At 44.6% G+C, this 144,179-nt stretch overlaps 4 protein-coding genes and 2 long non-coding RNA genes across 12 annotated transcripts in view; 2 read left to right on the top strand and 4 right to left on the bottom strand.

Moving 5' to 3' along the window:
* The window catches only part of LOC147011336 (fibronectin type III domain-containing protein 5b-like), a 68,462-nt gene extending 67,476 nt beyond the window's left edge, over nt 1-986 (bottom strand). Inside the window, exon 1 of one of the 4 annotated variants that reach the window (XM_085857465.1) lies at nt 384-986. In XM_085857465.1, coding sequence (XP_085713591.1) covers nt 384-537 — 154 coding nt within the window. In that variant the 5' untranslated portion in view covers nt 538-986. The remainder of the gene's footprint in view (nt 1-383) is intronic. The other 3 variants (XM_085857463.1, XM_085857462.1, XM_085857466.1) reach the window with 3 other exon arrangements.
* A 49,615-nt stretch (nt 987-50,601) lies between these two features.
* Nucleotides 50,602-71,209, bottom strand: LOC147011334 (amine sulfotransferase-like). Its single transcript, XM_085857181.1, has 6 exons — nt 71,006-71,209; nt 65,788-65,990; nt 65,567-65,693; nt 64,020-64,111; nt 63,674-63,848; nt 50,602-52,116 (listed from the first exon to the last, which is right to left on the bottom strand). Exons 1-6 carry the CDS (start codon nt 71,148-71,150, stop codon nt 51,983-51,985), a joined length of 876 nt encoding a protein of 291 aa, XP_085713307.1. The 5' UTR covers nt 71,151-71,209; the 3' UTR covers nt 50,602-51,982.
* LOC147011335 (uncharacterized) lies at nt 54,309-62,883 on the bottom strand. Its single transcript, XR_015051715.1, has 2 exons — nt 58,734-62,883; nt 54,309-56,022 (listed from the first exon to the last, which is right to left on the bottom strand). It is a non-coding gene; the product is annotated as an uncharacterized LOC147011335 (long non-coding RNA).
* On the top strand, nt 69,149-80,017 carry LOC147011333 (uncharacterized). Of its 3 annotated transcripts, none has more exons than XR_015051714.1 (3): nt 69,149-69,261; nt 73,384-73,495; nt 79,770-80,017. It is a non-coding gene; the product is annotated as an uncharacterized LOC147011333 (long non-coding RNA). The 3 variants fall into 3 exon arrangements; XR_015051713.1 differs by having other exon boundaries at nt 73,384-73,551; XR_015051712.1 differs by having other exon boundaries at nt 73,384-73,557.
* LOC147011332 (amine sulfotransferase-like) lies at nt 73,676-117,244 on the bottom strand. Of its 2 annotated transcripts, XM_085857182.1 has the most exons (9): nt 117,047-117,244; nt 116,724-116,913; nt 107,726-107,939; nt 107,027-107,229; nt 106,806-106,932; nt 95,445-95,536; nt 81,043-81,217; nt 75,301-75,377; nt 73,676-75,177 (listed from the first exon to the last, which is right to left on the bottom strand). In XM_085857182.1, the coding sequence occupies exons 3-9, from the start codon at nt 107,763-107,765 to the stop codon at nt 75,031-75,033; spliced, it is 861 nt and encodes a 286-aa protein (XP_085713308.1). In that variant the 5' UTR covers nt 107,766-107,939; nt 116,724-116,913; nt 117,047-117,244; the 3' UTR covers nt 73,676-75,030. The 2 variants fall into 2 exon arrangements, with proteins under 2 accessions (XP_085713308.1, XP_085713309.1); XM_085857183.1 differs by lacking the exon at nt 75,301-75,377.
* Nucleotides 117,245-134,039: 16,795 nt separating this feature from the next.
* On the top strand, nt 134,040-141,001 carry LOC147011331 (uncharacterized). Its single transcript, XM_085857180.1, has 2 exons — nt 134,040-136,852; nt 137,904-141,001. Exon 2 carries the CDS (start codon nt 138,209-138,211, stop codon nt 139,985-139,987), a length of 1,779 nt encoding a protein of 592 aa, XP_085713306.1. The 5' UTR covers nt 134,040-136,852; nt 137,904-138,208; the 3' UTR covers nt 139,988-141,001.
* The last annotated feature ends 3,178 nt before the right edge of the window (nt 141,002-144,179 follow it).

The following is a 144,179-nucleotide window of genomic DNA, read 5'->3' as shown; positions in this document are numbered from 1 at the left end:
CATCATCACCATTATTCCAACATGTATCCACTGTGATCATTTTTGTTATCCCAAGTGAATACTGCCAAGACCCACAGGACTTCACAGACCTGATGATTGGAAACTCCTTCAATGTCTCCTTAACTTGTTCGAAGTTTTGCACGTTTACGGTCGGAGTTCAAAGCCCATCGCTTCGTCACGTCGGTGATCATTCCGCACATGCTTGGATCGCTCTCCCGTTTACAAGATCCATCATTGATATCAGAACGTACCTCTCGGATCTCGATCCCAATGTAATGGCCTGCTCAGTTAACGGACACGTTAACCTACACCTGGTCGTTAATGCCAACAATTCTAGAGAGCGTGTTGACCCAAAATGCAATCCTAGGAAGACGGGGACTCACCGGCCACGCCTCCCATCAAGCAGCAGGTCACGAACAGGACGAGAATGGTCCGGGGGTCCATCGTGCTCAGGGAATCCAGCGTGGTACGTGGGTCTCGCATGGTCCAATGGTCTAGCTCACCCGGCGTTCCTCGCCGCGTCGTCATCTCATCCATGGGAATTAAATGGGGAGCTCAGAGCCAGCGGTCCCGAGACCCCATCAGCGCTCCGGGGGCACGCTGCGGGAATGAGTGCACACGTTCGGCAGGCACCCGTGCAGGATGCAGGTCGGTGCGGGCACGACGAGTCCGGGTCGACATGCGAACCCGAACCTTCTCGTCCAGGTTCCTTCCAGCTCTCTTCCCCCCCTTCTGTCGCTCCTGCTTCCTTGCTCCCTCTCCTAATCTCGTACGAGCTTTATCAGCTCCGCCTTCTCCTGCCCTCGCTTTGCTAGCGAGACTGCATTGCCAACGGGTTGGGACATCCAGCGTGCTGAACCCAGTCCCGGGCGCACGATTCCGGGCATGACCTTGTGCACGCCATGGTCCCACGGTATGCGTCTTGCAGGCTGCCTCCCACGATCCTGAAATCTCAGGCACGATCGCACGCCGTCACGAGTAGGGTTAGGGTTAATGTTCGTGTTATTAACCCGAGGGTGTAATAAGGTGGTCCCACTCGGGGACTGATCGCACATTGCGAGACGTAGACTCAGAGTGGGCAACAAGAGATGCAGACCTCGGCCTCGCCAGGATCCACTCCGCGACCACTGCATCACCTCGTTAGTCCCAAACGGTCATGCCCCAAATGCATGGCTTCATCTCAGTGTAGCAATGTGTCATTGTGCACACAATTACTACACATTTATTATACAAATGTGGAAAACAACATTTTATACTAATTATTAAAAAAAAAAACATAAAAAGAAATCACACAACCACAAAAATAACCACTTTGTGACTAAAATTATAGCCCCAAAGGTCTTCTCTATATAATGACAACCCCAAAAGTCTCCATTGTATAATGACAATCCCAAAGGTCTTCTACATATACTGACAACCCCAAAGGTCTCTGTTGTATTATGACAACCCCAAATGTCTCGATTATATCATGATGACTCCTGTAGATCTGAAAACCCTGTAATCATAATTGACTGTGATAACTCCATTATAGTTATCGTCAGATCCACACAGAACAAGCCGAACTTTCGAACACGAATGAAACCCATAATCTTCTCATGTCGTTCCTCTGCATTTCCCCTGACCTCAAAGCGAGCATATAGCATTATATGTGCATCTCTGTCGCCCACACTGGCTCGTCCCGATCTGCCTTTGTACGCATTTTAACCTCCGGACAGACAACGGTCAGCACACACCACGGTGGGAGGAACACACGTGTAGTGGTTTCATGGTCTAACCGCACTCTGCTCCAAAAAGGTCCTTCCACAAACGGCTGTGACCTGGAACGTCAGAATTTACTGTATGACGTCATAATAACTTCATTTCCTTTCTGGCCGAGTGCCTGGTTAAGCCTGCAGCCCTTTATCTCCAGTGCCTCTCACATCGTGTCCTTGTGATCAAATTGTGTCCTTGTTGGTGTTATTAAATTGACGCTCGGGGTACAGGCTTTACCCCCCCTCCCCCCCCCACCCCTTTGTGAAACTCTTCTGTCAATCAGGATTCTTTGTCTGTGCATCTGAATGTCTTAAAAGGCCTCTGTTTTAATGTCTTTGTATGCCCCCATTGACAGTATTGAATTGTGTTGTATTTTTTAACCCTTCGCCACCGAAGGTGGACGGACGTTGCATTTTCACCCCTGTTTGCTTGTTTGCTTGTGTGCAGGATATCTCGAAAGTTAAGGATGGATTCACATGAAACTTGGTGGACTTGTTAGGTGTGTGACAAGGAAGAGTTGATTCAATTTTGGTGAAGATCCGAATCCGGATCCGGATCTGATAATTTTTTTAAGTGATTCTTCACCATTGAGAGAAAGGGCCAAAAACGAGACAGTACTGAAAAGCATGATATTTCAAAAATGTTTTGGGCCCGATATGTTCCCGTGGATCAGGCATTTCGTGGTGGAGGTATACACCCCACCGAGTGCCCTTCTCGTCTAATCATGCTGTTAGGGTTAGGACGATGTTAGGGTTAGGATTAGGGTTAGGGTTAGGGTTTGTTAGGGTTAGTTTGTGATATGTTTGTATGTAATGATATGTTTGTGAATAGATGAAGAATAATCTAACGATGTATTTGTAAATAAATAGAGAATAACCAATGATGTGTTTGTAAATAGATGAATAATCCAATGATGTATTTGTGAATAGATAGAGAATAATCCAATGATTTATTTGTGAATAGATAGAGAATAATCCAATAATGTGTTTGTAAATAAATAGAGAATAACCAATGATGTGTTTGTAAATAGATGAATAATCCAATGATGTATTTGTGAATAGATAGAGAATAATCTAATGATGTATTTGTGAATAGATAGAGAATAATCCAATAATGTGTTTGTAAATAAATAGAGAATAATCCAAGGATGTGTTTGTAAATAGATGAATAATCTCATGATGTATTTGTGAATAGATAGAGAATAATCCAATGATTTATTTGTGAATAGATAGAGAATAATCCAATGATGTATTTGTGAATGGATGAAGAATAATCTAATGATGTATTTTTGAATAGATAGAGAATAATCCAATGATGTGTTTGTAAATAGATGAATAATCCAATTATGTATTTGTGAATAGATAGAGAATAATCCAATGATTTATTTGTGAATAGATGGAGAATAATCCAATGATGTGTTTGTAAATAAATAGAGAATAATCCAAGGATGTGTTTGTAAATAGATGAATAATCTCATGATGTATTTGTGAATAGATAGAGAATAATCCAATGATGTATTTGTGAATGGATGAAGAATAAGCGAATGATGTATTTGTGAATGGATGAAGAATAATCGAATGATGTATTTGTGAATAGATAGAGAATAATCGAATGATGTGTTTGTAAATAAATAGAGAATAATTCAAGGATGTGTTTGTAAATAGATGAATAATCTCATGATGTATTTGTGAATAGATAGAGAATAATCCAATGATGTATTTGTGAATGGATGAAGAATAATCTAATGATGAATTTGTGAATAGATAGAGAATAATCCAATGATGTTTGTAAATAAATAGAGAATAATCCAATGATGTGTTTGTAAATAGATGAATAATCCAATGATGTATTTGTGAATAGATAGAGAATAATCCAATGATTTATTTGTGAATAGATAGAGAATAATCCAATGATGTGTTTGTAAATAAATAGAGAATAATCCAAGGATGTGTTTGTAAATAGATGAATAATCTCATGATGTATTTGTGAATAGATAGAGAATAATCCAATGATGTATTTGTGAATGGATGAAGAATAATCGAATGATGTATTTGTGAATAGATAGAGAATAATCCAATGATATGTTTGTAAATAGATGAAGAATAATCTAAATATGTATTTGTGAACAGATAAAGAATAATCTTATTGTGTATTTGTAAATAGATGAAGAATAATCAAATGATGTGTTTGCAACGAGATGAAGAATAATCTAATGATGTGTTTGTGATTAGATAAAGAATAATTTAATGATTTGTTGATAAATAGATAAAGAAGAATCTAGTGATGTATTTCTGAATAGATAAAGAATCTATATATTAATACTGAAGGACCAATTTTGTGGTCCTCCTTGTGGTCGCATCACGTTTTTCTCGGTACTGTGACCTGGACTGAAAGCAACTTTTTACCTGTAAGAGTGCATCACACATCGTGGCAATAGTCAACTTTCAACTCTGAAGCAGAATAAACACTTTTCGTTTTACATTTGTTTACATGGCGACGTGTGACGTCACCGCTGAGAGGCGTCAGAACGTCATGACATCATCGGTCATTCGCTGACGTCATTACGTCTGTCGTCAACGGACCGTTACCGCTGATAGGTGTAATTCCACTCCTCGAAAATAGCGTCTGCAATGTAAAACCCTCTTCTGCACCTGGTGACTTCCTCAGAATGTGAATTTCACACAAAAAAATGTAACAAGAAACATTGTATCTATATATCAATATTGAAAGACCAATTTTGTCCTCCTCCTAGTGGTCGTGTCATGTTTTTCTCGGTACTGTGACCTGGACTGAAAGAAACTTCGTACCTGTAAGAGTGCATCGCACATCGTGGTAATCGTCAACTTTCAACTCTGAAGCATCCGTTTATGACGGGTTTCGGCTAGTAATCTAATGGTGTATTTGTGAATAGATAAAGAATAATCCAATGATGTGTTTGCAAATAGATAAAGAATAATCCAATGATGTGTTTCCAAATAGATAAAGAATAATCTAATGATGTGTTTGCAAATAGATAAAGAATAATCCACTGATGTGTTTCCAAATAGATAAAGAATAATCCAATGATGTGTTTCCAAATAGATAAAGAATAATCTAATGATGTGTTTGCAAATAGATAAAGAATAATCCACTGATGTGTTTCCAAATAGATAAAGAATAATCCAATGATGTGTTTGTGAATAGATAAAGAATAATCCAATGATGTGTTTGTGAATAGATGAAGAATAATCGAATGATGTGTTTGTAAATTGATGAAGAATGATCCAATGATGTGTTTATAAAGAGTTGAGAATAATCGAATTATTTATTTGTGAATAGATAAAGAATAATTTAATGATGTATTTGTAAATAGATAACGAATAATCGAATGATGTGTTTATAAATACATAAAGAATAATTGAATGATGTATTTGTAAATAGATAAATAATAGTCAAACTAGAACGGGCACTCGGTAGAGCGCATACCTTCGCCGCCACTGGTACTGATCATAATGCCTGGATTTGGGACAATTTCCTTTACAAATTACATAGATATTTGAATATAAAATATCAGGACATTTTAACCACAATTGAAAAACGTTATGTTCAAACGTCAATGACGTCATAACGGTCAGTCCGAACGACGTCAAATTTGGTGTGTGACGCCCTTAAGGTAAGTCCTACAAAACGGTATGATCAAAACTGATGAGGTCGAAAATTGAAAATTTACGTCATCTTGTGACGTCATTTTGCGCACTTCTGATGACGTCACGTCAAATCTGACACCACATACCCGAAAGGTATTTCGTCATGGAACAATATGGCGGTGGTTGCATGTCGATAGCTGTCTTATGAAGGAAGTTATGCTCAAAAGTTTGTTTTTGACCTTTTCATGACCTTGACCTTGACCTTTGACCCGATCGTTCCCAAAATCTAATCAAATCGTCCTTGGACAATCACGAATCATCCCACCAATTTTCATGCAATTCAGTTTAATACTTTCTGAGTTATGCGAATAACAAACAAACACACATATTCACAAATAAATAAATACACAGCGACCAAAACATAACCTTTCGCAGAATGCGAAGGTAATGATGTGTTTGTAAATAGATGAAGAATGATCTAATTATGTGTTTATAAATAGATAAAGAATAATCTCATGATGTATTTGTGAATATATAAATAATAATCGAATGATGTACTTATGAATATATAAATAACAAGAAGGGCACTCGGTAGAGCGCATATCTCTGCCACGCAATGCCTGATCCATGAGAACATATCTGGCCCAATACAATTTTTTAAATATCATGTTAAATATCGTTTTTGGCCATATCTCTCAAGGGTGAAGAATCACTTTAAGATTCTAGTAGTCGGATCCGGATCCGGATCTTCGCCAAAATCTAATCAGTTCATCCTTGTCACACATCCAACCTATCCACAAAATTTCATCTGGATCCGTTCACAACTTTTTGAGATATCCTGCACACAAAAAAAAACAGATAGAAAGAGGTGAAAACATAGCCTCTTTCACTTTAGGTGGCGGAGGTAATAATCTAATGATGTATTTGTGAATATATGAACAATAATATAATCATGTACTTGTAAATAAATAAACAATCATCTCACGATGTGCATGAGTATAATCATTTGTTCCCTCATTGTCATATTTGCTGTAGTAACTGTGACGTTAATACAGAAATGTTGTATTCTGATCATATATTGTCTCCAAAGCCCTTAGTACATGAGTAAACTCACATGGAAGATGGTAAATCCGTTTTGCAGTTGCCACTGAATCATGGGTTGTCTTTCACAAGGGTCAAACATTGAGCCAGTCCTCTCATGATATATTCTAAATTTCCTGATCTGGAACCCCTTATGGAGAGGCCAGATTGATATGTTTCAAAAAGGAATGGTAAAACATGGTTAACTTTTCCACCAGGAAAAAAAAAAACAGAAGGCACAGACGTGCTGACATTTAGGGTGTCTCCATTTTGTCGAGGAAGATGTAATGATCACGGTTTTATCATCCTGTGCTTGTAATGCCACTGATGCCAGTATTGTGACAGTGTATGTATGCCATGGATTTCGTTTTTGAAAGCATGAGAGATTTACATCAGCAGTGAAGTTTTGTTCAGGCTGGTAAAAATGTCGAGCAAAACCGGATTTGTGAAAATCAAACATCATTTAAGTGTTGGCATTGACAGGTCATGTCGAGTGTGTTTGTGTACAGCAGCTTATTCAATTCAAAAGACTTCACCAAAAGCAATAGTAAGTTTTTGTTGAATTATAAATTATATGCTTCAATCAGGAATTGAGGATTGATAAAGTCAACAGCACATAGCCTTGAGAACGTTAACGAGCCAATTAGGGTTGATAAAACATAAAGACAAGGACAGACAGAATGGTGAACAAAATAGCAAACAATGAACAATCTGTTAGCCCTGCAGGCATTGCACATCGTAAACTGCTTTCTGCAGCAGCTTGTCTCTCCTGAGTTTTCATGGATGAGAGATCCCATGGGTCAGAGGGAATTCCAGACCTTATGGACCTCCTGCCTCAGAACCAGGTGTCAGGCCAGAGACCTCTCAATGGCGATGTCAAGGTTGAACCGGACGGCACTGTTCATGATAACAAAAGGCTGTGTACATGCATGTATCACATAAAATATGCATATCAAGTCACTTGCCCAGCCATGTGGCACTAATCTTGTATTTGACATTAAATATCATAACAGATGTAATTAAAAATTGCAATCCAATTGATGTGCCTTTCTTTACTATAATATAGCAAATGTGCCATTATTGCTTACATTAAATATCCCATTTCCATTGCTGTTAGTTTACAGTTTATTCATTTACAAAATCAGAAACTGTGGTGCTCTTACCATTTGCCAAAATTGAAACACCACTCCAGCATGGACGTCAACAAAAAGATTCACGGCTCAGCTGTTCCAGGTGGCCCTCACATTGCCTGTTTGGTATTCATGACCTTCATGCGCCTGCGTTTCCATTTCCAAGTCCCATTACTTTCTTCGGCTTTAGGGCCTTCGCTGCAATCCACCTCCACCCTCCCAGGTTAAAGTTCCACACTGATGGTGATGCTTGAAATGTTTAACTTGATGACAACTGAACTTCTTCGGATCTCTCGAGGCAGAATGTGCAAATGTGATTATTTTGAGTGCTGAGGCTTCTGCATTAACCTGAAATAAGCTTCTGGAATATTCTGGAAGGTATAGGGAAGTTCTAGCCTGTTAGAGGATCATAACATAAATATTCAAGAAGCATGACATTATTCAGTGGGGTTGTTGACTTGAAGGTCTGGCAAGGTGAAAACTGAAGAGGTCTTATTGTAGGAGGTATACTATGGGGTTTGTACTGAGGACTGACTCATGGTGTCGTACCGATCACTGACCTCTGTTTTGTACTGTGGACTAACCCATGGTGTTGTACTGTGGCCTGACCCATGGTGTTGTACTGTGGACTGACCCAAGGTGTTGTCCTGTGGACTGACCCAAGGTGTTGTCCTGTGGACTGACCCAAGGTGTTGTCCTGTGGACTGATTCCTGGTGTTGTACTGTGGACTGACCCAAGGTGTTGTCCTGTGGACTGATTCCTGGTGTTGTACTGAGGGCTGACCCCTGGTGTTATACTGTGGACTGATCCCTGGTGTTGTACTGTGGACTGATCCCTGGTGTTGTACTGAGAGCTGACCCCTGGTGTTGTACTGTGGACTGATCCCTGGTGTTGTACTGAGAGCTGATCCCTGATGTTATACTGTGGACTGACCCCTGGTGTTGTACTGAGGGCTGACCCCTGGTGTTATACTGTGGACTGATCCCTGGTGTTATACTGTGGACTGACCCCTGATGTTATACTGTGGACTGATCCCTGGTGTTGTACTGTGGACTGACCCCTGGTGTTGTACTGTGGACTGATCCCTGGTGTTGTACTGAGAGCTGATCCCTGATGTTGTACTGTGGACTGATCCCTGGTGTTGTACTGAGGGCTGATCCCCTGGTGCTATACTGTGGACTGATCCCTGGTGTTGTACTGAGGGCTGATCCCTGGTGTTGTACTGAGGGCTGATCCCTGGTGTTGTACTGAGGGCTGATCCCTGGTGTTGTACTGAGGGCTGATCCCTGGTGTTGTACTGAGGGCTGATCCCCTGGTGCTATACTGTGGACTGATCCCTGGTGTTGTACTGAAGGCTGATCCCCTGGTGTTGTACTGTGCACTGATCCCCTGGTGTTATACTGTGGACTGACCCCTGGTGTTGTACTGAGGGCTGACCCCTGATGTTATACTGTGGACTGATCCCTGGTGTTGTACTGTGGACTGATCCCTGGTGTTGTACTGAGGGCTGATCCCTGGTGTTGTACTGAGGGCTGATCCCTGGTGTTGTACTGAGGGCTGATCCCTGGTGTTGTACTGAGGGCTGATCCCTGGTGTTGTACTGAGGGCTGATCCCCTGGTGCTATACTGTGGACTGATCCCTGGTGTTGTACTGAAGGCTGATCCCCTGGTGTTGTACTGTGCACTGATCCCCTGGTGTTATACTGTGGACTGACCCCTGGTGTTGTACTGAGGGCTGACCCCTGATGTTATACTGTGGACTGATCCCTGGTGTTGTACTGTGGACTGACCCCTGGTGTTGTACTGTGGACTGATCCCTGGTGTTATACTGTGGACTGACCCCTGGTGTTGTACTGAGGGCTGACCCCTGATGTTATACTGTGGACTGATCCCTGGTGTTGTACTGTGGACTGACCCCTGGTGTTGTACTGTGGACTGATCCCTGGTGTTGTACTGAGGGCTGATCCCTGATGTTGTACTGTGGACTGATCCCTGGTGTTGTACTGAGGGCTGATCCCCTGGTGTTGTACTGTGGACTGATCCCCTGATGTTGTACTGTGGACTGATCCCCTGGTGTTGTACTGTGGACTGATCCCCTGGTGTTGTACTGAGGGCTGATCCCCTGGTGTTATACTATGGACTGATCCCCTGGTGTTGTACTGAGGGCTGACCCCTGGTGTTGTACTGTGGACTGATCCCTGGTGTTGTACTGAGAGCTGATCCCTGATGTTATACTGTGGACTGACCCCTGGTGTTGTACTGAGGGCTGACCCCTGGTGTTATACTGTGGACTGATCCCTGGTGTTATACTGTGGACTGACCCCTGATGTTATACTGTGGACTGATCCCTGGTGTTGTACTGTGGACTGACCCCTGGTGTTGTACTGTGGACTGATCCCTGGTGTTGTACTGAGAGCTGATCCCTGATGTTGTACTGTGGACTGATCCCTGGTGTTGTACTGAGGGCTGATCCCCTGGTGCTATACTGTGGACTGATCCCTGGTGTTGTACTGAGGGCTGATCCCTGGTGTTGTACTGAGGGCTGATCCCTGGTGTTGTACTGAGGGCTGATCCCTGGTGTTGTACTGAGGGCTGATCCCTGGTGTTGTACTGAGGGCTGATCCCCTGGTGCTATACTGTGGACTGATCCCTGGTGTTGTACTGAAGGCTGATCCCCTGGTGTTGTACTGTGCACTGATCCCCTGGTGTTATACTGTGGACTGACCCCTGGTGTTGTACTGAGGGCTGACCCCTGATGTTATACTGTGGACTGATCCCTGGTGTTGTACTGTGGACTGATCCCTGGTGTTGTACTGAGGGCTGATCCCTGGTGTTGTACTGAGGGCTGATCCCTGGTGTTGTACTGAGGGCTGATCCCTGGTGTTGTACTGAGGGCTGATCCCTGGTGTTGTACTGAGGGCTGATCCCCTGGTGCTATACTGTGGACTGATCCCTGGTGTTGTACTGAAGGCTGATCCCCTGGTGTTGTACTGTGCACTGATCCCCTGGTGTTATACTGTGGACTGACCCCTGGTGTTGTACTGAGGGCTGACCCCTGATGTTATACTGTGGACTGATCCCTGGTGTTGTACTGTGGACTGACCCCTGGTGTTGTACTGTGGACTGATCCCTGGTGTTATACTGTGGACTGACCCCTGGTGTTGTACTGAGGGCTGACCCCTGATGTTATACTGTGGACTGATCCCTGGTGTTGTACTGTGGACTGACCCCTGGTGTTGTACTGTGGACTGATCCCTGGTGTTGTACTGAGGGCTGATCCCTGATGTTGTACTGTGGACTGATCCCTGGTGTTGTACTGAGGGCTGATCCCCTGGTGTTGTACTGTGGACTGATCCCCTGATGTTGTACTGTGGACTGATCCCCTGGTGTTGTACTGTGGACTGATCCCCTGGTGTTGTACTGAGGGCTGATCCCCTGGTGTTATACTGTGGACTGATCCCCTGGTGTTGTACTGAGGGCTGACCCCTGGTGTTGTACTGAGGGCTGATCCCCTGGTGTTGTACTGAGGGCTGACCCCTGGTGTTGTACTGAGGGCTGACCCCTGGTGTTGTACTGAGGGCTGATCCCCTGGTGTTGTACTGAGGGCTGACCCCTGGTGTTGTACTGAGGGCTGACCCCTGGTGTTGTACTGAGGGCTGACCCCTGGTGTTGTACTGAGGGCTGACCCCTGGTGTTGTACTGAGGGCTGACCCCTGGTGTTGTACTGAGGGCTGACCCCTGGTGTTGTACTGAGGGCTGACCCCTGGTGTTGTACTGAGGGCTGACCCCTGGTGTTGTTCTGAGGGCTGATCCCCTGGTGTTGTACTGAGGGCTGATCCCCTGGTGTTGTACTGAGGGCTGATCCCCTGGTGTTGTACTGAGGGCTGATCCCCTGGTGTTGTACTGAGGGCTGATCCCCTGGTGTTGTACTGAGGGCTGATCCCCTGGTGTTGTACTGAGGGCTGATCCCCTGGTGTTGTACTGAGGGCTGATCCCCTGGTGTTGTACTGAGGGCTGATCCCCTGGTGTTGTACTGAGGGCTGATCCCCTGGTGTTGTACTGAGGGCTGATCCCCTGGTGTTGTACTGAGGGCTGATCCCCTGGTGTTGTACTGAGGGCTGATCCCCTGGTGCTATGGCTGTCCAATTAGTAGGACTCTCTGAGGAGGATTTATTTTATTTTTAATGCCAAGGAGCCCATCCTGATGGACATGATAATTGGTGAAATTTAAAGGTCCACAGAATTAGAAAAAAAAATTTTTTTGATGTCATTATATTAATTTTAAAGAAATAAACAAAGAACTGAACGTGTTTTTTTTTAAAATTCCAATAACTATTTGAGGTGTTACAGTTAAAAGATCAAACCCAGTGGGTACTACCTCTGAAAATTCCAGAAAACATAAATGGAATAGGCAAAGCCTAGAAGCGAACATAGAATTCTTCTTACATTCGATGCTGCAATTTCCGGTTACTTCGGCCTGGATTCGGGATCAGCGATGAAATCATGTAAATCACGATTAAAAATTATTTTTTGATGATGCGGGAGATATCTTTATTAAAATCAGTGGAGGAAATATACACCATGTCTGATATTATTTGTGTCTTTCATGTCTCTGACGATGCCTTTATCGCCCGGGACGCATCATTCCCCATGACAAAAACCCGGAAGCAAAAGGGTCATGGCCGACGACACGGATTCCAAATTGCCAGGGTATTGTGTTGTTGTTGTTTCCTATTCTCTCATGTGCATGCGTTGAGTATGAAGCTCACTGCGTTCGTTATTATTTTACCTGGAGACATATATATATATATATATATATATATATATATATATATATATATATATATATATATATATATATATCATCATCAACAAAAGAAGTCATGTAACATAATCTGTATGATAAATATCACCTTGCAAGAAAGTATCCTTCGAAGTAACTATTTAGGCATGGGGAGAAATCCGGGGAGGGGAGGCAAGAGACAGTATTTCTTTATTTTCCTTTACAAGTCTGCATTTTCCAGTGTCTTCATTCATGCATATGGATTTACTTCACGAGAAAAAAAAGAAAAGTTATGTGTCATTGGCAAATGTACTTTTAAACGCTTGCCTGCAATGATTTTTCACATATTTTGCAGGTGGGAATGAAACTTACAGTACCCATGTTGAACATTGCATCATCTCCTGACAATTAATGAAAAGATAAATTATTTTCAATTATTTGCACTACATTAAGTCGGTATTAGATCAAAATATTAGATGCACAGGTGTCCATGTATTTAAACATTCCAGTGTTCATATAGATTTCCCTGTTGTTGGGGAATCTGAAGAAAGACAAATCAGATCGTTTGGATTGACGTTTTGAGCAGTTTATTGCTGAGCAGTGATTCTGGGATGAGGAGCGAGACGCCATTGCTTTGTTACCATCTGGAACATGTGTGTTGTGAACAGATTCCGGGCTGTTGCCGAGCGCAAGCTCGCTCTGCCTGCTAAAATGGCCGCCGAGGGCGTCCATTGGCTACTTCATTGTTTCGCACGAGTGGGCTATCTTGCTCCGCTTTACGATCTTTGGTGTCAACTATAAAACTTTTACTTTATTGTTATTCCACCATGGAAACTTTTAAACACCATGAAAATTTTCCTTTCAAGATATTTATTCAAGAAAAGAACGACAATTAAATGTAATATTAATTTTTTTTAGATGAGATCCTGTTCTAGGCGGTGAAGTTGTGAAGGTAATGTTGAGGTAATATTTATTTTTTCAGATGAGATCCTGTTCTAGGTGGTGTAGTTGTTGTTGTGTAGGTAATGTTGAGGTAATATTTATTTTTTCAGATGAGATCCTGTTCTCGGCGGTGTAGATGTCGTTGTGAAGGTAATGTTGAGGTAATATTTTTTTTTAGACGAGATCCTGTTCTAGGTGGTGTAGTTGTCATTGTGAAGGTAATGTTGAAGTAATATTAATTTTTTTGGATGAGATCCTGTTGTAGGCGGTGTAGTTGTCGTTGTGTAGGTAATGTTGAGGTAATATTTATTTTTTCAGATGAGATCCTGTTCTAGGCGGTGTAGTTGTCGTTGTGTAGGTAATATTGAGGTAATATTTTTTTTTCAGATGAGATCCTGTTCTTGGCGGTGTAGTTGTTGTTGTGAATGTAATGTTGAGGTAATATTTATTTTTTCAGATGAGATCCTGTTCTCGGCGGTGTAGATGTCGTTGTGAAGGTAATGTTGAAGTAATATTAATTTTTTTGGATGAGATCCTGTTCTAGGTGTATAAATTCCGTTGGGCCACTGAATTTATACACCAGGGGGTTGACTCAGCCTGTCATCCTTCCGAGGTCGGCGAAATGAGTACCAGTGTACTGGGCCGGTGTATACCCCGGTTAAAATAGGTGTACCATATCCCTGTGTCGTAAGAGGTGACCAGGGTTGTGTCAGGAAGGGCATCCGGCGTAAAACATGTGCCAAATCACTATGCGGATCATACGGATGATCCGCTGTGGCGACCCCTAACGGGAGCAGCCGAAAGAAGAAGAAGAAGAAGATCCTGTTCTAGGCGGTGTAGTTGTCGTTGTGGAGGTAACGTTGAGGTAATATTTTTTTTTCAGATGAGATCCTGTTCTTGGCGGTGTAGTTGTTGTTGTGAAGGTAATGTTAAGGTAATATTTATTTTTTTCAGATGAGATCCTGTTCTAGGCGGTGTAGTTGTTGTTGTGAAGGTAATGTTGAGGTAATATTTATTTTTTCATCGCAAAAAGCCTGTTTAATTTGATATATTTAAGAAGCGAATGTAAGAAGAATTCTATGTTCGCTTCTCGGCTTTGCCTATTCCATATTAAGTGAAGCCATATTTATTGATTTTAAACCACATATGATTTTTTGATTCTGTGGACTTTAACTTTCTCCAGAATTGGTGTATTTTAAAAAATACACACAAACCACAACCACCGGAAGCGGAGATAAAAGGCCAAATATAAAAATATATACCAGTCGATTGTCGCTGCCCACTTTCTTTTTTGAAGCCCCCTCCTTTTTTATTATGTGTTATTTTGTCAAACATCACGAGAGGAAAAAAAAAATTGCGCTGTTTGGGAAGGAAACTGTGCAGTGAAACTGCTACACCGCTTAAAACGTAGCCCCTTCGGGGACTGAGGGTTACTGCTCAAACAGCCTAAACAATAGACCCAAAACTAAACGATAACACACAAAAAAAAACGAAACAACGAACGAGCAACGAAGGAAACATGGCGGGTCTGAAAGGTTCTTTTTCTTCATTTTTGACGGACAGTATTGTTACGTATGTTGATTTCTGGTTGTGGTTGGTTGTGCTCCGTGATCGCGAATAAACGTCACTTCCGGTCTGGCCCAACATGGAGTCCTGAGTATCCCACAAGTATGAAAGGAAGGACGTTCGATATATTGAAGTGGCTTGTACTGCACCGCTTGTAAATCCATATGTACATGTGCGACTATTAAAGCATTCATCGAATCGAACATTTTCCCCAAGTCGATGCTGAGTTGAGTTGGACCAGGGACTGGTGAGTCCACGTCCCACACATGTAAGTCTGTGTATTAAATGTTTACTGGAGATCTATGGAGGAAAATGGCATAGCCAATGATTTTAATATGCAACAAGTGTGAAGTCTTTTTTTTGTATTTCGCCATACATCTATCTATCTATCTATCTATTACTAAAACTCTCATCTTATATGTATGTAGGCCTATTGTTACGAATCTGGAAGCCTTGTGCACACAGACAGACAGCCGTCCCCATGGCTTAGTTATTTCGATAAGTGTGTGTTTCCAGTGAGGGCCCCCTACCTGTGTCTAATGGGAATTACATACATGCGCTGTGAAGTTATTTTGATAGGATTTTTTTTTACTACAACGACAACGCCTGCTCGAGGAATCGTCCGAGCTGCGCTTTGTTCTGGCCTGGTGCCAAATCAGAGAATGTGTCATTTTGCGGCCAATGGGCGACCAGCGGATCAGAGCCAGGGCGGTCCTTTGCAAGAAGGCGGAGCCGTGACACGCGGTCCGTCCAATGAGAGCAGGCCACGCACGAGCGAACCGCGCCCGAGAAGACGACGAAGGAACGGAGGACAAATAATTGCGCCCCATCTGCTCGAGCGTGTGGTCCGATCTCATCTCGTGTCGCTGGCGCTTCTTCTGGTCTCGTGTTGCTGCTGGTCTTCTGGCTCTCGTCTCGTCACTGGCTTTGGCCTCGTCGCGTGCAGGAGGAGCGTGCGGGAGCCCGACGCTGTCCTCCGTACCCGGTGCTTGCAGCGGCATTGGGCTGCGGGTTCGATTCCCCCAATCCAGGACGTCAAAGACCGCACGAGGCAGGAAGGTCCGAGTTGGCTCTGGTCTCTAGCTCACCTTTCCTCAAGCTGGCGGCCTTCAATAAAGACCATTGGGGTCCGTGTGTGTGTGTGTGTGTGTGTGTCCCTTGCCATCTCCACATGTGGGTGTGCTTCAGGAGATAGAATGGAGTCCTACCAGGTCTCCAAGTATCCCCCTCCATGTGTGCGTGTATAAAATGATGTGTGTGAACAGGATGCCAACAGCACTGGAGGAGGACTTACTGCCTCACGCGCCCAAAGCAAAAAACAGAGTTAAGCAATTTGGTTCACTTTTGTCTGTCTGTCTGTTTGTTCTTAAATGTCAGTTTATGATTGAGGGACAACTAAATTTCAATTGAATGTTTTATTTTGAACACAAATTGGAACATGAATCGGAAAACGAACCTGGAGTTTAGCATTACTTTGGCTTTGAAATTGTCTCGATCGCACATGCGCAGAGAGGAGTGTGATATTTTTTTTTTTTTTACTCTGTCTACCTGCTTGATTGACTATCAAACAAAATTGAAAATCATTCCATACCGGAAACTTACTGTTTTAAGGATGTCATAAAGGACACAAACTACAGGCATGAAGAACGAATGTAATATGTTAGGTAGGGTGGTGTAAAAGATGCTCAATCAATGGTGGTAAACTTCCAAAAATATTTTTCTAAAACGTTTAAAAAATTTATTTAAATTGAATTGTATACTTGAACATTGTCGACCACAATAGGCACTTTCAAAACCCTTCTGTTTAGCAGTACTTGGTCAAAATATTACGACATTTTACATCATCTCGACCAATCAAATTTGTTGCTCACAGACCCTGCCCATGTCCTTTTTTTTCTCAAGACTGCATGGGTAACGTGTTTTATGACCATGATGATGATGATTACATTTCTAATAGATAGCTAATCAATCGTCACGATAGGGTTACAGAAATAATTCCACTTGTCTGACATTCCTTTTGGTATTTTCTTCTAAACATCTGCCTAAACATGTGTTGTTGTGTGCCTTCAACTATAGATAGTAGTTACTAGTAAACGCTGTTGGAAAAGATCGAACTTTCAGAGTACGTTACGGTTTTGCACCTCACATTCAATTGGCAGGTCTGTATTCCTGTGCTTTAGTGCTCTCTTTCCAGTATGGTTCAAGTTCTTCCTTCTACCATACAATTCATGGAACAATCAAAGTACCATTCCTGAAAGTCTTTGCAGCTTTAATACTGAACTTGTATGCATTTCTGGTGCGAATTATTGTAGCGTTGCAGTATTTAATCAGTTGTAATTGTTCGACATGTCTTGCCATCACTGTCTGGTTTTTTAAATATACACGAATCTATTTGCAATATGTACATTTCTGTGCCTCACCCCCTCCACCGATACGACGACCCATGCCGGTCCACTCATAACATTACGGAGAATGACACATGCAACTCTGGGCCCCGGGGTTGGAAGCAAGCATTAGCTGAAACAGCCAATTAAGTCGCCATTTATCTTAATTCACCGCAGAGGATGTCAGCCTCTTGACCGAGTCATTGAAGATTAAGGCACAATGCACCCTCTGTAGCATATGCTACTCATTAATCAAGGAAATGACGAAGCCTGAAAGTTAGTAGCACGTGGTCAGAGATTTATGTAATTCCACCAACATGAACTAGGTCTGAGATGCTTACGTCCACCACGTCCTGAGGTTTCATGCCCATAGGAACACAATTTGTGGAGTGACAGCTTTGCTCGTTCTGCTTTAATGCAATGAACCATGAGACCCATGAAAGAAAGTTACTCGTTTTCATGACCACCTCCACCTCAGCCACTAACTATGCCAGAGCAGTGAAACTTCATTTACTTGAACAAAGTACTGGGTCTACATCCTGAATGAGTTTCATTTTCTTAGGAAGTGAAATTACAGAACAGCAAAAATGGCCAAAATGTCAAAACGTGCTTTTTTTGATCCTAACACCTCTGTTTATAATGGTCTACAAATAAAACTGCAGGATTGTCGAAGTACTAACAAGTCATTTCAGATTCTGAAACGATTCAGATACTACATATCCAAGATTTGAGTAGTTCCTCGATCATAGTCACAAAAAATGATTTCTTACTACCTTTTGCCTTGTGGACCTACGACCGAGAACCCTTTAGAAGGAACATGGGAGGAGAACACAAAATACAGTATATATAGTAACACAAGGCAACAGAAAAAAATTAAATATACGGAAGGAGTACACAAACAAAAGAACACCTTAACCCATACAATCTTACAATAAAGGACATGGGAAGGGTCTTTTCGAGTCTTGCTTTCCGTTTCCGAGCACGATCTATATTTTTGTGTACGTTTCCGATCATGCTTCCGATCAAGATCCACAATTTTGTCAGAATCTCGATATTCTACCGTCCTGAGAGTGCAAGGGACAAATTGGATTTGTCGAGGTGGCATAAAATGGTGTAATATTTTTCCCAAGTGCAGTACTGCAAAACTGGGGGTTTTTGGAGATTCAAATAAGGCAAATTGTGTTCTACAGTGTTCAAGTATATAATTCAATTGAAATAAGATAAAGATTTTAAAGGTATAAAAAATTTTCAGAACATTACAGCCATTTATGCACCGTCTTTTGCACCAACTTATTTAACACATTACAGTAATCCCCCATTTCTCGTGGAGGTTACGTTCCAAACCTCCCCGCGCTAAGTGAAAATCCGCGATGAATGGACACCTCCTCAAAAAATCGACTTGTCTGGTCTGGTCGGTTTGGGAGTGATAAGGTTTGAGGTGCCTGAGATCGACTAGTCTGGTCTGGTCAGTTTTGAGGTGCTGGGTATGAGCAGTGCTCGTCCAACGGCGGCAAACCTTTTTCCTTCCCGAAGCATATATCAAGCACCTTTACCTTAACCTTCTCCTGGAGCGTCCCAGGACCTTCCTCTGGCGCTTCGATTCCTTGCCAGAAGCCTTAGAAGGTGCAGGGCGTTTGGGCGGCATCGTGGGGCTTGGAGAAAAAAACGTAGAAAATATTTGAAGTTCACAAGCGAAAATTTGTCTCGTGCGTTGTGTGACTGGTCGAGCACCACGCGTTATAATTTATTGCTTAAATAATATATATTTTATATATAATACCGCGATGTACCGGGGGAATCCACAGAAAACATTAGTTATGTTCCAAGGGAAAACCCGCGATGACCCGGGGGCACAATAGGTGAACCGCGATGAAGCGGGGGTTGACTGTATCCAAGTTCTTCGTGCCTGTTGTGTGTTCTTAATGACGTCCATGCAAACAGTAAGTTTCCTATTTGGAATTATTTTCAATTTTTTTGAATGCCAGACCGGCAAACAGGTAAAAATATTATCATAATCCTCTGTGTACATGTGCAATCAGGACGAGATTCCATACAAATTGCCAAATTCAGAGCCAAAGTACTGCAAAACTGCAGGTTTGTGTTCTGATCCATGTTGTACAGCAGGGGTCGGGAACGTTTTTGACTCAGAGAGCCATGAAAGCAAAATATTTGGAAATCTATTTCAGTGAGAGCCATATAATATATTTTAAGACTGAATTCAACTAAATGTGAGTATAATAAGCCTCTGAATTTATTCTTTTAAATAATGTTGTTATAATACCCACCATTAATGGGACTTCTGGTGCTGCATGGATTTGCTGATGGCTTTGTAGCCTGGTTGGTACTTGGTGAGGTTAAGCTTCATGCAAGCACTGAGGCTTTCATCCGTTAGACGTGATCGTAGGTTGGACTTGATGTTTTTAAGATGTGAGAATGACTGCTCACATGCATACGTAGATCCAAACAAGGTCAATACAGCAATACTCACACGCTGCAGTGTGAGGTATGTGACAGGAAGCGCGTTCCAAGTTTTGATAATCAGCTGGTCTTCGGGTTGAAGTTTTTTTCATTTCTGTCCACATGTCCTTGCTCGCCAACTCCGCTTTCTGTCGTGCGATTCTTTCCAAATCTTCATTCAGTGACTTGAACTTATTCACCCACATGTCTGAGGCCTTCAGGTCAGCCACTTCTGCTTCAAAATCTCTGACGGAGACACCAGGATTGTAACTCAGGTCGGCTGTGTTCAGTGAACACTCGTTTGGATGGGTGATGAACTTAAAAAGACGAGTGTGCTCACGAAATTCTCCAAAGCGTGCTTTGAATGACTGTAGGAGACTGGATGTGAAGCCAGCTAACTGGTGGAGATCAAAGTTTTGAGTGGGCTCACTTGCTGTGCATGCATCTTTAAATTGTCTCAGTTTTTCAAAATGTAGTAAACGACCTGTTTCAAGATCCATGATAAAGAGCTCCAGCTTGTTTTCAAAAGCAAACACGGCTTGTTGAAGGGATAACACTGTATTTCCAATGCCTTGCATTTTCACGTTGAGCTGGTTCAGATGTTCAGTCATATCCACGAGATAGTAAAACTTGAGGAGCCACTCAGTTTCGGCTAGCTCAGGATGCTCAATCCCTTTCATTTCAAGGAAAGTCCGGATTTCGTTCAGGCAAGCCGCAAAACGGCGAAGCACCTTCCCTCTTGACAACCAACGCACATTGCTGTGCAAAAGCAGACCGTGATAGTTATTTCCAACTTCATCTAGCAGTGTTTTAAACTGGCGAGCATTTAAGGCTCGGGCAACAATAAAGTTGATCACACGAAAGACCAGCGACATCACTTCGCCAAGCTGCCCATCACACATTTGAGCACAAAGTGCCTCCTGGTGTAGAATGCAATGGAAACTTAGGATGGGTCTATTTTCATGTTCACGGAGAAGTGCCACAAATCCTTTGTTTTTCCCCACCATACATGGAGCACCATCAGTACACACTGAGATAAGTTTATCCATTGGCAGATTTTTTTTTTCTTGAGCGAACTCCATGAAAGACTTGAATAAATACTCACCTCTTGTGGACCCTTTTATTAGCAGAACAGCAACACTTTCTTCGCGCAGTGTATCACCAGCAGCATATCTTGCAATCACACTGAACTGTGACAAATTGCTTACGTCTGTTGACTCATCCAAAGCCAGGGAAAAGAACGGCGCTGTATTTATGTCCTTCACTTGCGTTTCCTCCACTTGGTTTGCCATCATGATGGTACGATCATGAACAGTTCTTGCCAACAGAGGCATGTCTTGTATCCGTTTGATTATCTTGTCTTTGTTCGGAAGATCATCAAAAAGTTCATTGGCGACATCCAGCATGAACGTTTCAGCATCCTCGCCATCTGTGAATGGTTTTCCGTTTCTCACTATTGCTAAAGATCCAGCAAAGCTGGCGGATTATAGTCACCTTGCCGGGTCCATACGCGGAGTTGCTGTTGGCTGGCTTGCACCCTGCTCAGTAGCTCTTGGCATGCTTTCTTTCTGCTGTCTCCCGCAGGGTATTTTGATGCAAAGGTAGCATGGCGCGTGTCGAAGTGCCGCTTTATATTCGACCGTTTCATCGATGCAATTTTGTCATTGCAAATTAGACACACCGCAGAACCTGCTCTCTCCACAAAGGCGAATTCTTCGGCCCATTCGTCCTGAAATGTACGATACTCCTCATCTTTTTTTCTTTTCGCCATCTTCTTCGTCGAAGGGTTAGCTTTGAGCAAATGAGAGGGAGATGTTGACCCAACTGAGGCTTGGCAAATAGTGAGTCTGGCTGGCCTGCGCACGGGCTTATATACTCGAGAGGTGCGGCGCGGCCGGCCGACTCTGGGATGCTGTCGCTTCAGCGGTGGCGTGTGATTGGTCGAGATGAATTCCGTGACGCATCTCGGCGGCGGCACGTCATCTGAGGAACCGAAATCACGAGTCGCCTCGGCCGCATGACTGGATGAAACAAAAACCGCTTCAGCCAATTCGGAGGCGTTTTTTCTTCTCTCCTTCTGCCAAGTTCAGCCCTGCACGTGAATGAAGCACGACACCATTCAAACTATAGGTAAAGCTTCCGCAAGAAATATTGGGCTTTCAAAGTTTCAAACTCCAATTTTATCTGCGAGCCAGATGCAATCATGAAAAGAGCCACACCTGGCTCGCGAGCCACATGTTCCTGACCCCTGTTGTACAGTGTTCAAAATACAAGCTTCAATTGAAATGAAGGGGTTCCTCAATCATAGACTAACATTTGTCGACACAGACAGTGAACCATTTGCTTCACCCCGCTTTGCGCTTCACACCCAGGGGAACACCAACCGCAGCCGTGGCAACAACACAACTGTGTGGTATGAAAGATCCTTTTTTGTTTGTTTTACTTTATTTTACATCCTCATTGACACTCACAGATGGACATGAAATGTCTGCAAAAATCTGCCATTTTGGAGAGGTTCTGAGCTGAAAGGATCGAAACCTTGATGAAAAATGTTGTCCAGCTGATGATCTGGGCAGTTGGGAAATCAGTCGATTGCTTATAAGTTAATGTTATAACTTCAAACATATAGCTTTTGTAAGTACTTCCCAGTACATAGTGTGTGTATGTGTGTGTGTGTGTGTGTGTGTGTGTGTGTGTGTGTGTGTGTGTGTGTGTGTGTGTGTGTGTGTGTGTGTGTGTGTGTGTGTGTGTGTGTGTGTGTGTGTGTGTGTGTGTGTGTGTGGTGTATATGTATATATATATATATATATATATATATATATATATATATATATATATATATATATATATATATATGTCTGTGTCTTGTTATGTCTGGCTTTCTTATTGGGACTAAGGTGCAGTAATTGGTATTTATTTTGATTTGTGAAGTACAACACGATGTCTTTTAATTATACCCAAACAATGAAGCAATGAGTAGGCTACACTACACACTATTGAACAACACACTATTTGAAGAAAAATACACATTTCTGCATGAGAATAGTGATTTATAACAAAAAACTGGGTCAGAACAAGGAGATATGTGTTCGAAACACTCGTTCTAAGCAAATCAGACCATTTTTGCATGAATGAAGTTTCTTTGGAAAATGTATCGTTTTGTTTAAAACGAGATAAAATATACACTATTTGAAAAACATGCATTTCTGCATGAGAATGGTGATTTAGAACATAGAATGGAGTCAGAACAAGCCAATTTGTTACAAACGCTTGTTTAAAGCAAAGGCTGTTTTTGAATGAATAATGTATTGTTTTATTTTGAACAATCTAAAATACACACGATTTGATGAGAAACACGCATTTCTGCATTGGAATTGTGTCTGAGAACAAAAATTTGGGTCATTTTTGTATCTGCAAATTAGATCATTTTTGCATAAATAAGATTTATTGTTTAAAATGTGTAGTTTTGCTTAGAACAAGCTATACTACACACTATTTGATGAGAGACATGCATTTCTGTATTAGAATGGTGATTTGGAACAAAAAAAACGTGGTGATAACAACAAACTGATGTGTAGTTCAAATCGCTTGCTTGCATTGGCAAATTATACAGTTTTTGCGTGAATAAGATTTATTGTTTAAAATGTGTAGTTTTGCTTCGAGCAAGCTGCAATACTCACTATTTGATGAAAAACATGTGTTTCTGCATTCGATTCATGATTTACAACAACAAAAAAAATAGCGTCAGGACAAGCCAATGTGTTGTTTAAAATGCTTGTTTTAAGAAAATAAGACCGTTTTTGCCTTTTTTAATTTGTATTGTTTTGTTGAGAACAACCTAAAATATACACTATTTGATGAAAAACATGTGTTTCTGAATGAATAAGGTTTGTGTTGTGATGAAAAACATTTATAACAAAATCAGGGTCAAAACAAGCTCATGTTTTATAAATGCTTGTTTTATGGAAATAAGACCACAATATACAGTTTTTGCTTGAATAAGGTTAGTTGTGTAAAATATATTGTTTTCCTTAGTACAAGCTAAATACACAATATTTGATGAAAAACATGTTTCTGCATGAGAATAGTGATTTACAACAAAAATCAGGTCAGAACAAGACGTGTTGTTAAAAATGATTGTTTTAAGCAAATAAGACCGTTTTTGCATGAGTAAAGTTATTTTATTTTAATTTTGTTTTTTTATTTCCAATGTCAAGGCTCATATAAGAGCTAACACACAGAATGTATAAAAAGGAGAACAAGAGACAAGATGAGAGACACAAACAAGATGAGATGGGAGAGGGAAGCACAAAACAGTGGGGAACAGACATATTAGGAGATCTTTGGAAGGGAGAGGGATGGAGTGGGTGTCAAACTTGATTTCCTCTTTAAGCATTTGTAATTGGTGTGAATGAATAAAGACATTGTCCATCACTCACAAAATATTAATTAAACTTAAGTGAAATGCTGCATTTGAGAGGATTCCATTGTAAACATAAAACATAATTATCCATGTCTCCTGTTACATTTGCTCCCTGTAAAACATACATCTGCCTTCAGTTGCTATTGATTTGTCATTTTTTATTTCATACGATGCAACAACCTGGAAATATTGCATAAGATCCAGAAAGACTTGAGTATATTAATTAGTACATGATTAAATACAACTTTAGACATTTCTTATTTAGTTCACAAATTTAATGAATATAATGCAAGGCTTTTGTGTCGAAGCATTGTAAAAGCTGCCGAGGTCCTGTGAACGGTGCCAGTCAGAATGTCAGAATGCATTATTGTTCTTTATCAATGCTGGGAACATGACAAAGTAATGATTCACTCCCTTGATCTGTGTAACTGTCTGTACCTCCAAACCCTGTGGGACTTTGAGGGGCTGTTTGTGCTCTTTTCTGATTGGCTGTACTTGGACCTTGCCTACTGGAACCAACATTGTTTAGACTCTGTTCCACTCCTTTCCAGTGGCTGAAAGCAATTATTTTGACTTTAAAATTTTCGAAAAATTACTCCTACCCAGATGAAAGACTATCTTTTTTATCCTGCTTGTTCAATCATTCACCCCACTTGTCCCTGCTTCATAATATAAGGCTTGGACTAGGGCATTAATTTGAGATTTTCATTGATGGAGATTTCTCCCATATGTGTGCACGTATAAAATGTATACATCATGTATAAAAGATTATCCTTTGTATGCTGCACCCGAGTGGAAATTGAGTTCGTTTCTACCACAATTTGGCATCCCTGGGTGGGCCAGAAACCCAGGAAAAACAGGGATTGAAGGGTGCCGACTGCGGAAACAGCAAACAAGTGGCCACGAACTTGGAGGTAAGGTGAGATGTTTGCTCTTACTTCAGGTCGAATGCTGTATCTCTCAACTAAATGAGTAATAAGATTAATAAGAGAGGTGTACAAAGGAGAACCTTTATTCAGGTCATGTCAGGTATGGGAGCATGCGCCAGAGCAGCACGTCGCTGCGTCCACTTTCTGCCGGTACTCCAGGGGCCTCCATCTGGCCATCCTCCAGGCAGATGCCTGATCCATCCTCATCTCCTTGAGATGCTGATCAACCTGCTGCAATCATGATGCATGTGGTCGGCCCATTGGCCTCCTCCACTCACGAGGCTCCCTCGCTGAGAGAATCTGGTGAGCATGATCAGCATCAGGAAAACGAGCCACATGTACATACAGCCGCAGCTGACGCTCACGGACTATGCAGGTAACAAATCTCCTTTGAGTCTCTCTCAGCAACCGCTCAATGGACACAAAGTCCGACCAGTGATAGCCAAGGATTCTCCGAAGAGACCTAGTACCAAAGGAATTAAGTCTCCATCTCAGATCCCTGATGATTCGGAGTTTCGTCCTCCCGTACAGATACTGACAGCGCCACACCCCATGATCCAGTGAATCCATGACTCCCCAGGCTCGACCTAGACGTCTGTTGACTTCTGCCTCACAGCTACAGAGACATGAATATCACTGCCAAGGTAAGTGAATCTCTCCGTGACCTCAACATCCTCACCACAAACAGGTACAGACAGGATAGCAGCATCCAAGATGTCATTGAAAGCCTGGATCTTAGTTTTGACCCAGGAAATCCGTAATCCCAGTGGCTCCGACTCCTCATTCAGCACCTCGAGGGCCCCCAAAAGGATATCTAGAGTCTCCGCAAATATGACTGCATCATCTGTGAAATCATGGTCAGAGATCTTGACATTCCCAAACAATGCACCACAGCTTGATCTCTCCAACATCCTCCCCAGAATCCAGTCCATACAAGTGCTGAAAAGTGTGCGGGCCAGTACACACCCCTGACGAACTCCAGTAACAACTGGAAATAAGTCTGAGATGGTACCACCACATCTCAGAGCACTCTCGGTACCAAAGTATAGTTCAGACATCAGATCGATCAGTTTTCGTCACACCCAACGAAGACCAAGAATCCTCCAGAGGGTGTCCCGATTCACTGAATCAAACGCTTTCCAGAGATCAACATAGGCTGCAAGCAGCCCCTGCCGAAACTCTCACCTGTTTTCGGAGAGGACCCGAAGAGCAAGGATACAGTCAATCGTTGACCTCTTTTGTGTAAAGCCTGACTGCTCTGGATGCTGGTGCTCAAGCAGATGGTGGGGAACCCTATCAAGAAATATCCGAGCAAAGACCTTGCCCAGCACTGAGAGCAGCGTCACCCCTCGGTAGTTGTTGCAGTATTGGCGATCACCCTTCCCTTTCCAGAGAGGGACAACAAGACCCCTCTTCCAGTCAGTTGGGATGACGCCTGTGTTCCAGGCAGAGCACAAAACTGCATGCAACGACACGAGTGCAGCATTTCCACCAGCCTTGAGAAGTTCAGCTTGGATGTCACAGATTCCTGGAGCTTTACCCCATTTCAACCGGTTCACCGCAGTCTGTGTTTCCACAAACGAAGGTGGACCACAATTGATTGGAGGGTCAGCAACAGGGAATGTAACACCCCTGATGTCAAACTCGACAGCTGGTGAATCAGCCTGGTACAACCGCTCAAAGTAACCGGCCCAGTGGTCCTTCACTTCGGACTCCTCTGTCAAGAGCCCATCACCCTCCTCTCTAACTGCAGTACACCAAGGGTCGGGCTTGGATGAATGCAATGCGTGAATTCCCCTAAAGCAGGACGAGAATCACATGACCACAGGTGATGCTCTACCCCCCTCACAGATTCCTCACACATAGGCCTCCTTGTCCACCCTTAGTGCACGTACAGTTTTACGCCTCAGCTCCCTGAACAGCTCAGCTCTGCCATTCAGCCTGGCCCTGCGACTCTGGTCAATGGTATCCAGTGTCCCTTGAGAGACAAAATTCTTCTTTGCCAGACGGTGAGTTCCAAGACATCCACCGGCAACATCAAGGATGGTGGTCTTGAAGGCGCTCCACAACTCTTCAGGATTAAAAACGTATTTCTGCATGAGAATAGTGAGTTATAACAAAAAACGTGGTCAGAACAAGCCAATGTGTTTGTTAAAAACGCTTGTTTTAAGCAAATCAGACCGTTCTTGCATGTATAAAGCTTCTTTGTAAAATGTATTGTTTTGTTTAGAACAAGCTAAAATACACACTATTTGATGAAAAACGTGTTTCTGCATGAGAATGGTGATTTGGAACCAGCAAACGGGGTCATTGTTGTATTTGCAAATTCGATCCTTTTTTCCTGCATAACAAACTAAATCCCCCGTAATGTCAAACTCACAGTGCGTGTGCAAAGACTCTTCTTGTGTAAAATGTGTAGTTTTGCTTTGAACAAGCTAAAGTACACACCATTTCATGAGAAACACAAAATTCTGCATTAGTATCGCGATTTGGAACACAAAACGGGATCAGAACTACTGAATGTGTTGTTTAAAACGCTTTTACTCGTATTGGGCAAATGAGACCATTTGACGTTACAGGGGATTTTAACTTGCCAGGGATAGATTGGGTCCAGGAACAGGGAAACGACAGAGCGGATGAGTATTTCCTAGTTTTAGTCCAGGATTGAAGCGAGGTGTTGGCTTTGTGGTTAGGGTGCTGGCTTGGGATCCTAGGGTCCTGAGTTCAAGCCCCGTTGGCCGCTAAATTAAAATACACCAGGAGGTTGACTCAGCCTGTCATCCTTCCGAGGTCGGCAAAATGAGCACCAGCGTACTGGTAAGGGCCAAGGAGGACACTGCATCAGCGGCATAGCCGCATCCCAACCAATGATGCAACCAGCAGCCACAGGCTGCATGAGAGAGAGAGAGAGAGAGAGAGAGAGAGAGAGACCGAGAGAGAGAGAGAGAGAGAGAGAGAGAGAGAGAGAGAGAGAGAGAGAGAGAGAGAGAGAGAGAGACCGAGACCGAGACCGAGACCGAGACCGAGACCGAGACCGAGACCGAGACCGAGACCGAGACCGAGACCGAGACCGAGACCGAGACCGACCAGGATTGTTTTTTTTTTTAACCCATTTTGGAGATAAGCCCTCAAGGGGAAGTAGAGTGTTCGACCTCCTTTTAAGTAACGATCCCAACAACTGAGAGTAACTCAGTTTTTAAGTAACTGTAACTTTTAAGTAACTGAGAGTAGTGAGGGGAGTTGTTGAGAAGGTTAAATGAAATATTAACGGATATTTTCAATCGTTCACTGAAGTCAGGACAGGTACCGGAGGATTGGACAGTAGAAAATGTAACACCATTATTTAAGAAAGGATCCAGAGAAGAATTGGGAAACCGTGGACCCATTAGTTTGACTTCAGTGGTGGGGAAGGTGTTGGTAATTATTTTGATTTGGCCACTATAACTTTCTTAGTAATTATTCGCCATTGAGAGATCATGGGGCCAAAAACGATATTGCATATCGGCAAAAGCTGTGGACAGATTCAGACGAAACTTGCTGGGCAGATTGGGTGTCTGACAAGGACGAATAGATTCGATTTTGGTGAAGATCCGGATCCAGGAAGAGGTGTATGCTCTACCGAGTGCCCTTCTAAATGTTGTAATTATGAAATTGACCGGGAGGCGTGAATTGAAGCAAAGCGTTATGAAATGAATGCTGCAGGACTTGAGTGTTTGCACAACAATGTAAACATGTTGTGGCCTTTCAGTGTCATCAAGGTATTGCTTTACACTAATGATGCAGCGAGCATGCAGGTTGTACCGTTTGTCCCAGTGTTTAGTTTATTAAATCAAGGTGATACTGAACAATGACGTTCATAAATTTCATTTCTTTCTGTTCCAATTCCATATACCCATGTCACAATGGCAGTGGCTGCCCTTGCCAGTTTGATGCCATGCCGTTTCCTTTTGTGCCTCATTTTAAAGCACACATCACATGAGCTTTCACAGTGACATTGTTAAGAACAACAAGGATAACTCGATAGAAAAGTGAGTGGAATTTTTATCGTGTCGAATAATATCTATTTTGAGGAAGACATTGGTTGTGTAAAGCATTGACGATGAAGACATTGTCAATGGAGACATTGTCCATGAGAAGCATTGTCGATGGACACAATGTTAATGAGAAGCATTGTCAGTGGAGACATTGTCCATGAGAAGTATTGTCGATGGAGACATTATCAATAGAGATATTGTCCATGAGAAGCATCGTCGATGGAGACATTGTCCATGTGGATCATTGTCCATGGAGGCATTGTTCATGAGAAGCAATGTCCATGAGAGGCATTGCAAATGAGAAACATTGTCGATTGGGACATTGTCCATGAGAAGCATTGTCGATGGAGACATTATCCATGAGAAGTATTGTCGATGGAGACGTTATCCATGAGAAGCATTGTCAATGGAGGCATTCCACATGAAAAGCATCGTCGATAGAGACATTGTCCATGAGAGGCATTGTCCATGAGAAGCATTGTCAATGGAGACATTGTCCATGAGAAGTATTGTCAATGGAGACATTGTCCATGAGAAGTATTGTAGATGGAGACATTGTCCATGAGAAGCATCGTCGATGGAGACATTGTCCATGTGGATCATTGTCCATGGAGGCATTGTTCATGAGAAGCAATGTCCATGAGAGGCATTGCAAATGAGAAACATTGTCGATGGGGACATTGTCCATGAGAAGCATTGTCGATGGAGACATTATCCATGAGCAGCATTGTCAATGGAGACATTGTCCATGTGGATCATTTTCCATGAGAGGCATTGTCCATGAGAAGCATTGTTAATGGAGACATTGTCCATGAGGAGCATTGTCAATGGAGACATTGTCCATGAGAAGCATTGTCAATGGAGACATTGTCCATGAGAAGCATTGTCAATGGAGACATTGTCCATGAGAAGCATTGTCAATGGAGACATTGTCCATGAGAAGCATTGTCAATGGAGACATTGTCCATGAGAAACATTGTCAATGGAGACATTGTCCATGAGAAGCATTGTCAATGGAGACATTGTCCATGAGAAGCATTGTCAATGGAGACATTGTCCATGAGAAGCATTGGCAATGGAGACATTGTCCATGAGAAGCATTGTCAATGGAGACATTGTCCATGAGAAGCATTGTCGATGGAGGCATTGTTCATGAGAAGGAATGTCCATGAGAGGCATTGCAAATGAGAAACTTTGTCGATGGGGACATTGTCCATGAGAAGCATTATCGATGGAGACATTATCCATGAGAAGCATTGTCAATGGAGACATTGTCCATGAAAAGCATCGTCGATAGAGACACTGTCCATGTGGATCATTGTCCATGAGAGACATTGTCTGTGAGAAGCATTGTCAATGGAGACATTGTCCATGAGAAGCATCGTCGATGGACACATTGTCCATGAGAAACATTATCGATGGAGACATTGCCCATGAGAAGTATTGTCAATGGAGGCATTGTCCATGAGAAGCATCGTCGATGGAAACATTGTCCATGAGAAGCATCGTCGATGGAGACATTGTCCATCAGAAGCATCGTCGATGGAGACATTGTCCATCAGAAGCATCGTCGATGGAGACATTGTCCATCAGAAGCATCGTCGATGGAGACATTGTCCATCAGAAGCATCGTCGATGGAGACATGGTCCATGAGAAGCATCGTCGATGGAGACATTGTCTATGAGAAGCATCGTCGATGGAGACATTGTCCATGAGAAGCATCGTCGATGGACACATTGTCCATGTGAAACATTATCGATGGAGGCATTGTCCATGAGAAGTATTGTCAATGGAGACATTGTCCATGAGAAGCATTGTCGATGGAGACATTGTCCTTGTGGATCATTGTCAATTGGAGACATTGTCGTGTGGATTATTGTCCATGTGGGACGTGTTCCCCAAGAGACCGAAGTGAGACCTGCGAGTTATTTGGATGCAGCTGAAGGAGACAAACGTGGATGTTTTACAAGACACGTTGTTTTACCGCCAGACGGGGGTGCGAGAAAGTGGTTGTCCGGGGATGGGGGGGCTGATGGCGGCTGTCACGTGGAGCGAACGAGCCGGTGTTAATTCGTGAAAGGCGCGCAGAGCTCGAATGTGTCTGGATGTGGGGAAGGTATATCATGTGACCACATGACAGTGAACATGTGATTGAATGAGTTTTTAGTCATTCAGGATGAGTGAGGCCTGAGTTTGGCTGAATGCAAGTGGTTAAATAAAAGAGTGAATAAATAACGAAGAGTGCGACTTGAATGAGGAAATAAGTTACTGAGTGCTGTGTGTGAATGAATGATAAAGTAGGAGTGACGGATGAATGATTTAGGAGTAAACTATTGGGCATTGACTGGTAAGTGTGTAAATCCACAGTTGCCAACTCCACCGATGTTTGTGTACTTGAACAGCCCTCCGATTTTATTGTCCAACAATAACGAAAAAAAAAAACTTTCACAAAATCATGTCTCATCCAAGTGTTGACCATTGATTTTCATGTTGCGACAACTTAAATGAATCAGGAAATTAACATAATTATTCTGCTTTAATTTCGCATAAAATTTATTCGAATGTACAAATTTAATGTTAAAATCAAAACTGCAAGCAGTGATGCAGGGGCCCAAGCATCCCTTGGCCAATACGAGGCAATTTCAAACCACGTGACCTCTGACATCATCGTTAACAGCCCATATATTCCCCAGGGGTACTCGAATGTATGTGCCAAGTTTCACATCAATTGGTTGAGGCTATTGTTGAAAAAGATTTTTAAGTTCACCTTTCATCCAACATGGCGGCCAAACCACGTGACCTATGACGTCATATTTTTAACGTTATATCACAAGTTAATTTGATCACGTGTGCCAAGTTTCACATTGATCGGTTGAACACTTTTGAAGAAGATATTTTTGATAGGTGTTCACCTTTAATCCAACATGGTGGCCAAATGACATAACTGATGACATAACTGATGACATAACTGATGACAAGACATTTGTATGCTTCGTCGCCCCCCAAAAAAAAATTACAAAATTTCCCCACTCAAGGGGGGTGGGGACACACTCCCCCTTCCTCCACAGCCTTCTCACCCTCCCAAATCCCCATTCCCACCCCCTTCCATTACCCCCCCCTCCAATACCCCCCAATACCACCTTCCCCACAACCCTTCCATACTGCCCCTCCAATACCTACCCCTTCCGTACCCACCTGACGGTGAGATGGGGAACACATTGTAATGTGAGTTGGGGAATACTTTGTAATCCATGTCTATCTATAGGTTTGTCTGAAGGTGAGCTAGGAAACACTTTGTAATCCATGTCTATCTATAGGTTTGTCTGAAGGTGAGCTAGGAAACACTTTGTAATCCATGTCTATCTATAGGTTTGTCTGAAGGTGAGCTAGGGAATACTTTGTAATCCATGTCTATCTGTGGGTTTGTCTGAAGGTGAGCTAGGGAATACTTTGTAATCCATGTCTATCTATAGGTTTGTCTGAAGGTGAGCTAGGAAACACTTTGTAATCCATGTCTATCTATAGGTTTGTCTGAAGGTGAGCTCGGGAATACTTTTTAATCCATGTCTATCTGTGGGTTTGTCTGAAGGTGAGCTAGGGAACACTTTTTAATCCATGTCTATCCATAGGTTTGTCTGAAAGTGAGCTAGGGAATACTTTGTAATCCATGTCTATCTGAAGGTGAGCTCAGAAACACTTTGTAATCCATGTCTATCTATAGGTTTGTCTGAAGGTGAGCTCGGGAATACTTTGTAATCCATGTCTATCTGTGGGTTTGTCTGAAGGTGAGCTAGGGAATACTTTGTAATCCATGTCTATCTGTGGGTTTGTCTGAAGGTGAGCTAGGAAACACTTTGTAATCCATGTCTATCTATAGGTTTGTCTGAAGGTGAGCTAGGGAATACTTTGTAATCCATGTCTATCTGTGGGTTTGTCTGAAGGTGAGCTAGGGAATACTTTGTAATCCATGTCTATCTATAGGTTTGTCTGAAGGTGAGCTAGGAAACACTTTGTAATCCATGTCTATCTATAGGTTTGTCTGAAGGTGAGCTCGGGAATACTTTTTAATCCATGTCTATCTGTGGGTTTGTCTGAAGGTGAGCTAGGGAACACTTTTTAATCCATGTCTATCCATAGGTTTGTCTGAAAGTGAGCTAGGGAATACTTTGTAATCCATGTCTATCTGAAGGTGAGCTCGGAAACACTTTGTAATCCATGTCTATCTATAGGTTTGTCTGAAGGTGAGCTCGGGAATACTTTGTAATCCATGTCTATCTGTAGGTTTGGCTGAAGGTGAGCTAGGGAATACTTTGTAATCCATGTCTATCTGTAGGTTTGGCTGAAGGTGAGCTAGGGAATACTTTGTAATCCATGTCTATCTATAGGTTTGTCTGAAGGTGAGCTGGGGAACACTTTGTAATCCATGTCTATCTATAGGTTTGTCTGAAAGTGAGCTAGGGAATACTTTGTAATCCATGTCTATCTATAGGTTTGTCTGAAGGTGAGCTAGGAAACACTTTGTAATCCATGTCTATCTATAGGTTTGTCTGAAGGTGAGCTCGGGAATACTTTTTAATCCATGTCTATCTGTGGGTTTGTCTGAAGGTGAGCTAGGGAACACTTTTTAATCCATGTCTATCCATAGGTTTGTCTGAAAGTGAGCTAGGGAATACTTTGTAATCCATGTCTATCTGTGGGTTTGTCTGAAGGTGAGCTAGGGAATACTTTGTAATCCATGTCTATCTGAAGGTGAGCTCGGAAACACTTTGTAATCCATGTCTATCTATAGGTTTGTCTGAAGGTGAGCTCGGGAATACTTTGTAATCCATGTCTATCTGTGGGTTTGTCTGAAGGTGAGCTAGGGAATACTTTGTAATCCATGTCTATCTGTGGGTTTGTCTGAAGGTGAGCTCGGGAATACTTTGTAATCCATGTCTATCTGTGGGTTTGTCTGAAGGTGAGCTTGGGAATACTTTGTAATCCATGTCTATCTGTAGGTTTGGCTGAAGGTGAGCTTGGGAATACTTTGTAATCCATGTCTATCTGTAGGTTTGGCTGAAGGTGAGCTTGGGAATACTTTGTAATCCATGTCTATCTGTAGGTTTGGCTGAAGGTGAGCTTGGGAATACTTTGTAATCCATGTCTATCTGTAGGTTTGGCTGAAGGTGAGCTTGGGAATACTTTGTAATCCATGTCTATCTGTAGGTTTGGCTGAAGGTGAGCTCGGGAACATTTTGTAATCCATGTCTATCTATAGGTTTGTCTGAAGGTGAGCTGGGGAACACTTTGTAATCCATGACGTTTGAGGAGTCCTTTTGCCCTTTCTCGCATCTCCACTTCGTTAACCGAGTGATGGATGAATCCCTCCGAATGGGGAACACTCCCGATCTCCATGTAGCACAAACCGAACTTGACGCCCGGAGGTCTTTCTCTCTCATGCAAGGTGTGTCGGTCGGAGTGATCTCTGGAATTATGGGACACGTGGTTTAACAGGTCCAGGCCGGTGTGTCGATATTCCACCTGGACCTGGAGGATGTAAAATCTAAACGGTCGTTGTGGGAATCCTTCAGGACCTCTCTCTACCTGACCACCTTTACCGTGCCCTCATAAAAACGCAGGTGTGCGGAGAGTTCACAGAGTGTGCCCTGACATCAGCAGGCATCTCTTCCTCTTATTAAACAATCGGAATGCTCTCTGTCCAAGGGTAGTGTTTGATATCAATCATAACATTCAATGAACGCTTCTTCCAGGACTCGTTGCCCATGTCATCTGTCCTGTTTCACTAAACCAAGGTGGAGACCAAGGACACCTGAGATTTCTCGGCTCCTTTTGTGGAACGCGTTGAGGATTGCAACATCTTGTCATCTTGGATTCCAGGCTGAATAACGTGACTGCACCATGTTTGTTTCACTGTGACACTCAAGTTCAAATCCATTTAAACAACACTCTAATCACTATAGCAGGTGCATCTTCGCAGGTATACCACTATAGCAGGTGCATCTTCGCAGGTATACCACTATAGCAGGTGCATCTTCGCAGGTATACCACTATAGCAGGTGCATCTTAGCAGGTATACCATCTTTGGCAAACACACGGATGGAACCACACCGGGTTGTCCATCATTATTCCGTGAGGACATCTTTCCCTTGAGGCACCCTAATTGTGCCATATTATACGCTTCATTAGTTACGGACGTGTTTTAAAACTTTCTATCCATCAACGTCGTGCGGACATAACATTTAAATCACAGGAATGTGAATGAAGGTTCTGTCCTGCACCACAACAGAAAGCAAGTCTGAGGACGTCGCTTGATTCTTGTCTTCATGATTGTCCACCGATACCCAAGCGATGCACAATGCTGGGAATGACGTATGGAGAATACATTTACCAGGAATGATGGATAGAAAATCAGATCATCATTCGCAGGTGGACCGTGGTACGTGCATGAGAAACAAACGAGATGCCAATTGGTACGTGTGAAAATTTAATCGACCCGACACAGTTGGTCCAGCAATTGCGTGGAGGTTGTTTGACTCTCCAGTGCATGAGCACAACCCGACGGTGATCCCACTACTAGTTCACCTGGAGAACGGACAACGGGTCATCGTCACTGAGGAGTGTGCCAGACAGAAAGCACAACAACCACCCAACACCACCCCTACATCTTCCTTTGACCTTTGCACTTTCGAAGGACAAGAACAAGGGCCAGTCCAAACTCCAGATCAGCTTTTTGTCTAAAATATGTTACACACAAGTGTGCCAGAGTTTTTACGTGGAACACATCAAGCAAGAAGGTGCACAAGTGCCATGGAGGAGAAGATGTCTTCCACGACAGTGAAAAAACTACTTTTAAAAGGAGCAATCTCTTGGAAGGCTGTCCAACGTCCATCCGAGGCAGCACGAATGCTTTTATCTTCTGGTTGTTGTTGCACCACAAGGAAGGCCCCGTCTCATTTGAGGACATAAAGAGAGTACAAGGCCTGCTGCCTCATGGGTCTGCTGGAGCATGATCAGCATTGGCATATTTGCATGCCAGAAGATTCAGAAATCTGTTCTCCATCAATGCTGCGCTCACTCTTTTCCATCTTGCTCACAACTTGTGACCTAGGAAACCTGTCCATTTTGTGGGAACAAAGCAATGCATGGCGGAAGATGCTCTGTCCGAATGTCGCATGAAGGCAAGACAGCTAGACATGGATTACGACGACTACGTCTTCAATGATGCCCTTGCGCGTCTGTCAGACACTGTGGAGCTAAACCGAGACCAGACGCTGGACGTGTATGGATTACCGATTCCAGAGCGACATCAAAATGGCAACAGACTAGCGAGAGAAATTTTTGGAGATAAGTCTTATGACTGCGTCACACTTCTTAATCACGGTTGAACAAACAGAGCCACAGCTTATGGATGACCAAATGGTTATTCATATCAATGTGATGGCATACATCAATTATATGCCTTTTGTCTGCTAAATGGCTCGAGTGGTGGGCTTGGGATTCGAAAGTCCTGAGTTCAAATCCTGCTTGGCTGTTGAGTTAATACCAGGTGGGGTCGACTGAGCCTCTCATCCTTCCGAGGTCGGCAAAATGAGTGCCAGCATGCTGGTATACTGTGTCGGAGTGGTGACCCGTCCAGGATTGTGCCCAATGGCCAAATAGACTGCTTAGGCAGCACCAACACTCTGCACAGAGGATGGTTCCAATGGATGGATGGAAACATCAATTCTAGGATAGGAGGATGAATCTTCTTGCATGCTCCTGGTGGCACAGGGAAGACATTCCTCATAAACCTCATTCTCGTGTAAGTTCATACCAGTGGTCATGTCACATTGGCAACTGCAAGTCGTGGGATTGCTGCCCAGCTTCTTCAAGGTGGACAAACAGCCCATTGTATATTTTAAGATCCCACTCAACTTGACAAGCACAGAAACACCAATGTGTGCCATAAAACATAGCTCAGATTTGGCATCCTGCCTTCAGGAGTATAAAGTCATCTTCTGGGATGAAGCAACAATGCCACACAACTGGCAGTGGAAGCTCTCGAGTCGAGACCAAATGTTATTATCAGGACGAAAGCCAATGAGATTGATGCTTGCCTCAAATCTTCACATTTTTGGAAGCATATAACAACTCTTCGTCGGACAACAAACACGCGGTCATTCCTTCGCGGTGATCACGATGCAGGTCAATTTGCGAAGCCGCTGTTGACGATTGGAGATGGCCAAGTGCAAAACATCGGTGAAGGATATTTCATCAGTATACCACAGAATTTTGGGGACCATTGTATCTTCAGTCAAGGGTGTATCCAAACTTGTTTTAACATTACAAACACACGGAGTGGTTATGTGAGTGTGCAATCCTTGCTCCACACATGTTACAGTAGAAACCATCAACTGGGAACTTCGACAGACCTTCCCAGGGCAAGCCACTTCATACAAATCAGTGGACAAAACCATGACTGATGATGAAGCAGTGACATCCCTCACAGAGTTCTTGAACAGCCTAGAGCCTTCAGGAATGCCACCTCACCACCTCCTCCTGAAAACAGGAGTGCCTGTCATGCTGTTACGCAACCTTAACCCACTAAAGCTTTGCAACGGAACTCGACTAATCATCAAACAGTTGCTGCCAAATTGCCGAAATGTCACCAGCGCCACTGGACCAAACAAAGGAGAGCAAGTCACGATTCTAAGGAGACCGATCATCCCATCGGACACAGGCTTGCCTTTTGACTTTTTAGCAAATTCAATTTCCGATCAAACTCTGCTTTGCCATGACTCTCAACAAATCCCAAGGACAAAGCCTCAAGATTTTCGGCATACGTCTCCAAGAGCCCCTATTCACACATGGCCAGCTGTACGTGGCAGCTAGCAGAGTGGGAAGCCACAAGGGACTTTTATTACATTGTCATGAAAACAAAACTCACAATATTGTTTACCAGGAAGTTCTTCAGTGACAGGAAGTCATTTGCACTTTATCCTCTGTCGACATTGCAGTCCCTCATTTTCATTGTGTTACATGTAATAAAGACAATTTTCTACTGTTCACTACGTTTTGACTTTGCTGCTCCTTTTTGACAAATGGTTACCCAGGTGTGTATGTATGTTCTGATTGATATCAAGTGTGTTCATTCCTCCATGATGATTTTGCACTTTGACCTTCCCCTATCAGGACCCAAACATCCCAAGACAGCCACCCGAACAACTAAGCCAATACCAGGCTTTTTTCAGTGTCTCTCTCAACAGTGAATTTCCCATCATCAATTTGGATTCAGACCAGGTCACTCTTCCCTGGATATGCTGCTTCTGCTCTCCCAACAATGGATGGAGGTCCGCAATGCCAGACATAAAATCAGAGCCATATCCCTGGACATATCGTGTGCTTTTGACATGGTCTGGCACCCTGCCCTACTCACCAAACTGTCTTCCTCTGGTATCCAAGGACATCTCCACTCATGGTTCACAGACTTCCTCTCCTGTAGCAGTCAAAGTGTGGTCCTTAATGGAGTTCTCTCATCCCCTGTTCCTGTCGAGGCTGGAGTTCCTTAAGGCAGTGTTCTGGGCCCTCTTCTTTTTATGGTTTTCATCAATGATCTCTCCGACCCTGGAAAACCTCTATTTTTTTGCTGATGACTCCACCCTCTGCTGAACCATCTGTCATCCCTCAGATCGGCATACAGCAGCCTCTTCACTTTCTGCAGATCTGGATAAAATCACAAGCTGGTCCAACACGTGGAACATGTCTTTCAACCCTGACAAATCCCACACTCTCACGATGTCTCTCCGAAAGGACCATCTGGTATCTCCCCCCCCCCCCAGCCCCAATCTACTTTCTCAAGAACCCTCTTGAAGATGTTCTTTCTTTCAAGCTTTTGGGTCTCATTATGTCCATGATCTTTCCTGGGAAAGCCACATTTCCAAGCTGACCTCCAAAACCAGTCGCCGACTGGGCATCCTCCATCGTGCTTAGTCCTTCCTTGGCACACCTGAGCTCCTGACCACGTACAAAGCTTTCGTCTGCAGCCTAATGGAGTAGTGCTCTTCCCTCTGGGCTGGTGCTCCTGCCTCTCACCCTTCTCCACTTCACGCTGTGGAAACCAAGGCATTTCGGATCATTGGTATCTCCAGCAATGAGGCTGAGTCTTTGGGCCTCACACTCTCTCACTGCAGGCAGGTCGGTGGTCTTTCTGTCTTTTTCCATCAGCTCTATACTTGGGTGTAAATGTTGGGAGCAGCATTTATTATATCCTGGGAGAGTGTAGAGTTTTCATTAGTACTGCCTCGATTTGGCGAATGGTGAAGAGGAAGTGACGTCATGATTTCATACCGGATTGGCCACGTGACTCGGTCGTCTACGCTGCAGTTATATCATGCTCACAGACAGACAGACTAACAGGGGTGAATACATTACCTCCATCCACCTTCGTTGGCAGAGGACATATACAAAAATTTTCGGTTCAAAGCTGTGATAAAATCACAAGTGTCAGGTTAGTTATGTCACAACCACATGTCACATTATGTCACAATAGTTATATACAACCACAGTGTCAGGTTAGTTATGAACATCCAACCACAGTGTCAGGTTAGTTATGAACATCCAACCACAGTATCAGGTTAGTTATGAACATCCAACCACAGTATCAGGTTAGTTATGAACATCCAACCACAGTATCAGGTTAGTTATGAACATCCAACCACAGTATCAGGTTAGTTATGAACATCCAACCACAGTATCAGGTTAGTTATGAACATCCAACCACAGTATAATGTGAGTTATGAACATCCAACCACAGTATCAGGTTAGTTATGAACATCCAACCACAGTATCAGGTTAGTTATGAACATCCAACCACAGTATCAGGTTAGTTATGAACATCCAACCACAGTATCAGGTTAGTTATGAACATGCAACCACAGTATCAGGTTAGTTATGAACATCCAACCACAGTATCAGGTTAGTTATGAACATGCAACCACAGTATCAGGTTAGTTATGAACATCCAACCACAGTATCAGGTTAGTTATGAACATCCAACCACAGTATCAGGTTAGTTATGAACATCCAACCACAGTATCAGGTTAGTTATGAACATCCAACCACAGTATCAGGTTAGTTATGAACATCCAACCACAGTATCAGGTTAGTTATGAACATCCAACCACAGTATCAGGTTAGTTATGAACATCCAACCACAGTATCAGGTTAGTTATGAACATCCAACCACAGTATCAGGTTAGTTATGAACATCCAACCACAGTATCAGGTTAGTTATGAACATCCAACCACAGTATCAGGTTAGTTATGAACATCCAACCAGTGTATCAGGTTAGTTATGAACATCCAACCAGTGTATCAGGTTAGTTATGAACATCCAACCACAGTATCAGGTTAGTTATGAACATCCAACCACAGTATCAGGTTAGTTATAAACATCCAACCACAGTATCAGGTTAGTTATAAACATCCAACCACAGTATCAGGTTAGTTATAAACATCCAACCACAGTATCAGGTTAGTTATGAACATCCAACCACAGTATCAGGTTAGTTATGAACATCCAACCACAGTATCAGGTTAGTTATGAACATCCAACCACAGTATCAGGTTAGTTATGAACATCCAACCACAGTATCAGGTTAGTTATGAACATCCAACCACAGTATCAGGTTAGTTATGAACATCCAACCACAGTATCAGGTTAGTTATGAACATCCAACCACAGTATCAGGTTAGTTATGAACATCCAACCACAGTATCAGGTTAGTTATGAACATCCAACCACAGTATCAGGTTAGTTATGAACATCCAACCAGTGTATCAGGTTAGTTATGAACATCCAACCACAGTATCAGGTTAGTTATGAACATCCAACCACAGTATCAGGTTAGTTATGAACATCCAACCACAGTATCAGGTTAGTTATAAACATCCAACCACAGTATCAGGTTAGTTATAAACATCCAACCACAGTATCAGGTTAGTTATAAACATCCAACCACAGTATCAGGTTAGTTATGAACATCCAACCACAGTATCAGGTTAGTTATGAACATCCAACCACAGTATCAGGTTAGTTATGAACATCCAACCACAGTATCAGGTTAGTTATGAACATCCAACCACAGTATCAGGTTAGTTATGAACATCCAACCACAGTATCAGGTTAGTTATGAACATCCAACCACAGTATCAGGTTAGTTATGAACATCCAACCACAGTATCAGGTTAGTTATAAACATCCAACCACAGTATCAGGTTAGTTATGAACATCCAACCACAGTATCAGGTTAGTTATGAACATCCAACCACAGTATCAGGTTAGTTATGAACATCCAACCACAGTATCAGGTTAGTTATGAACATCCAACCACAGTATCAGGTTAGTTATGAACATCCAACCACAGTATCAGGTTAGTTATGAACATCCAACCACAGTATCAGGTTAGTTATGAACATCCAACCACAGTATCAGGTTAGTTATGAACATCCAACCACAGTATCAGGTTAGTTATGAACATCCAACCACAGTATCAGGTTAGTTATGAACATCCAACCACAGTATCAGGTTAGTTATGAACATCCAACCACAGTATCAGGTTAGTTATGAACATCCAACCACAGTATCAGGTTAGTTATGAACATCCAACCACAGTATCAGGTTAGTTATGAACATCCAACCACAGTATCAGGTTAGTTATGAACATCCAACCACAGTATCAGGTTAGTTATGAACATCCAACCACAGTATCAGGTTAGTTATGAACATCCAACCACAGTATCAGGTTAGTTATGAACATCCAACCACAGTATCAGGTTAGTTATGAACATCCAACCACAGTATCAGGTTAGTTATGAACATCCAACCACAGTATCAGGTTAGTTATGAACATCCAACCACAGTATCAGGTTAGTTATGAACATCCAACCACAGTATCAGGTTAGTTATGAACATCCAACCACAGTATCAGGTTAGTTATGAACATCCAAGCACAGTATCAGGTTAGTTATGAACATCCAACCACAGTATCAGGTTAGTTATGAACATCCAACCACAGTATCAGGTTAGTTATGAACATCCAACCACAGTATCAGGTTAGTTATGAACATCCAACCACAGTATCAGGTTAGTTATGAACATCCAACCACAGTATCAGGTTAGTTATGAACATCCAACCACAGTATCAGTTTAGTGATGAACATGCAACCACAGTTTCAGGTTAGTTATGAACATCCAACCACAGTATCAGGTTAGTTATGAACATCCATCCACAGTTTCAGGTCAGTTATGAACATGTAACCACAGTATAATGGGAGTTATGAACATCCAACCACAGTATCAGGTTAGTTATGAACATCCAACCACAGTATAATGTGAGTTATGAACATGCAACCACACTATCAGGTTAGTTATGAACATCCAACCACAGTATCAGGTTAGTTATGAACATCCAACCACAGTTTCAGGTTAGTTATGAACATCCAATCACAGTATCAGGTTAGTTATGAACATCCGACCACAGTATCAGGTTAGTTATGAACATCCAATCACAGTATCAGGTTAGTTATGAACATCCAACCACAGTATCAGTTTAGTGATGAACATGCAACCACAGTTTCAGGTTAGTTATGAACATCCATCCACAGTTTCAGGTCAGTTATGAACATGTAACCACAGTATAATGGGAGTTATGAACATCCAACCACAGTATCAGGTTAGTTATGAACATCCAACCACAGTATAATGTGAGTTATGAACATGCAACCACACTATCAGGTTAGTTATGAACATCCAACCACAGTATCAGGTTAGTTATGAATATCCAACCACAGTATCAGGTTAGTTATGAACATCCAATCACAGTATCAGGTTAGTTATGAACATCCAACCACAGTTTCAGGTTAGTTATGAACATCCAATCACAGTATCAGGTTAGTTATGAACATCCAACCACAGTATCAGTTTAGTGATGAACATGCAACCACAGTTTCAGGTTAGTTATGAACATCCAATCACAGCATCAGGTTAGTTATGAACATCCAACCACAGTATCAGGTTAGTTATGAACATCCAACCACAGTATCAGTTTAGTGATGAACATGCAACCACAGTATCAGGTTAGTGATGAACATCCAACCACAGTTTCAGGTTAGTTATGAACATCCAATCACAGTATCAGGTTAGTTATGAACATCCAACCACAGTTTCAGGTTAGTTATGAACATCCAATCACAGTATCAGGTTAGTTATGAACATCCAACCACAGTTTCAGGTTAGTCATGAACATCCAAATACAGTATCAGGTTATTTATGAACATATAACCACATTACCAGGTTTGTTTTGAACATGTAATCACATTACCAGGTTTGTTTTGAACATGTAATCACATTACCAGGTTTGTTTTGAACATGTAATCACATTCTCAGGTTTGTTTTGAACATGTAATCACATTACCAGGTTTGTTTTGAACACATAATCACATTACCAGGTTTGTTTTGAACATGTAATCACATTACCAGGTTTGTTTTGAACACATAATCACATTACCAGGTTTGTTTTGAACATGTAATCAGAGTATCTGGTTTGTTATGAACATGTAATCACAAATAACAGGTTTGTTATGAACATGTAATCACATTATCAGGTTTGTTATGAACATATCACGTTATCAGGTTTGTTATGAACATGTAATCACATTATCATGTTTGTTATGAACATGTAATCACAAATAACAGGTTTGTTATGAACATGTAATCACATTATCAGGTTTGTTATGAACATATCACGTTAACAGGTTTGTTATGAACATGTAATCACATTATCAGGTTTGTTATGAACATGTAATCACAAATAACAGGTTTGTTATGAACATGTAATCACATTATCAGGTTTGTTATGAACATATCACGTTATCAGGTTTGTTATGAACATGTAATCACATTATCATGTTTGTTATGAACATGTAATCACAAATAACAGGTTTGTTATGAACATGTAATCACATTATCAGGTTTGTTATGAACATATCACGTTAACAGGTTTGTTATGAACATGTAATCACATTATCAGGTTTGTTATGAACATGTAATCACGTTAACAGGTTTGTTATGAACATGTAATCACATTATCATGTTTGTTATGAACATGTAATCACAAATAACAGGTTTGTTATGAACATGTAATCACATTATCATGTTTGTTATGAACATGTAATCACAAATAACAGGTTTGTTATGAACATGTAATCACATTATCAGGTTTGTTAACCTCCGCCATCGAAGATCGGAGGTTAGTGTTTTCACCCCTTTCTGTTTGTTTGTTTGTTTATTTGTGAACAGTACAGTATTACGGAAAAACTCCTCGACGGATTTCGACGAAACTTGGTGGGAGGATTAGGTATGGTCCAAGGATCATGCCATTAGATTTGGACATGTTATAAGTGATTTCCAACAAAAAAAACATGCCAAAATTATAATTGCGGTTGATTTTGGAACTTCAGGTGGATATACCCACGTAAAATCAATTTCTGTCTCAAGGAATCTCATAATGACGAATGAATTGAGTATGTAAAAGTTAAAAGGGAAAGTTGCAAACTATAACTCTGTGAGCACTTTTGACGTCAAATTGAATGAATAGGATATCAGGTTCACTTGATTGACCTAGCAGTATTGGCGGCGGAGGTTTTGCACTCTACCGAGTGATCCCCCTCTAGTTATGAACATGTATTCATGTTATCAGATTGGTTGTGAACCAAATTTGTCGATTCACGACAAACTAATTAATCGATCATTCAGCTAAACCAAAGTAATCACTGTTTCATCTAGTCTAAATTATCAATGATTCACCAAGACATAATTTACGGATGATTCACATACACCAAATTAACCGATGATTCACCTTTATGGAATTCGCTGATTATTTACTGAGACCCAATTTATCAACACGATCCACAAATGGGGTTTTCAGGCCTTTTCCATCATTGTCATTGAAATCCTGATCACTGGAGGTTCTTTGTTGGGAATACAAATCAATGCATCTTGAAATTTGTTGTTATAGTTTTCATGTTGTTGTCAGATGTAGATGTTATGCCTGGTGTTGGCTTAATGGTTTGAGTGGGGGGCTTGGGATCCTAGGATCCTGAGTTCAAATCTCACTCGGCTGTTGAATTAATATCAGGTGGGGTTGACTCTGCCTGTCATCCTTCTGAGGTTGGCAAAATGAGTGCCAGCTTGCTGCTATCCTGTGTTGGAGTGGTGACACTGTTCAGTATTGTACCCAATAGCCAGGGAGACTGCGCAGGTAGCACCAATGCTCTGTGCAGAGGATGGTCCTGATGGATGGATGGATGGATGGATATAGATGTTGATGAAGAAACTTGAATTGAGTGTAATTAATAGGTTTTGTTTTAAATCTGATTGCTATTCTAGCATTGTCAGCCTTAGTTCCTAATACACATCTTGACATTCATTTAGGAGCCACAAATGTTACTCCTTGCTCTCCATGATCCTCGTGTCCTGAATAATAAACCATTTTCCCATTTTTTGTAGTAAAGTGACCTTTTCCTTGCCACTCCTTGGAAACTGTATGTGTGCGAAGGGTGGACAAGGAGGCCTCTGTGCGAGGAATCTGTGAGGGGGTAGAACATCACCTGTGGTCACGTGATTCTCGTCCTGCTTACAGAGGAATTCGTGCATTGCATTCATCCAAGCCCCTCAGTGTACTGCAGTTAGAGCAGAGAGTGTTGGGCTCTTGACAGAGGAGTCCCAAGTGAAGGCCCGCTGAGCCGGTTACTTTGAGTAACAGCACCAAGATGATCCACCAGGTGTCGAGTTGGATGTCAGGGGTATTACAATAACTGTTGCTGACCCTCCAATCAACTGTGGTCCATCCACCTTCGTTTGTGGAAACACATGCTGTGGTGAACTGGTTGAAGTGGGGTAAAGCTCCTGGGATCTGTGGCATCCATGCTGAACTTCTCAAGGCTGGTGGAACTGTTGTACTCGTGTCGTTGCATGCAGTTTTGTGCTCTGCCTGGAACACAGGCATCATCCCAACTGACTGGAAATGGGGCCTTGTTGCCCATCTCTGGAAAGCGAAGGGTGATAGCCAGGTCAGGTCAGGTATGGGAGCATGTGCCAGAACAGCGCGTCGCTGCGTCCACTTTCCGCCAGTACTCCAGGGGCCTCCGTCTGGCCACCCCCAGGCAGATGCCAGGCCCATCCCCATCTCCTTGAGATGATGGTCAACCTGCTGCAACCACGAGGAATGTCGTCGGCCCACTGGCCTCCTCCACTCATGAGACTCCCTCGCTGAGAGAATCTGGTGAGCAGGATCAGCGTCAGGAAAACGAGCCACATGTCCATACAGCCGCAACTGACGCTCACGAACTATGCAGGTAACAAATCTCATCTGAGTTTCTCTCAGCAACCGCTCGTTGGACACAAAATCCGACCAGCGATAGCCAAGGATTCTCCGAAGAGACCTGGTACCAAAGGAATTAAGTCTCTGTCTCAGATCCTTGGTCAGAGTCCAAGTCTCGCATCCATAGAGCAAGACTGGAAGTACCAAGGACCTGAAGACTCGGACTTTCGTCCTCCCGCACAGGTACCGGCAGCGCCACACCCCATGATCCAGTGAATCCATGACTCCCCAGGCCCGACCCAGACGTCTATTGACCTCTGACTCGCAGCCAGCAGAGACATGAATATCACTGCCAAGGTAAGTGAATCTCTCCACGACCTCAACATCCTCACCACAAACAGACACAGACAGGACAGCAGCATCCAAGATGTCACCGAAAGCCTGGATCTTAGTTTTGACCCAAGAAACCCGTAATCCCAACGGCTCCGACTCCTCATTCAGCACCTCGAGGGCCCCCAAGAGGATGTCTAAAGTCTCCGCAAAGATGACTGCATGATCTGCAAAGTCAAGGTCCGAGATCTTGACATTCCCAAACGATGCACCGCAACTTGATCTCTCCGACATCCTCCCTAAAATCCAGTCCAAACAAGTGCTGAAAAGTGTGGGGGCAAGTACACATCCCTGACGAACTCCAGTAACAACTGGAAATAAGTCAGAGATGGTACCACCACACTTCACAGCACTCTCAGTACCAGAGTAGAGTTCAGACATCAGATCGATCAGTTTTGGTGGCACCCCACGAAGACCAAGAATCCTCCAGAGGGCATCCCGATTCACTGAATCGAACGCTTTACAGAGATCAACATAGGCTGCAAGCAGCCCCTGCCGAAACTCTCGTCTGCGTTCGGTGAGGACACGAAGAGCAAGGATACGGTCAATCGTTGACCTCTTTGGTGAAAAGCCTGACTGCTCTGGACGCTGGTGCTCAAGCAGATGGTGGCGAACCCTATCAAGAATTATCCGAGCAAAGACCTTGCCCGGCACTGAGAGCAGCGTCACCCCTCGGTAGTTGTTGCAGTCTTGGCGATCACCCTTCCCTTTCCAGAGAGGGACAACAAGGCCCCTATTCCAGTCAGTTGGGATGATGCCTGTGTTCCAGGCAGAGCACAAAACTGCATGCAACGACACGAGTGCAGCATTTCCACCAGCCTTGAGAAGTTCGGCATGGATGCCACAGATCCCTGGAGCTTTGCCCCGTTTCAACTGGTTCACCGCAGCCCGTGTTTCCACAAGCGAAGGTGGACCACAGTTGATTCGAGGGTCAGCAACAGGGATTGTAACACCCTTGACGTCCATCTCGACAGCTGGGGGATCAGCCTGGTACAACCGCTCAAAGTAACTAGCCCAGCGGGCCTTCACTTCAGACTCCTCTGTCAAGAGCCTACCACTCTCTGCTCGAACTGTAGTGCTCCGAGGGATGGGCTTGGATGAACGTAATGCGCGAATTCCCCTGTAAGCAGGACGAGAATCACCTGTCCACAGGTGATGCTCTACCCCCTCACAGATTCCTCGCACATAGGCCTCCTTGTCCACCCTCAGTGCACGTACAGTTTTACGCCTCAGCTCCCTGAACAGCTCAGCTCTGCCATTCTGCCTGGCCCTGCGACTCTGGTCAATGGTATCCAGTGTCCCTTGAGAGACAAAATTCTTCTTTGCCCTGCGATGAGCTCCAAGACATCCACCGGCAACATCAAGGACGGTGGTCTTGAAGGCGCTCCACAACTCTTCAGGACCCCCCAAAGCACCCAGACACCCCAAGTGTCCACTCAGCCTGTTCGCAAACTCCTCAGCTACTCTCTCATCCCTGAGCTTGCCAACATCCAGCCTAGGCTGGGATGGTACCATTCTCCAGGATTTAAGATGCAGCTTTAGAGTTGCTACAACAAGCCTGTGCTCAGTATTGAGGAACTGAGCACTCCGGTAGACCCTGCAGTTCTGGATCATCCTCCAACGACCGTCAATGAGGACATGGTCAATCTCCTTTGCCACACCGCCAGCGTTGGAATACCAAGTCCAGCGATGAGCTTGTGGGCGCTGAAACCATGAACCAGCCACCCTAAGTCCATGACTTCTTGCAAAGTCAAGGAACTTAGTGCTATTCTGGTTCATGGTTCCTGATCCATGGGGACCAACACACACCTCATAACCGTCCCTATCAGTTCCAGTCGATGCATTGGAATCCCCCAAGACTAGAAGTGTATCTCGTCTGGGGCACTGATCAACCACACTCGCCTCAGTCGGAGCATAAACAGACACCAGGGAAATGACACCTAAGGAGTGACGAATCCTTAATCTCATAATACGCTCGTTGACCGGTGTTACCTCAATTATCATTGGGGTCAGCTTATTGGACACAGCTACAGCAACTCCTTGGGTATGGTAACCATCAGAGCAACCAGACCAATAGTAGGTGTAACCACCCACCATTATCTCGCCGCAATCCGGTCTCCGAACCTCAGAGAGAGCTGCAATCCCGATGTCCAAATGCTTGAGCTCAGATGATAACAGAGACAGGTGATCATCCTCTCTTAGAGATAGGACATTCCAGTCACCCACCCGAAGGGACCGCCTCAGGTTAACCCAAGGAGACCGCCGTCTGGTGGACGACACCTGGCTATAGGTGATAGCCAGGACTGCAACAACTACCGAGGAGTGATGCTGCTCTCAGTGCTGGGCAAGGTCTTTGGTCGGATAATTCTTGATGGGATTCGCCACCCTCTGCTTGAGCACCAGCCTCCAGAGCAGTCAGGCTTCACACCAAAGGGGTCAACGATTGACCGTATCCATGCTCTTCGGCTCCTCACCGAACGCAGATGAGATTTTCGGCAGGGTCTGCTTGCAGCCTATATTGATCTCTGTAAAGTGTTTGATTCAGTGAATCGGGATGCCCTCTGGAAGATTCTTGGTCTTCGTGGGGTGCCACCAAAACTGATCAATCTGATGTCTGAACTCCCACTTTGGTACTGAGAGTGCTGTGAGATGTGGTGGTACCATCTCTGACTTATTTCCAGTTGTTACTGGAGTTTGACAGGCGTGTGTACTGACCCCTACACTTTTCAGCGCTTGTATGGACTGGATTCTGGGAGCCCAACCCTAACCCTTTTGGGGGCCCTCGAGATGCTGAATGAGGAGTCGGAGCCGCTAGGATTATGGGTTTCCTGGGTAAAAACTAATATCCAGGCTTTCAATGACATCTTGGAGGCTGCTATCCTGTCTGTGCCTGTTTGTGGTGAGGATGTTGAGGTCACGGAGAGATTCACTTACCTTGGCAGTGATATTTATGTCTCTGCTGGCTGTGAGCCAGAGGTAAACAGACGTCTGGGTCGGACCTGGGGAGTCATGGATTCGGTGGATCATTGGGTGTGTCGCTGCCGGTACCTGTGCGGGAGGACGAAAGTCTGATTCTTTAGGCCCTTGGTGCTGTGAGATGTGAGACTTGCTCTATGGATGTGAGACTTGGACTCTGACCAGGGATCTGAGGTGGCAACTTAATTCCTTTGCTACCAGGTTCTTCGGAGAATCCTTGGCTATCGCTGGTCAGACTTTGTGTCCAACGAGCGGTTACTGAGAGAGACTCAAATGAGATTTGTTACCTGCATAGTCCGTGAGCAACAGCTGCGACTATATGGACATGAGGCTCGTTTTCCTGACGCTGATCCTGCTCACCAGATTCTGGCAGCGAGGGAGCCTTGTGAGTGGAGGAGGCCAATGGCCCGACCATGTGCCTCGTGTTTGCATCAGGTTGATCGGCATCTCAAGGAGATTGGGATGGGCCAGGCATCTGCCTGGGGGATGGCCAGACGGAGGCCCCTGGAGTGCCGGAAAAAAGGGGACGCAGCAACGTGCTGCTCCGGCGCATGCTCTCATACCTTACCTGACCTCGGAACACCTATTTTGTGTTGTTCCATTTCTTTGATGACAAATTCGAACTTTCCAGTCCGCACACATGTCGACCTTTTCTGCTATTTTGTGAACTGGCAGCCACTCCCACCTGGAGGGCAGGATTGCCATTCTCAGCCCACCTTCTGTGGGAAATTTGCTGCGGCACAGTCTTGGAAATGCACTTTGCAATGTCATTTTTACAAGAAATTTTATTGATCACAACATACAGTGTCATAAAGTAAAGGAAGATTATTTGTAATACTGGCTACCATCAAAGGTGGCGCTATTTCCACTTCATGTAAATTTTGGAGTCTCAGTGGCATCCACGTTTGCTCCATTATAGTAAGGTTTGGCACAAATCGTAATAAACTGGTATACATTGTAATAAACAGGTTGAGAGTATAATAAATGGTATACATTGTAATATGCAGGTGTATATTTATTGGAGATTTGTGATAAAATTGCATTAGGCTAAGGTACAACAAAGGGCTGCAAATTGCTATATTGACAAGAAGGTCAAAGGGGGCAGATGTGAACAAAAGAAAATGCCCAAGCATGTTACATTATGAGAATGTGGAGTGTGAAGGTGGGAAGTGGGTTCTGGAGACAGCGAGAGTATAGAACGAATGGTGGTGACCTTTGGCGAAACCATGAGGTGACGGTGAGCGACGGCCTTGAAAGACTGGATGTAAGAGCACGACAGGACAGATTAGGAAAGATGCTTCCAAATGTGGGGGAGGGGAGGAAAAGTGAATGGAGGTGAGTGTTCATTTTATATTTGGGGAGGGTAATAGGTGAGGATGTTTTGTAGAACACTTGCAATCTGGAAGTGGAGAGATTGATGCGAAAGGTGAGACAGCAGGAAGAGTAAGACCACAAGAGATTGGATAAAAGACAAAACCTCCAACCAGCCTACAATGAGCAAAAGGAAACTCTAGAGTCTAGACACTCAGCTTCCTGTCCCATCATGCCAATGACATGGAAGGCCTTAGATTCCGCATCTTGGTCGTTCATCAGGAAACAGGCTAACCCAATGGTACCATATTTGTCTCTGTGAGATCTCGGTGTTGTACATCTGGCACAAGTGAACCCTAGCAAAACGACCCCAGGTGTTCTTACACAATGTAGATGTCCCCCATCTCATTGTAGCTTCAAAACAGAAGATCTTTGAGCCGTACTCTGGCCAAATTCAAATTTCCTGCAAGTTTCATATTAATCAACAGATTTTGTAACAATCATTCACCACCACCACTCTGGTCAATCACCACCCTGACTTCCCCATGGGACTTCATTGGTGAGTCAAACAAAGAAATCAGATCAGATATTCAGTATTCCATTCCCAGAAACTTCATCATTTACTTCTTAAATACCAAGTCAGAGCCCATTGCTCACACAAGACCTATGATGGTGGTAACAAAGTAAATATTATCCTATATCGGGTTCTCAAAGTAACAAATAGATAGACATATAGGTCGAACAAATCTTTAAAAAAACCATTTCCTTGCAAGCAAAATTCACCACTTCAACATTTTTTGTTTCATTCGATGAACGAATCTTTGAAACGAGCTCAACCTAATTGGCAGGCTTTCTTGCAGGAAGGTCCCAGATGAAGTCCAGGTCTAGTCCCACCATGCTCTCATGGTAAACGTCATCGAACCGCTCGCTCTGAGCCACGGTGAAGTAGTCCTTCCAGTCTCCCACTTTACCTGTATTCAGAGGGTTAAACTAATGATCATTTTAAAACATGATATTGCAAACATCCTTTTCATGGAAAATTCAGGAATAATAATGAGAACGAAACGGTGAACGGTTTTTCCTTATGCGTCTCAGGCTCATTTTATTCCATCCTTTCGTTGGTATCTTGTGTTTAATATTATACATCACCTTAATTTCATGCTTGGAAGGACAAGTGGGTCTGCAAAGGTCTATCAAATCCCTTCAACTTCTATCCCACCACAGTCTCTCCACATTGGAGGTGATCCCCGGAAAGGTGATTCAACAACACAACATAAAAGTACAGGTAAGGGGCTTGTTGGAGTGAGGACACGATGCTTGATGAACATATGAAAAGGGAGAGGCATGAAGTGTGGGGTGGAGAAATTGGTGATTGTTCCAGTCTTACCCTCCTCTGGCCCCCTAACCAACTCCACCCACCACCCCTTTCCATCCCTGATTCATACTTTTTGAAGTATTCATTTTGGTATTCACCATCAACCCAGAAATTGAACAAAGGGTTAGAATTTCGATCAAAATTTTAACGACCAAAGTTTCCACTTTGTGGCAGGTGTTTCCAGTCCAATTGTGGATCTAACGATGTCCTGATGGATAACACTGATGGACAACACCATCCTGATTTGACTCGGGCGCCGCCATTTTGAAACTCACTGACGTAACACGCGGGATTCAAAATGGCAGCGCGTTCGATGCGACGTAACGCTGTGACGTAGGGTAGACGGACAATGAAGAGGAGACTGTGACGTAGGGTAGACAGACAGGACACCAAAATTTTGCCCCTCATCCCAGTGCTTAGTCGATACTCGACACACAATAATCTCCTTTTGAAAAATGTTGTGATGGAGATTTTCCCACCCTTAACACACATTATGAATCTATCTCGTCAATGGCACCATTGCTGCTCAAATGAAAATTGCTAAAATTATACCGATATTTAAAAAAGGCAATCAAAATAATTGGGAAATTATTGGCCGATATCTTTATTAACCTCCTTTTCAAATATCTTGGAAAAAAAAATCAAATATCGTCTATTCTCGAACCATAAAATTACTACTACATTATTGTGGCATTCTTTGCAACTCAATTTGGCTTCCGTGAGAAAAACACTACACAGTTATCTAGTGTGTGTGTGTGTGTGTGTGTGTGTGTGTGTGTGTGTGTGTGTGTGTGTGTGTGTGTGTGTGTGTGTGTGTGTGTGTGTGTGTGTGTGTGTGTGTGTGTGTGTGCGCGCGCGTGCGTGCGCGCACATGTCTCCTTCATAACTCCAACACCATGAAACCTAGCAACCTGAATCTTTGCATGCATACTAAGGAAACTCCAAGGTAGTGCATGAGTGAAAATTGGGTGCTTGGGTTAATTAAAATACCCCTATTATATAATTATACTGTTACGTTTGAGGGGGGGTATGCATTCAAAGGGTAATTAGGATGTTTAATTAGGTATGCCATGCTGTCCGAGTTTACCAGGATCTCGATGTAATAAGTAGCAATTCAGTTGTGATAAGTTGTCTCGTAAATGTCCATTTTTTTAAGGGGGAAATGATAATTGTCACGTAATTAGACAGGGAGACGGGATAGGGTAAGTGTGTCTGTGTAAACCCTTTTAGAATTCCCTGGAGGCTTGCCGTGACGTCACAGGACAGTGCTGCGGATGGCTCCGCCCCGTGATCACGATTGGAGGAAGGCGACGGCGGTGGGCCAATAAAAACGGCTCAATTGGAAGTGACGAGGACTCGAGGATAAAAAGGTTCTGTTCGGGAAAACGGGGAGGAGGAAGAAGATCGGTACAGAAAAACCGTTTTGGTGGAGGTTGTTGTGCTGGGAGCGTGCTGTGTTGTTGCGCTGATTCGATCCTGGTTTTCATCGTGTCTTGAGGCCCTGCTGTGCTTCGTGCCTCAGCTCGGTTGGCTCTGGGGTTCTGCTGGCTCTGAGTACGGGGTCGAACGGCGGGCGGACCTGCCTCCCTCTCCTGCTCGCAACTTGGCGCCAGAACTGGTTCCCTGGCGGCTGTGAGCGGACTTGGGCCGACACCAGGAGGTCGACAGTACCACGGTGTCTCCTGCCCCTGACGAGCGCAACGCCAGCTCGTCCGGCGCCAATGCAGGGACTGTTGCGTCCGCACCACGGGCCAGCCTGACCACAGGACCAGCTACGTTGTGTGTGTGTGTGTGTGTGTGTGTGTGTGTGTGTGTGTGTGTGTGTGTGTGTGTGTGTGTGTGTGTGTGTGTGTGTGTGTGTGTGTGTGTGTGTGTGTGTGTGTGTGTGTGTGTGTACCTGGCGCCTTAGAGGGTTTGAGATTTGTATATTCATTGGAATTGTCTGTGTTTTCCCCACGCCCAAACCCACACCACCATCCCGTCGAATCGCCCCGGATCCCTCCTCTTGCCTAGTCTTATTATTTCTGGTTAGAGAAATAAACATCATTAACTCAGTGAAAAGCGACTCGTGCCACCTTCCTCGTCCCGTTTGCGGTTGAGCGATTAGAACCGCCATCTTTGGGTTATAAATAAATAAACCGCCTCCATCGTTTCGGCTCATTCTACGTTGGCGGGACTGTTCAAGTCCCGTGGACGTCACAATACTTTAGTGAGGCATAATCCTTGGTCAGCCCTCAGTCAATTTGCTGTGGTCTTAATTCACCATTTTGGTCAGCCTATTCAAACATGCCTTGATTTGGAAACACGATCTACTCTCACAGACGAATTAAAGCAAATAGTCAAAATATTATATCTGATTTGAGAATCGGATCTCGTGGACTAAATAAGGGTTGAAATCTGGAGTGAAATCTGAAAACTTCAACAAGTAAGCGATTTTTATAACTAAGGGTATTTATTTCAGCAAAGCATTAAACTTACCTTTTTTACTGTTCGAACAAATATATTGAGTGAAGAAAACACTAAGGAATGTGCAGAAAGTGTAACTTCATTGAGCGCAATGCTGTGCTCTCCAACCTACTTTTGCATGTCATGATGATACAGTCCACAGGGGATCCTTTGTTCGACAATTATGTACGCAGTTTTCTTTTTACCATTTCGTGTGATCTGCTTTCATGACAAAATATTTATATAAATCCACCAATCGTTGCTGCAATCTATACTAATAAATGTCAGTGTGTCTCCTCCATAACTACAAGACCATGTAACCTAGCAGTCTGAAATTTTGCATGCATATGAAGGGAATGCCAAGAGAGTGCATGAGTGAAAATTGGGTGTTTTTGGTTAATTAAAACACCCCTTTTGAAGATAATTAAGGGCCTTATTTAATTATATCCTTTATCAGGCATATCCTCGGTCACCTCGCTCACTCACATCAGGCGCATCCTCGGCCACCTCTCCCTCGTTGGTGCCATTTAGTTTGGCTTGCCCCTACAATGCCTCGAGTTGGAACAGGCCACAACGGTTTATTAACGATAAAGTTTTTTTTTCACTTTTCCCACTCATGTCATCGAATGCCTAATCATCATACCGATGAATTGCTGGATACATTGTAATGCTTATAAACACCTGGAGATGTCAGTGTTCGTGGCTTGTGTTCATTTGTCCAATTCAGACATATTTGACATTTCGGCGTCTCCGGGAGTTGTTTAATATGACGGATCGCTAATCGCTTACCAAGCCAGCCATTTCTTATCAACCGTTTCGTTGGAGTGCTTCCTTGAGTGCTTAAGCCACTTGGCGAGTGCTCTACAATATTCACACTGTCACTGAATGCTGTATATCGATCAACTTGAACAATGTTTCAGTGCCACTCACCTGTGTTTGGCCCCATGTTGTTATGACTATGTTGTTGTGTCTGGGGGGTGAAAACTGCATCCTCAACCCACAACTTGATAGGAACACTTGTGAGCCTCATACACCCAATGCAAGGCCTTTGGCACAGCTTGTTAAAAGAAAAACAATTAAACTTGTGGATGTGTGGTGGGTACAAAACCATTGCATCCATCAGAATACATGGCGTTTGTGCGTCAAGAAATCTTTTCACGATGGCTCACTTCGACAGATTTTATGTTAACCCTGGAATGGTAAATCTGGTTGAGAACTCTTAGATAAGGCCGTCTGGTTTTTCCGACCATCACATGATTGTTATTGTGTGTGGCTTTCCTCATCATGTCTGTGGAAGTGCATATTGGACTTTTAGTGTGAAACTTCTTCAAAGTGCACATTTTAAAGAAGCTTTTAAAATGGGATGGGAAAAGTGTGAGTTGCAAAAGGGTTCGTAATTGTATTTAAGACAATGGTAGGACTGCACAAAATCCCAAATCAAGTGTTTTTGCCAACAATACTGCTCTTCTAGTACAATATCTGTCTTAAAAAAATGAGATACTTATTTGTGAGAAGAAAGCTGGAATGTCTCATGAGAATGTCCAGCAGTTGTCGGAGAAAAGGACCCCTCTGGCTGAAATGGTGAAAGAGCGGGCAGCCGGAGCATTTAGCCGACTGTGGAAGGACAAAATCCAACTTGATACACCAAACAAAGGGTTCTTCAATTTGGAGAAAGTGGTCAAGACCTCTCGACAGATCCATGCTTTGATGCGTTGTTGACCTTCCATTGTGATATCAAGCATGAACTGCAGGACTATTTTTCTAAACTGTTTGCAATGAGAACTATGAATGAGGGGAACAGGAATAAGATGTTTGAACTGCTCCAATCTCTGTCTGAAGATCAGTAACAACAGCTTGAGCCTGGAATTTCCCTTGATCTTAAGGATAGCAAAGATTGGAAAGCCCCTGGACTTGATGGCCTCCCAGTTGAATTTTAGAAGGCTTTCTGGAAAATTATAGGCCCTACTCTTCTTGAGGTCTTTCATGAGAGTGTTGAACAAGGTGAATTGTCACTGAGCTGCCAGAGGGCAGTTTTGTGTCTCCTTCCTAAGAAAGGAAACTTGCATGAGACTGTAAATTGGCAGCCCATGTCACTCCTTAACACGGATTATAAAATTCTGTCAAAAAAGCACTTGCTTTTTGGAAGTCATCCCTTTCCTAATTGGTGCTGATCAGTCATATTGTGTTCCAGAACGTTCCATATATAATATAATATTTTTTGGTGAGAGACTTGATCAGTCTCGGTCGAACTAAATCTCCCGGTTTCGGATTGTTACTTTTATATCAAGAAAAAGCTTTTGACAGTGTTGAGCACTCTGTTGTTTGATGTATTGAGAACATGATTTGGGGATAATTTATCTCTTATGTTAAGTTACTGTATAAATATGCATCTTGTCTGCTGACGGTAAATAATAGTCTTTGTCACCCTTTCCCCTTTCAGCGAGACATCCGTCAGGGCTGCGCGCTATCAGGCATGCTTTACAATCTTTCGGTTGAACCTTTAATAGCTCTGCTCCTCACCTCAGTGTTTGGAGTCTCTCCATCAAAAAACTCCAAAGTAGTTGTTTCAGCTTATGTAGATGATGTTTGTGTTGCTATTTCAAATCAAAAAAATGTTTCTGAGGTCTCTCATTGTCTTAACCAGTTTGAGCTTGCTTCCACTGCAAGGGTTAATTGGAGCAAAAGTGTAGCTTTTTGGGTGGGCCCCAGATTGCCTTCCTTGTCCCTGCTTGTTTTACCAGGAGGAATGTAGTGGAGTCGTGAGGGGTTTAAATATTTAGGCTTCTTCTGAGGAATTGAAGCGTGGGAACAAAAAATATTGGGAGAACTTCCTGGAAAAAAATTAAACTGAAACTGGAAAGGTGGAAAAGATTGCACCACCACCTTTCACTTAAGACACGGATGACAACAATAAAAAAATAACCTGGTGGTTCCATTTATTTGGCATAAAGTTATCCCACTCGAGCCTCCTAGATACTTAATACTTGGTCACGGGCATTCAGAGGGTTCCGAGTGATTTTTTTTTTCTGAGGAGGCCACCATTAGCGTGGCCCAGACGTGGTCTGTAGACCCTGAAATGCAGGTGGTCAAAATCTGATACATGTTCCAAATCGGATAATGGTGTTTCAGATTTTGATGATAAAGCGCTGACTGCACAGTGAGTGTGTTCCTTGGCGACCTCTCACAAACACCTTGCTGCATAAAGCAGAAGGTCTGAAATATGACTGAACTCTTCTTCATCGACCTGCAACACGTTGATATGTCTCAGCTCCCCAGTTTTCATCAGAGCCTTTTGAATGCTTGGAAAGTCCGAGGAGTGCAACGTTTGGAGGTGTCATACGATGCCCTAAAAGTTTGTACAGAATCCTTTGTTCTCCGGAATTTAAACCTCTGGGTCATTTATGAATTGTTTCATTAGTGTTGGAATAATATAAACAGAGTGCGAGACCTGTTGGAGCCATCCTTAAACGCTTGGTTACCTGTGAGCTCACTTTCCTCAAAAAGTGAGGTTTGCTCTGCCAGAATAGTGGAAAATGTCTTGAAAATAATAATTCAAACTGGTCTAAGACTGAACATCAGGTGGATGAAGTCCCTCCATTTCCCTGAACTTCAAATTGCCTCAAAAAACAAGAGGGTGTGTTCTCAAATTTAGAGGAAATTGGTGTGTTTCACGTCATAGGAAAAAGGACAATCCACAAGATGTTTCGAGACTTGTGTACCTGGTTTTACAAAAGTGTTAAAAAAAAAACCGGTGGAATAAGACCTCACCTGCTGGAGCTTTCTTAAGTCCAGTTTGGAATGAGATGTATCGGTTTCCAACTCTTGGACAAACAGGAGACCTGAATTGGACACCAGCACATCAAGCCCCGGTTACATTGCTTCATGAGTTTAACTCTTCTGTTCTGATGTTTTGTCCTTTTTGTGACTTAATTAAAAATGTGGCCTGCGCTTTTATTGAATGAAACAGATTGGTACCCCTCTTTTTCTTCCTTAGACAGTTATTCTACAAGTTAAATTAATTATTTTCTTTTCCAGTCGATATTTATGGAATTGAAGGGAGTTCGAAGAGTAAACGAGTGCTCCCATTTTTGTCTTTACTGTTGGGTATTGCTAAACTGGGGATTTATAAAACCAGGAAAGCAAAATTGAGGGGAGAAAATGAGATGTGCTTTTCTGTTTGAAAGGAATGGTTTCGGCACGTGTAAAATTGGAGTAGGATTATTTTTTTTTTTGAACTTGGACAATGCGGGCGATCAGTGGAACACTGATGAGGTTTTGAGTTTGTTTGTTTTGTGACTTTTGCAAGGTCAATTGAAATGCAATGTTTTTGGTCAAAGTGAAAAGTACTTACACATAGTCATGCATATGTGTATTATTCTTTGGCGTGGTTGACAAAGACACACATCCTTGTTTACATTGTTTTTGGGTCTGTGTGTCTGGATTGTCAGGTCAGGTCAGGCCAGATTAGATCTGTGACTTGCGACAGGTATCATGTAAACCTGCACTAACCTGTTCCACGGTCGGGTTGTCTGCGCCGAAACCGTCTCTCCCACCAGGTTTCTGGTGAGGAGGGTGTTTGGATATGGACACCCAGCAGGATTAAAAACAAAACCTGTCAAAGGGTGAAGGAGTTCCTTGTGAGCCAACAGCCATCCAAATCTAGTGCCCAACTGTGTCTGCAGATGTCCTCCTGCAGTTGGGTTGCTTTTTTTTTTAAGGAGGTTGGTGGCAGGATTTGCACTCCGGCCACCGTAAAACCCTTCATTCCGCAAAACAAACCACAAAGAAGTCTGAAAACCCACTCCGTGGGAGTACCTCCTGTGCAGCTTCCCTTCACAGGGCAACTCACCAGATGACGGGATTGGGGCAAAGCCTTCGGGACCCCCAATCTTTGATGATAGGAGGGAAACCACGGGGTAACATTCCTGGGTCAGATTGCGGGAGAGTGTGTCGGAGTGGTGCTGAGGTGTCGTCCACCAGACGGTTGTCTCCTTGGGTTAAACTGCGGCGGTCCCTTCAGGTGGGTGCCTGGAATATCCTATCCCAAAGACAGGATGATCACCCGTCTCTGTTATCATCTGAGCTCAAGCGTTAGGACTTCGGTATTGCAGCTCTCTCTGAGGTTCGGAGACCGGATTGCGGCGAGATAATGGTGGGTGGTTACACCTACTATTGGTCTGGTCGCTCTGATGGTTACCATTCCCAAGGAGTTGCTGTATCTGTGTCCAATAAGCTGACTCCAATGATAATTGAGGTAACACCGGTCAATGAGCGTATTATGAGATGAAGGATTCGTCACTCCTTCGGTGTCATTTGCCTGGTCTCTGTTTATGCTCCGACTGAGGCGAGTGATCTCACCATGAAGGACACATTCTACGCCACACTCGAGTCTGTGGTTGATCAGTGCCCGAGACGAGATACACTTCTAGTCTTGGGGGATTTCATTGCATCGACTGGAACTGATAGGGACGGTTATGAGGCGTGTGTTGGTCGCCATGGGTCTGGAACTGTGAACCTGAATAGCACTAAGTTCCTTGACTTTGCAAGAAGTCATGGACTTAGGGTGGCTGGTTCATGGTTTCAGCGCCCACAAGCTCATCGCTGGACTCGGTATTCCAACGCTGGTGGTGTGGCAAAGGAGATTGACCATGTCCTCATTGATGGTCGCTGGAGGATGATCCAGAACTGCAGGGTCTACCGGAGTGCTCAGTTCCTCAATACGGACCACCGGCTTGTTGTTTCAACTCTGAAGTTGCAGCTTAAATCCAGGAGAATGGTACCATCCCAGCCCAGGCTGGATGTTGGCAAGCTCAAGGATGAGAGAGTAGCTGAGGAGTTTGTGAACAAGCTGAGTGGAGATTTGGGGGGTCTGGGTGCTTTGGGGGGTCCTGAAGAGTTGTGGAGCGCCTTCAAGACCACCGTCCTTGATGTTGCCAGTGGATGTCTTGGAACTCACCGCAGGGCAAAGAAGAATTTTGTCTCTCAAGGGACACTGGATACCATTGACCAGAGTCGCAGGGCCAGGCTGAATGGCAGAGATGAGCTGTTCAGGGATCTGAGGCGTAAAACTGTACGTGCACTGAGGGTGGACAAGGAGGCCTATGTGAGGGGGTAGAGCATCACCTGTGGGCAAGTGATTCTCATCCTGCTTACAGGGAAAATCGTGCATTGCGTTCATCCAAGCCCATCCCTTGGTGTACTGCAGTGAGAGCAGAGGGTGCTCGACTCTTGACAGAGGAGTCCAAAGTGAAGGCCCGCTGGGCCGGTTACTTTGAGCGGTTGTACCAGGCTGATCCACCAGCTATCAAGTCGGACGTCAGGGGTGTTACAACCCCTGTTGCTGACCCTCCAATCAACTGTGGTCCACCTTCGCTTGTGGTAGCACAGGCTGCAGTGAACTGGTTGAAATGGGGTAAAGCTCCAGGGATCTGTGGCATCTATGCTGAACTTCTCAAGGCTGGTGGAAATGCTGCACTCGTGTCGTTGCATGCAGAGCTGTGCTCTGCCCGGAACACAAGTATCATCCCAACTGACTGGAAATGGGGCCTTGTCGTCACCCTCTGGAAAGGGAAGGGTGATCGCCAAGACTGCAACAACCACTGAGGGGTGAAGCTGCTCACAGTGCCGGGCAAGGTCTTTGCTCGGATAATTCTTGATAGGGTTCGCCACCATCTGCTTGAGCACCAGCGTCCAGAGCAGTCAGGCTTTACACCAAAGAGGTCAACGATTGACCGTATCCTTGCTCTTCGGGTCCTCACCGAACTCAGATGAGAGTTTCAGCAGGTGCTACTTGTAGCCTATGTTGATCTCTGTAAAGCGTTCGATTCAGTGAATCGGGATGTCCTCTGGAGGATTCTTGGTCTTCGTGGGGTGCCCCCAAAACTGATCGATCTGATGTCTGAACTCTACTCTGGTACTGAGAGTGCTGTGAAGTGTGGTGGTACCATCTCTGACTTATTTCCAGTTATTACTGGAGTTCGTCAGGGATGTGTACTGGCCCCCACACTTTTCAGCACTTGTCTGGACTGGATTCTAGGGAGGATGTCGGAGAGATAAAGCTGCGGTGCGTCATTTGGGAATGTCAAGATCTCTGACCTTGATTTTGCAGATGATGCAGTCATATTTGCGGACACTTTACACATCCTTTTGGAGGCCCCCGAGGTGCTGAATGAGGAGTCTGAGCCGCTGGGATTACGGGTTTCCTGGGTCAAAACTAAGATCCAGGCTTTCGGTGACATCTTGGATGCTGCTGTCCTGTCTGTGCCTGTTTGTGGTGAGGATGTTGAGGCCATGGAGAGATTCACTTACCTCGGCAGTGATATTCATGTCTCTGCTGGCTGTGAGTCAGAGGTCAAAAGATGTCTGGGTCAGTCCTGGGGAGTCATGGATTCACTGGATCATTGGGTGTGGCGCTGCCGGTACCTGTGCGCGAGGATGAAAGTCCGAGTCTTTAGGTCCTTGGTGCTTCCAGTCTCGCTCTATGGATGTGAGACTTGAACTCTGACCAAGGATCTGAGACGGAGACTTAATTCCTTTGGTACCAGGTCTCTTCGGAGAATCCTTGGCTATCGCTGGTCGGACCTTGTGTCAAACGAGCGGTTACTGAGAGAGACTCGGATGAGATTTGTTACCTGCATAGTCCGTGAGCGTTAGCTGCGGCTGTATGAACATGTGGCTTGTTTTCCTGACTGATCTTGCTCACCAGATTCTCTCAGTGAGGGAGTCTCATGATTGGAGGAGGCCAACAGGCCAACCACGTGCCTCGTAGTTACAGGAGGTTGATCAGCATCTCAAGGAGATGGGGATGGCCAGACGGAGGCCCCTGGAGTACCGGAGGAAAGTGGACGCAGTGATGCGCTGTTCTGGCAAATGCTCCCATACCTGACCTGATCTGTGTCTGTGTTTCTGTCTGTCTCTGTTCCCCACCCCCCCTCTCTCTCTCTTCCCCAACCCCCTCTCTGTCTTCTCCACACCCTCTCTCTTCCCCTCCCCCCTTCTCTCTCTTCCCCACCCCTCCCTCTTCTCCACCCCCTCCCTCTCTCTTCTCCACCCCTCCCTCTCTCTTCTCCACCCCCTCCCTCTCTCTTTGTGTGCAGGATATCTCTAAAAGTTGAGGACAGATCCAGATGAAATTTTGTGGACAGGTTCGGTGTGTGACAAGGACGAACCGATTCGATTTTGGTGAAGATCCGGATCCGACTTCTAGAATCTTAAAAGTGATTCTTCACCAATGAGACAGGGCTAAGCCGATATATAGCATGATATCTCAAAAAGTTGTGGACGGATCAGGATGAAACTTGGTGGACACGTTGGGTGTGTGACAACGACAAATTGATTCGATTTTGATGAAGATCCAAAACCGGATCTGGATACGAGAATTATTTAATTTTTAAAGTGATTCTTCACCGTTGAGAGAGAGATGGGACCAAAAATGACAAAGTGCTGTATAGCATGATATTTCAAAAAATGTATTGGGTCCGATATGTTCTCGTGGTGGAGGTATGCGCTCGACCGAGTGCCCTTCTAGTTCTTTGTTATTGTATTGGCGTGTTTCATGTTCTTTGTTATTGTGTAAGATTATCTAAGACCTTTCTTGTCGGGAAAAATCTCCAAAGAAAATGTGTTTGACCATGAAGTAGGAATATCACGAAATTTTCTGGTGTTACAGAACACTCCTCCAATCCCCCCGCCCCCCCCAGGTGATTTACCTTTCCTGATGAACGTGCCCTTCTCAAAATCAAATATTTCCACTTTGGAGTGGTTCGTCTTGGGGTTGTCCCGCATTACGTTGAAGGATGAATGGTGCTTCACCGATTCCACTTGCTGATTTGTGAGGCTCTTACCCAGAAACTCGCACACCTTCTTTATGACATCATCCAGGTCCTAGAACAGCAAGCAACCACTTATTGGGTTTACACACATGGTCCAGAATTGAAGTCATGTAGAAATGTTAACAAAGAGAAAAAAATCTCATGAGTCTCGGTGCACCACTATTATATCGGCTGACCGGTAATAGCTCATTCTAACAAATATTTGGATTGCGTCCATGCTTACATTGGTCATGTCCTCATATGTGACGTGTAGAATGTTGGGATGTGTATTCTCATACCACCCACGGACATGATTGAACCAGGACCCGATAAACACTGCACACCATGTAACAAGTTAAAAACTCTGTGATGGTCAATCATCCCAAAACCATAGCTGGACTGATATCCATGCCATTGTTTGAATGTGGCTTTCAATAACTCGTTGGTGAGGTGGTTGGGATGGTATTTGATGGGGATTCTTGAGTGATAAAAGAAAACCTCCTGTTTAAATAAAATCTATTATATAGGTTGAGAATGCAAGAATAAAACTAGAAGGGCACTCGGTCGAGCGCATACCTCCACCACATAATACCTGATCCGTGAGAACATATCGGACCCATTACGTTTTAGAAATGTCGTGCCATACAGTACTATATCATTTTTGGTCCCATCTCTCTCTCTCTCAAGGGTGAAGAATCACTTTAAAAGTTAAATAATTCTCGTATCCAGATCCGGATTCGGATCTTCACCGAAATCGAATCAATTTGTCCTCGTCACACACCCGACCTGTCCACTAAGTTTTTTTGTCCGAATCCGTCCACAACTTTTTGAGATATCCTGCACACAAACACACAGACAGAAATTGGTGAAAACATCACCTCCTTCACCTTTGGTGGTGGAGGTAATAAATCCAAAAGGAGAGAGAGAGAGAGAGAGAGAGAGAGAGAGAGAGAGAGAGAGAGAGAGAGAGAGAGAGAGAGAGAGAGAGAGAGAGAGAGAGAGAGAGAGAGAGTGAGAGAGAGAGAGAGAGAGAGAGAGAGAGAGAGAGAGAGAGAGAGAGAGAGAGAGAGAGAGAGAGAGAGAGAGAGAGAGAGAGAGAGAGAGAGAGAGAGAGAGAGAGAGAGAGAGAGAGAGAGAGAGAGAGAGACACAGAGACACAGAGACACAGACACACATTTCAATTACCAAACCTAAAAGAGATATACAGCCCATCTCCGACAGGTGTAAATTCACCACGACAGGACGTGTCGATTTAGAACGACCTTAACTTCCAGTTGAATTCGTCCAGTTGAAATGGCAGAAGTGCTGTTTAAGTCGTTGATTTGGAGGCATTTCCAAAATGGAGGCATTTAAGAGGGCATTTCCAAGATGGAGGCATTTAAGAGGGCATTTCCAAGATGGAGGCATTTAAGAGGGCATTTCCAAGATGGAGGCATTTAAGAGGGCATTTCCAAGATGGAGGCATTTAAGAGGGCATTTCCAAAAAAGAAGAGCGCAGAACGTTGAAGTAGAAGTTTGTAAAAATTTGGAGGGAGCTGAAGGGCAACACTAAATCAATCACTGAGCTGTCAGATGTCACCGATCAAAACTTCCAGAATGAAAGCCATTCTACAGAAATAAAAAATGGCGACATTGCTCTCATTCAAGGAGTTTTTTATTTTTTATTTTTAAGCCCGGAGAGGGGTGGGGCGTTGGTTAATGGAAATAAACCGTTAATATTTGAATGAATACTAAATCCAAATGGAAACAAACCTTCATCTTACTCAAAACCAAATCACATTAGAAACGAACCTTTTGCATCAATGAACTGCTCGATGAAGGTCTGGAAATCGCTCGGACTTTCAAGGAATTTTGTGAGTTTGTGGAAATGGTAGAAGGAAACCAAAGTGTCCTTCGGATTGCGAAGTACATGGATGACCTGTGGGAGAAAGTGAATGGTGGTTTAACCCCACACAGGTGACTATGAACATAAATTACAATACTTTATGGTAATCATCCATCCCCGGACTCACTTTCCCCTTTCCCTCTCGGAGCATGCGGGGTTGAAGATTGAAGGGAAGATGGCTGCTGATAAGTCTGGGCCGCTTCCTGTTCAGCACATCATTCATCATGGCCTCTAACCATGGTGCACGATCAAAGTTATTGATATCTTTCACCCGAGACTCGTCTCCTTCAACGTACACCAGACTCAGGAGGACCTGCATCCAGGTTGTCCCTGAGGTTCCCCAGGTCTTCAGTCAGTTTAATTAATGAGTTTCATCCAGGTTCGAAAGATGTCCAAGCATGTTTTTCAAACACAATATATTTAAACTTCATTCAACTTAAATTCTCCTCATTTACTAAAGCAAGTAGGCGTATCCCTCTACCCTGATGTTTGTGTTTTAACCCAGCTGTTCTGCTCTATCCTCCAGCTGTTCCACAACCCTCCATTCCATCCATCGGGACCACACTCTGTGCAGAGCGTTGGCGCTACCTAAGCAGTCTCCCTGGCTATTGGGCACAATCCTGGACGGGTCGCCACTCCGACACAGGATACCAGCAAGCTGGTACTCATTTTTTTCCGACCTCGGAAGGATGACAGGCTGAGTCAACCCCACCTGTTATTAATTCAACAGCCAAGCAGGATTTCAACTCAGGACCCTCAGATCCCAAGCCATTAAGCCAACACCAGGCAACCCTCGACTCTGTATAAAATATCATATATCAGACCCTTACGACGTACCTTTCTGAATTCTTCGTTAACCTTCTTTTTCTGCCGGTCCCTCACATGAGGTGTCCTATAAAAGCATTCTACAGGTATCTTACTATGCGTAAAATTTCAATTCATACAGAATCCTCGACATTAATTCCCTTCTTAATGTCACCCCTTTCTTTCGATGCGATGCAGTCTTTTAGCTCGATTGCTACAAACTCATATTTGCTCTTTCCTATCACACCGGTCCATCTTGTAGCATATTGTGCCATCCCCTCCAATCACTCTCCTCATTAAACAAATTTTCACTTACTGTGGACTCTATCATATTCCTCACGATCCACTTTAGCTTCAAGCTCTTCCATCTCGTGATTACATGATGGAATACATAAGTACATCATTTTGTTTTTCAATTCGATCAAAGATGGCCAACTGGCAGCCATTGTAGTTGTAAAAACCTGATATTGAACACGTCCTCAACCATGTCTCAGACATGCATCTATTGATTTGTTTAAACTTAACACACAGAAAACGAATGATGTCTTACATATGCATGTCATTTTTTTTTTCGAGATCAGATCCAAGATGACCGACTGGCGGCCATTTGGTTACTTAAACACGTCCCCAACCAGTCCGTCTGTCCGTCCGTCCACAAACACTAGCAACTTCTTCTCTGAAACTATGCACATTATTTGATGAAACGTGACCACCACCTTCATCACATGGTGCGTATAAAGTTTATTCATGACATTGACAAATAAAAAATAAGAAAAAATAGCAACACTGGACCTGTAGTTTATCTCGGCCCTGGCCTCATGTAACCCAAATTTGATAGCGTTCTAACTGGTGGGTCTGGAGAAGATTTTTGAAGACATTTACTCAGTCGGCCATTTTGACCTACTTCAAGTCATGTGACTGGAACGAGCTTGGCAATTCGTATTACCAGTCAGGAGAGGGACGTTGCTGCAAAATTTCAGCCGGATCGGCCTCGCGGTTTGGCCAGAGAAGTCGAAGAAGGAGACGGACGAACAGCGTGTGATAATACCTTATCTGGATTCCAGATAAGCTAAAAAATCAAGATTATAAGGGGGTCTTGATGTGGGAGGGGGGGGGGTCGCGTCCCAAAATGTTATCTTTGTGGGGTAGTTCGAGGAATTTCATCAGAAAGGTAGGATTGTAGAGTCGTTTTGTCTGTGGACATGTAGGAGGCATCTCAATGTAAATAAAGTAGGGAGACTGTGAGCTGACATGTTATGGGTCACCACACGGGGAGGGGTGCTGTGTTAATTAGGTGGGATTAAGGATAATTTCTCCCAGTTTGTAATTGCCCCTTGTGACCTCTTCCTTGGTTTTTGTATTTCAAGACTGGCGATGGGGGGAATCACGTCCTGAAAACAACTACCGAGCTGCACGACCAAGCAGGCAGATGGCCGCCTCCAATGGTGGTGGCTGGCGAGCCACACGCCTGGGGTGGATGATTGATGGATGTGACGTTAGTAAGATGAGGAAAAGCGTGTCTCTGGAAGAGAACTGGGAAGCTGCTTGTTACTGTTAGTCAGAGTCTCGCATGGAGGACAAGAAAGGAGTCGAGACAAAGGCTCGGAGCGGGACAGGAGTGAGAGAGGCAAGATCGGCGGTCATAGAAGGGCATTACGGCTGGCTTCCCCTTGATGGGGAGGGCGGGGGGGAGAAGGCAGTGGGAGGGCGGGGGGAGAAGGCAGTGGGAGGGCGGGGGGGAGAAGGCAGTGGGAGGGCGGGGGGAGAAGGCAGTGGGAGGGCGGGGGGAAGAAGGCAGTGGGAGGGCGGGGGGGAAGAAGGCAGTGGGAGGGCGGGGGGAAGAAGGCAGTGGGAAGGCGGGGGGGGAAGAAGGCAGTGGGAAGGCGGGGGGGGAAGAAGGCAGTGGGAGGGGAAAGGGAGCCAACATATCTCTTCGCTTGCAGAAACTACCGACTATTAATATATTGGCGGAACTATAATTTTTGTTTTGTAATGTTAGCAAATCGCCCAAAACAGACAGCAAACTGTGTATTTAATTACCGAAAAAACAGACTCCTGTGGACTGTGCCGTCATGGATTGTAAAAACAGGTTATGAATCTCGACGTTTCACTCAATGAATTTCCACTTTCTGCACATTCAATAATTTATTTTTTTTTTTTTTGCTCAATATAATCGTCCGAACAGTAGAAACAGTTAACTTTCATGTTTCCTTAAATAAATACACTAACTTATAAAAATCGATGGTTTGTTAAAAAAAAAATTCTGATTTTTCTCCAGATTTGGACACTTATTTAGTCCGGACGACATCCGATCCTCAAACCCGACATAATATTTCGATGATACACTTTAATTAGTCCGTGAGAGTGGGTCGTGTTTCCTAATCGAGGCATGTTTGAAGAGGCCAAACAAAACGGCGAATTAGGACCCCATCGAGGGTGAGCGAGGACTCAGAGGGTGTCCAAGGATGTGCCTGATGAAGGATATAATTAAATAAGGCCGTCAATTATAATGTTCAAAAGGGATGTTTAAATTAACCCAAACACACAATTTTCATTCCTGCACTTCCTTGGAGTTTTCTTAGTTTGCATGAAAAGTTTCATGTTATGGAGGACACACACACACACACACCCTTTGAAGTGTGTACATGTATGTATATATATATATATTTATATTGAAATTAAAGAAGACGAAGCCGCACGTGACGTGTGACTTCTTGTGGAGCGATATCTGGAAAACTGCTTTGACCAAACGATGGTCCCTCGGTTCTTGGCGTTGTAGTCTACTGAGGCCTAAACGGTGAGACCTGACAGTGAACCTCTTCCTTGTGTTTGCTGGTTAATTATTATTCTACTTCGCTGTAGTCGATTGTTGATGAACCTTTTTTGTTTGTGTTTGTAGAGATGGCGTCAATCGAGCAAATTAAGGCCTAATTCAAACCGAAGGCCTTTCTCTCTCTCTCTCTCTCTCATTCATTCCAATATCCATATATATTTATATGGATAACATTGGGGCGGTTGGGATGACGATATTTAAAAAAATAAATAACAACAAAAAATAAAAACTCGATCGACTCCGCTAATTTGAGGAAAAACAGTGAGAGCAGACCCGGTCTCAGGGCAACGTCTCGCCGGCTTCCTCAGGCACAACAGACCCCGCCCTCTCGGGGCGTGTCCGGTTTATATTTCGATACGACTACTCACTTCCGGTCACGTGCTGCTGCTCGAGGTCAAATGGAGGAGTGGGTTTTTTGGGGGGTTTTTTTTTGCATTTTTTTTTTTTTTTTTGCATTTTTTTGCTCTTTTTTTTTTTTTGCATTTTTTTTTGCTCTTTTTTTTGTTGTTTTTTTTTTGCTCTTTTTTTATTTACACGTGATCTGGTGTTGTATCTGTGTGAGTGAACATTATAAAAAAAATTGGGGGGGGGTGGGGTAAATTTTTGGGTGAATTTGCTTTTGCAAAATAAAAAAAAATATTTTAAATATAAATTTATTTAAATAAAATAAATCCACGGAGTTTCATTCATTGTGAAGAAACAAGGAGGGCCCCCTGAACAGAGCCCCCTGCCGTGAACCACACACATGAATTAACAACAGGTGGGTTGACTCGGCCTGTCATCCTTCTGAAGTCGGCAAAATGAGTATTGGCTGACTGCAAACGGGGCACTGCATCAGCGGCACAGCTGCGCCCCCAGTAAGTGATGCAGCAAAACAGCCACAGGTTACTTCCGAATAAATAAATAAATAAATATTTGGACGATCCAGCGAGGGATCAAACCCAGAGTGGGAGCTCAATGACAACAAAGTGAAGGAATGTGAATACAAAGCATTCTGAGTGTGCTTGTTCCACTCAATCAAGTTTACTGTTCATTCTGAGTGTTCAAATTTCGCTTTAAACCCACACATAGTGGGGGATGCACAATGAGGACGACAAAGAACAAAGATTAACAAGACACAATGTTAAGACTCGGTGGCGATAGACGATGAGTTCAATAATATTTAACACTTGGTGTTCTGATATTAAACAACCAGGTTTTGAGATTCCCATTCACCACCAACTCAGCCATCACCACCAAAACATCTGTTCACCACCAACTCAGATAACCCGCCCCCATCCAAAACTATGATCTTGTATACCCCCATTAACCTTCCTCAAGCCCACCTCTTTCCAAATTTCCAGTTTTTCCTTTCTCAATCTCCTTCTGTATCCATCTTGTCCATGAGTCCTCCCTTTCCCCCCATTCTTCACCGTCCAGGTCTTCCTCTGTTTTTCCCCCCAACATTTTTGTTAGTGTGTTCCACCCCCTCTCCGTCTGCTGTCCCTTTTGTTCAGTTACTTCCTAATCTGTTCTATGTTCTAGCTCCTCCATGAGCCTCGACTTTGAATACAAAATCAAAAAGGACAATTGATATAAGGGTTACACGCTGACAGTACGTAATATGATGGTGGAACAGGTGGACGCGCAGGACGCCGACATGGAGTAAGGGTGTGTCGAGACCCTGAAAGAATGAAAAGCACGAAACGATAAGTTGACGCTACCATACCAGACTTTGGATAAGTCGTAATGAATACATCATCATCCATCACTTCGAAGTCTTCCAGTTTCTCCAAGCTCTCCGTGTTATAAATCTGATGCATGAAAGGGATGCCACGGAAGTAAAAGAGCCAGTCGTTTGGTGGGTCACCCATGGTCGCCTCACTTGTTGACCTTACTTGTCGGTGTTCCAAAGGTAATGCTGTCAAGTTTCTGGAGAGGTGAAGTTAAAAGGTAGTGTCGGAATGCGATTTGAGCTAAAGTGGTAGTGCATGCATTCATTGCGCAGGTAGCCTGGTGTTGGCTCAGTGCTTAGGGTGGCGGCTTGGGATCCTAGGGTCCTGAGTTCAAGCCCCGTCGGCCGCTGAATTAATACACCAGGGGGTTGACTCAGCCTGTCATCCTTCCGAGGTCGGCGAAATGAGTACGAGTTCCAGTGTGTGTACTGGTAGAGGGGCACTGCATGAGCGACACAGTCTTGCTTCAAGAAATGATAGCTACCCCGGAAGCTAAGCTGCCATACGACCACCATTGCGCAGGTGTTGTGCATTCCGGTTAGCCATCCTACCTGATTATCTGATTCGACTTCACAAGCGCATGCCATTTGAGATGCGTGTTGTACACGAGATGTTCAATCATTCTTTTATGATAGTCATCAAAGCATGACATACCTCGACACGTTGTGCATCAAATTATCTGTCCATCAAAGGCCCGGATCAATGATAAGATTTTTCATGCTGTTGTTCCAAGTTGACATGTTCCTGTTCTCGATTGTGATTACCTGGGTGTACCATTAAAACGAGATGAAGTGAAGTTAACAGGGTGCACTAAAGGTCAAAGTAGAACGCCACTCGGTGGAGCGCACACCTCCGCCAAGCCGAGCAGTTTATGTTTTGAATCCCACCGATTGGCTCGATCCGGATCTGGAACCTGAACTAAAATCGCATCGGCGTGTTATTGTCACCTACCCAACTAATGCACCAAGTTTCATCCGAATCCGTCCATAACTTTTCGAAACATGTTGTATATCCTTATTGACGCCATCACGCTCAATGATGAAGAATCATTTGAATTTTTTTTTGTAAATACCCGGACTCGGATCTTCAACAAAATCGAATCAATTCGGCCTTGTGACACACCCAACCTGTCCACCATTTTTCATCCAAATCGGTCCTTAACTTATTGATATATATATATATATATATATATATATATATATATATATATATATATATATATATATATATCAAACAGACAGACATGAAAACATCAACTCCTACCTGCTTCGGTGGCAGAGGTAATGCTCGATGTAGATTTATACTTTGTCGGAGTTCTTTTTATTTTAATACATTTCATTATCGACACTTGTGGAAGAGCCAGAGCAGAAATTGAGGGAACAAACTGGAAAGAGGGGAAACACCAACAGCAGAGTAGAAGTGAGAGTGATGGGGAGAAGGATGCATGGGGCGAACAAGCTTAATGGAGCCGAGAGGGAGAGAGAGGGAAAATCACCATAACCTGGAAAAGAAGAGGATTCCTTCTGAGTTCAGGAAAAAGAAAACTACTGTTCATGTTCGATTGACTTTGTGTATATCTTACAAGTTCAGACATATAGATTTGGAATGCTTGTACAAACGATGCCATTTGGTCCATCATTTTGGCATACCATATCTTAAACTCATTAAGTTACTTTAATTATTTACTTAACCTTTATGTATTAAACTCATTCTTAGCATTAACCGAATCGATCTTGCACCCACACTTTTTTTTTTTTTTTTTTTTTACTTTTGTTTTTAATTCATGTTCGTTAACTTGCATGTTTCACTTAGACAGAGAATAATAACATTCTAGACAGACCTATAGGCAGTGCAATGTACAAGAGAACGTATGGAAGGTGTACGGACCAGGGTCGCGCCCTGAACTTGGGTGACGAGGGCCTTCTGATGGGTCGCGGACGACGACGCAGTAAGCGCCGCATGATCTAACGGAGATTACATTGCATGGCATCTTGCCATCTTCTCACAAATCTCGATTTTTGAAGTAATTTCGTGTCGAAAGCGTTTCCTCCGACAGTCTACGTGGTGGGTACCGGTACCATGTCGGCTCCGCTCCCATTTGAGTCACGAGGCGAAATTTTGGGTCGTCGACAAAAAGGTTTGGGGAGTCTACAACCTAAATGCACACTGGATAGCCGGTTTTACCTCCCCACCCGAAGGATACGAGGCTATCATCTCGTAATGTTTCCAGTTGAAAACAGAAGTTGACAGACGAGGTGAAACACCACCTCTCGGAACTGTACGATGAAGTTTTTCTTGATTTTAACTCCACAGGTAACCCCGAGGCAGACACACGAACAGCTAAACTTCCCTGCCTTCCTTTCACCCACAGTGCAAAATCTTCCATGGAGGTTTCCCATCCACGTACTGAGCTCATCTACACCTCACAGTGACCGAATCTGGTGCGTTCACACTGATTGTTGAACCGGCATGAAGCCATACAGGTAGTGCTTTTCATGATGACGCAGTTCTTCAAATGAAAACATTACGACACGGAAAGGTAGAGGTAAAGTGAATCCATGAACTGCACTGCACTGTACTTGCTTTATACAGCGTCCTCATGCTAGTCCAGGACGCGTACACCAATGGGCGCTTTCCATTTGATTGGAATGTCACACCGTTCGTCCATGATGGTTTGTTTATTGCACAAGAGGATACGTGGTCATGAATGCATCAAGGACATTTCAATGCAATGAACAGCCTCAAAGGCGTGTGGGTGTTACATTACATTTCCTTACTAGATATCCTTCATGTCGATAAGAAAGTGAGCTCTTACATTTACATAACAGGGTCCAATTGTAGCACGGGACATTCTTTAATCCTTTGTTTCTCGATGGGACTTTCAAAGCTCCAATCCATAATTAATGGCTTCACCAAATAGTTTTATTTGCTTCAACTAGTTGATGGACCAGGTGGTTAACACAAAAAAATTGCAACAGATTACAAAGCATTCTTCCCTGCATTTCCAGGATATCAAAACCTCATCTGTGATGAGATGTAAGATGGATTCCCAGGTAGTCAACGACTCCGGACCAATTCTGCATGGACACCCTGCCAGTTGTACCGGAACCTGTCTGACGTCGTTGGCTACCTTGTGTTGAGGGGTAAAACCTTGCTGACCTTTTGTAAGCCAAGCTTCGGCCTACAACTACAGTAGCATGTATTCGTCATGATAATTTTAAAAAGTGTTCTTTGCAACCGTTTGAAAATACCCTGTGAGTCGCTGGTGGGTCGAAAGCTGATTACACTGGTCTGCGTCATTTCAGAGGTCTAGGTTTTCTCAACGGTCCTGATATGCTTTTTGCATGCTGAATTTAGAAATGTATCTCATTTCGCTCAATCAGGTCAAGTTTTTTTTTTTTGTTTTTGTTTTTTTAATTTTTAATTCTATCTCAATTTTAAGGAAAAAAAAATAATCAAAATTTGTTTTTTTTTTTTATTAAATATTTTTAATTAAATGTTTTTTAAAATTCAAAATCACACTTACATTGACAGAAAATGTACAAACTATATATAAAATGATGCACAAGTACCGTTAATGTGAAATTCAACATTAAAAAAACGAAGGAAAACAGCGACTGCTGGAGCGACTGAAGTTGGGTGTTGCCAGAAACAACAATTTATCTATATTTTCCTGAAATTGAAATGAAAGTAATTGAGAAGGCACTTTCTTCCACATTAAGTGTACTTGGGTGTCATTATATGTATAGTTTGTACATTTTTCTATCAATGTAAGTGTGATTTTGAATTTTAAAAATGCTAATTAAAAAAAAAAACTTGACCTGATTGAGCAAAATGAGATACATTTCTGAATTCAGCATGCAAAAAACATACAAGTACCGTTGAGAAAACCTAGACCTGAAAAAAATATTTACAACGCAGCCCAGTGTTATTGGTGTCGGTTCAGCCATCGGTAAAACTACTTCAAGACTACCCTGTACACAACATCCCTCCATGAGTTTTCTAGTAAGTGATTGGGCTACAAAGCCACTTGTGGAGGTGGACTAGTTCGATGGAAGGTCCCAGGTGAAGTCCAAATGACGTCCTCCCATGCGCTCGCGATAAACGACGTCAAACCGCTCACTCTGTGCCACGGTGAAGTGGTTCTTCCAGTCTCCCACCTTACCTGGCAAGGTCACAGGATACAGAAACGATAAACATAGTTTAAATAACAAACAGAGAGCATCATACTGAATCTATCACTAAGCCTTCCACATTTTTCAAGTACAGTGATGAATCCTCATCTAACCTCATCATTAATTTGACGTGAACCTTTCTTCTTGCAAGGCTTTTTTGAAAAGCAGAGATGCGCAGAAACGGAGACCGCTGAACAGACAGGAGGAAAGACAAATACAAAAGGTGAGCAGACATCTGGATTTATATAGAGGCAGAAAAGGAATGAACGTGTGAGCAGTAGAGAAGTCAAGATGTACAAGACCAAATGAGAACCGATAGAAGACTACCAATGTCGCTGCGTTAGGAGCACAAGGAGTCTTCACATCAGTGTCTCTTTAAAACAATGTTCTACGTTTTGGCACGACAGACAATAACCACATTGAGCCTGAGTAGGTGAGGTCCACTGAAACATTTTAGCAAAAGTATGACCGGGTTGCATCTACCTTTGGAAATCATCTGATCAATGCAAGTCACAAAGGAGAGAAGAGCCGATTGTTTTTTTTATACAAAGCCGACACAAAGAAATCTAACTACAACTACACCAAGGATCTCTGATGTCCCAGGGATCATTTCTACAACGATATTTCAAAAATAATTTATTTATCAAGAAACTCCATCCGATTGACAATCCCATGGTATTTAACATGTGATACCTGGGCCGATGTAAGGGTGTCTGCTGGTGTAGGTACTGCGGGTGTAGCTGAACGAGTTAGGCCTTGCTGTGAGTGTATTGGCACCTTCATTGTGCGAACATTTATTACTCGTGTTCAGGTTATTTAGATAATTCAATGCATACCGATGGTGACCCCAGAAAAAAAAAAACAAGGTGAACTGTGTATGTGATAAATTTATTGAATGCGGTGCGTTACTTGGTCCACAACTCGTCAATCCCACGTATTGGAGAGACATGTGGGGCCTCGTTTGACTCGGGGGAGTCCCGGTTTACCCTGCGGACCCAGGTCTTACCCAAATTGTGGGATTCTTAACAATTGTACACTATTTATAGTTATAGTCTTGCAATTAAACAAAAAAGTACTTCGACAACACACATCATACAACTAAACAATGTATTGTCTCTCGTGCTTGAGAAAAGCCTCAATTAGTGCTTCTGTCTCTTCCTGAAGCCAGTTTGTAGATCGCCTCACCACCGTTGACCTTTCGGATACCTCTTCCTTTCTCTAGTTCTAGAGGAATCTTTCCTTCAGGATGAGGGGATTTTATACAACCGGGCCAAAGACCTTAAGAAATGACTCGCATTGAAAAGTGTACAGATTTTTTTTAAGAGAGGTAAATATACAGTGGTCTGCAAAGGTATTCACCCCCTTCCAAAGTTTTCACATTTTGATGCCACCTGAGCTTATTTCATGATACTTTCAAATCAAACTTAATATATCGAGTGTTCACAAACGACTCTAAAGTGAGAAAGCGAAAATGTGCATAAGTTAGATTGGTAGAGAAAATCAGATGATTCTGTCACAGAAGTATTCAAACCCTTTCCGTAATTAACCCAAAATCATTTGAGGAGCAAATTATTTGTTTGAAAGGTTATAAAACAAGTGTAATAGGTTTCACCTGTATGTAATCGGTGGTTTAACTTAAACATAAATCTTCCCCTCTTATCTAAGGTGTTTTAAGGTGCAACTCACTTGGTTAACCAACAAGGTAAACATGAAGATCGAGGATCTTTCCAAAGAAGTGATACATGAAGTGGTGGAGAAGCACCGTTCAGGAGAGGGTTATAAGAAGATTTCAGTCACTCATTATCCCTTTGAGTACGAGGAAATCCATCATTACGAAATGGAACACGCGTCATACCACCCAGACTCTACCAAGATCAGGTCACCCATACAAACTCAGCAGTTGGACAAGCAGGAAACTGGTACGGGATGTCACTATAAAACCAACAGTGACTTTGAAAGATCCGCAAGGCTCTATGTCCGAGATGGGGGTCTGCGTTCATCAATCAACAATATCCCGTTCCCTTCACAAAGCTGGCCTCTAAAGAATGGTGGCAAGAAAGAAGCCGTTACTGTAAAAGACTCATCTAAAAGCTCGTGTGGAGTTTGTGAAAAAAAACATCTTAATGATACTGCAGACATGTGGAGAAGGGTTTTGTGGGCAGACGAGACGTAAATTGAACTTTTTTGTCTAAATTCAAGGTGTTACGTCTGGTGCAAGCCTAACACTGCACATCACCGAGTCAATGCCATCCCTATTGTCAAGCATGGTGGTGGCAGCATCATGTTATGGGGCTGATTTTCATTAGCAGGGACTGGCAAGCTTGCCAGGATATAAGGGACAATGGACGATGCAAAGTAGAGGAGAATCCTTCATGAAAACCTGCTCGAGTCAGCCATGAATCTGAAGCTGGGTAAGAGATTTCACATTTCAGCAGAGCCACGATCCAAAGCACAAAGCTAAAGCCACACTGGATTGTCTAAATAAGAATAAAATAAATGTCCTGGAGTGTCCCAGTCAAAGTCCTGACTTGAACCCAATTGAACATTTATGTCAAGACTTGAAGATTGCAGTTCATCGACGATCCCCATCAAACTTGGCAGAACTGGAGAAATTTTCACCAATCTTTTCCCATTCCTTTAGAATGACAAAGATTTCACCATCACACTGAACAAAGCTGGTACAGACTGACCAAAAAGACATATTGATCATTGCTGAAAAAGGTGCTTTTCCCACCAAGTACTGACCTCAGGAGCTGAATACTTTTGCAACCAGTGAATTTGATTACCTTCACAGAAGGAGAGGGTCTTGCATTTGGATCTGTTTATTTGTCTGACTTTGTTTGTTTGTTTGTTTCTTTGTCCACGCAGAACTTGTGTTTTTCTCTGCAACTGCTTGTCAGATTGACACGAAATTTTCACCATAGGAGCGAATACTCATGGAGAATGTTTTTATCCATAACAATGACATTACAGGTCATGTGGTGTGGCAGCCATGTTGGAAACAAGCTCAAATGAGCTACGATCCTCGTTCTCTTAATGATGACGTCATTGTGATGTATCAGGTTTGCGATAAATTATCTGTGCTAATGCCCGGCTTGATTCCCGCAAAGAAAATTCAAACAGCTTGCCTAGTTTCGGAGATAATGGTATAGGCGATTTCCATTAGTGGCGATATTATGACGTCAACTTTTTTTCTAGGAAGACTTTCTAAAATCGGAGATGGTTACTGTCTGTGCGTGGGCTTTCTGCATATACATGGCAAGTTTCATGAAGATCCGATGAAAACTCTGGGTTGTGAAACAAAAAATGTCAAAAAATAGGAATGACGTCATAAAAATTGATATGACGTCATAGTGATGTATCATGTGTGCGGTAATTCATCTCTGCTAATGCCTTGTTCGATTCTCGCAAACAGAATTCAAAAAGCTTGCCGAGCTTCGGAGATAATTTTTTAGGTGATTTCCATTAGCGGAGATATTTTGACGTCATAACTTTTTTCTAGGAGGAATTTTCAACATCAGAGATGGTTACTGTCTGCGCAGAGAATTTTTACATATATACGCCAAGTTTCAGGAAGTTTCGATGAAAACTGTAGGCTGTGAAACAAAAAAGTCCACAAGAACAACAATGTGAGTAAGACTTAGAGATCCTCCACGAGGATCTAAAAAATGAAGAACTTTGTACCTCTGTATCTCTGAAACTGCACCAAGGAAAAAATTGAAACTTGGCACACGGCAAGTACTCCCTCCTCCTAGGGAATAAGAGTGATTTTTTTTTTCATTGACGTCATAGGTGCTTTCGGTATGACGTCATAATTACATATGTAGAATGCTACATCTGATCAGTATGAAAATTTTTGAGGGTCACCTCGAGATAAAATGGTCCACATAAAAAAATATATGACATCATCGTTCATGCGATTTGGCAGCCATATTGTAGATCAGATGTAGCGTTTAAAAAAAAAATCAACCTTCAAAAATCTTCTTCTCTGAAGTGGCTGAACAGATCGAGGGGAAAGTTCACATAAATGTTCCCCAAGCCTTGGGGCTACCAGGGTATTCATGAATAATTTGGATAAGTCATATGGTCGAGCATCCATATTGGATTGAGGAAAAATCTTTTTAATTCTTTTTCTCTTGAACTGCTTAATCAATCGAAGTGAAACTTTAAGATTATGATCTGGTGGTGATGGGAAATATATGTTTTGAATTTCATCCTGCTTGGATGCATGGTGTGACAGCCAGAATTATATAATTTTTTTGAATCTAGGTTCTTTTTTTTTTTTTTTTTTGAACAAGGCTCACTTGGCTGTGCTTGGATGGGTTTGAGGGTAGACGAGAAACAGCTGAAACCCGAGTCATATCCAGGTTCATCTTTGCTTTTTGTTTGTTAATTATGTCACACACCAGTACACAAACACCACACAAAATTCCTGGCGAGGATCTGCGATCTCTGATTGCTCTTTTTCTTGTTTGTGGATGTTTTTTGCAGGTATTCCTAACATGTAACCTCCTTCAACGATAACAGTGTTTAGATTGATCTCGTCAGTTATGAATAAGAGTTCGTTTTTCCCTTTTCTTAGATGAGGGAGACCAATGTGGATGAAACTCAAGATGTACCTCCAAATGCTGAGTAGTACGCAGAAAAGGTCCTGATGAGAATGAGACAACTCGCGTAAAGACCTTGTTTGTTACATCCTTTTTATTTTAAAGAAAAGGTTTGAGACCTAAACTCTCAATTTGCAAGAGGGAAGCAGTTTATGAATTACTTTGTCAAGCAACCCGAGGCTTCCCTTACGAAGGAGCTTCCTCATTAAAGAGTTACACAGCAGTTTGCATGCGTGCGTCCTTAGCTACACTCGTATCCACATGTTCTCACCGATGACCTGGAAGGCCAGTGTGACTAATAGAGTTGTGTGTTAATATATCAATGCAAAAGGAAACATCAGAAGCATGTTCAAGACCTTTACATAACTGAGTTGGCTAACATAGCCATGTGACAAGGAATTTGAACAGCGATTGCAAACTCTGTCCAATCAAGAAGCCTGCAGACGAGGACTCAAAATGACCACAAAATCTGAACGATCAAGGAGACACACGACGCCATAATCAGTCGAGAATCTCACTTCTGGTCGATCAAAAAGTGCCATCGGATGTTAGAGTGAGGTCCCAAAAGGAGAGACAGCAGATTGGAGATGAGTTCAAGATCATCGAGTAACTACACAACTCATTCAAACAATGTTGAACGGGTTATGAATGAATTAGTGTTTTGCAAAGATCCCGGACGTGCTGCTGGTTTGTTGCACAAGGAATTCTCCAAGATGTGTTAAGGACATGTTTAGCTATAGTGTGGTTTCAATGAGTTAGTTAACAGGACGAGTGGCGTTTCAGTTAATGTGCCACCATTAATTTAATGGCATGTAAGGATAACTTGCCAAACAAGAAGAAGCAAAGAATCGAAATTGGTGGAAGAAATAACAAATGGATTACCAAATAGGTTAGTGATAGAACATGGTTTTATCTCTAATTACTCCAAATAACTTTAGAAAATGGATCAATGAAAAAGGGTATTTAGCTCGTTTAAGCTAACATTGTTTGTCCTCTCATCAAGCATTTCCTGTATGCCTGAATGAGGAGGCCAGTGGCCTTGATCAACTCTGGCCCACCATGATCGATATTCAAAATTTATAACAAAACAGACGAACATGCAAATAATTAAAATAATTATTCCTCTCCAACAGCAGCTTGCCCTCCCTTACACCATTCCCTCCCAACTTCTTCCTCCTGTATTAGCCATCCAGCAATGTTCAACATGGAGGAGCGTTACTCCTTGCGATAACCACAGTATCCTGTTACCTTTCCTCATGAACGTGCCATGTTCAAAATCGAATATTTCCACTTGGGAAAAATTAGTCTTGGGGATGTTCTTCATGATACGGAAGGTTGAATGGTGTTTCACCGACTCCAGTTGGGGCTTTGTGAGGCTCCTACCCAGACACTCGCACAACTTCGTGATGACAGCTTCCAGGTCCTGCAACCACAAGAAAAACGAGGTCTTGGAATTACATATATGTCAGATCAGTTTCCCATTGGTGGAAGAGATCCTAAAAACGCAAACAAAACAATACTCTAAGTCCATAAAATCATGCAGCCCTGTGTGTGTAACCATCTTTGTTATCGGAGATGAGTTGGATCACTTCTACAGTTGTAGGACATGTGCTCGACTCTGATGCCGTGCCATCACAAACAAAACCTCATTGTGTTTGTGTAGTTCATTTGAGTGTATACATTTATCTAATGCGGAATCCATTGTAGAACGTAACAGGTTATCTCCTCAGTAGTAAGTGGTTCCACCTTCTTCCAAATTTCCAGTTTTTCATTCGTGAGAGTTTGCTTCCGCAGCCATCTTGTCCACCCCATGGGTCATCCGCTTCCTCTCATTTCTCCCTCACCACTCATTCCTCCCCACACCCTTTATGGTTTTTTTCCGAGTCCCCTGCTATCGGTGTTTCCCCTATCTCTCCACTGTTCCATTTGTTCTCTTGCGTCCTGATCTGTTCATTGTTCTCTCTCTCTCTTCCACGAGCCTTGACCTTGTACACAAGAAGTGCATCAAATGTGTCTGAGAATAATGTATGTCCAACGGCGTTTACTTACTGAAACACACTCGATATTGTGTTCCTTCATTCTAAGAGACAACAGCTTCATTTGTCAAGATGTCAAACGTGACACACAGGGTAAGCCAGAAAGTCCTCATAGTTGCAGCAGTTGTGACAATGGATGCTCATTCGGAGACAGACAGACAGACAGACAGATATATATATATATATATATATATATATATATATATATATATATATATATATATATATATATATATATGCAGATGCAGTCACAACAAAGTGTGGAAACAGAACCTGACGAGGCGACGATTATAATAAAAGCTGCAACACAACTCTATGGCACTGTGATGTCCGAGGACCTCATCAGATCAGTGAAAGCAAGACATACTCTGTCGTCGAAAGCAACCCATCTTTGACCAACTCGGTACAGCAAAAGCAGATCAACTGATATCCTCCTACTGGATTTAATACAACTGGACATAATCATGGAAAAAGGAAAAGGAGTTCTCTTGACAACATTTCTAGCAAAAGCTCCTGCCATATTGACCACAATATCAGTTCTTGATGAAGGCGGTGAACAATCTGCACAAGTACTCAAAGGCTGCGAAGAATTCCTGTGCAAACTCTTCAGTCCCAAACGGATCAACACTGCACAAGCCACGGATCTCAAATGACATTACAGGGACTTTCAGGAAGGAAAGCAGGGAATTTGAAGGAGGTGGGTTTGGGGTGGATTAATGGGGGTAGAAAAGATCGAGGATTTGGATGTGGGAAGATAATAGGTGGTGGTGAACAGATGTTTTGAAGGATGGAGGGAAGAATTGGATTGAACGGACTGTGGGAGTTTATTCCAAAGGCGGGAAAAAAAGCGGAATGAAAGAGTGAAGGTGAGCAGTGATTCGTGATTTTGGTAGTTTTACCAGAAGGGGGTTATTGGCGGACCTTGAGCACCCTGTGGAAATATGGGGCGACATATCGCAGACAAGGCAGGGAGGGGAGACCAGAGAGGAGACAGAAAGACCACCGACCTTCCTCCGGTGAGAGAGTGAGAGGCCAAAAGACTCGGCCTCATCGCGGGAGATGCCAATGATCTGAAATGCCTTGGTTGACACAGCATGAAGCCGAGAATGGTGGGAGGCAGGAGTACCAGCCCAGAGGGGAGAGCAGTACTCCATCAGGCTGTGGACAAAAGCTGTGTATGTGGTCCGGAGCTCAGGTGAGCCGTGGAAGGACTTTGCACGACGGAGGATTCCCAGTCGACGACTGGCTTTGGTGGCCAGTTTGAATATGTGGCTTTCCCAGGAAAGATCATGGCAGATACTGAGACCCAGAAGCTTGAATGAGAGGACTTCCTCCAAAGGATTGTTGAGAAAGTAGATGGGAGGGGGTAGGGGGTGTCCAAACGGTCCTTTCGGAGAGACATAGTGAGTGTGAGATTTGTCAGGCTTGAAAGACATGTTCCACGTGTTGGACCACTTTGGTATTATATCCAGATCTGCAGAGAGCGAAGAAGCTGCTACTTCTTTCCAAAATCATGAATCACTGCTCACCTTCACTCTTTCATTCGTCTTTTTTCCCCCCACCTTTGGAATAAACTCCCTCACTCGATTCAATCCCATTCTTCCCTCCAGGCCTTAAAAACAGCCGTTCACCACCATCTCTTATCATCCCCCATCCAAATCCTCGATCTTTTCTTACCCCATTAATCCACCCTGCTTTCCTTCCTGAAAGTCCTTGTCATGTCCGTCTTGTATTCCCCATGTTCCCCACCCCATCCCTCTCCCACACCTCTTGTCTCATGCCCCCCCTTGCTGTGCATTGTGTGTTAGCTGTCATACGAGCCTTGACAAGGTACACAAAAAAAAAAACACTCACATTCTTTATAGACAAACAAAAGGGCCAAAATGCAACACCATCTCCTCTGGCGAGGTTCACAATGTGGTCTGCATTGAGCTGTGTGGTTGTGAGGAGGATTATAAAACGTGTTCCAACACCGAGCCAGCTGTAATCGGAGAGCACCATGAAGAATGGAGTGATTTTGGCAGAGGGTTCGTGGAACCTTCACCTCGAAGTATGACTCCATGGAAATGCATTTGATAAAATCGAAAGTTAAAGTGTACCAGTGTTTGTAGACAAAGTAATTTCGAACTTATGGACTAGTTCTGAATAACCATGCCTCTTCCTGTATAAACTAGTTATGTTGGATTTCTTTAGTTATTCTTCAAAGGATAACTTTCTCCCAAATGAATTGACAATAACAAACATATTATTGGAAAGCTTTTTTTATTTTTTTTTATTTTTTTTTTTTGTATACCTTGGTCGAGGCTCGTATGAGAGCTAACACACAACTCACAGCAAAGAGGCATGAGACAAGAGGGGTGGGAGTGGAAGGGACAAAACATTGGGGAACAGACACAGGTGAACTGTGGAAGGGAGAGGGATGGGGATGGGACGGGGAACATGGCGAGGAGAAGATGGACATTACAGGGACTTTCAGGAAGGAAAGCAGGAGAATTGAAGGAAGTGGGCTTGGGTGGATTATCGGGGGGAGAAAAGATCGAGGATTTGGATGGGGGAAGATAAGAGGTGGTGGTGAACAGCTGTTTTGAAAGTCTGGAGGGAAGAATGGGAAAGAATAGAGTGAGGAAGTTTATTCCAAAGGCGGGAAAAAAGAGGAATGAAAGAGTGAAGATGAGCAGTGATTCGTGATTTTGGTAGTTTTACCAGAAGGGGGTTGTTGGCGGACCTTGAGCGCCCTGTGGAAATGTGGTTGGGACAAATCGCAGAGAGAGCAGGGGGCAAGGCTGGAGAGGAGTCGGTAGAAGACAGAAAGACCACCGACCAACCTGCGGTGATTGAGTGAGAGGCCCAAAGACTCAGCTTCATTGCGGGAGATGCCAATGATCTTAAAAGCCCTGGTTTCGACAGCGTGAAGTCGAGAAAGGTGGGAGGCAGGAGCACCAGCCCAGAGGGGAGAGCAGTACTCCATCAGGCTACGGACAAAAGCTTTGTAAGTGGTCAGGAGCTCAAGAGGGCCGAGGAAGGACTTTGCACGACGGAGGATTCCCAGTCGGCGACTGGCTTTTGAGGCAAGGTTGGAAATGTGACTTTCCCAGGAAAGGTCATGGCAGATAGTGAGACCCAGAAGCTTGAAAGAAAAGACTTCTTCCAGAGGATTGTTGAGAAAGTGGATGGGGGGGTTTTGTAAACGGTCCTTTCGAAGAGACATAGTGAGAGTGTGAGATTTGTGTGGATTGAAAGACATGTTCCACGTGTTGGACCAGTTTGTGATTTTATCCAGATCTGCAGTGAGCGAAGAAGCTGCTGCTTGCCGGTCTGAGGGATGACAGATGGTACGGCAGAGGGTGAAGTCATCGGCAAAGAGAAATAGAGGATTTTCCAGAGAGTCCGAGAGATCATTGATGAAAACCAGAAAAAAGAACAGGGCCCAGAACGCCACCTTGAGGAACTCCAGCCTGCACAGGAAGAGGGGATGAAAGAACTCCATTTAGGGCCACACGTTGACTGCGACAGGAGAGGAAGTCTGCGAGCCATGAGTGGAGATGGCCTTGAATACCATGGGAAGAGAGTTTGGTGAGTAGGGCAGGGTGCCAGACTGTGTCAAAAGCACGTGATATGTCCAGGGATACGGCTCGGATTTCCTGTCTGGCATTGAGGACCTCCATCCATTGATGGGAGAGCAGTAGCAGCATATCCAGGGTAGAGTGACCTGGTCTGAAACCAAATTGATGATTGAAAATCAAGCCATTGGAGAAGAGGAAGGATTTCATGTCTGAAGCGATGATGGATTCCATCACCTTGCTGATGATTGGGAGAAGGCTGATTGGTCTGTAGTTACAGGGATCTGTTTTTGCACCTTTTTTATGCAGGGCAGTGATGTTAGCAGATTTCCAAGCAGATGGCAGATGACCTTGGGAAAATGAGAGGGTGAATAGAATAGAGAGAGGGTGAGCAAGAGCAGAAGAGCAGGCTTTGAGGACACGTGGGCTGATGCCGTCTGGACCGGTTGCAGAATCTGACTCGAGGTTTGAAAGCAAGCTCTCCACCTTGTCAGGAGAAAAGGATACAGAGTCCAGGGACAGTTGGGTGCGACTGGGTAAAGTGGGTAGAGATAGTGATGGGTTTAGGACACAAGATTTAGCTGCAAACACCGAGTTTAGACATTCAGCTTTATCACGTGTGGAATCAGCAGTGCGGCCATTTGAGGTAAGGGAGGGGATGGAGGGGGAACATACACCAGAAACAGATTTGATTAAACGCCACCAGGATTTTGAGGAGGGAGAGAGGTTTGAGAGTTCATACTTGAGATGAGAAAGATGTTGTTTTCTGGCTCTCCTGAGGGTAGATACACACTTGTTCCGAGCTTTGTGGAAAGAACTGAGATTGCCCTCAGTTGGGTTTGCTTTCCATGAGGCAAAGGCAAGTTGTTTCAGGACAACTGCCTCGCTACAAGCTTCAGTAAACCAAGGGCGGGAGGAAGGGTAAGACAACTGAACACGAGAGGGGATAAATCTGTGCATGAGGGAGAGCAAGTTTCTTTGAAAGAATTCCCAGGATGAGTTGATGTTTGAGAAAGTAGTGATAGGAGACCAGTCTGTAAGTTTGATGGCTGCTCGGAGACCCTGCCAGTCGGCTTGAGTGAAATGCCAGACTCGACGGCGCTGAGGTGGTTCTCTGATAACAGCCAGAGAGATGTCCACTTTAACAAGGACGTGGTCAGAAGAACCAATTGGAGCGAAGGAAGAGCAGCAGATATTGTCAGGGAAATTTGTCAGAATCAGATCCAGAAGAGATGGAGTACCATTGGTTGAGATCCGGGTCGGGAAGTTGACCGATTGAGTCAGTCCCAATGAGTCACAGAAAGCTTTTGCTGATGTCCCATGGCAGGTGAGAGAGACACCCACACCTAGCCAACTGGCGTGATGACAATTGAAGTCGCCACATAAGAGGAAGAGAGAGTTTGGATGAGAAGATAGAAGATGGTCCATGTTTTCGGAGAGTGAGGTGTAGATGGAGTCATCACTGTTCGGTGGACGGTACAGTACACATATAAACATGAGGTGGGAGTGGAGGGGAAGCCGAAGCCAGAGGTATTCCTGGGGGTGTGGGGGAGTGAGAGCAGTGCATCGAGAGTGAGGAATAGAGTCTTTGATGAAGAGAGCAACACCTCCACCAGGACGAGGCTCAGGTCTGTCATACCGTAAGAGGGAGTAACCAGGGAGAGATACTTGGGAGGCAGACACGTCTTGGGAGAGGAAAGTTTCTGTTAGGCAGATAATGTCTGGTTTGTCAGTGGCAACCTGCATGGAAAGATCTGAAAGGTTTGAGCGAAGGCCCCGGATATTTGAGGTCCACACTTTTAATGAAGAGGTTGGGGAGGAGGCTTTGGGTGCAGGAGGTGGAGGGGGCGGGGGCGGGGGAGGGTAGGACGAGGGACGAGGGGGGGAGGTAAGGAGGGTTGCTGAAGGAGCGTGGGGTATTGCAGAATAGCGAGGGGAGGGGGCCGAATGAGGAGGAGAAAGGGCTCTGTGGTGCTGGGAGAGAGGGGGGACAAGAGACAAGGAAGATGGCAGTTGAGGATTTGAGGAGGTGGAGTGAAGAGATGGAGGTGAGAGGGCAGTGGAGGGAGGCAGGTTGGTGGATGAGAGGGGGGCAACTTTGAGAAGGAAGAGTGAGGGGGATGAAAGGTGGGAGAAAGGTGAGGGGGAATTTTTGAAAGAGGTGAGAGGGAGGCTTGGAGGGAGAAGAGTGGGATGGTTGCTTTGAGAGTGAGAGTGAGGGGTGAGGGGGTGAGTTGGCACTGAAGTTGGAAAAAGAATGGTTGATGGAAAGCGAGCATCCATGGCAAACTGTGGTTTTTAAAAGTTTTAGGTCAGAGATGCGATTTAACACAATTCTTGATGGATGCAATGAAGGCGAATTCAGAGCATGGAGAGAAGAAGCGCTGTAATCGTTGGATTTTTTAGGCACGGAATGAAGGAGAGGTCGAAATGAGAGCAGTCTGTTAAAATAGCAGAAGAGTAGTGCATTGTGAAACAGTAAAGAGTACCACATGTGTGAGAGAGGAAGATGAAGCATTATAAGATCGTTTTTGTTGTTAATATTAATGTATGAGAGAGTTCAACAGATTAGGTCATGGAAGTGTAAAAAAAAAGAAATCGAGGAAGACGAGGAGGAAGTTAAGAGGAAGAAGAAGTCGCAGAATCGGGAGAAAGTGAGCGTGTTGTTGTTGTTGTTGTTGTTGTTGGGTATTTTTTTTTTTTTTTTTTTTTTTTGAGATAAGAAAGAGATTAGTTGGGAGAATGGGGGATGTTTGGAAAGTGGGGAGGATGAAAATTGAAGGTAATGGGGAGGATAGAAATTGAAGGTAATGGGGAGAAAAAACAAACAAACAAACAAAAAAAAAACGATCGAACACCGAGTGGAACCGGTAGGCCTCAAGCCTAGGACTAGGCCTCAAACACCAGGTAAGAACGTCGACATAAATACTCACAAAATAGCACGATTTTTGAAACAAAACCGAACTAGGAACACACATTAACATGGAGGTGAGAAAATTAAACAGTTAAAACTGGACAAATAACAACCGGAACTTAACTTTGAGAACGTCAGCAGGGAGCCCCGAAGGAGACCTCTTGCCGCTCAAAACCGGAACCGGAAAGAATTTCAACCGGCTTGTTAAAAGAGCTTTCATTACCTAGCTGCTACCCAGCTTGGTGTTGGCTTAATGGTGAGGGTGGCTGGCTTAAGATCGTAAGATCTTAGGGTCTTGAGTTTGAGTCCCTGTTGGCCGTTGAATTCAAACTAGGTGGGGTTGTTTCAGCCTGTCATCCTTCTGAGGTCAGTAAAATGAGTACCAGTGTATTGGTATTTGAGGGCACTGCATCAGCAGCACCTCTGCCACTGAAGGTAGATGGAGGTTATACAGGAGGTTATCTGTTTTCACCCCTGTCAGGATATTTCAAAAGGTTGTGGATGGATTTGGACGAAATTTGATGGACAGGTTGGGTGTGTAACAAGGATGAAATGATTCAATTTTGGTGAATAAACGAATCCGGATCTGGATACGAGAATTAAAAATTTTTTAAAGTGATTCTTTACCATTGAGAAATGGCACCAAAAACGGTATGTAGAACAATATCTGAAAGAGTTGTGGACGAGTTATGAGACAACTTGGTGGATGAGTTGGTAAGGTGACGAGAACAAGCCGATTACATTTTGATGTGTGACAAGGAAGAATGGTCCGAATCCTGAACCGGCCTCTCATTGTGATACAAAGCGTACACTTCAGCCTGGTGGAGGTATGCGCTCTAACGAGTGCTGTTTTAGTTTGATCTGTAATATTGTTGTGGTGCCGGGTTCGGTGGCGAGGACGACCGCTAGATGGAGAAGTCGGACCGTCTCCCAACGAACACCAGAATTGAAAGGTCATCACCCCGGATAACTCCGGAGTCGACGGGTCACTTAGAGGACCGTGGTCGCCAATATTTCGACGGCGTGAGGTAGGGTCCACTTGTCTAATTCCAATTTACCTAAGTACCCACGCCGTCTAACTACCGGGGAAGCCACACCCTCGGCCGACTTTGTCCGAACCAAGTCGCTTTTACCGACTCGGATCCGGCGTAACAGAGTGGAAGTTACCAAAGCCGCGCCGGACCAAATGAATAATTTACGGCACGAACGGCCTCCCTAATTCTCAGTACGCACCGTACTGGGTCAATGGGAGAAAGCACAGAAAACGAGCTGGTACATTTAACAGGGGTTTATTACAATAATCGGGAGGGAGACACAGAGCAGACTTAATCACGAATAAAATGAAATGCAATTTACAAGGAACACAGGCACTTAACAGTTTCTACTTACAGACAGGGCCCACGGACACACACACACACACACACACACACACACACACACACACACACACACACACACACACACACACACACACACACACACACACACACACACACACACACACACACACACACACACCCACCCAAAAGAAATGGACCCAGAGGGAAGGCGAGCTGGGGGACCAGAGCCTGGCCGAGTACCTTCCCGCCTCGTGCGGTCACACCGGACTTCAACTACCACGGTGGGACTCGAACCCACGTTCCAAAATCCACGACCCTGGCTGCTCGGCCTCCACCACCATGATGAGCCACCGCGAAGGACCGCAGACCAAGCCACCACAAGGAGCCACCGCAAAGGAATCGGCCACGATCACTGCAGTACTCTCCTCTTCTTAGAGCAAAAAGGCCACCAAGACTGCCGTACACTCGTCCTGACAACCACTCTACTCTTCTTGCCAGGTCGGAGTGATTTCTTCCCCTCCCACTTGCCTCGTGATTGGACGAGGGGATGCCGGGCGATCAGTGGCCTCTCCTCATTGGTCGGGCCGAACACTCCATCTGGCGAAGGCGGAGTCGCCCTGAGGTGTTGAGCTTCCTGATTGGACAAGGGGTGGAGTCGGAGCTGAGGCGATGAGCGAAGAACGAAGGAGATTTGTTGGCGATGTAACTAAGAAAACCTGACTATAAAAGAAATCCGCAGCGCACACATGTAATTCCCGTTAGAGATAGGGGATGGGGCTCTAACTATAACCACATACTTATCGAGATAACTGAGCTACGGGGACTGCTGACTGTCTGTGTGCAAATGGCTTCCAGATTCGTAACAATATGATTAGTTAGAACATGTGGAACATTTCGGTTTTGAAATGTGGTTGACAAGGAGCCCAAAATGGTGGCCATTTTGAAATCCAAGATGGCCCCCGTAGGTATTCATCAAAGAAACTGGCAACATCATGTTTTATGAATACATTTTTTAATTAATATGTTAATCATTTTGAGTCATAAGTCCCAGGACACAGTTTTAACAAATTTGTTTGCTCCATCTATTTATATATTTATTTTTCTTTTTTTTTTTCTTTCAAATAATACATTAAACCAAGATGGAAGACACCAGTCCATTTACAGCAGCCTTTTTCCCCCCCCAAAGATGAAGATTTCATTTTGACTGTGCTGGCTTTCCAAGATGCTCCTCGAAGTCTTCCTGCACCTGTTTCATCGTCTTGTTTGTGTTTCTCCTCTCGTGGTACCACACCACTGCTTCCTCTTCCACTGTAAACGATGCACTGATGTTTGCCATTTTGGTTTAATGTATTATTTGTATTATCTGGAATTAAAAAACAAAACAAAACAGTGCGTCCTGTCTACCGGCATTCGTTGGTGGACGTTCAAGATCCCACTGTGTCCTTTGTGAAGAGTAGGCGAGCTATCGCCGGCAGCCTGAACAAATTACGAATTCTTAGTCGAACATCAGGCCTGACCAGCCAGTTCGTGAAAGACTCGGGCCAAACTTTCCCCAAACAAAGAGAAGAAGCGATGTATCTAGTTTGGTTTAAACACTATTGCCAAGATTTTACCCCAAACAATTCTTTTTTTAACATGACCTGGTATACTCCCATCGATAAAACACCGAGCTGCCTTCCCCACCCAAGAAAACATGATAGGGAAGGAATATAAGCGTACACTGCTGGCTGAAAACAATGTATGGGAAACAAACGAATAATTTTACATCACTGAGGAACGCCATGCCATGAAAGGACAAATAGGGGGCAATGCCCCTCCACTCACCTGGCAGAACCAGAGAACCACTCACCTAGCAGAACCAGAGAACCACTCACCTAGCAGAACCAGAGAACCACTCACCTGGCTGAATCAGAGAACCACTCACTTGGCAGAACCAGAGAACCACTCACCTGGCAGAACCCGAGAACCACTCACCTTGCAGAACCAGAGAACTACTCACCTGGCAGAACCAGAGAACCACTCACCTGGCAGAACCAGAGAACCACTCACCTGGCAGAACCAGAGAAACACTCACCTGGCAGAACCAGAGAACCACTCACCTGGCAGAACCAGAGAACCACTCACTTGGCAGAACCAGAGAACTACTCACCTAGCAGAATCAGAGAACCACTCACCTGGCAGAACCAGGTCGGCGTGGACAGCCCACGAATATGTAAATTAGCCGATGGTTTGACCAAATGTGTAAAAGCACCATGCAGACATGATTCCCAACAAGTTACATCGAACTCAGGTGAGTACTTTTTGAGAACAAATCAGAAGTAGCGATCCTGGAAAGGTAATGACGTTTGACCTTAATATTGATCTCACTAATTTGCAATTTTTTGATGGAATTTGCGAGGCATCAGGAAGTCTAGGACCCGGTTCCATAAAGCTTTCTTTAGGAAATATTTCAAGATTGACTTAAACATTTACTCGAGTTCTACCTCAAAACCACCCTAAAACTCATAGGAGCACCTCACTACCTCTCCCACCTCCCCCCCTTCACCTCCTCTCCCACTCCACCCCCCCCACATCTCCCACACCTCCTTCCCCACCTCTCCCACACCCTGTCCCACCCCCATCTCTCCCACTCCACCCCCACCACATGTCCCCCCACCTCTCCCACTCCATTTTCCTCCCCACCTCTCCCACTTCACCCCCCCACATCTCCCACACCTCATTTCACCTCCTCCCCCACCTCTCCCACTCCACCCCCACCACCTCTCCCACACCCTGTCCAATCCCCCACGTCTCCCACTCCACCCCCAACACCTCTCCCACACCCTGTCCCACCCCACCACCTCTCCCACTCCACCCCACCACCTGTCCCCCCCCTCACCTCTTCCACTCCACCCCACCACCTGTTCCCCCCACCTCTCTCACTCCACCCCACCCCACCACCTGTTCCCCCCACCTCTCTCACTCCACCCCACCCCACCACCTGTCCCCCCCCACCTCTCTCACTCCACCCCACCCCACCACCTGTCCCCCCCCCCACACCTCTCCCACTCCACCCCACCACCTGTCCCCCCCCCCCCCCACACCTCTCCCACTCCACCCCACCACTTGTCCCACCCCACCACCTATCCCACCCATTTTCAAGGAAATTATGCGCAGGAGGAGGCCATTCGGCCCATCATGCCCGCACCACACCAATAACAGAATTAATAAATCCATCAATCCGAGCGATCGCCGTGACGTCACACAATCCGGAAGTTGTTAGCCGGGTGCCATTCCGACTTCCGGTACACATGTCGACATGTCACACAAGGAAGGCTTTGTGGGCGAGTTTCTCTCGAAATGTGTCGATATTCGAACACAGAAAGGTAAGAATAAGATGTTATGGTAATGCACAGAATATTATGCTCGACAATATGATTTCGTCAGATTAACTGCTTAAGCATTTTAGTCTTGCATCAATGTGGTAAATTCGCCACTTTGTTGAATGAATATGAACAAACAAAAGGAGGCGTCTCTCGTCTGTGTAGTGTGTGTCGTGTGTCGCGTACTTGTTTTTAGAATACATTGTACTTTATATTTTATAATATGTTGCTTTCTGTCGCTTCATTTACCCGCTATACTCTCGATAACGTGAGTGACTTGTCGGATACACGGCGTCTGCACCATAATCACCACAGCTGCATCACTGGGAGCGGCGTCCGGATCACCGTCCGATTTACAACAACCTGCTGCGGCCTCTGGACGCACATCCTTCAGAAAGTCGAGTTGCTGCTCCACTTCCTCTGCTGCTGTTAATTCAGGGACCCTTTCCCTTAGTCGACCTTTTTTTACGTGATGTAAAACCGTGACGGGGATCACTGAGATCCAGATCTTCAGCCCTGGATGGAACTACGTCCTTTTTATAGTGCTTGCTCCATATGCACTTCACACTCATACAGGCTTCATCTGAATTAACCCCACAACACGTGACGGCTTCGATTGCGAAAAGGATTGCAGCCACGTGGCTACGGCACTCGCCCAAACCTGCCGTGCAATTGCAATGGGCCGCTATGACGTAGCCATGTGTTTTATCTAGGCAAAGCCATGGTTCATACGGTTTGTGGGTCACGCGCTGTCTGGGTACAGCCAATCCCTTAATGAAAACAACAGCACTAACTGTGGGTATTTCATGCTGGAGCACCTCATGGACATGGCCCGAAATGAAATAACTACAGGCATCCAGCGATTTATAGGCCTGTAGCACTTCTCCCGTGAATGGTCCTGGTGTTCGAATGAGGTAATTATATATGCCGGAGTACTGGAGCGGGGACAGCTGCCTTGGATTACATATCCCACCTACTGGTCGGAATGGAATAAGGATCAGGTAGAACAATCTCCACTTCACCCACGCAAACTTTCAACTTTTCCTCATATCTCGCCCGATCGGTGGTAGACGGGAATAGAAAATATATCGAAGGAGTGCCCATATGGAATGATCAGGTTCCAAATCGATCAAATTTGAAGGAAACGATATTCAAATATACAGCCACACTTTATCTCCACGCAAAGCGTAAGTAGACCGGAAGTTGGACTGCCACCCGATAGTATGCCCAAATGTTTACATACAGCGATCGCTCGTATACCCCTTACCTTCGTATACAGCCTTTTGGCTGCTACACTGGTCCTCATTTCACCGACCTCGGAAGGATGGCAGGGTGAGTCAACCCCCCTGGTGTTAATTCAGCGGGAAATGGAGCTTGAATTCAGGACCCTAGGATCCCAAGCTAATACCGCCCCCTCCCCACCACCTGTCCCACCCCCTCCCCACCACCTGTCCCACCCCCCTCCCTCCCTTCCCCCACCACCTCTCCCACCCACACCCCCAAGGGTCATGCTGCCCCTAATGTAGCAGATCTGGATGGAAATGGCCAAGAACTGTTGGAGGAATAGCATGACAAACAAACACACAAACACTGTTCCATGAATGAGAGTAAGGATTTATAGTTGTAGTGTTGTAATGAAATATAAAAGTACTTCAACAACACACATCATACAACTAAACAATGTATTGTCTCTCTTGTGCTTGAGAAAAGCCTCCAATAGTGCTTCTGTCTCTTCCTGAAGGCAGTTTGTCAATCGCCTCGCCACCATTGATCTTTCAGACACCTCTTCTAAGCTCTAAACTGATTGGTTGCCGAGCACAGCAAGTACGGGCTCCCAAACATTTCCTCAACCTAAAGGAAACTTTAACGTGAGGATTTCCCAAGGATAGTTTATGTAACAGGGACTAAAAGCCCTCAAGGAAACCCTTCACCAAAGAATCACAGTTTACCTGAAGATGAATCTTTGCTGAAGGACGAGGGAAGTTTATCCAACTGAGCCTAGGTCGTCGGAAGTCCCCCAAGGTTTGGTGAAAATCGGATGATGAGTTATAGCATCAGGGTTGATAGAGCTTGTGGTCATATTTCATCGAAGTCGTGTGTAGTAGTTTCGGAGAACAAGATCTGAGTGCTCACATGCAGACTCACTGACTCACGCACAACACGAGATGCCAACACCTCACCTGAACTATGTTCCAGGTGAGCTGAAAATAACACCTACCAGTGGAGGAAAATACCAACGACTCATCCCTTAGGCCTAGGGTTAGGATGTTCATCATTGTCATGTGGTCTACAAACCCCCCTAGGTCCTCACACACTCAGAGGTACACAAAAAGATCATGTCAAACAGGTTACCTGAGTTACCAATCAATGAACATTTCCATCTCTACAGCACCTCTGCTCGGAGATCAAATGTTCAGTCGCCTTTGACCGACCTTTACCTCACTCATGTCCTCGTACGTGATGTGCAGCACGTTGGGATGCGTGTTCCCGTACCAACTATGGACGTGATCGAACCAGGAGCCGATATATACTGCACACAAAATAGTACTTGATAAATCTTTGGAATACACAGCACAAGGTACGGGGATGCATTGGTCAAGGACATGTAATGGGTGAGTGAGTGTGAGAAGGTAATGTCAGCATGGAATCCCTCACGAGTCCATAAAGCTCGTTTGGCGTTCCCATCTGAGCACAGTTTACCATGTCATGACTCCACATTTAAATCTCAAACCCTGGTGTTGGCCTAACAGTTAAGGTGGCTGGCTTGAGATCTCAGCGTCCTGAGGTCTGAGCCCCCATCGGTTATTAAATTAACGTCAGGTGGGGTTGACTCAGCCTGATGGTACCAAAATGAGTCCCAATTTCCTGGTCACAGAAGGCACTTCATCAGTGGCATTCCGATAAAATGATGCAACCAGCAGCATGTGGCTGCATATGAAATGTATGATTTTAATCTGAGACACAATGTTGAGTTATCCACGAAGTGTGATCATACTTCTTCCTGCCACTGTCTTGTGTCGAATACATTGACAATCTCATTGTATGATTCTTTGCTGCAAACTTCCTTGTTATAGTATCCTCTCGCTTTCATCAGAGGGGACTATAGGTTTGCCGTCCGTCCGTCCGTCCGTCCGTCCGTCCGTCTGTCCCACCTGTGGTTTTTCAGACTTTTCTTCCCCATACCCTTTAACATATTCCAACTGAAGCTTGGTGCATGGCGTTATCATGATAAGTTAGAGAACAGGATCGAGTTTCAGAACATTCTGTCAACTTTTCACACAGTTATGCCCTTTTTCGACTTGCACAACATCACATCGGTAGGGGACATGCATTACGAAGCAATTCTCGCTCTTGTTGCCTCCACCACCGAAGGTGGAGGTTATGATTTCTAACTGTGTGGTGGGACAACGACTAACTTGGACAAGGTGGGACAAGGAAACCTGTGGGACAAAGACTAACTGATTCGATTTTGGTGAAGATCTGGATCCGACTATTGGAATTTTTTAAGTGATTCTTCATTAAGAGATTGGGCCAAAAAGGATACATAGCACGATGTTTTAACAAATGCATTGGGCATGATATGTTCTCGTGAATCAGGCATTACAGGGTGGAGGTATGAGCTCCACAGAGTGCCCTTCGAGTTTTATATGGAGTGGTTGTATGACGAGCACAATCCTACCATATTAAATAAGAGTGAGAATTGCTTTGCAATACATGCCCTCTACCGGTCCCAATGATTGTTTGGGGACATCAAAGTTTGCATTTAATGCATGCTCGAGTCGATACCGGAACCAAAATGAAGAAGAAACCCTCTAACTCAACTGTTTGGGTCTATTCGGCAAAAAAACAAAGGAAAAGCCATTTTCATTTGCTGATATCTTTTGTAGGCTAGAAACCAATAAAAGCAAACCTCCTCTGTTTAAAGTTTTGCATTGATCGGACAAGCCGTTGCAGATTAAAAAATGTGTTTTTTAAGCGAAAATATGTAGATGTTGACACGCATGCACGTGTTGCAATAATCTCACAACCAATTCAGGGTCAGACTAATAAGCAATACATTGTTTCTATCACTGTTTACCACCTCTGTAACAGGGTGGGCGTGAGAAGGTTACGTCAGAATAGAATGAGTCATAGAAAGCTACACTACATGGCCAAAAGTATGTGGACACGTGCTCGTCCAACACATCCTTCCAAAATCGTGGACATCAATACGGAGGAGGTCCCCTCCCCCCCCCCCCCCCCGTTTGCTGCTATAACAACCTCCACTCTTTTGAGAAGGCTTTCCATGAGATGTTAGAGCATTGCTGTGGTTATTTGCTTCCATTCAGCCACAAGAGCATTAGTGAGGTCAGGCAATGATGGTGGGCGATTAGGTCTGGCTCACAGTCGGTGTTCCAATTCATCCCAAAGATGTTCGATGGGGTTGAGGTCAGGGCTCTGTGCAGGCCAGTCAAGTTGTTCCACACCGATCTCAACAAACCATTTCTGTATTGACCTCGCTTTGTGCACGGGGGCATCGTCAGGCTGAAACAGGAAAGGGCCTTCCCCAAATTGTTGCCACAAAGTTGGAAGCACAGAATCGACTAGAATGTCATTGTATGTTGTATCATTAAGAGTTCCCTTCACGAGAACTAAGGGGCCTAGCCCGAACCATGATAAACAGCCCCAGACCATTATTCCTCCACCAAAATTTATAGTTGGCACTATGCATTCAGGCAGGTAGCGTTCTCTTGGCATCCACCAAACCCAGCTTTGTCCGTCGTCCGCCAGATGGTGAAGCATGATTCATCACTCCAGAGAAAGTGTTTCCACTGCTCCAGAGTCCAGTGGTGGTGATCTTCGGCTTATGCGCGGTTGCTCGGCCATGGAAACCCATTTCATGAAGCTCTCGACGAACAGTGCTTGTGCTGACGTTGCTTCCAGAGTCGGTTTGGAACTCGGCAGTGAGTGTTGCAACCGACGACGGACGATTTTTCCACGCTACGTGCTTCAGCACTCAGCGGTCCAGTTCCGTAAGCTTGTGTGGCCTACCACTTTGTGGCTGAGCTGTAGTTGCTCCGCGACGTTTCCACTTCACAAAAACAGCACTTACAGTTGATCAGGGCATCTCCAGCAGGGCAGATATTTGATAAACTGACTTGTTGGAAAGGTGCCATCCTGTGACAGTGCCTCGTTGAAAGTCACTGAGCTCTTCAGTAAAGCCCATTCTCCTGCCAATGTTTGTCTGTGGAGATTGCATTGCTGTGTGCTTGATTTTATACACCTGTCAACAATGGGTGTGGCTGAAATAACCGAATCCACTAATTAGAAGGGGTGTCCACACACACTGCATGGCCAAAAGTATGTAACTTTGGAAGAAGGAAACTTGTGAGGTGGACGAATGTTCCAAGAACCACAACTCACAAATTATATTAATTTGCAATGATTACTGCCAAAATCTCGAGAGTTCATCGAACACCTCACCCCACGCAGTCTTGAGAAACAAGGTCATGGTGGGTCTATGATATCGGCAAATTTGTTTGGTGGAGACGATGTAAAATGCATAATATTTTGTCCAAGTACTGCAAAACGGAAGGGCTTTGAAAGTGTGGAAACGATAATTTGTGTAATACATACAGTGTTCAAGTGTATAAATAAATTGAAATAAAAGAAAGATTTCAGAGGGTGTGGAAAACAATTTTTGGGGAGTTTACCGCCGTTAATGGCGTTTAGATCTGACTTTTGTCAGGTCAAGTCAGATTATATCTGTGACTTGCTACAGGTATCATGTAAACCTGTACTAACCTGTTCCATGGTCAGGTTGTCGGCGACTAAACAGTCTCTCCCACCAGGTTCCCTAGTGAGGAGGGTGTTTGGATATCGACACCCAGCAGGATGAACAACAAAACCTGTCAAAGGGCAGAGGAACTCCTTGCGAGCTAATGGCTATACATATCTGGTGCCCAACTGTGTCTGTGGACGTCCTCCTGCATTTGGGTTCCTTTTGATTAGGAGGTTTGTGCCAGGATTTGCACTCTGGCCACCGTAAAACCCTTCATTCCGCAAAACATTCCAAAACAAAACATTCATAAAAAATCTGAAAACCTACTCCGTGGGAGTACCTCCTGTGCAGCTTCCCTTCGCAGGGCAGCTCACCTGATGATGGGATTGGGGTAAAGCCTTCGGGACCCCCAAACTTTGATGATAGGAGGGAAACCACGGGGTAACATTCCCGGATCAGATTGCGGGAAAGTGTGCCGGAGTGGTGCTGAGGTGTCATGCACCAGACAGCGGTTTCCTTGGGTTAACCTGAGGCGGTCCCTTCGGGTGGGTGCCTGGAATGTCCTTTCCCTAAGAGAGGATGGTCACCTGTCTCTGTTATCATCTGAGCTCAAGCGTTTGGACATCAGTATTGCGGCGATATCATGGCAGGTGGTTACACCGACGATTGGTCTGGTTGCTCTGATGGTTGCCATGCCCAAGGAGTTGCTGTAGCTGTGTCCAATAAGCTGACCCCAATGATAATTGAGGTAACACCGGTGAACGAGCGTATTATGAGACTAGGGATTTGTCACTCCTTGGGTGTCGTTTCCCTGGTCTCTGTATATGCTCCGATTGAGGTGAGTGATCCCATCGTGAAGGACGCATTCTATGCCTGTGGTTGATCAGTGCCCCAGACGAGATACACTTCCAGTCTTGGGAGATTTCAATGCACGACTGGAACTGATAGGGATGGTTATGAGACGTGTGTTGGTCGCCATGGGTCAGGAACTGTGCACCTGAATAACACCAAGTTCCTTGACTTTGCAAGAAGTCATGGACTTAGGGTAGCTGGTTCATGGTTTCAGCACCTACAAGCTCATCGCTGGACTTGGTATTCCAACGATGGCGGTGTGGCAAACGAGATTGACCATGTGCTCGTTGATGCTCGCTGGAGGATGATCCAGAACTGCAGGGTCTACCAGAGTGCTCAGTTTCTCAATACTGATCACCGGCTTGTTGTAGCAATGCTGAAGTTGCGGCTTAAATACAGGAGAATGGTACTATCCCAGCCGAGGCTGGATGTTGGCAAGCTCAATGATGAGAGGGTAGCTGAGGAGTTTGCGAACAGGCTGAGTGAATATTTGGGGGGTCTGGGTGCTTTGGAAGATCCTGAAGAGTTGTGGAGTGCCTTCAAGACCACCATCCTTGATGTTGCCAGTGGATGTCTTGGAACTCACCGCAGGGTGAAGAAGAATTTTGCCTCTCAAGGGACACTGGATACTATTGACCAGAGTCGTAGGGCCAGGCTGAATGGCAGAGCTGAGCTGTTCAGGGAGCTGAGGTGTAAAACTATACGTGCATAATTGTGGACAAGGAGGCCTATGTGCGAGGAATCTGTGAGGGGGTAGAGCATCACCTGTGGTCAAGTGATTCTCGTCCTGCTTACAGGGGAATTCGCGCATTGCGTTCATCCAAGCCCATCCCTCGGTGTACTGCAGTTAGAGCAGAGGGTGGTAGGCTCTTGACAGAGGAGTCCAAAGTGAAGGCCCGCTGGGCCGGTTACTTTGAGCAGCTGCACCAGGGTGATCTACCAGGTGTGAAGTTGGATGTCAGGGGTGTTACAATCCCTGTTGCTGACCCTCCAATCAACTGTGGTCCACCTTCGTTTGTAGAAACACGGGCTGCGGTGAACCGGTTGAAATGGGGTCAAGCTCCAGGGATCTGTGGCATCCATGCTGAAGTGCAACAACTACTGAGGGGCAGTGTTGGGCACAAAAGTGATAATCCGATAACAGATAATTATCGAAGTTAACTTTTTATCGGGCTATTATTGGAAGTTAACTTCCATTTATCGTTATCGGACCAGTTAACTTCCGATAACTCGATTTTTTTTCCCGTCCGATAATGTCCGTTAATTTTTTGTCCGATAACATTTGAATCGTGAAGAAAAAGGGAAGAAGAGTAGTAGGAGGAAGAAGAAGAAGCCTTGCAATGGTGACTTCCTCAGCCATGCGGCTGCTAGGCTCTGCAGGTACTGGGTTCGGTCAAGGTTGGGAAACGTACAGATCGGTTAATTCAAACACAAGGACGGCGACGGACAATCGGACATGAGTGTCGAGGCATGGAGATACCGTCGCGCCATGTTTGTAACTGTTCTCGGTGTGTTTGTAAGGTCGTGCCTCTCATGTTTGAATTAACGGTGCCTTCCTGTTTGTGTGCGCAGCGTCCGCGGACCTGTTCCCGTTGCTCTTTCGGTAAGAAATGGACATTAATTTGTTTGTTGGATTCACATTGTGTCCTTGACCCGTCCCGTTGACCTCCCAGTGCATGTTGGACTCCGTCCGGTTAACCGTGCTGTGTGTGACGACTCGTAGACTCTAAAAAGACGCAAAATGCTTATTTTATTCTTGGGTTTAGCATAAATAAGCCTTTTCTATGGGTTTTGAAGCTCTTTCCTTGTTTTTTTTTTAATCCTTGTTAAAAAGTAGTTATCGTAATCGGATTATCGTTAACTTCTGATAACTTTGTATGATAATTATCGTTAACGGACTTAAAAATTGGGGTTATTGGATTATCGTTATCGAAGTTAACTTTTTGGTTATCGGTGCCCAACACTGCTGAGGGGTGACGCTGCTCAGTGCTAGGCAAGGTCTTTGCTCGGATAATTCTTGATAGGGTTCGCCACCATCTGCTTGAGCACCAGCGTCCAGAGCTGTCAGACTTTACACCAAAGAGGTCAACGATTGACCGTATCCTTGCTCTTCGGATCCCCACTGAACGCAGACGAGAGTTTTGGCAGGGGCTTCTTGCAGCCTATGTTGATCTCTGGAAAGCGTTTGATTCAGTAAATTGGGATGCCCTCTGGAGGATTCTTGGTCTTCGTGGGATACCACCAAAACTGATCGATCTGATGTCTGAACTCTACTCTGTTACTGAGAGTGCTGTGAGATGTGGTGGTACCATCTCTGACTTATTTCCAGTTGTTACTGGTGTTCGTCAAGGGTGTGTACTGGCCCCCACGCTTTTCAGCACTTGTCTGGACTGGATTCTGGGGAGGATGTCTGAGAGATCAAGCTGCCATGCATCATTTGGGAATGTCAAGATCCCTGACCTTGATTTCGCAGATAATGCAGTCACCTTTGCGGAGACTCTAGATATCCTTTTGGGGGCCCTCGAGTTGCTGAATGAGGAGTCGGAGCTACTGGGATTACGGGTTTCCTGAGTCAAAAGGAAGATCTCGGCTTTGCATGACATCTTGGATGCTGCTGTCCTGTCTGTACCTGTTTGTGGCGAGGATGTTGAGGTCGCACAGAGATTCACTTAACTTGGCAGGGATATTCATGTCTCTGCTGACTGTGAGGCAGAGGTCAACAGACGTCTGGGTCAGGCCTAGGGAATCACGGATTCGCTGGATCATGAGGTGTGGCGCTGCCATTACCTGTGAGGGAGGACAAAAGTCCGAGTCTTCACGTCTTTGGTGCTTCCAGTTTTGCTCTATGGATGTGAGACTTGGACTCTGACCAGGGATCTGAGATGGATACTTAATTCCTTTGGTCCCATGTCTCTTGGGAGAATCCTTGGCTATCACTGGTCGCACTTTGTGTCCAATGGGTGGTTGCTGAGAGAGACTGAAATGAGATTTGTTACCTGCATAGTCTGTGAGCGTCAGTCTCAACTGTATGTACATGTGGCTCGTTTTCCTGATAGTGATCCTGCTCACCAGATTCGCTCAGTGAGGGAGCCTCATGAGTGGAGGAGGCCAATGGGCCGACCACGTGCCTCGTCGTTACAGCAGATTGATCAACATCTCAAGGAGGTGGGGATGGGCCAGGCATCTGCCTGGTGGATGGCCAGACAGAGGCTCCTGGAGGACCGGTGAAAAGTGGACGCAGCGACGCGCTGCTCCGGCGCTTGCTCCCGTACCTGACCTGACGACATTTTCTGCAGTCTTTTACACCACCTTATTTAGCACCTTTAGCACCACCTTTAGTCAGGTCAGGTTCGATCTGTGACCTGCTACAGGTACCATGTAAACCTGTACTAACCTGTTCCATGGTCGGGTTGTCGGCGACTAAACCGTCTCCCCCACCAGGTTTTCTGGTGAGGAGGGTGTTTGGATATGGACACCCAGCAGGATTAAAAACAAAACCTGTCAAAGGGCGGAGGAGCTCCTTGTGAGCCAACGGCCATCCATATCTAGTGCCCAACTGTGTCTGCGGACGTCCTCCTGCAGTTGGGTTACTTCTTATTAGGAGGTTGGTGGCAGGATTTGCACTCCAGCCACCGTAAAACGCTTCATTCCGCAAAACGCAAAAACGCAAAAAAATCTGAAAACCCACTCCGTGGGAGTACCTCCTGTGCAGCTTCCCTTCGCAGGGCAGCTCACCGGATGATGGGATTGGGGCAAAGCCTTCGGGACCCCCAATCTTTGATAGGAGGGAAACCACGGGGTAACATCCCTGGGTCAGATTGCGGGAGAGTGTGTCGGAGTGGTGCTGAGGTGTCGTCCACCAGACGGCGGTCTCCTTGGGTTAACCTGAGGCGGTCCCTTCGGGTGGGTGCCTGGAATGTCCTATCCCTAAGAGAGGATGATCACCTGTCTCTGTTATCATCTGAGCTCAAGCGTTTGGACATCGGGATTGCAGCTCTCTCTGAGGTTCGGAGACCGGATTGCGGCGAGATAATGGTGGGTGGTTACACCTACTATTGGTCTGGTTGCTCTGATGGTTACCATACCCAAGGAGTTGCTGTAGCTGTGTCCAATAAGCTGACCCCAATGATAATTGAGGTAACACCGGTCAACGAGCGTATTATGAGATTAAGGATTCGTCACTCCTTAGGTGTCATTTCCCTGGTCTCTATTTATGCTCCGACTGAGGCGAGTGATCTCACCGTGAAGGATGCATTCTACGCCACACTCGAGTCTGTGGTTGATCAGTGCCCCAGACGAGATACACTTCTAGTCTTGGGGGATTTCAATGCATCGACTGGAACTGATAGGGATGGTTATGAGGTGTGTGTTGGTCCCCATGGGTCAGGAACTATGAACCAGAATAGCACTAAGTTCCTTGACTTTGCAAGAAGTCATGGACTTAGGGTGGCTGGTTCATGGTTTCAGCGCCCGCAAGCTCATCGCTGGACTTGGTATTCCAACGCTGGCGGTGTGGCAAAGGAGATTGACCATGTCCTCATTGACGGTCGCTGGAGGATGATCCAGAACTGCAGGGTCTACCGGAGTGCTCAGTTCCTCAATACTGACCACAGGCTTGTTGTAGCAACTCTAAAGCTGCACCTTAAATCCTGGAGAATGGTACCATCCCAGCCTAGGCTGGATGTTGCCAAGCTCAGGGATGAGAGAGTAGCTGAGGAGTTTGCGAACAGGCTGAGTGGACACTTGGGGGTCTGGGTGCTTTGGGGGTCCTGAAGAGTTGTGGAACACCTTCAAGACCACCGTCCTTGATGTTGCCGGTGGATGCCTTGGAGTTCACCGCAGGGCAAAGAAGAATTTTGTCTCTCAAGGGACACTGGATACCATTGACCAGAGTCGCAGGGCCAGGCTGAATGGCAGAGCCGAGCTGTTCAGGGAGCTGAGGCGTAAAACTGTACGTGCACTGAGGGTGGACAAGGAGGCCTATGTGCGAGGAATCTGTGAGGGGGTAGAGCATCACCTGTGGACAGGTGATTCTCGTCCCGCTTACAGGGGAATTCGCGCATTACGTTCATCCAAGCCCATCCCTCGGAGCATTGCAGTTCGAGCAGAGAGTGGTAGGCTCTTGACAGAGGAGTCTGAAGTGAAGGCCCGCTGGGCCGGTTACTTCGAGCGGTTGTACCAGGCTGATCCCCCAGCTGTCGAGTTGGACGTCAAGGGTGTTACAATCCCTGTTGCTGACCCTCGAATCAACTGTGGTCCACCATCGCTTGTGGAAACACGGGCTGCGGTGAACCAGTTGAAACGGGGCAAAGCTCCAGGGATCTGTGGCATCCATGCCGAACTTCTCAAGGCTGGTGGAAATGCTGCACTCGCGTCGTTGCATGCAGTTTTGTGCTCTGCCTGGAACACAGGCATCATCCCAACTGACTGGAAGAGGGGCCTTGTTGTCCCTCTCTGGAAAGGGAAGGGTGATCGCCAAGACTGCAACAACTACCGAGGGGTGACGCTGCTCTCAGTGCCGGGCAAGGTCTTTGCTCGGATAATTCTTGATAGGGTTCGCCACCATCTGCTTGAGCACCAGCGTCCAGAGCAGTCAGGCTTTACACCAAAGAGGTCAACGATTGACCGTATCCTTGCACTTCGTGTCCTCACCGAACGCAGACGAGAGTTTCGGCAGGGGCTGCTTGCAGCCTATGTTGATCTCTGTAAAGCGTTCGATTCAGTGAATCGGGATGTCCTCTGGAGGATTCTTGGTCTTCGTGGGGTGCCACCGAAACTGATCGATCTGATGTCTGAACTCTACTCTGGTACTGAGAGTGCTGTGAAGTGTGGTGGTACCGCCTCTGACTTATTTCCAGTTGTTACTGGAGTTCGTCAGGGATGTGTACTTGCCCCCACACTTTTCAGCACTTGTATGGACTGGATTTTTGGGAGGATGTCGGAGAGATCAAGTTGCGGTGCATCGTTTGGCAATGTCAAGATCTCGGACCTTGATTTTGCAGATGATGCAGTCATCTTTGCGGAGACTTTAGACATCCTCTTGGGGGCCCTCGAGGTACTGAATGAGGAGTCGGAGCCGTTGGGATTACGGATTTCTTGGGTCAAAACAAAGATCCAGGCTTTCGGTGACATCTTGGATGCTGCTGTCCTGTCTGTGTCTGTTTGTGGTGAGGATGTTGAGGTCGTGGATAGATTCACTTACCTTGGCAGTGATATTCATGTCTCCGCAGGTTGTGAGCCGGAGGTCAATAGACGTCTGGGTCGGGCCTGGGGAGTCATGGATTCACTGGATCATGGGGTGTGGCGTTGCCGGTACCTGTGCGGGAGGACGAAAGTCCGAGTCTTCAGGTCCTTGGTACTTCCAGTCTTGCTCTATGGGTGCGAGACTTGGACTTTGACCAAGGATCTGAGACGGAGACTTAATTCCTTTGGTACCAGGTCTCTTCGGAGAATCCTTGGCTATCGCTGGTCGGATTTTGTGTCCAACGAGCGGTTGCTGAGAGAGACTCGGATGAGATTTGTTACCTGCATAGTCCGTGAGCGTCAGCTGCGGCTGTATGGACATGTGGCTCGTTTTCCTGACGCTGATCCTGCTCACCAGATTCTCTCAGCGGGGGAGTCTCATGAGTGGAGGAGGCCAGTGGGCCGACCACGTGCCTCATGGTTACAGCAGGTTGACCATCATCTCAAGGAGATGGGGATGGGCCTGGCATCTGCCTGGGGGATGGCCAGACGGAGGCCCCTGGAGTACCGGCGGAAAGTGGACGCAGCGACGCGCTGTTCTGGCACATGCTCCCATACCTGACCTGACCTTATTTAGCACGTTACCTTAGTTATCCGTACCTGTTGTTTGTGTCCTTTGTGAGGTCTTCAAAAACAGTAATTTTTCTGTTTGGAATGATTTTTCAGTTTTGTTTCACTGTCAGACAGGCAGAGAAAAATAATGATCTCATTCCTCTCTGTACATGTGTGATCAGACAGATTCTGAGATGAAGTAATGTTAAACTACAGGTTCGTTTTCCAATTAATGATCAATATAAAACATTCAATTGAAATTAGGTTGTTCGTTGATCATCAACGGGCATTTGTGGACGGACAGACAGACAGACAGACAGACGTGAACCAATTGCTTAACCTCGCTTTTCGCTTCACATATGCGGGGTAATAAAATCCATTTGAAACGAACCTTTTCCATTAATGAACGAATCTGTGAAGGTTTGGAAACTCATTGGAGTTTCGAGTAATTTGTTGATATGATGCAAATGGAAAAAGGAAACCAAAGTGTCCTTCGGATTGCGAAGTACATGGATGACCTGTGGGAGAAAGTGAATGGTGGTTTAACCCCACACAGGTGACTATGAACATAAATTACAATACTTTATGGTAATCATCCATCCCCGGACTCACTTTCCCCTTTCCCTCTCGGAGCATGCGGGGTTGAAGATTGAAGGGAAGATGGCTGCTGATAAGTCTGGGCCGCTTCCTGTTCAGCACATCATTCATCATGGCCTCTAACCATGGTGCACGATCAAAGTTATTGATATCTTTCACCTGAGACTCGTCTCCTTCAGCATACACCAGACTCAGGAGGACCTGCATCCAGGTTGTCCCTGAGGTTCCCCAGGTCTTCAGTCAGTTTAATTAATGAGTTTCATCCAGGTTCAAAAGATGTCCAAGTATGTTTTTAAAACACAATATATTTAAACTTCATTCAACTTAAATTCTCTGCATTTAACAAAGCAAGTGGGGTATCCCTCAACCCTGATGTTTGTGCTTTAACTCACTTATGACTATTCTGGGTTCGAGATGTTCTGTTCTATCCTCCAGCTGTTCCACATCCCTCGACTTCGTACAAAGTATCATATACCGACCCTGTGATGTCCCATGTCTTCAGTCAGTTGATGTTAATATTTTTTATCTCCCCATTCAGATACCCCCTCCCCCCTCTCTGTCTCTCTCCTGACTCGCTCATCTCATCCCCCCCCCCCAATCTCTCTTCACCTTCATCTCCTTCTCTCCCCTCCTTCCATCTTCCCTTTCCCATCTTTCTCTCTTGCATTCTCTAATCGATGGCATGATAACTAATCCTGTGATACAGTAACATACCAGACTTCGGATATGTTGCAATGAATACATCATCATCCATCACTTCAAAGTCTTCCACTTTCTCCAAGTCCTTTCGTGTTGTAAACCTGATGCATGAAAGGGATGTCACAGAAGTAAAAGAACCAGTCCTTTTGTGGGTCACCCATGATCGCTTCACTTCCTGCTTGGTCTCACTTGCCAGCACCTGGTGTTTCAAGGTGCCTGAGAGTTGAAGCTGAAAGGCATTCACAGATTGCGATTTGAGTTAAAGGGGTAGTGCATGCATTGAGGAGAAGTTACACATTCTGATTAACCACCTCATACAGAGTTATCTGTTTTTCCTGCTGAGACAAATAAAATAAACACTTTTTGGATGGTAGGATGGCCTTGAGCCGAGGTTGACAACCTGTGACTCCGGAGCCGCATCCGGCTCTTTAAGGACTTGTGCGCGGCTCCCAACCCTGATCGATCGAATCCAGTTTTTCTCATTATCAATTTTCAGTAAAATCTTTGTGCGTCGTGAAAGGATAGAATAATAATTCAGAGCTTTGGCAACAATAAACAGGAAAATACATCCGATTACCGGCAAATTCTGTGAGCACCACTTACACATTGTGCTCTGTGCATTGTCCAGTGCACCTGGTTATTTTGGCCATCTTGTCAGCAGCAATGGCGCAGCCTTAACAAGCATAATTAACAAATAAGATGTTTTGATAATGTTTCATAACTCCCCCTTTAATAGGTGTGCGTGTGACGTCAGCACATTTGCAATCCGCCATCTTGGAGAATAAGGAAACAAAGTGAATCGACTGCCTGTAAGCAGGAAAGAAATCCAATCCTGTCCAAGAAATAGGAAATTTTTCTTGTATTTCTCAATATCTAATTATGTACACAAAATAAGGTGTGTGTGCTCGTGCAGGTGTGAAGATGGAACAGAGGTAGTTACCTTTAAGCAACCGTGCAGACAACCTGGATGCAGTTACACAGTTACCTTTAAGTTGTTTGATTCCCGACCTGACTATCAACTGTCTGATTGGTGCTTCACGGGGAGAATGTTGCATCACAGGTTGCGCTGATCCTCTCATTAACATTAAGCTCGGTGTGCCATCTGCTAGCATTATTTGTTTATTTGGTGCCTGTCTTAGAGGTGGTGAAAGAAGATTAGACTTTGGGAGCAGATAAACATTTGAGAGTTGTTATGTGAAAAGGTGGGACGGGGAGGATCCTCAGTTAGAATACGCTAAGAATAGCTTGGTCCGTGTGCTCGAGCAGGTTGGAATTACACCTGTATTAGGGATCTGTCAGAGATGAGTGGTATGTAATATATGCACCGAGAAAGGCGGTGATTGTAAACTGAGAGCAAATTGGGTGAGGAGTACTGCACAAGACCTTCTGTACAAGTGAGGCCAGGTGAAGGACTTGAGGGTACATACAAAGGCATATGTAAAGCATTTCACAGTTTAAATAGAAACATCATTGGCCGTTTGGCAAAGGACTGTGGGCTAGGATAGAAGAGGAAGTTGTGGAGCCCTGGAGAGGGGTGGAATGACCTGAAATCAGAACCCACAAACTGACAGTGAGCAGCCAATTGCAGGACGTGTGTTGAAGGCGGGTCCAAAGGGGGGGGGGGGGAATCCGCATCTACACGTGCGTATCATGAGCGATGAGACCGTGGACAACAGAATGGTTTGAGATCACATTTCAGCTCACTCTCTGTCTGGTCGCCGACATGGATGGTTTGAGAAACTATGAAGGCATCTTCTCATCCCCATCTCCTACAGTAGTCACAATCCCAACACTTTGTGCCGCACCAGCTCTGTACGATACCCGCCTGCATGACCACACTACTGCGGTGCGCCAAGAGAGATAGTGCCTGCTTAAGTCCCCTCCTGCCCCTTTGTTACAGTTTTCTTTTTGTATACAAAACTGAGGCTCATGGAAGAGCTGGAGCAGAATGGAAGGGAACAAAATGAAAAGTGAGAAACACAAACAGCAGAGTAGGAGTGAGATCAAGAGGACACATGGGGTGAACAAGCTGCACACAATGTGTACCAAACACAGCAAGAAGAAGGGGGAGGTGGAGATGAAATGGAAAAGGAACAAACCAACCGACCATTAACAAACAAACAAAGGTGAGGGAAGGGGGGGAGGGGGTCACCTGGAAAAAAGAAGGGCTTGGAAATTTGGTCATTTGGGCCATAAGAGATCATGAGCATAGATTGGGGATGACCTCAGGTAGTGGTGAACAACCATCTTGAAGCCTGAGAAGGAAGAATGTGACTGAACAGACTGGAGAAGTTGGTTCCACAGGTGAGAGAAAAGAGGACCAAATGGGTGAAGGTGAGCAGTGAGCCTAGATTTTAGGAGTTTAACAAGAAGAGGGTCACTGGCAGACCATGTGCACCCTGCAGAAACCTGGGAGGGACAGAGCCAAGAGAGGGCATAGGGTGCAACACTAAAACGGAGGTGATATAATTCTGGTATTTCAGCACCATTTGTGGGGTTTTATTCCATTTGTGTACACAAGTTTGTGTGCTCCAATCTACCCTATTTGTGTTTGCTCACCACACAATTTGTCCTGTTTATTTGTAATGTGTTGTCTTTCCAAATCCCCAGTATTCATTTCAAACTAGAACGGCAATCTTCGACGTCGCGACATCCACCGATATGCCAATGCCCACATTATTACATTATACATACTTGAACCAAGTTTGATTTAAATCAAACCAAGGTTGTTTGAACATGAAATCTGACCTTTGACCTCTTGATGCCAAAATTTAATCAGTTTATGTTTGTGTCAAAATATATACTTATACCAAATTTTGCTGACGTCCCATCACTGGTTCACAAGTTAGCATGGTAACAGATTTGATTTTTTTTTTTTACCTAACGTTATGTGACCTCAGACCTATGACCTCTTGACCCCAAAATATAGTCTGTTCATCTTTGCATCATTATCAGCAATGCCAACCCTCCCGATTTCATCGGGAGGCTTCCGAAAATTCACCCAAACTCCCGCCCTTACGATCACTATCCTTATCCTCCCGAAATTTTGATATTTTTGCACTGTTCACTAATCAGAATGTACTAGTATGAGAATTGAATGAAAAGCATCGTCTGCTACGTATAGCATGTGGTAACTCCATAACGTTCGCTGCTACCAAATTGTACGTAAAAAAATGCAAATTCAAATGAGGAGCAGCGAAACATTGGGTCTGGATCTCGCTTAGGCGATCATGCACTGAGATTTAGTGCATGCGGTATGTGTGCAATACAGTGCATGCGGTATGTGTGCACAGTGTATATGCATGCGATACGCTCACTGCATGCAGCTGGGCCCCGTACCAGCCCGGCGGTCGCGACCACCGTGCGGTGTTTAACAGCCGCTAGAGTTCTACGAGTCGCGCTGCAGCTGTGGAACATCGACTTCGAAGTTACCGATGCTTCAAGCCCTCGATGTTGATTACGAAATGGCAGAAAAGAAGCTTACGAAGACCAAGAAATGGTCTCAGAAGTACAAGACCGAATACAGTCTCCAATACCCGTGTATTCGAAAGTCTGAAAGAGGAATTCATCATGCGTATTGTACAGTATGCAGCGTTGATATTTCAGTTGAGCACGGAGGTCGCGATGATATTCGGAAGCACGTTGGAAGCAAACGGCACACAGACATTGCAAAGGAGAGATCTTCGAGCACGAGTACCGGTACACTTCTGAATTATTTCACCAAACAAGGGACAAGCGAGGAAGAGGATGTTACCCGAGCGGAACTTCTCTTTAGTGGATTTATTGTGGAACATAACTTGCCCATATCAGTCTCAGATCATGCTGGACCTCTATTTCAAAAGATGTTTCCAGATTCAAAAGTTGCTTCAAAGTATGGATGTGCAAGAACAAAAACTTGCAAGATGTGCAAGATGTGCAAGAACAAAAAAAAAAAAAAAAAACAAGAACAAAAAGCAAGAAAAAAATAAAAATAAAAAGAACAAAAAAAAAAGAACAAGAACAAAGAAGAAAAAAGAACACTGGTCAACAATTTTTTACTTTCTGAATGTTGTCTAGATTTCTACAAGTGAATTAGGGTATTCTGGCACTGCTGAATCAGGAAATGGCATCCGTTTCTCTCCATCAGGTCAGGTTTTTGTGCTAAGTTGATTTGAAAAAAATCAGATCTTGTGACAAAATCAATTACATTTTTGTGGCATTATCAGCTGATTTTTGTCAACACATATCATCCTAAACATGTTTTTAAGAAAAAAAATCGTTTTGCCAACAACATTTATTGATTACATGATAGAAACATCGATTACTGTCATCTGAATGGTGGGCATTGATAAAGGTAAGTACAAGTAAATTGCATGTTGCGTCACCACTGTTCAAACTTCAGGGCTTGAACTTCCGTTTCTTCGAACTCCTGGAATGTTCAGCGGCAGGGAGGTCTCTCTTCAGATTCCAACAGTAGTCAGCCATCATGACTGCGTCCCAGCGACCCTGATACCTGGTCTCCATCTCGTTCATGTCCTGATGGAATCTCTCCCCCTGCTCGTCACTCATTGAACCCAGGTTCTCAGGAAACCGGTTCATATGTGAAAATAGGTAGTGCATCTTGATGCTCATGTTGCAGCCCAGGTTTCTGAAAGCAGTCAGCATGTTGTTGACAAGTTCTGCGTAGTTTCTGGCCTTATTGTTGCCAAGAAAGTTCTTCACTACCAAAACAAATGTATTCCACGCTTCCAGTTCCACTTCGTTCATTGAGTTTTTGAACTCTGGATCTCTGATGAGCTGACGGATCTGAGAACCATCAAAGATGCCAGCTTTCAACTTCTCCATGGTCAATCCTGGAAAAGCCTGGCACAAGTAAGTGAAGCAGTCACCATCTTTGTCCAGAGCTATTGGTGAACTGCTTGATTAAGCCGAGCTTGATGTGCAGCGGTGGGAAGAGTATTCTGTCTCTGTCCACCAGAGGGTCGTTGATGACGTTTCTTTCTTTGCATGGCACCAATTCCTCCCGCACAGGCCAGTCCTTCTTCGTGTAATGCTGAGCACGGTCCCTACTATCCCACATGCACAGAAAACATGGGTACTTGGTGAAGTCAGACTGTTGTCCCAACAAAAAGTTCACCATCTTCAGGTCAACACAAATAAACCACTTATGCTGATCATAACCAATTTTCTCCAGCACGTACTTCACCGCTTCATACTTCTCCTTCAGTGTAGTCGAGTGAGCAATGGGTACAGAGGCAAACTGGTTGCCGTTGTGTAGCAGAACACATTTCAGTGATCGCTTGCTGCTGTCAATGAACAGTCTCCAATCTTTGGGTTCGTACTGTGGCACTCCAAGCTTGAGCAGAAGCGCATGTCATAAATTGGCGCATGTAGGTATTGTACATTCTTCAGAGTTCGTTATTTCAAGAAATACAACTTTTTTGTATCACATTATTACAAAATCTGCCCCATTAACTTTAGTTTTGATCCACGAACATTTTGCTTTGCCTCACCAATTTTTGGAAGATTTTGAGGTTTTATGACTTCAAACTGATCCCTTTTCGACATAATCACCTAGAACTATCGTACCTGAATACTTCTTGTCATTAAAATAATTATTTCCAATCAAAACAATTATTTGACATGACATTTTACCCCCACCAACTTCTTCTAAAATGCTCCACACATGCGTACATGTGAACAAATATGTAAAAAACGACATGTGGCCATATCTCAAAAACTTGACCTGATTGAACAAAACTAATGTGAGTTTTGGATTCAGCGCATCAGATTCGTCCTAAATCAGCTTAAAAAATGCAGACAACAAATTTGTTGTTGACCAGTGTAATTGGTGAGTTGTCAAATGTTACTGCTTCATCTATTGCCGATATTGCTAGACTAGCTCCATTTAGCCTAGCTACAGACGGTAGCAATGACAGTGGTGAGGCCCAGCTATATCCTGTCCTGATTTCGTACTATGACAACAGTGCTGGGATTGTGAAGCAAGGTTTGCTAAGTTTGCCTGCGTGCAAACAAGATTCCACTGGAGAAAACATTTTCAAACTGCTTGATCATGAGTTCAGTGACAGGAAAATTCCGTGGGGAAATTGTGTTTCCTTTTGTGCTGATAATGCCTCTGTCATGGTGGGCAAGCACAAAGGAGTCGCTGCTTATATCCACAAACAAAATCCAGAGTGCTACATCATGGGATGCCCTTGCCATATGATGCACAATACGGCCAAGAAGGCGGCTCAGGCCTTCCCCATTGAATTAGATGACTTTCTCATCGATATTTACTACTACTTGGACAAAAGTAGTAAACGCGTCAAAGGAGTGAAAGCACTGCAAGAACTCTGTGATGCCCCGACACACAAGATTCTGAAGCATGTCGCAACAAGGTGGCTGTCCCTTGGTCAGTGCCTAGACAGGCTGATTGAACAGTGGGAGCCACTTCGCCTCTTCTTCAAAGAAGAAGTCCGAAGAAAAATGCAACCAACTGTAGCCAAGACTCTAACAACGAGCAAGAAGGACGGCACTGTATCTACTGCCAGTACTGGCACTGCAGGATCAAGCACTAGTGGAGCAGCATTCACCACTACCACTGCAGTATCTGCTGCGAAGAAGACAGCAGGGACAGCACCAAAACCAATGCTGAGAGCAGGTAGCATCACCGGCCCTTCATCACGTTCATCTACAAAGCAGATCCCTTCAGAGTCGAGAAAGACTGTGATAGTCCCATCTACAGGCAAAGAAGGGCCCAAGTTAAGTTCTGCTTTTGCCAAATCACTTGATAGAAGCTCAGCAAAACCTTCGAATCAGAGGTCTTCTTCCTTGGCTGCACCTACCTCAAGCTCTCTCCTCAAACGTAAAATTGGATCTGGTACTACGAGTCTGACCTCTTCTGCTGGCAGTAAACGCAAGTGTGATCTCCCTGCGGCTAAGTGTACTACGAGTTCTACAACTAAAAGCGCATCTTCCTCAAACACTGTGCAGGAATCTAGAGAAAAACGTGTCAACAGGATGTTCTTGTCTCCACAAACAAAACTCTATTGTTTCTTCCTTCGATATGCTAACAAGCTTTTTGAGAAGGGGAATCTTCTGCTCCAAAGAGACGAACCCTGTATTCATCTCCTGATCTTGGTCTTCTGGTCTTCTGAATTGAATGGTCTTCTGAAAGATATCTTCGTACGGTTTTTGAAACCATCGGTGTCATCGGTTGCTCTGGTAAATGTACCCTTCTCTGACAGAAATCATCAGAAGAATGATGAGGACCTCATGATTGGGAACGATGCCAAACTGTATATAAGGGAACAAAGGAGTCTCAAGAAATCCACCTTCACTCTGAGTGAGTCAGACATCCAAGGTTTCTTCAGTGCAGTTCGCTCATATTATGTGAAAGCCTGCAATTACATCTTCAAAACCTGGCCGCTAGGTGATGAATTAGCCAAGCATGCTCAGGTGCTGGATGTTAAGCTACACCAAGAAGTGGGGTTTGACTGTGTGGAGTTTTTCATCAAGAAATTCCCCTGTCTGTTCAGTGGCGGTGATAGTGACATAGACAGTCTTGAGAGTGAATTCGCTCACTACCAGGCAGACGCCTCCATAGCTACAATTGCTACTGAGACAGTGAGAGTGGATGAGCAGTGGCATCGGATTTCACAGCTCACAGATCCCTGCACTGGTGCCAAGAAGTATCCTAATTTGAGCAAAGTGATGAAGGGAATCTTGGTCATTCCTCATTCGAACGCATCATGTGAGCGGGCACTCAGTCTTGTACGGAAGAATCATACTGAATTTCGTCCCAATTTGAGTGTCAAAACCCTGGAAGCTCTCTTAATTGAAAAACTAGCTCATAGCACCCCTTGCTACCAGAGAGAATACAGCAAAGACATAATCAGAAGGGCTAAAAGAGCCACACAGCTGTCACTCAGCAAAGCTGCCATGGAAAAAGCAAGCAGCAGTAGTACCAGCCAGTAAGGTAAGAAAAATATTGCTTCTTTTGTGCTTTTTGTTAATCTTTGATTGTCCCCTAACTTACTAATATTAACATACATGTAACATTAAAAAGTGCACAATTTTCCCCTTTTTTTGTTCAAAAAGTGGGAATTCTTAACATGTTAAATGCTCCAAAATAGGGCTCAGAGGGCACTAGAGAGCGTCTAGAACCCCAGAGCTTCCAGGGCCCTAAGGCGGGCCATGGACCCCGGCGCAAGGGTCGAGCGCTCCGCGCTCGAGATGTGCGCTTGGCGCACATAATTTGGTGTCGGTTGAAAATCCTCCCTAATTCTGATTTCCAAAAGTTGGCATCTCTGCATTATACATACTTGTACAAAGTTTTACTGATTTCCCTTCAGCTATTCTTAAGTTATCGTGGTAGTAAAAACCTATCACTGACAACCTGAACAAGGACTACCTGAATACAGAATGAGTCTGCGGAGGTGTAATAAGCCATTACAGTATTTATAAGGAATGTTTTTCCCACCTTGTGCCATCCCGCACGAGCATCCACCAGTCTCGGTTTTGTTTGAATGAACCTTGGGGGATTATACTGTAGATGGTTAATTGACCATAGTTAGTACTGTATAAATTATTACAATCTGTTGAACGCAGTAAGAATTTGGAGATCGTTTGGTCATTTGCAGAGGTCTTGCACTTCCAGATCAGAGCGTCTGCATTAGCCAGACCTCTGACATGGCAGTATTGAAGGAGGTGGTAGAGCAGATAAGCATGTTGGCATCCAGAAGAGAAGAGAAGATAATTAGACTGTCAGGAACATAGAAGTAAAGACACCAATGTGTAAAGTGTGAGTTAATAGAATATGTAAAAAAAAGTTTGTGAACATCAGTGAACATTTAGAGAAGATTTCAAATCAGTGTGTGTGTCTGTCTGTCTGTCTGTCCTCTTATTCAATTTGTGAAATAGGGGTTACATGGATTGCGGCGCTGAAGACATTGCGTTTTTCACAAAATTGAAACAAATGGCTCTTCTATTCATTTGGGTTGCCGACCCCTGGCCCAGAGGTGTGCATACTCACATCTAAGCTGTCGAGCCTGGGTTAGAATCCTGACCCAGTTATAAACTGTCATCCCAGGCAGGGTGATTCATCAAGGTGTGTGCAATTCCTCAGATGGACGTTAAACTGGATGTCCCGTCTCCCAGCATTAGTTAGTGGACGTTAAAGATCACACGGTGTCCTCCAAGAGTAGGTGAGCTATTGCCGGTACCTGAAACAAATTGCTGCATTGAGTACCGCTGAGAAGACAATGGCAAACCACTCAGTATAACCATTGCCAAGAAACTGTTTCGGCAGCACCGACGCCCTGTAGCAGAGGATGGTATGTTAACATCAGAACTCACCTTTAAGTCTCCCCTCTTCTTCTGTGTTGCCTTTCTACTTGGAGAGATGTTTCAAGGTGGATATCTTCACCAAGTGACCACTTGCAACCCTCGATTTTTTTTATTGTAAAACCACAGTTTTGGTACACACCAGTCTCAAACAAGAATTTACTGATTTATTGAAAAGGGCAAACACTCTTCACCTTAAATTGTTCCTGTTCACGCTTCAAAGGTAAGTGTGGTATGTTTGTTACTATAATATACACATGCCAAATTCCATATCCATCTCTTTAAAATGTAATTTTACCCGTTTTAGCTGTTCTGCTAGTTTGTCATCGTTTGCAGGAAAAAGTGTGTGTGTGTGTGTGTGTGTGCGTGCGCGTGCGTGCGCGTGCGTGTGCGCGCGCGTGTGTCCCTTGCCATCTCCACACGTGGGTGTGCTTCAGGAGATAGAATGGAATCCTACCAGGTCTCCAAGTATCCCCCTCCATGTGTGCGTGTATAAAATATGTGCAAGATGTCATCTATACCAATAAATGTCAATGTGTCAGTGTAGTGTAGTAGACAGTCGAAAAATCATGCAAATTATGATACAAGCATCAAATTTGGCATTTCTGTTCTGCAGGGCTTTCTGATCAAATCTGCCCGATTGGCCATTTGAAAATCCAAATTTTGAAAAATTAGAAAAAAAAATTTTTTTTTGAAGTCGCAGCTGGCTGAAATTCTTGAAGCGCAAGTGAACATCCCAGACAGAGAACCAAGGGGAGATGCAGTCATCATTGATGGCTCAGCACTTATCAACGCCCTACCTCCACGCACTTCAAAGATATTTGATGACTCTGCTAAAGAAGACATCATCCCAAAGGTGGAATCCTATGGTGCCAGGTACGAGAAGGTGGACGTAGTGTTTGATGTGTACAAGAAGTCAAGTCTGAAGTCCGAGGCACGGTCGAAAAGGGGGCAAGGAATCAGAAGAAGAGTGACAGGAACCAGTAAGACCCCAAGTAACTGGAGAAGCTTTCTTCGAGATGACAGCAACAAGACTGAGCTGTTTCACTTCCTTGCAGAAAATATGTGTGAAGCACAGACGACAAGCACAGTCATTGGCACAAAAGGAGAAGATGCCATTAGCAACACAAGGTAGTCACTGGATGCTGTGTCTCCATGTTATGAAGAAGCTGACACTCAAATATGTGTACACGCCAGGGATGCAACGACGAATGGTAGCAAGTCCATAATCATTAAGGCTAATGACACGGACATACTAGTCATTGCAATATCTGTACTGCCATCCTTACAGGAACTAGGTCTTGAGAACATGTGGATTGCCTTTGGCCAAGGAGCCATGGCACGATGGATTCCAGTCCATGAGGTATTTTCTGCAATAGGGCCTGAGAAAGCGAGAGGGATCCCATACTTCCATGCGTTCACTGGATGTGACGTTGTGTCTGCCTTCCGCAGTAAAGGGAAGAAAACTGCATGGCAGACTTGGAACGTCTTTGATGATGTTTCTGAAACATTCACCAATCTCAGCCAGCATCCAACATTGATTTATGATCTTGACTTTTTTGAAGTTTTTTTTAATTTTTTTTTTTAATTTGGATTTTCAAATGGCAAATCGGGCAGATTTGATTAGAATCCCCTGGAGAACAAATGTGCCAAATTTGATGCTTGTATCATCATTTGTACGATTCCTCTCAAAAATTGCTGTTATCTGCCCCACGTGTGTGTGTGTGTGTGTGTGTGTGTGTGTGTGTGTGTGTGTGTGTGTGTGTGTGTGTGTGTGTGTGTGTGTGTGTGTGTGTGTGTGTGTGTCCACAACTCCAAAACTATAAAACCGAGCAGGCTGAAACTTTGCATACTTAAAGGGAACTCCAAGGAAGTGCAAGAGTGAAAATTGGGTGTTTCGGGATAATTAAAACACCCCTTTTGAAGATAATTAACGACATTATTTAATTAATCCTTTATTAGATGCCATCCTTCTCCACCTCGCTCTCTGGGGATATAAGGGGTATCCTGGGTAACCTCGCTGGGGTCTGAAGCCGCCATGTTTTTTTGGCCTGCTCAAGCAAACCTTGACTTGAACAGGCCACAGATTTCTTAACGATACTTTTTTTTGTTGTTGGTTTTTTTTTTCCACTTTTCTCATTCATATTATCAAATGCCTGATGATCATAGCTACGAATCGCTGGATGTATTGCAATGCTTGTAATAAACACCCGGAGACGCGAACACCCGGACACCCGGAGACGCGAAACACCCGGAGACGCGAACACCCGGACACCCGGAGACGCGAAACACCCGGAGACGCGGGACTTCCGGTTCCGGTTTTGAGCAGCGAGAGGTCTCCTTTGGGGCTCCCTGCTGACTTCTCAAAGCTAAGTTTCCGGTTGTTATTTGTCCCGTTTTAACTGTTTAATTTTCTCACCTACATGTTACTGTGTGTTGCGAGTTCGGTTTTGTTTCAAAAATCGTGCTATTTTGTGAGTATTTTTGTCGACGTTCTTACCTGTGCTTGAGGCCTAGGCGTAGGCTTGAGGCCTACCGGTTCCACTCGGTGTTCGATCGTTTTTTTTTTGTTGTTTGTTTTTTCTCCCCATTACCTTCATTTTCTATCCTCCCCATTACCTTCAATTTTGATCCACCCAAGCCCACTTCCTTCATTTCTCCTACTTTCCTTCCTGAAAGTCCCTGAAATGTCCATCTTCTCTTCGCCATGTTCCCCGTCCCATCCCCATCCCTCTCCCTTCCACAGTTCACCTAATGTGTCTATTCCCCACTGTTTTGTCCCTTCCACTCCCGCCCCTCTTGTCTCATGCCTCCTTGCTGTGAGTTGTGTGTTAGCTCTCATACGAGCCTCGACCAAGGTATACAAAAAAAAAAAAAAAAAAAATAACATTTGTGCCTATATTTCATTTCCGCACATGCCATAACCTCGAGAATCTCTTAAACCAAGTCGAATTACAAAATTTGAACTCCAGAATCGAACTTTGCATCAGTTCTGATTCCTAAAAAGTCTTCATATGTCCAATTCAGGCATAGTTATTGCTTGCCAACCATTTCATTGGAGTGCTTGCTTGAATGCTTCAGCCGCTTGCTGAGCGCCCTACAGTGGATGGCGGTACAGTTGGTGTCCCAATCGGGATATACAGTTGGCAGTTGCTACAAGGTACATGGTACCTTGTTTTTTTAGAGGTACATGTGGGTATATTTGGATCTGTAATTTAGGGACTCTCCATGGATGTTTGTGTGTGCCTTCATGCTTGATTACGTGTGTGCCGTGGTGGCAAAGTTTCATCCCGCATCTTGGAGGTTTTAACGTTTAACCTCAACAGCGTACGAGTGACACATTTTCCTTTGTCCGAATGGCTGTTTCAAAAGCAATTGGCTATTTTATGACTCAGTGCAGTGCTTTATAAAGGTTAAATGGTTTCTCTTGTGAGTTTCAAAGTAAAATGCATTTGATAACACCCAATTTCCGAGCCGTTCACCGCATTAATATGTTTTCTCAATTTGAGTCAAATTTTTTTCCACCTGTCACATGACAATTGTGTGTGCGTGTTCACAAAGCATTACATATTATCTGCCAACTACCCCCCCCCCAACGACCCCTCTCTCACGTTGTTCCATCTGCGCTCCACCCTCCACGTCTCTCCTTCTGTCTCCAAATACATCGGGATGGTGGTCATGTCCGCACATATCCGGACAGTGTTCATCACCACACGTATCCAAACGATGGTTTTCTAACAACACGTATCTGGATGGTGGTTATGGCTGGATAGTGGTAATCTCCATGCTTGTCTGGATGGTGGTTATGTCCAGACGTTCCCTCCCCTCACACTGCCTTCCCCTTCTGCACCCCTCCTCGTTCTCCTTTCTGCACCCCCCCCTTCCTCACTCCCTCACCCCACCTCAATCTCCCTCCCACCCCCCCTTCTCCCTCACCACTCACCCTACCCCCCTCCTCTCACCCTCACTTCCTTCTTACTCCCCCTTAATATGCCCAGCAGCAAAGCGATGGGTTGTATTTGCTAGTGTATAATATGTGTGTATATAATATTTCCGCGGTTCTGGAAAACCACCTCCGAGGTTATGGCACACAACATACAGCGATCCCACCATAGTTATTTCAATAGTACGTGTCTAGTTAGCCCTTTACATATGTCTAGTGGGTAAATAGGAAAGATGCTTTGCGTAGGGAAGGCTCTTTTAGTTAGGTTCTCAATCTTCAATCTTTGCACTTCTTCCACTTTTGCCTCTCACATGAAACACACAAGTAAGCATGCACGCAGACCAGGAGGACACAAGTGAGCACATCGAGGTTCATTTGCATCTGCATGTCATTTCCATTCAAACCTGTGCACCAATTCTCAACTGACGTCTCACCTCAATCCTCCATTCTGCTCACTGCGCTGCGACTCGCTCACCACAATCACTCTACACGGCTACCTGCAACAACTTACGTTTACATTTTCATTACAAACACGACCGTTAGGGACAAACCTCTCCTTCCCCACCGGGATGACAGTTACAAGCAACTTCCACCTCTTTTCCACACAGCGTCACATAACGATCCTCCCCACCCGGGGCTCATAAAAAGAGCAAACTCAGCTGAGATCAGTCAGAACTTGCTCGGGGAGAGAACTCGCCAGGACAGAGATAACTCGCCGGACTTGCCAGACTTCGGACCTCGCCGGGGAAATAGACGGCACAAGGAGGGAAAGCGTCGGCACCGAGGGAGGAGCGCACAGTCAGCGTGGTCAAGCGCGCAATCACAAGTTACAACTACGAGCCGGAGCTCCTCTCATTCTATCGACGCTCAGTTAAGCTGCGTCCCGCAGCACCACTTACACTTACATTATTATGTTATTACAACAGGGTCCTTTCTCTACCATCTATCTCTCGTCGACTGTGGATGCTCAAGAGCAATTGACATGGGCAAAAGAGTGTTCTTTTCAGAGTGAACCCAAGAGCGAACTGTATACTGAGCTGCACTTCACATCTTCCTCTTACACCACGCTGCACCCTATGTTGCATTACACTCACACACCCGAGACACCCTCAGTATTTCTCCCTCCTTCCCTTTCCTAAGCGTTTTGCGTTGCACAGTTCTGCCAACCGCACCAGATATTGAGAGGTCGTTAATCCTCAACTGCTTCTTAGCTCTCTGGACTTGCTCTAATTTTCCTCGTGTGTGTGTGTGTGTGTGTGTGTGTGTGTGTGTGTGTGTGTGTGTGTGTGTGTGTGTGTGTGTGTGTGTGTGTGTGTGTGTGTGTGTGTGTGTGCGCGCTGGTGCCTGTAATAGCATAAGTTAAGATTGTCTTAGAATATTTGGGATAACTCTGTACCATGTCTTCTTTTGTGAATATTGGATGTCTTTTGCCGCACCCCATGAATTCCTGGCTTTCCCTGCTGTGCATTCGCAGTAAATCCCATACTGTGCCAAATAAACTTTCCTCGCTTTTGTTAAATAAATGTACCTGTTAGAAATGTACCCAGCTCATTTTTGTCTTTTCCTCCATTGGTCTGGCATGGTCCACACCTTAGCTGGGTCGTTGTACCCCAAAATCTGCTATTTAGCCAATGCATACTTGTCAGCTCTGCTCGGCTGCACCTGATACGGAAGGTACTTAAGTAACGCAAGTACGCATCGATGGTGTGATTCCCCATTAAGGCGATCACGTGTTCCTCGGTAAACGGTTATCAGATGGAGGACCTGGGTCACGTGGTCATATTATTGGCATTCGCCGTCGATTAGCGACCCGTCACAACACAAAGTTATTCGTGTGCGACAGCCTGCGATTCCTGCTGAGTCCAGAGAGGAACGAGGGACAGCCCCTCCCTCGTGGTTACCCCACGACAATATGTATAATCCATCCATCTATTGGGACCATACTCTGTGCAAAGAGTTGGTGCTGCCTAAACAGTCTCCTTGGCTATTGGGCACAATCCTGGACGGGTCACCACTCTGACGCAGGATACGAGCAAGCTGGCACTCATTTTGCCGACATCAGAAGGATGACAGGCTGAGTCAACCCCACCTGGTATTAATTCAACAGCCAAGCAGGATTTGAACTCAGGACTCTGGGATCCCAAGCCCACCACTCCAGCCATTAAGCCAACACCAGGCATAGATGTATAATATGCATCTATCTATAATTCCAGGTGTGTGTGTGTGTGTGTGTGTGTGTGTGTGTGTGTGTGTGTGTGTGTGTGTGTGTGTGTGTGTGTGTGTGTGTGTGTGTGTGTGTGTGTGTGTGTGTGTGTGTGTGTGTGTGTGTGTGTGTGTGTCCGCTGTTTCTCGACAACCACTGGTCCGATCTAATTGAAACTTGCCAGGTATATTGCTGGGGACCTGAGTATGTGCCTTTTCAAGGTTTGATATTAATCGGACAAGTGCTTCCCAAGTTATGACCATTTATTTACCAAACAATGACAAGACACGTTGCTGCGTAGGCGTGGCCGATGGGGAAGAGATTCTCAGCCGCGTTCCCCATTACGGATTATAACGTACAGACTTCCGGATAGTGATGACTGACTGTATTCTAATAATTTCTCGATTTCTTAGGCGCATTTAAGGATAAACACACTGCCCCAATCCAGTCGTCATTTACGAGAGCGAAGGAACGGCCTGTGTAGTTGTTTGAAAGTTTTTTTTGTTTGTTTTTTCTTGGTTTTTGTTTGAATTTTTTGGGGGTTTTTTTTTTTTTTGCATGTACGGCCACGCACGTACGGTTTTTTTTTCTTTTTCTTTTTTCTCTTCTCTTCTCTGTGTTTTTCCTTGTGATGACATTACGAAAAGGCAAAATACGTTTGCACGTGAGAGCGAAGAAACGGCCTGTGTGGTTGTTTCTGGCAAGCAGTTTGAAAGTTTTTTTTTTTTTTTTTTGGTTTGCACATACGGGCACACATGTACGGCCACGCACGTATGGGCACGCGAGAGCGAAGGAATGGCCTGTGTGGTTGTTTGAAAGTTTTTTTTTTTTTGGTTTGCACGTACGGCCACGCACGTACGGCCACGCATGTACAGGCACGCGAGAGCAAAGGAACGGCCTGTGTGGTTGTTTCTGGCGCACGGTTTGAAAGTTTTTTTTTTTTTTTTTTCACGTACGGCCACGCACATATGGGCACGTACTAGTATGTCTAATTTTGTTAACAAAATGTGCACCAAGTTTAAGTTATCTGTAAACAGTTATAATGCATGGTTTAATAGAGTTGTGGAAGTCCTGGATAATAGGATTAAGTTTTTTAGTAGTCGGGGCTTGCTTTCACTGGGTCGGTCTAAACCGGTGTTGAACAAGCCGAGTATTCGTAAAGACATTCGGGATCTCCATGATAGCTACATAATAGTTCCAGTGGATACGGCTGCTAATTTTGTTGTGGTTTGTGAAAAAAATTATGTAGAGGTTTTATTAACCTCCGCCATCGAAGATCGGAGGTTACTGTTTTCACCCCTTTCTGTTTGTTACTTACGAAATCTAAAGATTTCGTAAGTATATTGATGACTTCCGTCCTCTGTTTGTGTGTTTGTTTGTTTGTTTGTTACTTACGAAATCTAAAGATTTCGTAAGTATATTAATAACTTCCGTGTTTGTTTGTTTGTTTGTTTGTTTGAAGGCACGATAACTCGAGAACGGAAGAAGCTACCAATGTCAAATTGCACCACGTGATTCAGGGGGGTGATGGCTAGTGCTGATTAGATTTTGGTCAAAATCGGTCAAAGGTCAAGGTCACAGTGAGGTCAAATATTCGATTTTTGATGGTTTGGTACAGAAAACTCGAGAACGGCAAGGAGCTACCAATGTCAAATTACACCACGTGATTCAGGAAGGTGATGGCTAGTGCTGATTAGATTTTGGTCAAAATCGGTCAAAGGTAAAGGTCACAGTGAGGTCAAACATCCAAAAAATGATAACTCGAGAACGGAAGAAGCTACCAATGTCAAATTACACCACGTGATTCAGGAGGGTCGTGGTGAGCGCTGATTAGATTTTGGTCAAAATCAGTCAAAGGTCAAGGTCACAGTGAGGTCAAACATCCAAAACATTCGATTTTTGATGGTTTGATACAGAATCATCGTAGAAACTTCTGGTTTGCGTCGCTACCTTCTCAAGAGATAGCTTTTATTAGACAAGGTCAGAGGTCAAGTTGGCGATTTCGTAAGTACCAGTCTATTACTGCTTGTTTGTTTGTTTGTTTGTTTATGAACAGTATTACGGAAAAACTCCTTGACGGATTTCAACGAAACTTGGTGGGGGGATTAGGTATCGTCCAAGGATCATGCCAATAGATTTTGGACTCGGTCCAAAATCCAATATGGCCGCTATGGCGGCCATTTTGAAAAAACATTTGGTTTTTTTTTGCATTTCTACATGTTTTAAATGATTTCCAACCCCCCCCCCCAAAAAAAAAAATTGTTAGAGAAAAAAAAACTTTTTGCAACTTTTTTTTTCAACAAAATTTCGATTTTTTTTTTTGCATTTCTATGTGTTATAAGTGATTTCCAACGAAAAACATGCCAAAATTATTGCGGCTGATTTTGGAACTTCAGGTGGATATACCCACGTAAAATCAATTTCTCTCTCAAGGAAGCTGGTTATGACGAATGAATTGAGTATCTTCTTCTTCTTTCGGCTGCTCCCGTTCGGGGTCGCCACAGCGGATCATCCGTATGATCCGCACAGTGATTTGGCACATGTTTTACGCCGGATGCCCTTCCTGACGCAATCCTGGTCCCCTATTACAACACAGGGATATGGTACACCTATTTGAACCGGGGTATACACCGGCCCAGTACACTGGTACTCATTTCGCCGACCTCAGAAGGATGACAGGCTGCGTCAACCCCCTGGTGTATTAATTCAGTGGCTCAACGGGGCTTGAACTCAGGACCTTTTGGATCCCAAGCTGCTGCCCTAACCACTGCGCCAACACCAGGCTATGACGAATGAATTGAGTATGTAAAAGTAAAAGGGAAAGTTGCAAACTATAACTCTGTGAGCACTATTGACGTCATATTGAATGAATAGGATATCAGGTTCACTTGAGTGACCTCGCAGTATTGGCGGCGGAGGTTTTGCACTCTACCGAGTGCTCCCCCTCAAGTTAAGAGAGTTAGGCATTGATAGGTTTACTTTCACGAGTATAGGAAATAGTGTTGAGGAAATGGACCCTTCGTGGGTTATTAAATATAGGATTAGCCCAGATCCCCCCTTAAATGCATGTTTAGCCAGGTTATTTGGTAATCGGACGTTACATGTGTGTCGGGAGGTGTAGCATGCTGTCCAGTGTTCATGCAGAGGTGGTGTACCGAGAGGCGCCTTTCTTTTTTCCTTCCCCCCTCCTAACTCGCCCCCACCCAACACCCTGAGAGTCAGTCAACAAGACGTGTCGGCAACCCATTGGCGGAGAGCTGCTGCAAACTCGAACGATGGACCAATCACGTGACCCTGGGGGCGGTCCAAAAAGCCCGCCCCAAGAAGGCAACAGAGGAACTGTTTGTGTCGCTCTGCGATCTGCGTTATGAGGAGTGGCTTGGCTGGCTGTTCCTCCTCGGCCATGGATCCAGCCTGCATGTCATCCATGGGTTCATCCTGAATCCAGCCACGGGGCCTCTGACTGTCCTGGCTCCCTGCATGGCTCGACACGTCTTTTCATCCCATCGATCCACCTGCGGAGTCCAACACCCACATTAGGCTTAGTCTGGTGTACAGGCCAGGCCTGGATTTGCATGCCGGACCTTGTGAAAAACTAGCTGGAACACACCATAGATCTTTCGCTATTGTGCCGTCGACCTTACAGGGGCTGGACGCACCGAGGCTGCGTGCGTGAGATGTGCCAACAAAAGGACGTCGTTGCGGCCATCTTGCTACGTTGGATGCGTGAGCGGTGCCAACAAAAGGAGTACGTGGCCGCCATCTTTCCACGCGGCGTGCGCAAGGGGTGCCAACATGAGTACGAGCACCATCTTGCCAAACTGCATGCTCGAGCTGGGCGCTCGAATCGGAGACCATCGGCTTGTCACGAGCCGCATTCGTGCCTTCGACACTTTTCCTCTCGTCCATGAGGCACTACCAAGTACTCTGTGTCTTGTCTGCATGTTGTCCAGGCCTAAGGTTTATTTTGCTAGAGCCCCCTTCGAAACCTGTATCTCCCGAGTTAAGAGCGGGTTATAGATTAGTTATAACATTCGTGAATGCTTTGCTTGTGTCGTGTTTCCCCGATGTGTCCCCAATAAATCTGGCTGATTCATATGAGATTTGCCGCCTTAAATTTATTCGTGCACGCTGAGGTACAATCGCTCGATTTGTATTTAAAACCAAACTGGTTACGGACTGTGGCAAACTTCGCTTGGTCTCTGACAAACCCAGTCTGCAGCCGGGGTCTATATCCCCAACTGGCAAGGCACAGGGGTACTTTGGTATCATGATCTGAGGCGCGTGACCCGAGACCTGTGCCGAACTAGCCGGCGTTATAACCCCTGAGACGGCGGTGCTGTTAAGTGCCGCCGAATCTATAACAATAGTACATATGTTCCTCGTCATAAGTCACTCCAATATATTATCTCTGATCATCAGAAAGTTTTAGTTTATTATTAAATGTAGAGAGGTAAATCTTTGTATTCCTCGGCTTTTCTGGATTCCTAAGCTTCATAAGAACCTGTACAAGTATAGCTTTATAGCAGGAACCAAGCAGTGTTCCACCAAACAGTTATCGGTTGTAGTTCACTCAGGTTTACAAGTTTTTAGAGAACAGTTCAGGAAATATTGTTTATCAAGTGAGAAGAATTCTGGTATTAACACTTTCTGGAATATCAATTCTTCTTTCGAGTTCTTCGCTCGAATTAGATTAAACAATATTAGGTCAGTTAAAGTTTTTCATTTTCAACTTTATATACAAATTTGGATTTAGTACGAGTGAGGGATTCACTCTTTTAATAAGTTTATAGGTGTCAGGTTTGATCGAACATTCTTTTCTAAAAATAAATATTCAAGTTTTCAATTCTTTGAAAAGCAGAAGTTTGAGGATGATGTAAATTTTATTTTATTTTATACTTTTGTGTCTTTTTGTGGGATAATGTTTAAACAGGTTAAGGGTATTCCCATGTGGGGAATTGCAGCCCCCGACTCGTGGACATTTTTCTTATTTTCTGTGAATTTTCATTTATGCAGAAAAAAATTCACACACGTCATTATATGGATGATACTTGTGTGGTTAATGATAATTTTTTTGGATAGGCAGCTTCACGAGATTTATCCAGATAACCTGATTGCAACAGGAGTGGTGATGATTGTACAGTTACTGCACATCTGGATGTGGTGGTGTATATCAAAAAGTTGATGATTTCAGTTTTCCTGTGCTCTTGTACACCTTTCCAGGTAACAATGTACCAATTAAAATGGGTTGGAATGTCTTTTCATCTCAGCTACTTCGGTTTACAAGAATTTGTTCAGTGAAGGCTGATTTTGTGGAACGAGCTGAGAAGGTTTTTTTCCCATCATGTTAAGAAGAGGATATTTGGCCGATTGTTTGATCAGGTCTCATGAGAATCTCTTTTGACTCCATCGTCACTTTTTATTCATGTTTGGTTGGTTTTCATGTAAAACAAGTTCCCATTGAATTTGATATAATGAATTAATTATTTTAGTGAAGTAAATTCTTTAATTAATATTATTGATTGAACATATGATACATGTACGTATATATGTGTGTGTGTGTAAACACAGGGTGGCCATAAAGTCTGGAAACATAGGATGGCACACCACCCAATTACACCAGAGTGGGGAGGGAATGGTTGGATGATAATTTCCTGAACTGGATTGGACAACGTGGCCTTGTGGAGGGGGCTGCACGCTCGCCAGATCTGAACCCCCTTGATTACTTCTTCTGGGGTATGATGAAGGCGCAGGTTTATTCAGTGAAAATCAGACATGAATCATCTGAGGCAGCGCATCACGGATGTACGTGCAGGGATTGATGGAAATGCTGTGTTAATGCACCGCGTTCATTGCTATTTTACACAGTGCATTGAACTGTGCATTTCTCATGAGGGACAACACATTGATCATGTCATGTATTGTAACATAATGTCAATAAACCATATACAGTAAAACCCCGCTATTCTGAACACTTCTGGGACTGGACGAAAATGCGTTCATATGCGGGGTGTTCACATTATCGGGGATTAGGGTATCAACTGACCATGAACACGTCATCTGTATTTGATAGATCACAAAAGTCGTTTAATCAATACATACACATCTAAATACACATTCCACAGACAAAATGAGCACGCAATTATTGGCATTCGGTAGTAATAATACAATTATTCGAATTATTTGCCACCGAAAGATAGAAAATTGATAAGATCAAAAATGCAACACAAAATTGACAGCAGGAGAATCAAAATTTGAAATTTATACAATTACTTGTCTCTAAGCCAAGATGTTATAAAACTCTGTGGTTTCGATTAGGTGTTCTCCAGGACATGAACTTGAACTGAATATTCGATTCTTTCCAAAGGAGCGAGCAACTCTGCCCATCCTTGATTCAGAAAGAGAGTTTTAAGCTTTTGCACACAACTGAGTTCATCTTGTACCGTCACCTGCATGTCTTCCACTTCCTCTTCGTCCCCATTCTCTTTGTCCACATTCTCTTCGTCATCGTCTTTCCGCATTAAATCGTTCTCCCAGTCGTCGTCCTCGCAGTCATGAACGCGCACCGTATCGTCGCACCGAACGTATTCCTCGGGGGTCACGTCGTCGCATACGCCAATCTCTGCACCGCGTGAAATGCGCTCGTGCAGGCTGAGGTTATCGTCAGCGTCCCAGTCACTATCGGGTGACTCGGAAGAGAAGCCGCACTTGACAAAGCACTTGGTAATCGTCGTCGGCTGGACTTGATCCCATGCATTGCTGCTCCACTGAACAGCATGGAGAACGTTGACGCTCTTCAAGATTTCGTTTACGTTTGAAGCGGTATCGATCTTCGACAGCATGTGCCGGAGCAGCCGTTGTTTGAAAAGACGCTTCAGGTTGCTTATCACGCCCTGGTCAAGGGGCTGCAAGACCGACTTAACGTTCGGAGGCAGGAACTTTACGGTCACGTTCGTCGGCGTCACACCCATTGGATGAGACGGCGCATTGTCTAGGAAGAGAAGAATCCTCTGTGTTGGTTACGCATCTTCTTGTCCAGCGCTTTGAACCATTCAACGAACAACGCAGAGGTCATCCACGCTCGTTTGTTTGCTGTCCACGACACAGGGAGGGAATCGACTTTGATGTTACGAAAGCAACGTGGTTTCACTGCGTTGCCGATGGCGAGTGGTTTAAGTTTCTCGCCAGTCATACTAGCGCACAACAGCAGCGTTATTCGATCCTTTGGTGACTTTATACCATGACAGGAGTCTCCTTTTTCCACCAGCGACCTTTTGGGTAGAGCGCGGAAGAAGAGGCCAGTCTCGTCGGCGTTAAAAATGTCTTGTGGTTTGAAACCGTTGCATAGCTGTGGCAGACGCGTTTTCCACTCCTCCACTGTCGTCTGATCAATGCCACCACTCTCGCCGCTAACTGCACGTGCCGAGATCTTGTTTTGAGCTTGAAATCAGGCAAGCCAGCCATTGGATGCCTTGAAATCCAACTCACCAATGGCAGTCGCGATTTTTATGGCCTTCGCTTTTACCATAGGTCCGCTGACAGGGATCCTCTTTGAACGAGCAGCATGGAACCATGTGTGCATGCGGTTGTCAATATCTACGAAACTGCCTCCTTTTCGTCGACTTCACGAAGATAGGGCCCCGTCTTCGAATTCCTTCAATATCGACTCTTTACGACGTAAAATACCGTTCACTGCGCCCAGCGAAATTCCGAAATCAGCAGCAAGTTTGTGTTGCGACTTGGATTCCGCTTCCTTCACCAGACGGACTTTATCTTCCAACGGCAGATCGTGACGCGTTTTCGGCATTTTGGTGTATCGTACTGCGTGAACTTCAATAGCAAGTGAAGATTGATGGAAAGGGAGGTGTGCAGGGCCTTCTTGTGCCCCTCCTTCAGGGGGAGGCCTCTGCTGATTGGACGAAATTGTAATTATTGACGCTTATTGGTTGATTACCATTGATTAATTTAGAAACAGGTTCTCATTAAGTCACTATATCTCTTCACATCCCACTGCATTTTCTATCCACGCCATTGCGTCCAGTAAAACGAACTGCGCGATGGGTGGTAATTAGCAACGGCGTTTGTTTGTATGATGTTTGCTATGCAGCCGCGGCTGAACAAATAGCCATGTTTCGCACTGATGCCTTCAAAGGTTGGAGTAGCGTTCACAGTGCGGGGTAAAAACTGGTTTGGGACTGGTAAAAAGCATGTTCATATGCGGGGTGTTCAGATTTTCGGGGTGTTCAGATTATTGGAGGCACTATGTACACGATTTCCTATGTAAAAAATCGAGACTGGCCAAAAACGCGTTCATATGCGGGGTGTTCAGATAATCGGGGTGTTCAGAGAGCAGGGTTTTACTGTATAATGTATATTCGCCAATGTTTCCAGACTTTATGGCCACCCTGTATATATTTACAACCTACCCACCAAACAAGGAGAAAAGAACGACTACGGGCACAACTCACCAAACACAACTCACCAAAAAAGAAACGTAAACTGTTCATAACAAACAACGAGTCGAAGGCGCTACGAAGTCTCCACCAGGACAAATCCATCGTCATAGTCCCCGCTGACACTCGAGCTGTATTTCAACAAACCAAGAGCGAGCCAGCAACAATCACCTCAGCTCTGGTCATCTCGTGTTACTCATTCCACTTTACCTCTGCTCAAATCAACGTACTTTGTATTTGATAGCACCATGTACCATCAACCGATGGGCTCACCCATCTCGGGGCTCATCGCCGAACTGGTGATGCAACGCTTTGAAGAACTTGCACTACACGGTGAACCTTCTCCAAGGTTGTGGCTGCGCTACGTTGATGACACATTCCTGATCATAAAGAAGGCAGATGTGGACTGTTTCCTTCTAATGATCAATTCAACATGGCCAGCAATATAGTTCACGTGAGAGATAGAACAAGCTGGATCTGTGCCATTCCTGGAGGTACATCTCTCCAGGGACAGACGGCAGGTTACACTCACACGGACAAAGTTTTGGACTACCGAAGTGGCCAATCGCACCTGTCACAGGAGAAGTTGTATTCGCAGCTTATTTGACCGTGTAAGAACACAGTGCAGTGACCATGAACAACACTGGATGGGGATACTGCATGTCTCTCAACGACTGCGAGCAAACCACTACCCTCATTCATTCATCAAATCCTGTCGCCGGAAACCCAACTACAACAGCAACAATCCGCCCCCACCGACACACACGGTAGCACTTCCTTACATACAACACGCTTCTGAAATCACAAGCCACAGACTACGTGAGCACAATGTCAACATCACCAACAAACCACAATCATCCTGACGAGCACAGCTGTTAAAGCCGAAAGGACCACGTGAACAAATTTGACAGAAATGACGTCATCCATGGCATCCCGTGTGAAGATTGTGAAACCAAATACTTTGTCCAAATGCTTATCCACATGGCTAACCGAACACCAACGTGCTGTCAGGCGACAAGTTGTCCTTGGTTGCAACACATATACACACACACACACACACACACACACACACACACACACACACACACACACACACACACACACACACACACACACACACACACACGTTCTCATGGAATCAGACAGCTATCATTGGCACAGGATCATCATGGGTGAACCGTGAGATTATCGAGGCCTGGTACTCTTGTGAAAACTCCATCAACTTACATCCCACATACAAAGCACGACACAATCCATTACAACGTCAACACAAACAGGTGTCATTCAATTGAAAGGAAGCCTTGTGATTGGTCCAAGTCCTAGCCAATCCATGATGCGAACTGTCCAACGGAACTCAACGATGTTACCAGCATGGCATTCTCAACACCTGAGGAAGAGAACTAGTTTGTTCTTGAAACGTCAGGCGATAAACAAAGAATTGAAATTTGAATTCTTATATTGCTCAGTGTGCTACTTTCTTTTACAAATTGTATTATATATGGAGGTATTTGGATAAAAATAAATTATAAAGAGGCATTAAAATAATTTGTTGGTGGTTGCTGAGATACACAGTGCATCATGTTAAAATTGGTTATTAGTGACAGTTTTAGTCGATGGTTAGATGGAGGTTCTGTGTAATGGACATGTCTGTAAGGTAGTGTTTATTGCTTAATATATTGTTGCAGAAATGGCCCTTAGTGGGCGACTAAATATAGGATTAGCTCAGATCCCCCATTATATGCATGTTTAGCTCGGCTGTTCGGTAAAATGGATGTTACATGTGTGTTGGGAGGTGTAGGATGCATGTTTATTGTTCGTACAGTGGTGGTGTGCCGAGGGCCCCCTCTTCTTCCTTCCCCTCTCCGGACGATAGGCCCCGCCCAGTCGGCTGAGGGGGAGTGGCCTGGAGAGGGTGGTGGAGCTAAGGGGAGGAGCCAGTCGCTTCGAAGCGAGCGAACGAAGAAGAGACAGTGGTGATTCTGCCGGGAGAGAAACTGGACCTGGGCATGCCGTGTCTGCCTTCTGTGGCCTGGAGAAGCGAGCCAGGGCCAAAGGAAAGGCAGGGAAAGGACTGCAGGAGGTCTGTCTGCCCTCGGCTGGATGAGAGACGACTGGTGCGAGTCGTGATCTGCTGTGTAGGGGACGGCTGTGTCTGTCTGCGATCTGCTTCGTGAAGGAGGCCTGGTGAACAGGCCAGGCCTGGACTTTTATGCTGGACCTTGAGAGAAACCAGCTGGGACCCATCGTCGATCTGGCGGTCTTGTGCTGTCGAGCTTACGCGGGATCAGAGCGCACGGAGACCGCGTGCGGTGCGAAAAAGGAAGGCGAGCGCCGTCTCGACACGCGGCTTGTTCGAGCTTGGGCTCGAATCCGTGGACATCGGCTTGTTATGAGCGACATTCGTGCTTTTGAAACTTTCCTCTCATCCATGAAACATCACCAAGTACTCTGTCTTGTCTGCATGCTGTCTGTCTGTCTGTCTTGTCTGCATGTTGTTTGAGGTATATCTCGGTAGGGACCCCCTCAAAACCCGTAATTCATAGTTCCCTAGTTAAGAACGGGTTATAGATTGTTAATAACATTGTTGTGAATATTTTTCTTGTGTTGTGTTCCCCGATGTTCCCCAATATATCTGGTTGGTTCGCATGAAGTTTCCGCTATGGATTAATTTGTGTCGCGTCGAGGAACGATCCGTTTGATTGGTATATAAAACCAAAATGGTTACAGACTGGCAGAAAACGCTCGGCATCTGACAAAACCAGTCTGTAACTGGGGTTCTATTTCCCCAACTGGTAAGGTCCAGGATTACGTTGGTATCGCGAATGAAGACGTGTCGTGACCCGAGGCCTGTGCCGAGCAAGCCGGCGTTATAACCCCGGAGACGGCCGGAGAGGGTTGAGAATCCCTCCGTCGCTGAATCCTCAACACTGGCAGCCAGGAGCGGGATATTTTGACCTGTGGTGCATTTTGCACCCCGAACATTGGTTATGAGAGGCGAGAAAAAAAAACCCAAGCTTGCAAATTTGATTTGATTTTGAGCAGATCGGGTAAAAAAAAATTGGAAATTATCAAGAAAATGGAGTCGCAAAATGGCGGCGCGGCTCCATCTCGGCGCAACACGAAGTGGGAGTGGGCTATTAATAGCGCAACAAAAGGCACAACATGAGGCGGAGGCTCCCAACCACCGGTTCAAACCATGTGGTCATGGCATGTGCCATGGCAGACAAGGCAGGACGACTACGTGTACATTGGCAAGCTTCAGACACAATTGGGGGATGCCTTGGAACAGGTGAGGCATTATGAGAATTGTATAAAGGAATTGCAGATTGAATTGGACGAGGCACAACGGCATGCAGACGAGGTTCAGGAGGATTATTTGCACGGGGAGTCACAACAATTGGCCGATGCACAGGAACGAATTCGGGGGCTGGAGCAGGACTTAGCCAACACAGGCGTGGAACTACGTGGAGAATGGATTAAAGTAGAGCGGATTACCCATGAATGGTTGGAAAAGTCAAGACAGTTCAAGGAACGGCAGGGAGAAATGAGGAAAGTAGAGTGGAGTACCCATAGGTTGGAACGTGAGAAGAGCGAACTGAACAAAAGAATAGAGGAGGAGCAAATTAGTAATTCTCGGGATAGGAAGAACTTGGAGGAAGAATGGAAAAAAAAAGCTGGAAAAAGAAAAATGTGAACACGATTTGGAATTGAAACAACTGAAGGAAGAGGTAAGATCAGGCAATCAGATAAGAGAAAGCCTAGAACAGAAGATAAAAAGAGGAGAGAAATATCTGGAGCAAAGGAAGGAAGAATTGTTGGAAAAGTCAAGACAGTTCAAGGAACGGCAGGGAGAAATGAGGAAAGTAGAGTGGAATACCCATGAGTTGGCACAAGAGAAGAGCGAACTGAACGAAAGAATAAAGGAAGAGCAAATTAGTAATTCTCGGCAAAGGAAGAACTTGGAAGAAGAATGGAAAACAAAGCTGGAAAAGGAAAAACAGGAACACGATTTGGAATTGGAACTACTGAAGGGGAAGGTAAGAACAGGTAATTGGATAAGAGAAATCCAAGAAGAGACGACAGAAGGAACAGAGAAATATCTGGAACAACTAAATGAATACGGTAAGAAAATGGAGGAAATGAGGAGGGAAGCATGCAAAAGAGGTGTGGAAATGAGAGGAATTATGGGAAAAGGCTTCTGAGTTACGGAAACACCAAAACAGAGACGGAATTACAAAAGGAGCTGAAGATGTTGAGAGGAAAGAAAGAGAACGGAGAATGAAATGTTAAGGAACCACACTGTGCAGATCGAACAATTAGAAGCCAAAGCAAGACTAAATAATGAGATGCAAGAAAGAATAGTGAAAGAACAACGAATGGAACAGGAAAGGGAGATCAACCAATTGAAAGAAACGGCAAGATTGGAGAAGGAAGAACATGAGAGACAGTGGGAGAGGAAACAAAAAGGACAAGAACAACTAAAGGAGAAAGCGATGTTGGAAGAACAACGAATGAAACAGGAAAAGGAAATCAACAATTTGAAGGAAGCGACGAGATTGTAGAATGAAGAACAATATACAGTGGGATAAGAAACAAAAAGAACAAGGAATGAAGCAGGAAAGGGAGATCAACCAATTGAGGGAAACAATGAGATTGGAGAAGGAAGAACAAGAGAGACAGTGGGATAAGAAACAAAAAGAACAAGGAATGAAACAGGAAAAGGAAATCAACAAATTGAAGGAAACGATGAGATTGGAGAATGAAGAACATCAGAGACAGTGAGATAGAAAACAAAAAGAAAACCAATTTGAAATTGACCAACTAAAGGAGAGAGCAAAGTTGGAGTACACGGAGATGGAAAAACTCCGGAAAGATAACGAACAACTAAGAAGGCTCAGAGAGGAAGAACGACTCAAATGGGAAGGAAAACGGAGCCAGGAAGTAGAACAGCACAATAATATGGGATGTGTGATATCACCACAGGGAGTAATGTTGGTGGTGCGGAACTTGATTGACATCACTCGTCGGATGACACCACAATTTGAGCAAACCCTGGTGAAGGAGACATTGAGGGAGCATACGGGGTTGTTGACGAATGAAATACATTTTGAGCAGGTCCAGCATGTGGAGCTGACAGCCCCAGAGGAGTGGGACGAACCGATGATGAGCAACCTGCTGGAGAGAAGCAACCGGACAGAGATGGCTCTGGAACGAGGCAGGTACGTGGGTACATGCATACATGGTGCGGACGATGAGCTTAAGGTAGAAATTGAATTTTATGTTAACGAAGAGACTCTGTCCGATGGGGTGCACGTATGCGTGACCCCTGAATGTGTGTGTAGAGTGCCTGTGAACGAATGCTGTGAGCCCACAGTCCAGAGTACATCACCGGTATGTGCTGCCGAGGCCGAAACGTGTGTGGGTACTCATGTGACAGTCGAGAATGTAGCCCTGGAGTGCGAGGCAGTTGGTCAGGATGTAGGCAAGATTGAAGGTGTGGAATGTCAACACATAGCCTTGGAATGGGTGGAGCCTGCTGTGTGTGGGAGTCCTGAGCCTAGAATGAGTGGTGACATAGGAAATAGGTTGGAGGTGCAAGGGGAAATAGAAATGCTACCAGGACAGAACTTGAGCCAGGGGACAAGAACCATAATGGACAACTCGCATGGGTTCTTCGAGAGTTAGAGGTGCTGCATCCAGGAGCAGGCTTTAGAAATTGGATTTTAATTTCTCCAACAGCCTCACAGAAACATTGGGGTAGAACGCAGATGAGTAGCAAGTGGCACTGGTGTGTCACTTGGTCTTCGAACCTTTCTGAGCACACGAGGGGTTTGGTTAGCTGAATGGGGTTTATCTGTCTTCAGGGAGTTATGGAGAAGAGGCGGAGGCCATTCCACCGATTGGGGTTGTTGGGGAAATTATTACTCTCTAGACAAGAAACCTTTGCCTCAGTCTGTGTAGGTCAAAGTGTTTGTGTTTTTCCTCTACTGTTCTATTATTTAGTTGTTAAGGCCTACCACCTACTTATAATCTTGTCTTTCTTTGACACTTTGGACATTGCTTGGGTTTTCTGCAAGTACAAGGTGACCGGGCTGATAAGCTGTGCATTCTGTTCTTGCGATCAAGAGCCCTCTCTGCTTATAAAATGGAATGGATATATGGGGGTGGGGAGGAAATGAGAGACAGCAAATAAATGGTACAGAAGAAAGAACTCCTTGTGGACATTGATTATTACTGGACTTCTGTGGTTTTATTTTATCCCGATACAAGCAACACTGAGTCGGCTTGACGTTGAATCCTCGAGGAGGACAAGATCCCTCAACAATCTAAAGAATCCTTTCGATCACGACGCGGTTCGATGATAGAAATCCACGTCAGTTGGTGCCGTGACTCGGATTCGAATCGGCGTTGTGCGGCGCTCGTGACCGGAGGTGCTTAATCTGCCGGAGGCAGTGCCTGGAGGAACGACAAGTGCTTGAGCGAAGGTAAGCAGGGAGGGTTCTCCGAGGGTGCGATTTATTTTATTCTGTGATTTTAGAGTGAATTTAGCGGTTGTGATTTGTGTGATTTTAGAGATGGGAAATAGAAATTGTAAAAGGAAGGAAATTGTATATACCGAGGCAAATTGTATTCAAAAACCACGGAGAGGTACATGTGCAAGAATTATGTTTGATAAGTATGGGCCTGAAGCTGTGAGAGACATGGGGAAATGGTGCAATTGGACCAAAAATAGTGGATTACCCTTCCCTGAGAATGGATCGTTCGATCACGAGTGTTTAGACAATTTAAGAAAAGTACTGGAAGTGAAAAATAGTGACAAAAAGGTCCAGAAGCAGGTGAACTGGAGCGTTTATATAAATTGGATGAAGGAATGTCATGACAGAGACGAAAAGGCACGGTTGTTAAACCTGAAGGGTCAGCTAGACCAATTAACGAAGCAAATGCCGGTGAGACTTGAAAATAAAACCAAGAGACAGCGAGCAGTGGCTGTCAGATTTGAGGATGAAGAAGAAGACTCAGATACATGGCCAGAGTGCACAGTTCCGATAGCACAACCGCTCGAGGACGAAGAAGCGGGAGAGACAGAGGGAGATGATGCCACAGGGCAAGGAGAGGCTCAACGGGGAGCCAGGCGAGTAATTAAGAAAGAAACAAGAACACAAAGCAAAAATAAAGTTCCTCTTGCTGACAAGGGTAAAATACAAACTCGATCAAAAAAAATAATGTCAGAGACCGCGAAGGACGGAGATGATGAGGCACTCATTGGCGCGTTTCCATTGCGAGATTACCTGGGTGCAAGGGAGGTACAAGCGATATATCTTCCATGGGGCTCTGAATTAAGAGCCATCGTAAATGAGATGCCGAAGATACGAGAGAACCCAAAAAAATTCCAGGCAGAACTACGCGTGGTGGTGGCATGCCATCAGCCAACATATATGGACATGGAAATATTATTAAAATTAGTGGTACCAGAGGGGTTACTCCGACAATTGAAACAGGTCGCTGCATGGCCAGATGAAGCTCCTGGAGACAGGGAGGAGCTCAAAGAACATATCAACACCCTCATTGACGCTGCCACAGAGGTGGTAACACTTAAGACCGACTGGGCAAAAATACAGATGTGCAGGCAACGCGCTGGCGAGGACCCATTGGAGTTCTTAGAGCGTTTTCGGGTTGTATACCAATGTCACTCTGGACTGAAAGAAGAGGGGGTACCATTTGCTCATGTATACCTTAATGGTTTGACGGCCAAATTACAAAATGAAATAAAGCGAGTATGTATTGGTTGGGAATTAAAGGAAGTGAAAGACTTGATGGAATATGTAACGCATTGTAATTCATTGTTGAAACATCGTTCTGACGAGGAAAACGAATCAACATTAATGCTATCCCAGGTTCAAGGTCAAGGTGAATGCCCCGGGGAAAGGAATGTGAGATATAATGCACAAAACCGAGGGCAAACCTATTACCGTCAGAGAGCAAAATACAGAGACCAGCGCAGAGATTTCTGTTATACATGCGGAAAACAAGGACACTGCGCTAACGAATGCCGAAATCGTAGAAACAGTCGAACTTATAGTTCGTATGAACCGGTAGAACAGAGACCAGCGGCACAATACAGAGATGAAACTCGCAGACACTCCATGCCTCCAGTGAATGAAAATCCATATTGTAGACAACAGGAAAGATGGGGAACACAGTTTGAGCAAGCTGGTTCATTTCAACCCACTGCACCTCAAACCGAATTCCCTCCTCCTCCTCCTCCTCCAGCCTCGTTCCCTCCTCCTCCACCCTCATTTCTTCCTCCTCCATCTCAAGGTTCATTTCAAACCCAAAACCCATTCGTTTTATGACAAAGAAAAGAAGCGACTTCGTCTGAGTTTACCCTTCCTGACTTTGAAACCATGTGACGAACCGAAATTGACTTTGAAAATTGAAGGCCAAGAGATTCCTTTCTTAGTCGACACAGGAGCGACCAAATCTGCGCTCAGAAGGAGTGATTTCCCAGACGCCCCGTTATCGCGAGAACGAGTAAAAGTAGTGGGAATGTCAGGAGTTGCTAGTACCATTCCACTGACAGAGCAGCTCTGGGTGGAAATTGGACCATTGTCTGCAAACCATGCATTTTTGATGGCAACTGATACACCAATTAATCTGTTGGGGAGAGATCTGTTATGCAAGCTGAATTGTTCAGTAAAGTGTACCCCTGAGGGCATATATTTAGAAATACCTCACGAATCACACATAACTATGATGAATTTATTACAGGAAAATACAGAAAATCTTGTATATCAATGGACTGTGATTAATTGTGAAGCATTTAACCATTTGCAGGAATATGTATCACATTTGGAGAGAAACGTACCCGAGGTGCTCGATTGGGTGAGTAAACACGGCATGGACAGACGGTACTTACAGACTCGACTACATTGCATTGCAGATTGCAACATCAAAGGAAAAGATAACGTCTATGCGAGTGAAACACTCTCGAAATTACACCAGACCTTTGACTTAGTGTTGGGAACAATTTGGATTGGGAAGCAAGGGATTGGCCTGGAGGTGCATCTCACGCAGGAACAATTAAAATTGTGGAACCAACCGTCCAGTGTTACACCACATGTTACTTTAGCGATTGCAGAAGGTTACCAAGAAACAGAAATTGGTCACATGGTAACCTCTTTGAAAAAAGCATCACAAGCGACTTTGATGGAATCGAGCCAAGTAAACGGACTTTGGAAGATCGGGGAACAGGGATACTGTTGGTCAGAATGTCAAGGATCAGCAAAAGCTGTGTTCGAGATGGTCGATCTCTCAGAATTAAATGGGTCAGGAAAATTACCTGAAATACTCGAACAAGTCCCGACTTTTTGTGGGCAACACATGCCAACGATGTCGGCCAAATTAAAAGTATGAATCCAATCAAGATCACTATAGATCCAAAAAAGAAACTGCCTCGAAAACCGCAATACCCTTTGTCTCCAGAAGCACAGGTACGAATTGCTCCCGTAGTGGAAGCGCTATTGAGACAAGGGATAATTATTCCCACTGTTAGTCAATGTAATACACCGATCTTACCTGTGAGAAAACCTGGAAAGCCAACGTGGAGATTCGTACAGGATTTGAGGGCAGTGAATGATGCGGTAATTCCAGCTTTTCCTGTAATTGCAAATCCAACTACCATTCTATCAAGCATCCCAAGCAACACTACCTATTTTAGTGTTGTGGATCTTTGTTCAGCTTTTTTTAGTATATCAATAGCCCAAGAAGTACAGTTTCTGTTTGCATTCACCTACCAGGGAAAGCAATACACTTGGACTGTATTGCCCCAGGGGTATTGTGAAAGTCCAACATTATTCTTAAGGGCCCTCAAAGACGACTTGGATGATGTAGTTTTCCCTTGTGGATCCACACTGATTCAATATGTTGATGACCTGCTGATCTGTTCAGCGTCAAAAGACGCATGCGAACGAGATACATTGACATTGTTGAGGGCTATAGCCGGGAAAGGACACAAAGGATCGAGAGCTAAATTGCAATTTTGCCAAGAAGAAGTGAAATATTTGGGGCATATTCTGAAGGAAGACACAAGACGCATCTCCCCTGAACGTATAGCGGCAATATTAAACCTGCCCAAGCCAACTACTGCTAAACAGATGAGGTCTTTCCTCGGAGTGACCGGCTATTGCAGACAGTGGATACCAGATTATGCGGCCTTAGTGCGCCCCCTGGTGGACATTGGTTCGGCAAACGCGCCCAGTCCACTTGCATGGACACAAAATGCAGACAAGGCTTTTGTAACGTTAAAGCAAGCTCTTTCTTCGGCTCCCGCTCTGGGTTTACCAAACTATGAAAAACCTTTCCATTTGTACGCATGTGAGAGACAGGGGTTCGCACAATCTGTGCTGACACAGAAGCACGGAAACAAATTACGGCCTGTTGCATATTACAGTACTAAATTGGATCCGGTAGCGCAAGGATTTCCCCCTTGTCTCAAGGCAGTAGCAGCTGCTTCGCTCGCGGTGCAGGCGACAGAAGCGCTCGTCGCGGGAAACACTTTGATTCTCCTGGTACCGCATGCAGTGACAGCTGTACTGTTAAAAACGAAAACACAGCATTTGTCGGCTTCAAGAGCAACGACATACGAACTCTCACTCACAGCACCCACGAACATTACGATTAGGAGATGCGCACCGCTGAATCCTGCTAGTTTGTTGCCAGGAGTACAAGATGGTGATCCTCACAATTGTGAAGAGATAATCGCCCACACGTGTCTACCGTGTCCTGACTTGAGAGACACACCAATCCAAAATTCTGAATTGGTTTTATATGTCGACGGTTCATCATCACGTGCACCTGATGGATATTTATTAACAGGCTACGCCGTTTGCTCTGATCACGAAGTAATCGAAAGCGGGAGATTGGCTGAGAGCTGCTCCGCGCAGCAGGCAGAACTGTTCGCCCTTACTCGTGCATGCCATTTAGCCAAAGGCCAAATAGTGACAATTTACACTGACTCCGGCTATGCCTTTGGTGCTGTACACGAATTCGGAGCACTCTGGCGCGAAAGGGGTTTTATAACATCATCAGGTGCGCAGGTGAGGAATGGAGCATGGATTGCGAATCTGCTGGAAGCAATACTTCTGCCTCACCAAATTGCAGTGGTAAAATGTGATGCCCACACTGGGAGATCTGATGACGTCTCACGGGGAAATGCCAGGGCAGATGCAGCTGCAAAATCTGCTGCCCACACCAGAGCTCTTTTAATATCACAATGTGTATTGAGACAAGAGGCAACGCCGACCATTGACGATATAAACACTTTGCAGACAGCTGTTAGTGCTAAAGAACGAGATTTGTGGATACTGGCTGGATGTGAATTCGAAAATGAATCCAAATTATGGAGATCATCTGATGGTCGTGTGGTGGCACCAAGAGCTCTATTACCTTGGCTCGCCCGATTGGCACATGGGGCCGGGCATACTAGCAAAGGGGGCATGAGTGCTTCAATTGGGAGACAGTGGTTTGCCCCGGGGTTTAGTCCAATTGCAGAACAGTATTGTAAGACATGTCATATTTGCCAAAAACATAACCCAGCAAGGGGGGTGGAGATGGCCCCAGGAGGTCATCCAATTCCATTCGGACCTTTTGTTCATATCCAGATGGATTTTGTTCAGTTACCAAAATGCTGCGGTTTTGAATTTGCGTTAGTCATCGTCGATTTGTTCACCAAATGTGTTGAGGCTTACCCTTGTCGGAAAGCAGATGCCATTACTGTGGTTAAACTGTTGATGAAGGATTTCATCTGTAGGTTTGGAATACCTTGTAGGATCTCCAGTGACCAAGGTACTCATTTCACAGCCGAAGTGGTGAAAGAATTGTGTCGCGTATTGCAAATCAAACATTTCGACTGCCCGCATCGTCCGCAATCTGCGGGGGCAGTAGAGAGGCAAATGGATTCCTAAAGAATAAACTGGCCAAGATTTGTGAACAAACTGGATTAAAATGGCCAGATGCTCTGCCAATTGCTCTCATGACTATGAGATCTACCGCAAATCGAAACACTGGCTTATCTCCGCATGAGATTCTGATGGGAAGACCAATGAGATTACCGAACTCACCTCCTTTGACTATAAAAGACATGAACGTGCAGCAAATGGACGACACGTTGCTTACGTTCTGTATCTCTCTGAATCATGCTGTAAGAACTTTTTATGCACAGGTGAAACAAGCTCTGCCAGAACCAGCCACATCTGATCATCACAACTTCAAACCCGGAGACTTTGTTTATGTGAAAATTTACAAACGGAAGAACTCTCTTCAGGCACGTTGGTGTGGGCCATTTCAAATACTGCTAACTACCCATACAGCTGTGAAGTGTAAAGGAAGAGCAACATGGATCCATGCCACACACTGCAAACTGGCACACGGCCAAAACGAACCCGAGGAGAACATTGCTTCCTGATAACTTTAATGATTATTTCCATTGCAGGATTATTTGTACTACTAAATGCAAGTTGTACAATGTGTACTTGGTCTGTTAAACCG

The sequence above is a fragment of the Eptatretus burgeri genome, chromosome 15 (assembly GCF_056783735.1).
Source record: "Eptatretus burgeri isolate ZD-2024b chromosome 15, Ebu_testis_v1, whole genome shotgun sequence".
In the NCBI taxonomy this organism is placed as follows: Eukaryota; Metazoa; Chordata; class Myxini; order Myxiniformes; family Myxinidae; genus Eptatretus; species Eptatretus burgeri.
Note: the sequence above shows the minus strand (reverse complement) of the source record. Positions and strands in the feature narration are given on the sequence as shown.

What these genes read in the sequence shown, in the direction of transcription:
- LOC147011334 (XM_085857181.1), bottom strand. Translation starts at nt 71,150, where the DNA reads ATGGGTGACCCACCAAACGACTGGCTCTTTTACTTCCGTGGCATCCCT. An exon ending in CATATGAGGACATGACCAAT is followed by an intron (nt 63,849 to 64,019) that starts GTAAGCATGGAC and finishes TTGCTGTTCTAG; the next exon opens with GACCTGGATGATGTCATAAA. An exon ending in GGGCACGTTCATCAGGAAAG is followed by an intron (nt 52,117 to 63,673) that starts GTAAATCACCTG and finishes CTCTGAATACAG; the next exon opens with GTAAAGTGGGAGACTGGAAG.
- LOC147011332 (XM_085857182.1), bottom strand. Translation starts at nt 107,765, where the DNA reads ATGGATGATGATGTATTCATTGCAACATATCCGAAGTCTG. An exon ending in TCCGAGAGGGAAAGGGGAAA is followed by an intron (nt 106,933 to 107,026) that starts GTGAGTCCGGGG and finishes TTTCTCCCACAG; the next exon opens with GTCATCCATGTACTTCGCAA. An exon ending in CACGTCAAATTAATGATGAG is followed by an intron (nt 75,178 to 75,300) that starts GTTAGATGAGGA and finishes TGACCTTGCCAG; the next exon opens with GTAAGGTGGGAGACTGGAAG.
- LOC147011331 (XM_085857180.1), top strand. Translation starts at nt 138,209, where the DNA reads ATGGGAAATAGAAATTGTAAAAGGAAGGAAATTGTATATACCGAGGCA.